The following is a 143,470-nucleotide window of genomic DNA, read 5'->3' on the forward strand; positions in this document are numbered from 1 at the left end:
ACAGAGTCTCTCATTCCTCACACATTCATTTCACCACAGAATCACAGAACGGTTTGGGTTGCAAGGGACATTAAGGGTCATCTAGTTCCAGCCCTTCTGCTGTGAGGAATGACACCTTCCACTAGACCAGGTTGCTCAGGGCCCCATCCAGCCTGGCATTTGTGTTGTTTTCAACTCTGCTGGGTATTAGCTACCCTACTTCAAAGACTGTGCCTATGCACAGAAGAGTTTCAAGTGTTGAAAAGAAAATGAACAGAGAAAATAGGAAGTAAACTGGTAGCAGCTAGCCATATATAGAAAGCATAAGAAAGTAGTTTTCCAGTGAGAAGGAGCTACACATGGGTAGATTTAATGGGATATGTGTTCTTCAAGGACTGCTCTGGAGACAGTATGTGAGTAAAGCAGGACAAATAGAGCAAGTGGACTGAAGAGGGGAGAAAAATTAAAAAGAATGAGAATACAAAAAGCAGATCAAGAAAGGAGCAAAACAGCACCAAAAAATACAAACTATACCAAGAGCACATAAACATCCATTAAATATAGAAATGAAAGTAGTAATGAAAAAAAAAAAAGAAATTCATATGAAGAAAGTTTTTCTTAACCTTCTTGCATGCCTGTTTCCTAGGTTGAGGTTGTAACTACTTTGGGACAACAAATTGTCTCAGTCCACTTTCACAAAGTATCTTATTTACAAAGGCTTAACTGGTGTGAACTACTATTAGAATAGTGTGATCTCCAATCAAGGTAAATTAATCTGAAATTTCACTAGTCTGCTGGATTCCCCAGATGTGAACTACAGCTCCAGCAGCAGCTGCCTGGTCACCGTCTGTGGTTCAGCTTCCAGTGGAAGGTGGAAAACTCACACAGGCTATGCCAGTGACTCACTCAGCTTTACATTTCTGCACCTCACTTTAGCTTGACGTCTTTTAGGCAAGGTAGAAATCCAGACAAATAAACCTCCCTGTAAATCTCCCAGGTTCTTCACTTCTGTCTTTCACACTTATTACAATAATGCCTGGACTGGGAATTGGGCTGTGAGGTGGCAGGATGGTCACTGAGACAGCAGCTCAGAACCTGAGCTACCCTGCCAGGTTCACTTCTCAGAGGGCTGCAATATTTCAATCCCAGTGTTTGACAGTGTCCAGCTGGCAGGCTGACAGCGAGACACTCAGAGCACAAGCCAAAGTGTGCTTATTTTCCAGCAGATGAACATGTAAAAAACAAAGTTCTGCTTGGTGATGACATCTTCAGTCAGCTAAGTAACAGGGCACCTTAACTGATATTAGTTTCATACACTGATACTGGAAGAAAACATGAGCTCTGGCTGAGTACTTTACAATAGAGGATTTTGGAATTATTTTTTTAGACTGTGAAATACTCAATATACAAATACTGCAAGCACTGTTGTATATTGTTGGTGCTGTCTTCCACCAGTTTCGGGCTGCATTTGAACACAGCAAGTTATTCACTGTCCAACAGAGCACAGCCCAGGGGACAGATGTGTGTTGGTACCTAGAAAACCAGCCACTGAGTGTCTCCCAACTTTTTGTCAATGTCACATAGATCAAGTGTGTTGACAGCGGCCAAAAACTTTGCCTGATGTCAGTCTGGATATCTAACCTTTCCCTCTGTACTTGGCACTGCTGAGTCCACACCCTGAATCCTGTGTCCCATTCTGGGCTCTTCACTTCCATACAGACATCGAGGTGCTTGAGCAAGTCCAGAAAAGGCAATGGAGCTGGTGTAGGGTCTGGAGCACAGGTAGCTGAGGGAGATGGAGGGGAGAAAAGGAGGCTCGGGGGTGACCTTATCACCCTCCACAACCACCTGAAAGGAGGCTGTAGCCAGCTGGGAAGTGGTCTCTTCTCCCAAGCAACCAGCAGCAGGACAAGAGAAAATGGCCTCAAGCAGCACCAGGGAGGTTCAGGTTAAACATCAGGAACAATTTCTTCATGGAAAGGGCTTCAAAACATTGCAACGGGCTGTCCAAGGAGGTGGTGGAATTGCCATCCCTGGAGGGTGCTCAAGAAATGACTGAACGTGGCCCTCAGCGCCTTGGTCTTGTTGACATGGTGGTGTTTGGTCATGGGTTGGACTCAATGGTCTCAGTGGTAGTTTCCAACCCAAATAATCCTGTGATTCCGTAATTCATTACCTGCATTTCATCTGTACTCCCTGAACTCAATAGGAACGTGAATTTCCGAGCAATCCCTACGTAATTGGCTTTATTTGTGCTGAATTACCACCTATCAGTCCGTGCAGCTTTTGCACGCACCAGTGAATAAAAACAATTTACGTTGGGCTTTATTTATTTATTTATATACTTACTTACTTATTTTTTGTTATATTTATTTAATACGGTCCAATCCGCGCCCATCCAGAACTCCCGCTCCCCGCGCAGGCCGGGGCGGGGGGGGTGGAGCCATATCGGCTTTAACCAATCAGCGGCGCGACAGCAGGGCCGTGGGGCGGGAATGGCGCGGAGGACTGTCACTCACGTGACGTCACGGTCGGGATGAGCGGGCCGGCGGAGGTAGGGCCGCAGCCGGCGGTGGGGCCGAGTGCGTGCCTTCCCTAGGGAGGGGTGTGCGGGCTCCTGCCTTCCCTAGGGAGGGGTGTGCGGGCTCCTGCCTTCCCCAGGGGGGGGTGTGCGGGCTCCTGCCTTCCCTAGGGGGGGATGTGCGGGCTCCTGCCTTCCCTAGGGAGGGGTGTGCGGGCTCCTGCCTTCCCCAGGGGGGGGTGTGCGGGTTCCTGCCTTCCCTAGGGGGGGATGTGCGGGCTCCTGCCTTCCCCGGGGAGGGGTGTGCGGGCTCCTGCCTTCCCTAGGGAGGGGTGTGCGGGCTCCTGCCTTCCCTAGGGGGGGATGTGCGGGCTCCTGCCTTCCCTGGGGCGGGGTGTGCGGGCTCCAGCCTTCCCTGGGGGGGGGTGTGCGGGCTCCTGCCTTCCCCGGGGAGGGATGTGAGCGCTGCTGGCGCCCGTGGCAGCTGCCCCTCCCCTCTGAGGAGGCCCTGGAGCTGGACAAGGGTGAATGCGCTGGCGGCGCTGCTTTCCCAGGAGAGGTGTATCCATGGCTGGTGGGCGGCTGCAGCTGTGTGTGCAGGGCTCTGACTGTTCCGCTGTCCTCCGCCATGCCCTTTGCCTTGTCTGGCCCTGCCGCCCGGTCCAGCTCGGCAAGGCCGCTGAGGGAGCCTCTCCCTCGGCCTGTGCAGCTCCTCTGCGGAGCGCGGCCAAGGAGCTTCTTCGGGACGCAGCAGTGGATAAAGCTGAGCTTCATCCCAGCTCCGGGGTGTCCTTTTCGCTCTCTGAAGGTGCACTGTGCTGCCCAGTCCCCGTTCCTTCCTCAGAACATGAGCAGCTCTCGTGTCCGGATCAGCTCCTCCAGCTGTCAGTGCTGATGGAAGGAGGCCCTGAGTCCCCCGGAGCTTTGGCTGGACCTGTGCTGTCTCTTAGCCCTGGGGAAGGTTCAGTCCTTGCCTCTGTGCGGGCTGCTGCTTCCCTCGGTGGTTACAACTGTGTGATTTCAAAATGTTTGCTAGGCTGTGTCTTAATGTCATATTCTCATCGTTTAGGCAGCTAGTTAGATCTGGAAAAGCTACAGAGAGTGAGTGAGAGAGATAGGGTCAGAATCATATCAGTTTATGCTTTGAAGCTTCATTTTCTAATGCAGAATGTAAGGTGTGTAGTCAAAAAGTTGCTGTCCATTACCGTGTGGAAAATCTTTGAACCAGAGGTGCAGTTACTCATTTAGTACTTTTAAACAGTAATAAAAGAAATAAAAATAGGCTTGCAATTTAGGTTTGGTTTACTTCTTAATTGTCTGATTTTTTCTTTGTAATAATGTGTAGATGTATAGACTGGGAACACTTCTTTTTTATATATATATAATATTGTGTTTTGTTTCATTTCTAGGTTAAAGTGAAAATACCTTTTGGAAACAAATACCTTGATGCTATATTTTCTGTCCCAGAAAAGAAACCAACATATGGAGTGATTCTTACTCATGGAGCTGGAGGAGACATGAATTTCCCTCACTTAGTGTCTTTGGCAGCCTATCTTGCATCCCACGGAGTTCTGTGCCTGCGGTTTACTTGTAAAGGCCTTAATGTTCCTTACAGGACTAAGGCTTTCAAAGCAGTTGTGGTGAGGAGTGACCAAATTCTTAGACCAAAGCTTAGATCCATGGGTTTTGTCTTCCAGGGTTCTTAAATGACAGCCAGAGATTAGTCAAGCAACAGTGGGAAAATTAGAACCAATGTTGAGGTAAATGGAGCAGTGTGTGTGAACAGAAACAGCAGAAGCAGTTCTTAGATGGGCAACAGCTGGAACAGCTGCCCCAAGTATGTGGATTTCAGTTCAGGAAGAAAGAAAAGCTTGACAAAAAGCAAGGGTGTTTCATGGGAAAACTTACAGCTTGCAAAACGTGGAAGAATTTAGGATGGAAATGAGCTCAGCGAAGAATTTTGGATTGGTGATCTGCTTGCAATGAGCAGGAGGCATTTTCATAGGGGAGCAAAGTCCAGGTCTAAAGGAAATTTGTATGATGTCATTGTGATTATATGTACATTAATTTGAAGTCAGACTTTACTGTCTTTAATGGGCATCTCCAGTCTTTACAGAAGAAGCCTAATGTTTGTGAATTTATGTTAATAAGCTGTTATGTAAAGGTAATTTTAAGGCATCTGCTAAGATAGCATCTGATTAGTTATCTCCTAAAACCTGAAAAAATTTTGCTGATTTTTTTTTTTTCTGTTAGACTTAATGGATTGTGTCACAAACTTTTAATTGGATAACCTCAGTGAAGGGCATTTTTGCCAACCTGTTTTGCCTTTTGATGGGCCAATAGTGTGCAGGGGGTCTGTTACTTTAACTGAGTTGATACATAGTAAACACGTTTTGGCAACTTGATAGGGCATCTGATAGTTTAGACTTGCTGAGAGCTGATGTGAAATTGTTTATGTTGCTGCTGCAAAATGTTATGAAACCATTTGTGTGATAAAACCCAAGAGAGTACCTTGTATGTATCTGTTCTTTGTTTAATCTGCAGTGTTGGAAGACCTTCCCATTTTCTGTGTAGTAGCTACAAAAAGAAGAGATCCACAGCTTCCCAGCTGTCTTAATTCTGACTTGTAATGCTTCTCTTTCTCTTATTTCTTTAGGAATACTTAAAACTTTCTGATGATTATAAACTTTCTGGTGTTTTCCTTGCAGGTATTGTTTTTGTTATCAATAATTTTCTCTCTTATATTGTCTCTAATAATAGGAATCTGTAAGTGTTCCAAGTCTACCCACTTTGGTGAGAAGTGAATGAACCCTCCTTATGATACCATAGATCTTACTGCACAAGAGAAAAGAAAGAGCAATTATTGTATTTTCTGGGTACTTGGGAAGAAAACTTCCTTGTCACTTAAAATTTACAGGGCATGAGTTTTATGATTTTACATGTGTATACTTTTTAACTGCAGATCTTGAAGAAGTTTTGTTACTGATAAATGGAAAACAGTTTTCCCAAAGCAGGTTTTGGTAATTAAGACCTAGGTGCAGATAAGAAAAAGTCAGCTGGGTTATCTGAAAAGGAAAATAGATGCCTGGAGGGGGGAGGTAGGAATAACTTGATGAAGGAAATTCTAAGTTTTCTCTTAAGTGAACCCAAATCTGTGCTGCTATGAGAACTAGCCACTTGTAACACTCAATTACAGTGCATTGTCAGCTCATATGTCTCCTTTTTTGAGGAGATACTTTGATATTCTGTTACTGGCTCCAAGTTCATGCTTTTCTCCCTCCGTTTTACTTTTAGGCTGAAGTTCAAGGTGTGCATAAACACTTAATGGATTTGTTTTGTGAGCCAAGTGAAATCAAACACAGAATTTTGTTTTGAATTTGAGCAAATTGAGGTTGCATGAAAATAATGATACAGGATAGTATCATGGCTAACTCAAATTTCCAGGCTCTGGAGTGTAGGACTTCTCTTCCCTTGTCCCCAGGATGGGCTGTTATTCCTTCCAGTATTGCAAGGGATCCCTATCCATTTATATTTTCTTTTCCCCCTTTTTTTTTTTTTAAACAGGGATGAAAATGTTACAACTGGGCAAATACCTTAGCAGAAAATGTCAAAATTAGGATTAATGTTTTTAATGAAATAGAACATCCCTAGAATTTCATGCCACTGAAATACACTCGGTTGGATTGGTTTTGGGAGTTTGCTAAACCAGAATGTAGATGAGGTGACAGCAGATAATGCTTTTTTCCTTTATTTCTACATGGGAAAGGTCGTTCCATGGGCTCACGAGCTGCTGCCTCTGTGATATGTCAGCTGAGCCAGGGTGATGATGATGATGGTTTCATTCAAGGTCTTGTGTGTTTATCTTACCCATTGCATCGACCAAAGCTGCAGTCCAAGCTCCGGGATGAGGATTTATTACTGATCAGGTGTCCAGTGCTGTTTGTCTCAGGATCAGCAGATGAGATGTGTGAAAAAGTGAGTACCCTTGTAAATCCTGCTATGAAAGAGCAGTCTGGAGGAGCAGCAACAAGCCTCAGTGATGCCTGTATTTCACCTGATTAACAGCCTTCCCTAAATAGGTGTCTTCTGAAGGAAGCCTTGAGTAGAAAACTTCATCAGATACATGGAAGCCTGGCAGTGCTTCCTTTTACTGCGTAAAACTTAATGGATCACACTTGATCTTCCACTTTAGCAAGCTCATCTTTGGGTCACTGAAATAGCCCTGATTTAAATGGTTTCGATAGGATTGAACAAAATGCAAGCGGCCTATGGAAGGAGTGAGTTATTTGCTATTTTGTTTTAACCATTTCAAGTTACAAAACCTGTGCTGAGCCACCAATTTCACATTGGTCACACTTTTATGGCAAATTCTTCTAGAAAAGCAGTTCTATCCCCAAGTCAGGTTTCTGTGGTAGAAATTGATATTTTTGTAGAGATGAAGAGCAGGTGTACAGAGGCAGGGAAACTGCTTTTCTGCCATGTTTTCTTGCAACTAGATATCTGTTGTTCTTGAACAGGTCACCTTGAATTTGGAGCTATCTACAGTTGGCATTTTCCTTGCTTGGACAGTTTCTAAGGAGTCATAGTGCTTCTGTGAGGACTTGTCACCAAAATAAGTCATACTAGTGACCAGAGATCCTTGGAGTGCCCTCTTAGTGGGGGAGTCTTTGACTTTGTGAGCTGTTTAGACTTTGTGAGGTTTTTAGATCTGTTTGCTGAGAAATTTCAGTAGCGTCCAAGCCATTCCCTAAGGAATTACATTGCTACTCAGCCTCTGTAGAAAAATCTGGCTTCAATTCTATAATTTTATTGCCAGCACTACCCTCTGACAGTAAATATGGATTCCTTTGTAAGTACAGGGAGGGTGCCTGCAAAGGGCTGTGACCTGTGTGGGTTTTGAAGTTCTAATTTTCTGCTGTTCTCTGTTTGACTGAGGGCAAAGCTTTGAGCAGATCCCAGTATTCATTTTCTGAATAGAGAATACATCCCATTTCCCCATCAAGGTGTTTTTCATGTACACACAGATCCGTTCGGTTCCATAGGAGCTGCCTATTTTGCATCACACAGGCAAAGCAAGAGACATCTAGGTGTTTCAGAGTTTGTAGCAGCCGATTCTCTAATATTTGCATTCTTATTTTCTCCACAGCAATTGCTAGAAGGTGTGGTGAGCAAAATGAAAACCCCTAAAAAAATCCATTGGATTGATAAAGCAAACCACGGGATGGCAGTCAAAGGACGAACAAGAAATGATGTCATGGAAGAAATAAATGCACAAGTTTTTTCTTGGCTTAGAGAGAATGTTCAACTGCAGCACAGATAATTTGCAGTGTTCAAGCAGCATCTCCATTTAGTTTTTCCTAACTGTAGCAAATAAGGGGTTTGTTATTTTTAGAGGCATATTTTTTTAAACTGATCTTTTCAGAGGTCTAAGTGCAAATGCAGGTAAAACTTTATATGAGTTTTAAAAATATGCAAAACAATAAAGAACTTCTTGAATGACGGAGAATACATCATGGCAGCGTTGTTCTCAATGTTTCTATGCAAATAACCATATACAATACTTGGGTGGGAATGCAGAGGATGAAGTAATGGTTTTGACTAGTATTTGAAGTAATATACTGGAAAAAAATCTACTTGGACAGTGTTTCTTTAGGGGTCTTCAATTTCTGATTGTATTACTGATGCTGTACTCACTTGCAATTAAAACCTACTGAGTGGTAGAGTTCTGCCAGCACATTCCCTGAGGCAGGTAAGCCTGGTGTACTACTTTTCCTTGGTGCTGTGTGCTGGCCTTCCCAGGTGCTTCCAAGCCAGTGAGGCAGGGAGAGGAATCTCTGGTTGTTGACAGTATCTGCCACTTTGGGGAGCCAGATTTTGCCTGTGTGGAGAGGAGGAGGTAATACACGCACAGCTGGGCATGTGGAGCAAAGAAGATGGTTCAGTTTTGAGAAGTCCCTTTCACCAATGTCCTTTGTGTAAAAGACTGATCAGAGACACCCTCTAATAAATAAAAACTACTAGAAAAAGTGTCTTTAGTGATGGAGGAACTCCTGGAGCAGGAACCAGTTCTGCATCCATTGTGACAGGAGGAACTCAGGGCCCTGTCTAAGCTCTGACCCTGGAGAGTGGATGAAACACTTTGTGTGTCCTGGCAGCTACAGCCTTTCTCAGTATGGGCTGTGAGTAACCTGTTGGTATAAACCAAGCTTACAGCACTATTGGAAGTGTGGTTTTCCTTCAGGTTAACAGGATTTATTAGGAACTCCACAGCCTTGTCTTTGAGATTCTCTCAGAAGAGGCAAAGTTATGGTCTGAAAAAAAAGATGCCTTTGGATGGATGGATAGGTAGCTAGACAGAGTAGGGGGAAGATTTACAATTCTCATCTGCCCCTTTTTGCAGAACAGTTTCATGTTTGTGAGAAGATTCACTATAAACAAGCATGAGTAAAAAGTATCTGCATTCCCAGAGTAACTCAGGACAGGAACGCATGATTGATACAAACATGTTTTTTATTTAGAAAAGAAATTATAAAAATGTGTTTGAATAAGGCTCTGCCACCACTGCATGATAAAAAGGAAGTTGGGGGTGGTTTGTTTTCTTCTGTATGTCAATCATGAAATGGCAAACTTAAAAATACCCACTGATGTTATCCATGGACATATTAATCCAGATTCTTCTTTCTTTAAGGATCTTGACAGTCTGAATGTAGGTAAATACTGAAAAAATTTATTTATTTCTGTCAGAGTTCATCTTTGGCCTGCAGTCAAAAAAGAAGAAGCATATTTCGGTTAAGTGGAAGCCTAATTTTTCACTGTCTAGTCCTGCAAATACATCAAGAAATGTTTCTAAGTTCGATAGGTGTTAATGGCCCAGCCTGATAACTGATACTGTGGGGCACTGAGCAGCCCTGCTCCAGCGGGGCTGCACAGAAACTGAAGACACTCAGCACTTTACATTTAACTCTGCATGTACTGTACCTTTTTTCGGTGGCAAGTGCATGGGAAAAGGTCATCATCAGGCTGCTGCACCTTCTCCATCCCATCTCTGATTTTTGGTTCACTCACTTGTAAGCTAGCATATTCCTAGTTTTAAGACAAGGAAGGTATCATTCACAAATGTTTTAGACTGTATATCTGGTTGCCAATACTGCACCAACTCAGCTGAGCCATTCTACAAAAACTCTGGGGCTACACAATCTCATCTGTTCCTGCAGACTCCTGTCCCAGACAGGGTGAGGAAACACCCAGCTGCAGACAGGAGTCCCTTCGGGTGCCTCCCTGGAGTTCGGTAGCTCAGTGCTAATGCACAGATATTTTCAGCTGTGGTTCGCAGGGTGTGCGTCTGATATGGAATTCTTTGATCATTGTGGACAACATATTCTGGCAGATTAGATCAAGATTTATGGGATCCCACAGCCTCTTAAAGAGCCAGTGTAATCTTAAGGGGTTTTATAGGATATAATTGAATACAATGTTTGTAAACCAAATGAAAACTTTAATTACTGTTGCTTGCTTCGTGGCTTCAGGTACCAGACTGGCCAATTTCCAGCAGCTCTGTTGCTCTAAATTCTTGCTGTGTGATTTCTATTTCTGTGCCAGTAGCCATTAAAAATATACTGACCTGGAAAAGTTTGAAATAGTAACAAAAAATGTGGTCTCCCATGAGATTGTTTCTTGCAAATTCCTGTCCAGATTTTGCAATATTTTTTGCCTGTCAAAGAAAATGAAAGTTTGGTTTATTTTTTTTTTATTGCCCAGAACTAGTATTTATTTCAGTGTGCTACTGTTGGTTGTGGAGTTCCAAATGATGCTGACAGTCTAAGATAACTCAAAACATTCTTTTTAAAAGTTAAGGCACTGCTAGGAAAATATTGTTTTATTTTTTTTCCTGGAGCTCAATTTTTTTTCCAAATAAATAACAATATTATGCATTTTTGAGTGTTTTTCTTGTTCATAGAATTGATGAAAATAAGTTTCAAGTCCTCCTAGTATATTTTTTTGCTTTGTTTTAAAGAAATTCAATTTCTGTTCTCTTCTAGAAACATTACTGTGTATTTCTAAATGCATATTTTACCTCTTCATCATGATCTTTTGCCCACTGTAGTTTTTCTAGCAGATCACTCAGGTTACTTTTAAATGGGATGTAATGTTTCCATGGCTGTAGCTCATTATAAAAGTGTTCATAGTAGATGGAGTCTTGCTTTAGCACCACACTGTTTCCTGCTAGTAGATAAGGCAATCTGTATGCTGCCACTGTGCCATCAATATTAATTTGATATTTATACTGGAAAGAAAAGGACCAGAAGTTATTAAAAACCACAAGATCCCAGGGGCTTGGTTAGGTTATATTCTGAGGGCACTGGTGTTACTGACTTGCCAATATTGAGACAGGTAGCACTGGCTAGGCAAGCATCAATGTCTAAGAAGCTTTTATTATCTAGTTTGGAATTCGTCACAGTGCAGGGTACACAGAGCTTCATCAGTTAAGTTCTCCGCAAATTCTTAGGCGCTCATCCTTGAATGTGAGGGTAGATGTGCCACTTCATCCACCGATTTTCCCACTATGTTAGTTATGTTAGTAGTCCTGATCACTGAATCAGGAAAAAGAAATAAAAAGGAACTTGAAGTTACACAGATTACATGAGGCTAAAGAACCTTTAGATATAAATCAGATATTACTATCCTGAGGGTAAGAGCTACATAGCAGTTAATCCCACTGGAGGCATGTCTAGTCATGCTTGTTACTGGTGCTGTCCAGAAAAACTAAAACTCACTTTATTTTCAATAACACTAAGATATTTGATAATGGCAAATAGCGAGAACTGAGTTCTATGAAAAATGATTAGTGGCTTACCTTAAAAAAATCAAAAAATGAAATGTGTTTAACGATAGGGCCATAGAGGCTTTCATCATGTTTAAAGAAAAAAAAGTTTGTGAAAGCAGCGTCTATGATCTCTGGATATTTCCTGCTGAGTTTAACAAGCTCAAGCCTCTCTTTGCGGCTGTCACGTCCTCTCCAGAAGGCTGTGGTATTCTTGTCTTCCCATGATGGGCCAGTGTTTGCTTGTACTGACATCATATCCAGGCTCACTCTGCAGGAGAAAAAAGTTATTTAATAGCGAAGCCTACTGGAAACTTTTTTAAGTGCAGTTACTTAAAAGAGTTCACAGTACCCATAGGCAGAGAGTGAAGATGAAGGCAAATAATGAGCACACCATAACATGTTACTGTATCAGTCATTTGCAGCAATAGAAACAAATAATGAATGTTAAGTTCACAGGCATGTGACATGACATCATTCAACAACATGGCATGTGGAAACAATACCTGTCAGCTGTCATGGAAAAAATCAGCTGAAAGTGGATATGGTTGCCAGAGGAGGTGATGCAAGGTAGTGTATCTTGCTTAATAAAATATACTGCACGTACTTAAAAATGTTAAGAAATTAAACACATAAACTGGGAGGGCAAGGAATAGCAAATTTAGAAAAAGTCTTGACATAAAAAAGGAACCTGAACTAAATGCAGTGAAATGATAAGCAAGTTCAAGATTTCTTAGGAGCAAGCTGTCTTTGTAGTGTTTCAAGACAGAACAGAGCAGTTGCCAAGGCTAGTTATGGTCAGTAATCAAAGTGGGAGATGGTAGCTCCTAGTTCAAGAATTCCCAATAGCTATGTTGGGATTTGAAAGGTACACAAAAACCAGTTTCTAACAAAATGAGGAAAGAAAGACACCTAGCCAGTTGTCAACAAGTTAATGGGGGGAGAAACAAAGCAAACAAATCAAATGCCTAGCCTTGAAACACTCCTAAGTGCTGTTTTCAGTGATTCGACCATGTTTAGATAAATTTAGATTTTAGGAATGAAACAGTGAAGTATAATGTTAATACATGGATTACACAGTCACTGCCTACCTAGGGTGCTAATGTCTTGATGAGTAAATTAAAACAGTTAATATACTGTTAACACACAGATCTCTCCGAAAGATCATTCACTGTGAATTTTGTGAAAAGTTTAAGCCATTTCTTACCGTCCCATAGTCTCCAAAACTGAGTCTGTTAAGTCATATGTTGGCATGACAATGTCTTTTGACTCACTGGACCCACACCACGAGAAGATGGGGTGCAAGTTCTGTGGGGGCTTCCTTTTCTCCAGAGGCCAGTCCCCCAAATTAACAAAAAATTCTACATCTGGCATTTTCACCTAAACAGAAGCAAAGTAGGCACAAATGCAGTTTAACACAAAACAGTATTCAGCTGGCATCTTTAAGTTTGAAAACAACCACACTAAGAGGAAAAATAGCCACGTGTTTAATATGCTTACTGTACCTGTAATAAATCACTCACATTTAGAAACCTGTTAGAAGTACTGAGACAACAGAGTAAAGCCTACAAAATGGTATTTTTTAAAAAAATAGATTTGTACAAAGTCACATAAGGCATAGGAGCATCCTTTTTAGGGGACAGTTTCCAGTTATACTTTACATCATTGGTCACACAATGTTTTTATCAGGCTAGCACTGGGAACCTAACCAGCAACTGTATAGCTCCAAGGTAAGTTGGATCACCTTGTTACTATCTGGAAAATTGATGCTGCCTGGTAAATCAGTTTTCTGTCACACCAGCAATCTGATTCACCCTGTGTCTGCAGGATGCCTAAATTCGACAGAAGAAACATAAATAATCAACCATGATGGGAAGATCACATTTAGTCAGTGCGTCAGTTAATTATTAAGCATAATGTCATCACTTTATTTGGCAGTGTGGAACCATACCTGAAATCACTGTCACAGCCAAAAAGCAAGGAAAATACTGTTGATGGCCAGGAAGCAGGACAGAGGGCATAATTTTGCTGCTTTATGAAACTGCGATGCACCCGTATATTAAGCATTGTGTGTGGTTTGGGCATTTTCAAGTGAAGTAAGAAAACATACAAAAAAGGGCAGCTTTGTATTTTTCCAAAGAAAGGACCAGCTGCTTTGTGCAGAAACACTGAAAATGGTGGGACAGTTCAGTATGGAGAGCAAAAGGCAAAACATGACATATGGCTGTGTTTTACAGAACCCTGAAGGCACATATAAGGTTAGTGCAGAACTAATGTCGTATCTCAGTTCACTCTCTTCACTTCATTTTTAAAAAATGTACATCTACAATACATCCCCCTCAGTTGCCTCTTTCGAAGCAAAAGAAATTAATAATTCGCCAAATATCAAAGACTCTTCTAAATGGTGGAAATACTCTTTTCCTTTCCAAGGGTGTTTGCTACACAGTCTAATGCTCAGCACTAAACTTCATTACTACAGCGCCATCTAATGGTTATAATGAGCATAAAACCTACAAATTGTATTTTCTACACAACCTCGGCGGCAGAATCACTCAGCAGTTTAAATCTTCTTCTCCAACCAACTATCTACTATCACTCAGTGACACTATCCTAATAAAAATTCTTATTTAATAGTATTTAATGGGACTGAGACAGTCTCTGTTTTCTAGATTTGTAAACAGTTTCTGGTTTTGGAGTTAGCAATCCTTTTTCAACTTTCAGTCTAAAGTCTTTAGATGCAATTTAACTCCATTATTTCTTGGCCAACGTTACTGACACCAAGAACAGTCTACCTCCATCTTCCAGAGAACAACCTTTTAGATAACTGTAGTCTACATTCATGTCTTCCCTTAGACATCATGTCCTCCTGTAGGCAGTGTTTGATGAAAAAATGCCCAGTTAAATTAATATTCATTTGTACATTTAATCATTTGTCCCATTTTCCTGCGCAATGTTAGTTCAGCAACGTTAGCACTTGAGCAATCCTTAAAGCATGACACCCAAAGGCAGACAGAGTAGCATAACTCATCCCTTACTAATCCTGGAGATAGTGGAAAGGTTACTTGGTATTTCTTTAACATGTTATGTTAACTTGTATTCTGCTTTTTGCAGCAATGTACCTGCAGAGACAGAATTTTCTATTAGATGCTACAGGATGATTTATTTCTTTATTCTACAGAAAAAAAAAAACCAAAACCAAAAAACAACCCCAAACCAACACACCCTGTCCTGGCTTATCAAACTCATCTATAAAAGCCTGCTTATTCAATTAACTTTTGTGATATTCAATCTGATGGCATTCTGGAACATGACAGCTTCAAACAAGGAGAATCCACTATCTCTCCATAATTAATCAACGAGCAAGAGAAACAGAAACAACAACAAATATGCTGATGTGTATTTAAGCCCAGGCTTGTTTAAATTAGGACATGCAGAATAAATGGCTGTACAGATGTACTCACTTTTCTTGTCAAAGAAAGCAGAATGGCATCCATGAAAATTCTGAAGCCGACATGTTCCCCATATGTCTTGATATAAACCTGAAAATAAAGGTTTTACTTTTTCAGAAATCTCATCACAGAAAAGCGATGGAAAAAATTTACAAGCTTTGCTTGTTTTTGCAGATGTTTGAGATCTGTTTCATGGAAGCAGAAACTGTTGCCTATTTCTGTGGTGCTCCATTCTTCTAATTTCCATATAAAACTCCACTGAAATAAGTACAGTATATACATTCCTTTGTTACAAAGAATGGTAGCTCTGATCCTCAGCGCAGCTAAAAGTGGTATTTCTTTACCTCAGAATAATGCACAATGTAATTTATTGATGCACTTCAAAACAGATGATTGTGACACCTCACAGCAGTATTGCTCAGTGAACAGGAAACTGAATTAGCATTTAGGAGACCTGGGTGTGTGCCCAGTACTCATATTGATTGCCTGGAAAGTAATTTGCTTTCACTGTGTTTCAGTTGTAACATGGACAAAAAAGCACTTACAAAGTAGGACAGACATTGCTGAGCTCATACACAAACTGCAAAGTATTCAAGCACAGAGAAGCAAGCAAAGTCTTCTTAAAGAACACACTACAAGAAGCTTTAACAACTGGGAACAGACAAACTGCCCAGTTAGCATGGCTTGCCATCCAACTCCCATATGGACTTCAGATCAACCATATTCCATACCTCATTATCTTTGATAGTGTAGTGACATAAACTCTGTCTTTGTCCAAACCTCTGTGGAATTTCTTTTGCAATCTTATCTGGGTCAACAGTGGGAAAATTTGCTAGGTCTCTCTGAATCTGTGGAATGGTTTGAGGGCAGTTCATCACTTCCAGCCAAGCACTGCTTTCCTCCTGAGGACAGTCACAGTTTTCATGGTAAATAGGTCCTATTGGGAACAAAATTATTATTTTATTTTTACTAAGTCACAATATTGCGCTGTTGAGATCAGAGAACAGGGTCAGGCACTGAACAGTCATTGCTTGGGGCCAAAACTTCAGCAACTCTAAATGGTGTTTTCATGTTTCTGACATGTTTCAGACATGTTCAGACATGTCTGAATTTTTTTAACTCTAATGGAGTAATGTCAACCTATATCAGCTTCTGTGTGGGACCTCTACATGTATTTATTAGGCAACAGCTTTGCAGCATTTGTTTCCTTTTATTATTTTGAATACCATGTGTAGGATGCATATAATGAGGACGCATATAATGTAATTCCAATGGGGTTTGATAGTCCAGAGAAGTATTGAGGTCCCAAAGAATCCTGTGCTTGTAGTAGAAGACATTCTGGGACACACTTTGTGAGCCACAACAAGAAACCTGTGTGTAGTGGTGCCTCTTACCTTTTAAAATATATGGAGACTTTGCAACATGCTTATCTCCAGTTTTAACTTCTATCCTCAGGCTTTTGTAGCTTGCATACATCCTGTACCTCACGAGGAAGGAACCATCTTTCCTGTCCAGTACTTGCACACCAACACGAGTGAACTGTTCTTCAGGAGCAGTGATCTTCACCTGGAATGCATTTTCACCTGGTGATGAAGTGAACCTACCCAGAGAATAAGTGGGAACTTAATAAACAAAGGCAACACACAACAGATTTCTTAGTCTGGTCCATTCCTTTGCAAGTCCACAGATTTCCAGTGACTTCTCTGAGCCATGTTAGGCCTCTACAAACACATCCAAATGTTCACTTCAGCTGGTTAATAAGTCTATTATTTTACATTCAGAAGTAAAATGTTTTCAGATTACCTTATTTTCCAAGTATTATTTAAGGAAGTAAAGAAGAAAGTTATGCTTCTTAATCATTATGGTAGCTTATATGGGGAAAAAAAAACAGGGAAAAAATTATAGAGGGATCATGTACTTCAATGTGTAAATGAGATATTTTGTATAATTCACCACACACCAAACATAGAAAAACCTCCATAAAGCCAAATAAAATAATCTGAATAATCATGAAGTTATCACATATCACTGAAGTATTAACAAAGCTGGTGCAGTCAAAATGCTGTCAACTTCCATCCACCTTTCTTCCAAGCAGTGACCAGGTTCTTGGGTTGTAACTCCTTGGTTCAGCTACTCCCACCACCTCTCCTAAAACTTGTCCAGATATACTCTAGAGCTGCCAGTTCAATTAAACGCAAGAAATATTTATTACCCGAATTAAGCTGAGTCGGCAGCTTCCATACTCACACAAGCCATGGTGCACCTAATCTGGATGACCTTGATGGAGCATTTTGAGCTCCTATCTAGGTTGCATGACCAGTTTTCCTAAATAAACAGAATGCAGTGAGTATCCCCTGAAAATCACAGAATCACAGGGTTGTTAAGGTTGGAAAGGACCACCAGAGATCATCTAGTCCAACCGCCCTGCCAAAGCAGGGTCAGCTGGAGCAGGTGACACAGGAACATGTCCAGGGGGGTTTGCAATGTCTCCAGAGAGGGAGACTCCACAGCCCGCCTGGGCAGCCTGTCCCTGTGCTCTGCCACCCTCACGGGAACGTTCTTCCTCACGGTGAGGTGAAATTTCCTGTATTTTAGTTTACAGCCATTGCTCCTCATCCTGTTCAATTCCTACAAAGTTTACCTATTGGCTTATGGAGTAATTCCTAAATGATTCCACTGATCTTATGCCTCAGCACGTAGGAGAGACAGTAATGTTCCCAACAGCGGAAACAAGCAGAATGCCTAAGCCTAACAAATTAAATGTATTAGTCACTGCTAAAGTTTTGACAAAGGAGAATAAACCATGAATTTTTCCACTGACTAACACGTACGCTTTGCTGCTGAAGGTTTTCATCCTCTTATCCCATCCCCTCGCACCGTTATTTGATACTCCTTGGAAAGATTAATTAGCTCTTGCCAAAGCGATATGCAGAAACAGTCACGTAGAGAGCTTTGAGGCTGCTCTTCTTACGAGCAAACCGCAAGCCTCCCGGTTTGACCCTGCCCAGAATCATCCCGAAAAGCCGCCGCCGCCCTCACCTCAGCCCTCGGGCGTCCACGGCCTGCACGTAGAAGTAGCGCGCGGGGAGCGCGGCCGCGGCGCGCAGCCCTGGCCCCCACACGGAGCTGCGCTCCGCGCTCGGCCGCCCGCCCCCGCCCCCGCCCGCGGCCGCCGCCGCCGCGGCTCCCAGGGCGAGGCACAGCGGCCACAGCGCACGCATCGGCAGCGCTGCCCCCGACGGACGAACACCGCCGGCAGCCGCCTCCGGCCCTCGGCCCGCCGCCGGGCGGTCCCGCCCCCGGCGCGGCTCCATGGGGCGGGGCCGCGGCGTCGAGGGGCGGCGCCGCCGGGAGGCGCCGGGTGAGCCCTCGGGAATTACTGGGACCCGGCTCGTGGGAAGCACTGGGGACCGCTGGCTCTTGCCCGCGGGCCTGACGTACGCATCCGGACATCTCCGAGTCGCTGTTGTTATAAATGAGAAACAAAATCTCGATATTTAGCAAAATTTAGGTTGATTTCTTTGATGTAGACGGAGCAAGCAGCGCTGGGGAACGTGAGGGGTCACCGGCCCCTCCACGCTCCGTTGAACCTTGGTTTGAAGCTTTTTTTCCTTGTAGTAATCAATAATTGTGGGTTTTTTTGGAAGTTGTTGTTGTTATAATTCTGCCGTGTAAGCAGTGGAGGTTAAAAAACCATCCGCTTGGGATGGGGACCGCTGTGTGAAATCTCCGGACAATTTGTCAAGTAACCATCTGGTTTTGGTAGATAAAGGACAGCAGAAGTGGGAAGCCTGGTTTAGCAGATAGGTTGCAATTGATTACACAAAGGCAGGAAATCTGATTTTGCAAAATCAGGCTGTGGGAAAACCTCGTTTTGCAAACTGGTGTCGAATACAATTTACTAAAAAAACCCACAATATTCATAACAGGGGGATTTAAATGGAATGATTTAATAATATATATTTTTTCTCTATCTAATGTCCATGCTTCATTTCAGACCTAAGTATTCTGGTTTATACAAACCCCAATACTTTTATGATTAATACGAATCTTTTACAAATTCTCACACTGTTTAACCCATGCCGCGAGCTGAAGTTCTCCCCCCCGATCTCTGCCCACCAACCTGCCTTCACTCCGTTCATTACGGTGGGAAATGGAGCCTACAATAATGAAAATGTGTTTTCGAAGTCCTCCCCAGAGCACCTGAAGGTGGCAAAGCCGTGGAACAGGCTGCCATGGAGGCCGTGGAGTTTGGAATCTCTGGAGACATTCCAAACCCATGGTGCTCCCACGCCACCTGCTCCAGGTGACCCTGCCTTGGCAGGCGAATTGGATTAGATGATCTCCCGAGGTCCCTTCCTCCCATCCCAGTTTTGTGACTCTGACGTGTGGCCACTGGTAGTGCAGGTCTTGGATTGTCTGGAGCAGAAGTGAGGGGGCGCCTCATCCACTGCCACCAGGGCAATCGCCCCATGCAGGGCTTTGGTGATTCCATGGCCCTTTGTCTGTCAAATAATCCAGCCTCCAATTGCAGAGAGCTAGTCCCAAACACTACTGCTGTTCTTAACTACATACAGAATCATTTAGGTTGGAAAAGACCTCTAAGATACTTTTAACTTGGCCCCTTATTGCTTCTCTCTTGTTCAGGCAAACAATACAGGAAATTGAAACTCATCAGCAAGGACCCATGAATTTCAAAGAGATTTTGTATTTTACATTTTGAAATACTGCAAATATGCTTAGAGAAAAGCACACAAAAATCACTTGCTTGAAGAAAATTGCAAGCTGAGAAATTACAACTTGCATCGATGAAGAGAATCTTTTCTAACCAACAACCTCATTACAAAATGACTTAAATATTACCAAGCTCCAACTTTTAAAGACATAGTTTTTACCCTGTTATGTTCTCATTGACTTGAGTTTTCAGGACATTCAGCAGTTACAAGACTTGCAATTTCCAGATAAAAATTCAAACATTTTTGTGTATACTATTGTATATCCACGACCCTTTAGCTCCTCTCCTTTCCTCATCTTTACTCTCCTGATGTGTTTTGCAGGCAGAAATCACACTCCTTTGCTGTATGAGAGGAGCCAGTCTTGCTCTAGTGGAAGAGAACTTTAAACATGTTTTCATTTAAAAAGAAATTTGATAGCTTTAGAATTCACAGATCATCCTTCCTCCTCTCAGCAGGCTGGCAGTGACAGGTTAAAAAAAAGCACAGCAGTGATGAAGTAAAGGTGACACACTTCCACCCTCCTGATGTTCTCTCCTCCAGCTTTTTTCCCCCCACAAAAGTGCAGCTCAGGGAAACCGTGCAGAGATTTGGCACTATTTGTCAGCACCCAAACAAGTTATAAGATAAATCATGCAACCTAATTTTAGTCTTGGCTGGCAAAGCCAACATCACTGCTATCCTAATGCCTATAATTTGGCTCAGATAAAAACGCTTTGGAGGCAGAATTATTTAATTATATCAAAGGCTGTTGGCCGACTAAGGCTCAACAGGCTTCCAGCTGGCAGAGGCATAAGGAATGCCCTCCATTACAGGGGGCAGGTTGCCTCCGGATAAAGCCACATCAACTACTGAATGTGATCTAGGTCTTCTCATGTCCAGGGGATGGCAAACATGGCTGTACCCACAATTGTTTGAGCACTTTGGCAACTCAGCTCTGCCTAACCACTGAGAACTGTCAAGGAACACTAACCACTGAGGAGATACTAGTTTCTCTTTTCTTCTATTAATTGCAACACCTCTCACAGAAAGTATTGCGGGGAGTAGAGGCTCGGTGGACTGAGGGTGCAGTGTCATAATTGCCAGGAGTGAATACTCCATCAGCAGGATATACTGTAACTTTCTGGTATTTTATTTAAAATTTTATACTGACTTTATTATAAAATAAATCTGAATATTTAAAAAAATAATTACTTTTACATATTAGTCACCGTACCAGAACAACTCCAGCTGTATCTTCAGTATCACTGTATTTGTTCATGTTGACTGCAATGAAGGATGAGATAACAAATAATGTCAGCAGTTCCAGACAGTGTTACCTGAAATAAACTTTTGTTCCTTCATACAGTTTTACAGAAGCATTATTGTTACACATGTTCTTACTACTGTCAGGGCAACCAAGAGAGCCCTGGTGCAAATAAAAGGTCTTCTGGTCCAAGCTCCCTGGCCCGGCAGGGTCAGCCCAGAACACACTGCACAGGATCGCATCCAGACGGTTCTTCAGTATCGAAGTGAGGGAAACCCCACAACCTCTCTGGTCAGTCTGTTCCAGTGCTTAGTCACCTGCACAGTAAAGAAGCCCATCCTCATGTTCAGGTCGAATTTCCTGCGCATCAGTCTCTGCCCGTTGCCTCTCGTCCTATTGCTCGGCACCACCGAGCAGAGCCTGGCTTCATCCTTTCGGCATCCTCCCTTCAATATCTGCAGACATCGATGAGATCCTCTCTCAGCCGTCTCTTCTGGAGGCTGAGCAGGCCCACCTCCCTCAGCCTGTTTCTCACCATTCCCCGCCGAGCCCCCGCGCATGAGGCGCTTCCCGCCCCCGCTATTCCCGACCCGCTCCTCCCCTCCCTCCCTCCCACGCCCGCCCAAGGGGCACCACCGGGCGAGACCATGAGGGCGCCAATGGGGGGGAGGGCGACCGAAGAGGTGCCGCTCACGGCGCCGAGGCGTAGTCGCGGCCCAGCCGGGAGGCGCTCGCCACTGGTTCCTCCGAGGCACCGTCAGGGCCCGCAGCGGGAACGCGGCTGCGGCCGCCGCGCAGCTCCGCGCCTGCCCCGGCCCCGTGCGGCGGCGGGAGTTGGTGCGGGCCGGCGGCGGAGGAGGCGGGGGGCGGCGGGGGCGCGCAGGTGAGCGCGCGGCTGTGTCTGCTTCCGGCGCGCCCGCGTCCCCGCTCCGCCGCGGCCGGGCAGGCGACGCCGGGGACCCCCGCTCTGCGCAGGTAACACGGGCCGGGGGCGGCCCCACCGCCGCCGCCCCTCGCAGGCGCCCGGGAGGGGAGCGAGCCCAGGGTCCCGGGGGGCCCCTTCCCCCAGCCCGCGGCCGTTCGCTGTGCAGCCGGCTGGCGGCAGCGCGGGGGGAGGGGCGGCTGCTTGGCTGTGTCCCTGCGCTCCGCCGAGCGGAGCCCGGCCGGCCGAGGGCGGCCAGAGGCGCTCCAGGGGCGCTGCAGGTGCGGGCCAGCGGCCCGCAGCCGGTGTTGCAGCAGGAGGCTGTGGAGCGGAATTCCTGCCTCCCTCGCCAGGTTCCATATGCGGCGTGTGTCTGCAGACGTGCGAGCTGCTGAGATGACAGATAACACACACGCTGTCAGCTTGCCCTTTAAAAATGATCGTTTAAAGCAAGCCAGCCAGCCGTCTGAATTTGTTTTTGGTAATTCCTAGCTGCCATAAACAAAACCTGCTTTTCTTTCTCACTTCTTGAAGAATAAGAGGCATGGAAAAATAAAAGGGAACCTTTAACAGCTGTAGGAGGAAAGCACTGGAACAAATTGACGGCGGTGTCTTCAATTTACAATCGATTGAGGTTATAGTTACTGTAATTGTATGCTTGAACTTCACTTGCAGCAAAAGTTTGCAGGATTCAGCAGAATTAAGTGACCTTAAATTGCTGTATGATGAGTTATTAATTTGTATAATTTATTCTGTACTCCACATTAACGGTGTATTGTGACTGTAAGGTGTGGAAGAGAGCAACCACAACCAGGAACATGTAGAAAGCTTTTAATTTTTTATTTTTATTTTTTTTTAATTTGTGTGCTGGTTTATAAGTATAATTGCTTATGTCCTCATCATGATACCACTGTGGTGTATGCTGTTGTTACGTCACAAATGATAAAAAATTCTGATTGTAGAGTTCTAGAGATGCTTTGGGAAAGAAACCATGTTTGTCACAGTATCTTGAAGAGTATTTTAGCTTTTTTGGCTATGAGTTCAAAGATAAGCTTTGTGTATATTTTATGTTGTATGAGACACCTGTACTAATGTACCATTTTTTTTCAGGTACCTCATTGATACCTTGCAGAAGCAATGGAGGCAATGGTGAAAACCCTGTTGTAATTAAAACATAAAGAAAAAGTATTCTTTGCTGTGAAATACTCTTAGTATCATTCAATGCCTACTATTTCAGAAGAAGAAAAGGAGAATGGTTCTGGAAATAATGGAAACACTGAAAACAGACCTGGGAAAGAATCCCCAGAAGCTTCTCTTCATGATCCCGTGAAGCCATACTGCATGTCAGATGCCTCCACTGCATCCTTGGTATCTAGGGAAGATGGGCATTATCCATGGGGATGTCCTGTGACTCATACAAGAGAGAAGTTTTATACCATCTGCTCAGACTATGCTTTTCTAAACAGAGTAACATCTATTTGTAAAAGTCCAAGTGCTTCCGTTAGTGCCTGCCTATCAAGCAGTGCTGCCTTAAACATTGGAAATAACACACCTAACTTACTCAGTGTTCAAACTGGTGCTTCAGAGATTATCTACAGTGAAGATGCTAACTTGGAAAGCCTGCCTAGCAATCTTGGAAAGCTTCCACTGGCATGGGAAATAGACAAGTCGGAGTTCAATGGCGTGAACTCAAATATGAAGAATAAAGCAGGTGAGGTGGTGAAGTTTTGATGTGGAAGGAAAAGGCTTCATGTTTCCAGGTAAAGATTTCCTGTTTGTGAAGGGGGCTGGCCAGCACATGAGTCCTGGGAGGAAGTGCTGTAGAAGAGCCTGTTCTTCGTTTCAAGCAACCTGCTCATCAAGACAGAATAGAGTGAGAGAGAAGGAGTGAAAGTCAAGTGTAACTGCCAGGGGAAGTGGATCCAAAGCAAGGCTGGCTTCTGCTTCACTGTGTAGTATTTGGGATGGTTTCTGGTATCCCGACCCCCTGAGCCCTCCCCCTGTCTTGTTGTAGTGTTTTTTCTTTTGTTTTAGTAGGACCTAGTACATTATGCATCTGGATGTATGGCTTCAAAATGGGACAAAAATATTTCTGCTTTAGCATATGGCCCAGCTCTCCATTTGCTACTGTCACAGTGGCTTATGAAAAGACCTTGAGTGTTTATTATTATGAACGGATTTGCATATGTTTTCATTAGAAACTATAGCTGGTTGCAAGGCTGGCGGTGAAAAACAAGCATTTCATTATATTCCCTGTGTAATTAATGTTAGGAGATGGGAGGTCCATGTTGGTCTGAGTCTATTTCTGGGATGGGTGATTTAATGCATTAGAATAATCAGATTGACTAATCTCTCTAAACAGTTGGGCAGTCATCATTAATTCTGTTCATGATCTAAACACCATGTTGTTTACAGAGCTAATGGCAGCTTTATAAACCTATTGACAATTTAGATTATGTATTTTTCTCCTTTCAGTTAATGTTTAATCCCAGTTTACACTTACTAAAACCACCACTGTCTGTATTTGAGCTGTATACTATTAAAAAGCATATACTTAAATACTTAAAAAGTATTTAAGAAGAAAGCTGTGAATGGCAAACTAGACATTCATTTGATTCTGCAATTTGATTTTCAGGCAACATGAAGAAACAAGGGACAAAGAAAAAATCAGTGGAAAAAAAACCCAAACAATACAGAGAGTGTCCTCAGCATTCAGCTCTTGAAGATGTGAAGGAAAGAAAAGTGTTGGACCTTCGGAGATGGTAGTTATTTATGAATTCATTTATGAAGTTATGAATTTATTAACTACACTAACCATGTAGTTTCTCAGTAAACACTGTTGCTAGTTACCTGATTTCAAAGTTCTCAGTAATGTCTTTGTAATTTTTCTTTAGTAGAAATTTTAAGCATACACACACTGTCTCATGCATTCTAGAAGAAAAATTAGAGCTTCCCTCCCATCTGATAAAATTGTTAAAACATTTTTCTTTCTAAAGTTCCTTTTTCTTTCAGTAAACGGAAAAACTTATGTGGGAATTAATTGCAAGACAAAATACAAGTTCAGTAGCATGGTCAGACAAAAAGTAACCTTAAATGTACCACTGATATATTTTATGTCTGATTTTACTTTTTATTGGGAAATACTTGATCAAAATCTCTAATTTCTGTACAACCGTTATTGTATTCATTTAGATCACTTAAATGTATTAGTTTAGTACATCTGTCTGGTTCTAACTTTGTGTCTGTGGCACCAGAAAGTTAGAGTTAACCGGGGGAATCTGTGGCCCAGAAGGACATTCACTAGTAAATTGGTAGAGATGCAGTTTGCCACAAGTGCCCATGTCAGAAGAAACTGGATAAGACTATATGTTATATTAGTACAGAATCATATTTTCCTACAGGGTCATTTGTACGGAACTCCCATGGAGTTGTTAGAAATTTGACTGATTCATATAGAATTGGGTAGGGGCATTTGGCAAAGAAATTGATTAATCTGTTTGCTTAATTTTTGTTTTTAAGGTTGTTTTGGGTTTACATATGTGAGTCAAGATTGTGTTACTAATATGTTTGAGGTTTTTTGTTTAAGGTATTGTGTTAGCCGACCTCAGTACAAGACTTCCTGTGGAATTTCATCTTTAGTGTCTTGCTGGAATTTCTTATATAGTACACTGGGAGCTGGAAGGTAAAGTCACACACAGACTGCTTTGCTTTGCCTCTGGAGTGTCAAAAATATGTTGTTTCTAATTACAGCACTTTTTTTTTCTTTTTTTAAAGTTTACCCCCCATCACTCAAGAAGAAGCTTTGCATATACTGGGCTTTCAGCCCCCATTTGAGGAGATTAGGTTTGGTCCCTTCACTGGAAATACAACTCTAATGAGGTATGTTTGGTTTTTTGAAGCAGCTAAGAGATAGGAACTTTGAAATACGGTAGTAGTTCATTTATTTAAAAACAAAGTGGCTGACATGTTAATCCCCTTAAGTTTTAGAATAATGAAGTATACCTGAGTACTCTGACAATGAAACTTCCCAAAAAGTTTTTGGCACTGGCTATTTTGAATGGTGTGATGTTACACAGGTCAGGTCAATGTGAAAATCTATTTGATTTTTGGTTCAGTTTGTGTAATGATTGTATAATACTGTAATGAGTCTAGTCTCCTGGTTAGGAAAGTTTCTATTTACACTTATTTTCCTATTTTTGAAAATGAATGTTAAATGCTTGCTAATATCACTGAAATGGCCTGAAAACACAATTGATACACTATTAGCTTAATGTATCTAATGTAGCTTAAATGTAATTTAAGAACTGAAAATGAGATAGTGCTGAATATTTGCTGCAGTATAACTGTTCAGGAACAAAAACATGGAGCTGGAGTCACAGAACACTTTGAAGTTTTTTATCACTTCTGCTCTTGTTTCTTGATATTTATAGGCTGGACCTAAATTCTTTGTGCTTTTGTTTATTAAAGTAATAGGATATTCTAGGATTAAACATAACCAAGAAGCATATTGTACTAGAGTGCTGAATATTTTGGTAGAGTTTTGGTGTGTTACCCTTTGGTGAGATTAAAAACTTCCACAGTATTCATGCTTGCTTCATGAGTTGCCTTTGATTTAGTTATTTTTTTATGGCAATATATAGCGTTTGGCTGATCAGAATGGTGCTGGATTTGAAAAGTGGCAGCAGTCTATTCTCCAGCCAGCATACTGACATTGGAAAATGCCACAAGAATTTCCTTACTTGCTTTAGGAAATTCAGATCCAGGATTTGTATCTCTACAGATGTATGTCAGGGTATAGCAACTCCTATAGACCAAGCTGATACAGTGTTCTCTCTCTTTGTGTCAACAGTCTATACAGAAAAAAAGTTAAACTTGCAGTTGTTCTTTGATTTTCCCTGCGATCATCCTCTTTGCACCAGAGAAGTTACTCATCTTTTTGTATTCTTTTTTTCCCCTGCCTGCTCCAATAATTTTGAAATACTTGGCAGATGGGGAAACAGGAGGGCTGTGATGCCATTACCCAACATAGGTTTATGATTGAGGTGTTGTCTTCAAACGTGTAATTTGAATCTTCTAATGTGGAAAAATTGCTGGCCTGTCCTCGCTTTGTGCTGTGGTAAAGAATTGCAGTATGAGGCTCCTGTAATTCTCAGGCTTTGTGAAGTTTAGGTGAGAGAAACCTAACAGGACAAGCAGAAATTCTCACTTGAAGGGTCCATTCTGGTGTCTTAGATTTCATTTATGTACCCTAAAAATCACAGTTGAAGTTTGGCACCTCAGAATTTGTGTGTCTTTCTAAAGGCTGAGTGAATTGAACATTAGAGGTGACTGGGCTAAATACAGTAGGACCAGCATTTTGCATCCAGGTCTTTGATTATTATGGGTCTATGTCAAGTCTGGAAAAGCAAAATTAAGGAAAAGGCTCTGTGTATTTACTTCTCTGTCTAGGATATCTTAAGTTTTGTATTGGGTGCTGTGGTCATCTACAATTTAAATATTAGCGAGGTAGGTACTTAGTAGCACACCAAGACTTGTTTTCCTAAACTGCCAAAGCACTGGAAAAGTGTGAGGAAGTGAAATTGTATTTAATAACTCTTGAGTTACTACAATCTTTAAGCTTATTGTTTCAGATGGTTTAGGCAAATAAATGATCACTTCCATATCAAGGGATGTTCGTACGTTCTTTATAAACCTCATGGAAAGAACAAGACAGCTGGAGAAACTGGTATGTAGCTAATCCTAAAGTATTCATCTTAGTGTATAAATTGAAAAATCCTGTACTGTGTAGGATTTGACAGGACAAAGTCTGTAAGTAGTACTTCCAATCTGAGATAAGGTATCAAGTTGGCTGTTTTTTTCTGTTTTTACCTTTTCTCTTATTTAGCTAAAAATTTCATTTATACTTTTATTATGATAAAATACATTCCGTGCTTTATATTCTGCTGTCTCAGAATTGGAATTTTAAGGTATCCAGGAAAACATTGCATTTCCAGCTCCACATTGGCGTGTGGGAAGATTTGTTTGCTGTTATCCCCTGGGAGAACAAAAAGTATTGGTCTTTACTAAATGTTTTATGCTTTTAAAAAGCCCAGTTGTGAAGGTAATGAACTTACCTGTTCTGCCTGACTGTAGCTAACATCTCTCTCTAAAGTTAGGTGATTATTCTCAATTAGCTTATGAAGCTGCATTTTTTGCAGCTTGTCTACTTTTTAGGTATGCTATTTTTAAAATTTTACTTTCAAGGCTAGTTCATTAGCCTCTGGTATGGTCTGAGTAAGCACAAAATCATACGGAAAAGTTTTAGAGATTATTAAAATGAAATTTTTTTTCTTGGTATCCCACTTGAAACTTGTCATGTTTCAGTGCCTCTTCTAGTCTTTTCCTGAAATTGAGCACTGTGGTCACATTATAAACTCCTGCATGCCCATATGTGTTCCTGAGACTAGGAAGCTCCAAGAAGTTAATGATACCAGAATGTTTGAGTGTTTTCAGTGGTCTTGGTAGTATCATCACTGTGTTCCACCTCTCGCTTAGGGCAGCTGGGACTGCATTCTTTTGCAGTGTGTATTTTCTAGGTTAAGAGATACTTACGGTTCTTTTGTAAGTTTGATTTTGATCTAAACATAAAGCACACTTTATATCACATTTTCCTAGCACAGACTGTGCAGCAGATAGTATTTAATTTCCTGCCTGGTACAAAAAAAGCAATAAGTTCGATATCAAAAGTGTGTTTTTTGCATGGCTGCCAGATCATGTCCTCCCACTTAAAAAGCAGTATAACTATTTTGTTGGAAGTATTTTTTTCTGCTGAATATGTTACTCAGAATCCAAAGCACCTGGAACTGTAACCTGACCTTCCTTTGTAGCTGCAGGGGCCCTTGCAAAGCTAACACGAGGACTGAAAGACGAATCAATGGCCTACATCTACCATTGCCAAAACCATTATTTTTGCCCAATTGGATTTGAAGCAACCCCAGTGAAAGCTAGTAAAGCCTATAGGTAAGATACTGTGTTTATGCTTATTTTAGTAGAAGAAACATACAGAAACATTTACTTGCGTTTGATACCCTTTTTTCTCCATAAATAATGTTTCAGTTTGTGTCATATAGCTATCTGGCTGAGCTAGAAAAACACTGTAGTGTGGTTTGAACAGACTGACTTGAAAGGATACATAACTAAACAGACTACATTGGGAGAGCTTGAAAGAGAAAACTGTAAGTGGCATTAAGAAATTTTTTTAAAGACCTTCTAGCCATGTAGAGAGAATGTAGCTATTGAAGGATGAATGAAGGCAACTGATCTGAAAACTAAAAACGTATGGGCTGAAAAAAGGCCAGGTGGGTTTTTTCTAAAGCTCAACAATAAAAAGCCAGCTAATTATGGGGAGAGTATGTTTCTAGAGAGTTTGTAAGGGAAAACAAGTGTGTGTATATTGCAATTTTCCTTTATAAACTAGAAGCAGCAGGTCTGCAGTGATAGTAATCCTTCATGAGGTGGATGCAATGAAATTTACATTTAGAAACCAGTGTTTGTGTAGGGCAAGACCAGGGGTTGTGTAGGTATCACAGGATGGTGGTTACATACTTTTTTTGCATTAATGTTGACTAATAATGGTGATGGTAAACTCCACCTACTGGCATGTAAGGTATAAAAAAGTAAAGGTATGTCAATGATTTGGTACCAGGAGTTGGGAGGGAGTGGGGGGAGAAAAGCCTGAAGAGATCTTTGGACTATGATATTAGGTTTGGCTTTTTTTAACAATGCGTGAAATACTGGAGTACTTCTATAAGCTTAATATGCCACTTGTTTTACAATTAAAATACAGTTCCCTGTATAATAACTTCAGATTTGTCAGAGTGACACTACTAGGATAATATAATGCAATAGTTAATACAGTTTTCAATGAAATATGGATCTAACAAAAAGTAATAGCATTAATATTCATATGAAATTTGAGGAGAGTCTTGCATTAAACTCACAAATTTTAACTTTGAAAATATTAAAATTAAAAATATTCTTGAGATATGTATTAGCTTTTGTAAGGCATTTACCTTTTTGCTCAATATAGAGTGCAATACATAGTAGAGTACTCTGCACTCTTGAGGAGAGCAGTTTGTTTTACCTCATTCAGTGAATCATATTAAACTGTTTTTCCTCTCTCAAAGTAGTTGAAAACATCATAGGTATTAAAGGATTCTCTTGGACTTTTTCTGTGTTCAGCCATTGGTCAATATTTATTAGCATTATCATAGAGCATAAGTAGTCAGTCCCTGAGAAAATTGGCAGATACCAGTATTAGGCAAAGTTAAACAGTGAAAAGTGTAGGTTACTAATATAAGGTGAACTTCTGGCTATCTGCTTGCTAAGCAGTTTGACTTTGTTGAAGAGGTAGGGTCACATCAAGGAATAGAGCTCTAGCTCTACTTCTGTAGTTCAAAATGGTCATTGATTGGAGGTGATAAAGCATAATCATCTCAATCTAAGTGGTTCCCAGTGTGAAGCTTATGATAGGGTTAATGAAAGCTTTTCATATAAGAACAAAAGAATACAGTTTTTTTTATTGAGACTGAGTTGACTGACTTGCCTGGTTTGTGAGAAGAGTGTAAAAAAAATATGCTCCAAGTAGAAATCCAACACATCAGTCCATTGGAGTTTACCAAAATGTTAATAATTTACTTACTCAATCAGTTAGGAAGAATCTGTACTGGAAGATCAAAGTTAAAAAAATAACGTTTACTAGATCAAAACTGCAATCTGAGAAATACTATGGTCCAGTGTGTGGAAACATAACATGCCTTTTAACTAATTTAAATTTATATTGTTTAGTAATGAGTGAGAACAACACTTTCATTCTTTACCCATGGCTGAAATGGATTCTTAGTCACTAGTGATGTTATTTTTAAGTCAATATTAGCTTTCTTTCTTAACAACAGTTCTCTTCTAGCAATGTAATATGAAATAATAATATGAAATAATGTTCAAGAAGCTTTAATAACCTTACTTCAGGCTGGAGGTCAGACCAGATGAGCATCCCGTTTTCTTTGCATTTGCTGATCCTACTGAGGAAAAAAAAAAAGGTTTTGTAGCACTACCAGTAGATTTTGGAGCAGTTCTTGTTCACCTGTTTTTGCACTCTACTTACAAAGGCAAGCTTTTATTTAAAAATCAAGCTAAGAAACATTTTAGGTCCCAAAAGAAGTGGGTGGATAGGTTGCTAGGCTGAGCTTAGAGACAGTTCTTAGGTCACCCACAGACTTCCTGTATGATCTTAGGTTGCTGGATTTGGAGTCGGGAGACCTGGGTTCAGTTCCCAGTTCAACCACAGACTTCCAGTGTGATTTTAGGTAAGTCAATTAATCTATCCCGTGTCTTGGTTTCCCATCTTTGCACTGATGGAATACATTGTTATTTTGCAGGGAATTTTTGGTAAGTAAACAAAATATTCCAAGCAATAAGGCCATCTGCTGTCTAATACCCTAGGCAGAAAAATGTCAGGTTTTGTCACAGTTGAAGCGAATGTCATTTTTAATGCGATAGTTGTACACAGGAAGTCACAGAGCAGTCTGTGTATCTTGTCAGCTCTGCCCTAATACTTGTCAAAAATTTTCCTTGGCAAGGCTACTGCAGCCTTTGAGCTTCTTGGAAGTTGATTGCGAAGTAGCATTAATTCAGAGTTTGAGTTTTGGTATCTGGTATTGGATGTTTAGAAGGAAGCATTTGAAGTTGCCAGTTCTGTTCTTACAGGTTACCTTACAGCTCTTAGTAACAACTGTCAGCCGAGGTATAGTTTAAAAATACTGGAAAGGACTCTTTTGTGACAGTTAGACATCACAGATAAGGGAAGAAGCTGTTTGTACCACATTTATGTAGCTTTCCACAACTCTTATTTCTATTTCCATCGGGTACCAGACTGTCTTTCATCAAAATAAAACTGCTTTTAGTGAAAAATCTGTCTTCCTCTCAAATAACATGTTGTAGCATCCCCCAAGGTTTGCTTTCAGACCCTGTGAAACAAAAGGTTCCCTGTATGCAATTGCGAGCATTATAGCACAGGAGCTGGTTTTTAATGTGGCTGAGGAAACAATTTTAAATGTTAGAAAATCCTGAAAAGAATGAGAGACTGTTAATATCTCTTTTGCTTTCTAGTATGCACAATAAATCTTACTAGGATTATGTCTTCTATTGAACAGAGGTCGTGTCTTGCAGCAAGAAGTAGAATACTGGATCTTAATTGGAGAGCCCAGCAGAAAGCATCCAACAATACACTGTAAAAGGTATGTTACTTGGTAAGAGTATAAAATAATGTTTTCTTTCAAAACAGTTTGTAGTTCTCTATTTAGAGTCCTTGAATGACTTTTTAGTTCTTCTGAATATATATGTACACACGTATGTGTGTATATATATGTATCTAGTAGAAAGAGGTGGTGCTTTAGTGAGAAGCTTTGTGTTTTGACCTCAAGGCTGGCTCTGCAGTTTTATATCACTTGTTAGAACATATGAGGGCTGCTGAGAGCCAAAGCCCATATCTTTTGTTTGAGTGTGACACAGCTCATATTAATCAGGAAGAAAAGGCACCTCAGCTGTCTACAGTCATGCCAGTTGTGACTTACAGACTGCACGGCCCTTGGAGGAGTTTAAACTGGAGCTGAGGACATCCACAGGCCGTGTCTGGGCTGTAGGCAGGATATTCTGCTGCTGCTGAGATCTCCTAGCTCAGGTGAAAGTGCAGCCTGTATTCTGTTGTGTTGCTTGTGTGTGTATTCAAACAGTACATTTATGATGAGGTTTGACCCAAACAAAGTTGGTGTCTAAACTAGACATACAGACTAGGAAAACTAGAGGGTGCTATGTAGAAATATAATGGATTAGTTATATTTAATAGTTTTTTTGTCAGTGATGTAACCTTGTCAATAATCGCAAGTACCTGGGTATTTTGGACTACAAGATTAAGTGCAACAAAATTAAAATCACATGATGCATTTGATTACTGAGAAATGGCATATTCTAAGTCCCAAGGGTAGAACTTTCGTCATGTGGTATATTAGCTACAAATGGCACAGGAAGAAGTTTCTGAATATATAATAAAACCCTTTGTAATACTAATTTTGATTGTGGAGACATTCTTCCTACTGCTGCACTCCCTGTGAGAGCTGGCAGAAAGTTCTGTGCTTATGGAAAGAGGGTAAAGGTTGGAGCAGAAATGCATTTTCTGAACTTGGAAGGTGGTGTCAAACAAGCAGTTAGACATTGATAGAAATGAAAAGGTTATGTGCAGGTTTAAAAAGGTCTGGCATATGAAAAGGTCTGTTTCAGTTGGGCTGGAAGGAATTATGAGTCTTTGAAAAGCTGAGTGAATGGGGAGTGATTGAATTGATAATTTAGAATTAAATAAAAGGAAGGAGTGAGTTATGGTGGAGAGCTGTCTCTGGTGAAAGCACATTTAGTGTGTGAAAGAAACCAAGGAACTGAACGAGATAATACAAAAGAGTAGGAGAGGTTTAAAGAAAAAAAAGAGGGTAACATTTCATCTTGCCTAGACCACACTTTGCTTCCTTCTTTCCCAAACTGATAAATTGGTGAGCATAGGGAATGTAGCTATGACTCATGGTGCTCTTACTCATTTTGGAAGGTATTTCTCAAGAGCAGGAATAATCACTGTGAATGCTTTGATTAAAAGCAACTTTTACATTGGCTTGATGTCTCTAATACTGAGGCTTTTGTAACTTTACACATTTATCTTTAAATCTCTGATAAGACTGTTTAAAGCTACATGTCTGTATTTGCGTGTATGTCTACATGAGTGTTTGTGCTGCTGAGGTTTCATAAATATCAGCTGAGTAGTAATGATTTTATTCTGTAGGTGGACAGATATTGTCACCGACCTAAACACTCAAAATCCAGAATATCTAGATATTCGACACCTAGAGAGAGGATTGCAACATCGAAAAACAAAGAAGGTAAGGTAAACTCACTAAGAGTAAGATGGGAGGAAACTCATGGTAGGTTTTTGCAAACTTACTCATACTTCAGCAGTGTAAGATAACTTCATTAAAGGAATTTGTTCTGTTATGAAGTGTTGCTGAAGACAGCAGTATAATGTGGGTTCTTGCATACCAAAGTCATTTAGATTTACTTGCTGGACAAGATATAAAACATCAGTAGCTTGGTATATGCTAGGATGAACCAGGATTCTGTGTATCCAGAATGTATTTGGTTAGAATATTTAACTTTGTTAGTTTAAAATGTAGCTGCAGCAAGTATAGAAATGTTCTGCAGACAAACTACAGACCCTTTGGGGTATGACTCTCCAATGACGTTTAAGTGGGAAAGAAAGCACAATTGAGTAGGGTCAGGCATAAAAGAATGTGTGTGTCTCCCTTGTGTGGAGTTACTGTCAATGCATGTTGCTTTCTTTCCTGTAGATAGGGCTGTATCTCATGGGTGGAGGATGTATTTGTGATTTGCAGATTGAAACTCTGTGAGAAATAATAGACTGAAGAGAGGATTTCAGATGTGAAGACCCTATGGAAGACTCTGTCACCAAGATCAGAATGGACCAGAACAGATAATTTCTGAGAAGGTAGCTAGAAAGTAAAAAAAGACTAGCAGAAGATAAGTGATACTGGCCCATGAAAGATAAAATGGATAGCTTAAAAAGATGAATAAGAAAGCAGTAATTGAATCTGGGAAACGATCAGAACTGATTGATGCAAGATGTGTATTTCTGTATACGATTTTGTGGTGTTTTGTTGTTTGTTGTTTTTTTTCCGGGTTTATATGTTGTGGCACTTCCTGTTTGTTTTATCTTTTGAAAGTATTGTGTTACTTGCCAATATGTTGATGTCAAATATCTATGTATGTTAAAAACATGCCTGTGGTGTGTGTTTAACAAAGCACCTTTTTTACTTTGATTAGGTTGGGGGAAATCTTCATTGCATCATTGCCTTTCAGAGACTTAACTGGCAAAGATTTGGTCCTTGGAATTTTCCATTTGGAAATGTTAGACAGAATAAACAATCCCAAACACAAGGGCAAGGAATTTCCAAATCTGAGAGTGAAGACAATATATCCAAGAAACAACATGGACGACTGGGTCGATCTTTCAGTGCTAGCTTTCATCAAGAATCCATGTGGAAGAAATCTAATCTTCGGGAGAGGAGGAACAGTGGGTATCAGAGTTATAATGATTATGATGGAAATGATTAGAAGTAACTTTATACGATAGAGTTGATATATTAAAGTTGGTTTTAATCAAATTATATTAGGGATTTATTAGTCCTAGAACACATAAGAATAGGAATTATGGTATAAGGTACAGCTTCATAATTATTAAATAAATATGTTGATATGATTGCAATAGGTGAGATCTGATATATAAAGTGACAGATAAGCACAGAGTGTTGTAATTTTGCAATCAAAGGTGAATATGATAGCAAAATCAATTTCTTTTGAAATAATTGTACTATGTCCTGATCTGTGGGGAAAAAAAAAAAGAGCAGGTTGAAATCAGTCAATGTAATAAACAGACTTAATTGGAAATATTTATTGTTCAAAAGCATGAAAAATTATGGTATGGTTATTCTGCACATGATGTAAGGATGAAAGTAAACATTGCCTTTGTTTTTAGCACTTCATTTTAGTAAGGCTGCCCATATCCAGAGCCAATGAAAAAGATCACATAGGTTAGAAAATGTTGTTGGATTTACAAAGAGAATGTACATTCTCCATTTAATTCCCATTTGACTTCTGTCAGTCAATCATATCTTGTCAAGCAGGTCTCAGTTTCTTTTCCCTTACCTGGTTTCCTGGTTTTGACTGTGAGGAATTGCCTGTTTGAGGATGGAACTTCTCTTCTTACTTTTGCTCTGTGGATAAAGTGGCTGAACTCTTACCCTGGATCCTCCTGAGAGCACGGACTCACTTAACACAAGCTTATGAAATTCAGTATTAAAAGCTGCATTTACAATTAGCCAAATGAGCTAGCTGAACACTGTGTTCTGTTGGCAGTTGTTTTCCTTGTTCAGTCTTACAATCTGTCCCTTTTCTGCTGCTTTTTTCATTTTTTGTGAAGGGGATGCAAGTGCTGAAAACTGCTGGCAGCCCCGATGATATACCTCTCAGCCAGCACACAATTCAAGCTTTTTCAGGTGTCCCAAGTGAATTATTTTTTTTCTTCTTTTTTTCTTTCCCCGATAAATTCGGTTGTTTGCCCAAACACATCTCAACAGTTGTATCGTTCTATGTACAAATGTTCATATGTGCTCAAGGATTAATTTTTTGACATAAAAAGATTTGTCATGGAATGCAGGGGTTTTGTAGGTTGCTGCTTTTGTTAACCAAAAATGGGAGACTTTCAGACCTTTTTTCATTCAATAAAATTTGTTTTCTATCTTGTTTGCTTTTCATTTGTCTTGGAAATGATGGTCCTGCATTTAGTGGAGGTCTTCAGCAAAGTAGGTAAGTGACAGATTAGGGTTGCAGTTACCACTTAGCAAAGTAGGTAGGATCTCTTGTTCATAACAAGTGGTGCTCAGTGCAGCCACTGTGACTTCCACTTACTAATTTCTCCAAGTCTGCAGCCTCATGACTGAACAAAACCCATAGGTTTAGAAATGTTATTTTCCAAATGAGCTGTTTTCAGACCCTGTTTTTTCAAGTTGAGTTTGGGGTGAGGGCTCAGCTTTGTTTAGAGTAGTTGAGCTTTGTTCTTTAGGGGAATTAGGACTTACATAGCCAGAGACACATGTCTTACAACTTCTGGTTAATAATAGTTGCACTGAGAAACGTGGTCTCTCCTCTGATGGTAGCTGGCTGTCCTGGTTTTACAGAAGGAAGTTTGGAAGTCTGGAGACTGTCACACTTCATCCACGGTGTATGTAGTATATGGATTTTTACAGCATTAGCAGAAGCTAAGTGCCTGTGTCCCTGGGGTTGTGCAAGGAGCTTTCCCTAGGGCTTCCTGAATGCTGGGACATTGGGGCTGTGGTCGAGGCAGAACAGAGAGCACACAGACTGCAGGGGAAATCATGTTCTGGGCCGGGGGGGAAATAGGACTACTTTTGGTCTGCGCTGTGGGATTTTGTTCTGGGACAGGATACATTTCTTTTTTTTTTTTTTTTTTCCGTTCTCCAACCAGAGCAGGGCAATGGAGCTGAAAAAGGTCCTGGAGTACCAGTTCTGCGTGGAGTAGCTGAGGGATCTGGGGCTGGGGTTTTTTAACCTGGAAAAGGAGAGGCTCAGGAGTGACCCATCACTACAACCACCTAAAAGGGGGAGGGTGGGGGTCGGCCTCCCAGGTAACAAGTGCCAGGATGAGAGGAAATGGCCTGAAACTGCACCAGATGAGGTTTAGGCTGGACGTAAGGGAATTTTTTCACAGAGAAGGTGATCAGATATTGGAATGGACTGCCCAGGGAGCTGGTGCAGTTGCCGTCCCTGAGCGTTTAGACTGGGCCTGGCACTTCCATTTTGGTCTACTTTACAAAGGAATGCTCGATCACAGGTTGGACTCGACGATCTCGGAGATCTTTTCCAACAGAACTGATTCTGTATTCTCTGCTGTTTGGTACTGAGCTCTCCTCCAGGCAGCCGAGGAGCCCACCGGCCTCAGGAGCCGCAGCTGGAGGAGGGGCGGCGGCAGCCGCCGGTCCCGGGGTGTTCGGGGCGGGCCGTGGGCGGCTGCTCCCGGCAGGGCCTTGCGCCGGCCCCGCCCTGCGCCTCCCGGCGGCCCGCGGGGCCGCGCCGGGCGGGGCCTGCGCTCTGTGCCGGGCCGGGCCGGGCCGGGCCGTGCGGTGCTGTGCCGTGAGGTGCGGTGCGGTGCGGTGCAGTGCAGTGCAGTGCAGTGCAGTGCTGTTTGATGCGGTGCGGTGCGGTGCAGTGCTGTTTGATGCGGTGCCGTGCGGTGCGGTGCGGTGCGGTGCGGTGCCGTGCGGTGCGGTGCGGGTGGCCTTCCGCGGGCGGTGGCGCCTGCAGGCCGCGTCCGTCCCGTGTCCCTCCCGCCTCCCTGCGCCAGGATCCGCGCCCCACCGCAGGTCCGGGATCACGGCCTCCGCCTGCCCCTGGCTATCCCGACCCTGAGCGGCTTCCTCGTTATTTCTGTCTGGATTAATAAAGCGGTCGAGGGCCGTATAATCTTTGGGTTATTCCTTCTTTTGTGCACCATAGATTTTTCTCTCGAATCAACTGAGGAAGGACAATGGGAGTTCAAGGACTTTGGAAGCTGCTTGAGTGCGCCGGGAGACCCATAAACCCAGAAACACTGGAAGGGAAAATTCTTGCTGTTGGTATCCTTTAAAAGTGAAGCTGAGGAACCGAAGTTGCAAGGGAGATTGTTTTAACCATTTCCCTCATTTATAAGGGATTATTTTATTATTTTTATTATTGTTATTACTACATTTAAGTTGCCTATGTTTTGGTAAGTGGAAGTTTTGCTTTATAGTATGTGAAATACTAAGCTCTTATATTTTCATCTTTTTAAGAAGATAGGCTTTTAAAAATAGGTTCCTTATACAAGTGTTGGACTATAGAATTTTGCGCTTTAAAAATAAGCGTGCTGCTCTCAGGAAGACTACAAGATGAGCAAGTTTTATACTTACGCATCAGCTTTCCTGACCTGTATACTTGGTTAAATGCTGGAAAGTTGTGGAAGGAAGTTACCTGTCACTTACCTATAAAAATAACTGGCGAGGTATTTGCTGCACTTCTGCTTCCACTCTGCTTTTTGTGCAGGACAATAAGGGCAATGACTTAGTCTTCTTCTAAGTTCTAGCTGTTTGGATATTCTTGGTTTTGATAAGATAAGCTTGGAGCTGTGGGCAAAAGCCACTCAGTCAAATCTGTGCACTTCACAGGAACTCTTAGTGTGGTTTGTGTGTAAAAGAGCACATTTTTTTCCTCTTAATGATTCTTTAAGATATCAGTATTTGGTTGAACCAAGCAATAAAGGGAGCCAGAGATCGTGGTGGTATTCCTGTACGGAATGCTCACCTGCTCACTCTGTTTCATCGACTCTGCAAGTTACTGTTTTTCCGGATTCGCCCCATCTTTGTTTTTGATGGAGAGGCACCTCTTCTGAAGAGACAAACCTTAGTAAGTACCTTTGTGAGTTATTGCAATGTAAATGAGGCTGTGTGTCTGCTGATTTTGCTAGGCAGCCATTTTCAGTTTCCTTCCCGTTCTGTTTATGTTTTTGAGCTGTGGACATGAAGTATTGGAGTCCACTGCTCTGCAGGTGTCCTTTGCAGTCCCAGCCTGGGTTAGCTCTTGGAGCATGCAGTAGCTTTTCTTTAATCTAGGCAGGTTTGACATGCATGTGAGACAGGTTGCGGAGTAGTGGATGATGGCACAAGGCTGGCTTGTGCTCCAGAATGGACCTGAATGCAGCTCTGCTGGCATTTGTACCCAGAAGCTGAAAGCTGTTCCTGAGTCCCACAGAGGAAATGGACATAGATTTAGATGCTCTGAAAGCTCTGTCCCCCTTGGTGTAGGATGAGATAGGAGTAGCTCATAGGCTCAGCACACAGAATTTTAACAGAGGTTCACTGGAAGAGCATCTTCAGCATCCAGCAAAATCTTGTTGGTGTTAATCTTATTTTCATAGGCTAAGCGAAGACAAAGAAAGGAAAATGCCATCAATGACTCCAGGAAAACTGCAGAGAAACTCTTGAAAACACTTTTGAAGAGACATGTTATCAAAACTGCTCTTACAGGCAAAAGGCAAGAAAAAAAAATATTTCCCCTTGTTTATAAGTGAGAGTAAGTCTTTTTGAAGCTATTAACTGCTGTTTTGTTTTTTCTTTTTTTTTCCCTAAGAAATGAAGCTTTGCCCAGTATTACACAAGTTCGAAGAGAAGGAATTGATGATATGTATGCATTGCCTGCTTTAGAGGATGAAGAGAAGAATAGGTAGGTAGAATTTAGAAAAATAGCTTAAATGGCTTTTAATAAAGTTGGGTAAAAATATAAACCACATTTTTTGATGCTGATGAAAGGCCTTTGACCTATGAGGCCAAAGTATAAAAAGTATATTTCTTTAATTTATGTTTTATTGCAGTTTCTTGTTGGATACGGAAACCTCCTAGTTATTTATGGGGCAGTAACAGACGAAGCTTTCAGCCCACAGATTAAATTTCTACACTGGATTAATATATAAAGATGAAAGTTCTACCTCTGTCTCTATGGCCATGTCCATACAACTAAATGGAAGTGATTGTTCCAGTTTGGGTGTGGCAGCTTGATACTACTTTGTGTTGACATGTGCAGCAGAGGCAGGCTTTGTCTGTACTTGTGACATCTGTGGCACCTTCTTAAATAACCCAGAGTGAGAATGTGAAGCTGCCCTGGAAGTTACTCTTTCTACATCTGTGCTTTTATATACTTCAAATGCTGACCAAGTAGGAATTGGGTCGTGATCTAAACAGCAGCAGTTGTCTCCATCTAGTTTTGACTGACATAAGTTTGCCTTCTTACTTTTTGTTCAGATCTTTATGATGTGTGTATGTATTTATTTTGTTTGAGTGTGTGTGTGCATGTGTGCATATATATGTATATATAATATATATGTATATGTGTGTGTGTATGTTTGATGCTGCAAATTTTTGTGCTTGACCAGCCATGGCGAAGGTCGTTTTGCTTAAAATAGAAACTCTCTTCTCCTGGGTAAATATCAATACCTTTTGTTTTCTCTTTTTGATTTTTAGCTCAGAGGAGGAGGAAGAAAAAGAATGGCAAATGAGAATGAGCCAAAAAAAGATGTTGCAAGTAAGTGCAACCTTGTTGCCTTGTTACTATGAACAATCTTCTCCTTCAGGTGCTTTGCTTAAAAGACAAAAAGCTTAGAAAATGCAATTTTTTGGAGATACAGATCTTGTTACAGTGTTACTTATAAGCAAAAAAGTTAATCTTCAGTACTCTAAGAATTCCTATTAATGACAAAAATAAAAATGTGATTTCTCCACTACAGTACAGCAGAACAGAAAATTCTTGTGTTATCCTTTCTCTTTTTATTTACTACTTCCCCTGAACACGTGGAGAAGACATTGGTTTTTGTACCAATGTAAGTGAAATGCATGCATTTGTGCACGTGTGTATGCGTGTGAAAGAGCATATTTAAAAAAATTCCTGTGCTTCACCAAATGTGAACTGAAGTTGAAGCTCTTAAGTCCTTGAGTTTTCACAGATAAATTCTGTATTTGCTTCTGATGTGCTGATCTGATAGGAAGAGAAGAAGAGAAATATATGGCCTAAGAAGAAGACATAATAAATAATAAAATTATCTCTTCTTTCATCAATAGAAAGAAAAAAAAAAGAGAAAAACTCTTGGAAAGACTGCTTATCTTTGAAGTAGTTCTCTTTCAGAAGGAGAACCTGTTTGGAAGGATAAAATCAGACTAGCTGAGGCTATATGACCTGCTTTAGTGATTTATACTAAGTATCTTTTTGTAAAAGAATAAAATCAAGTATATCTGTATAGTGTATGTTAATGGGATACTTACTTAACATTGTTATTACATAGGAGTTACTCTTTCTTGTTTTCTTCACCATATGGGAAGTAGCAACAAAGTTTTTGTGTTTTTTTGTTTTGTTTTGTTTGGAATGATGTTCTGAATATTTTACTGTTTTGTAGTGCTGTAATATAAATAATGTATTGTTGTTCTCTGTTTTTATAGGAACAGTTATGTGAAAATCCTTATTCTGTAGATATTGAATCAGAAGATTTCCACAAACTGCCTCCAGAAATAAAACATGAGATCTTGACTGATATTAAAGAACTTACAAAGCGAAGAAGAACGTTATTTGAAGCAATGCCAGAGGTAATATTTAAAATAGTTTTGAAGGCATTGGAACTGAGTTATTGCCATTAATGCAAATGAAGAGAGAATACTACATCTGGAAAGCTTTGCACCCTGGACTATTTAATGAGAGATGTTACCTTGAGGAGGAAAAAAAAAAATCCAATGAGACAATGACTCTTAACAGCATTATCTCTTGATTTCCACTAAAATTAGCAGAACTAATTTTAAAAATGTTAAAAATCATGCTGTTTCGTGCCTCATCAATGTTATGCCCAAGATTGCATAACATGCCTGCTGGTGTGGATGAACCAGGCAGAATGAACACAGCTTGGATTCCAAAGCTGGAATTCTAACAAATTCTCTGATTTGTTAGAGGAGCTGGCAGCTGGGAAAAGGCTTTTGTAACTTAGGCATATGTATTGAAGCTGTTCAGACACAAATGGGGAATCCTATAGTGCCACTTCTACAGTGAGGTTTTGAAGGTACAATATAGATCAGATCAAATGATAGCTTATGTCCAAGTGTGAGCTAAGAACCATCATTTTAAAATGATCCATGATGTGGATTGTCTTTAAATGTTTTGGGGTTTTTTTTTTGTTTGTTTTTTTTTTTTTTTTAAGATGGGAATGAGCTCTGATGGCCAAAATTGAGATGTCATGTTCTCCAGCACTCAGAACTACTGGTACCTTTCAGAATTGTTGTATTGTTGTTCAGAATTGTTGTGTGTTGCCAGAGCAGTGTTGCCATTGCTTGGGAGTGCAGCAGCCCATGAAAGACAAATGTTAGATGCTTAAAGGAACTCTTGAAAGACTTTCCATACTCTTTCAGAATGTGGGAAATTAATTTGCTGAAAAGGGGTGTTTTATTTCAATTGATTTGTTTGTTTTGTTTTGCTTTTTGTTTTGTTTTTTTTGAGGACTCCAATGACTTTTCCCAGTACCAACTTAGGGGTTTGCTTAAAAAAAGCAACCTCAATCGGTGCATAGAAAATGTACAAAAAGAAATGAATCAACAGCACTCGGGTGAAATCCAAACACAATATGAAAATGAAGGTGGTTTTGTGAAAGAAGTGGAATCAAGGAGGGTGGTCTCTGAAGAGACTTCTCACTATATTCTGATAAAGGGTATGTCGGGTCTTAATTTTATAAAACCTATTGTTTGGAGTGTGCACTCTGACACACTTAAAACTGGGAATTTTAAGAAAAATCTGAATATTGTTTATTGGTGCGTGTAGCCAGTACTTTTGTATGAAATGTGCATTACTGTTATATGTCATTAACTGTGATCTGTAAACCTGTAGAAAAGTAGTTTTTGATAATCTTTATATAATGATGTTTGTTATGTAAAATGGAATGTTATTATAAAGCAGTATTTTTCTACACAAAACTTTCTTTCAGGTATTCAAGCAAGAGAAGCTATGAGTAGAGACTTGGAAACTACTGCAGGACCCTCATCAAAAATGCATGAATTGACTAAATTAAATAAAATCAATGAACCTCCTGCTAATGCAAAGCTGTCTGCATCTGACAAGATGCAGACAGAGGAAGATGTCAAGGCTGTGGCAGCACCCCCCTCTCCTCGTACTTTGCTTGCTATCCAGGCAGCCATGGTGGAAAGCAGCTCAGAAGAAGAACTGGATGCAGGACGATTGAACGTGGACCAGTTTGTGCCAGAGGAAGGCAGTGTGTCTCCAAGAACACTGTGGGCAATTCAGCAAGCTCTGAGTGAAGATGATAAAGGGGAAGAAGTTGTTGCTGCTACGACCGATGGGGTGCTATCAGGAAGAACAGAAGGGAAGGATTTTCTGCCTACTAGCTCAGATGAGGAGAAGATTCCTGAAGTTAAAGAGGAAAAAAACATTCCTACAGCTACAATTCATTCATCAATCCAAGTGACTGTGCAAGATGCTAAATTTAAACAAAGGAGTCGGGAGTTAGAAAAAAGTCATATTACACCCAATGACACTGGTATATTCAGAGATAAAAATTATTCTGCTATTGAAAATACTAGAAAAGACAAAGAAGATATAGACGAAGAAGAAAATGATTCAGAAAATCCTGTTGCACCCAAGGACACCAGTATATCCATAGCTGAAACTTATATTAACAATACTATAAAAGACACAGAAGATGGAGACAAAGAACAAAATGGTTCCAAAAATCCTATTTCACCAAATGATACCAGTATATCCAGAGCTGAAAATTATTTTTATATTAACAGTACTAGAAAAGACAAAGAAGACTTAGACAAAGAAAGAAATGGTTCCAAAATGAACTCGGAGTCTCTGGGAGATAAGGATATGAATTCGTGTTTGCAGAAGCCAAGCTGTTACCCTGTGCAAACTAGTATAGATGCTTTGATTCATGCTGAAACAACAGACCTTTGCAAAAATGAGGAAAACTTGAACATTTCTGAAAATACACAGGAAGTAATTTTGCAATCAGAGGAGAATGTATCTGACGATATTAGATTTTTTCCAGAAACAAGAGATCCTGAGGAGAAAAGAGAAAGGATATCGCAGTCTGAAGACAGTGATTCTGATGGTATGTGCTTTTTGATTGAAAAGGATAAGAAAATAGGACAATATTGTATTTGTAGTCAGTTGAAAGTAACTTTTTCTATTAGTAAGAAATGTTTAAAAATGCAACCACTTCCACATATAAAGGAGGCAGGAAGAAAATCTGAGCTGTGTTTTTCCCCTTGGTGTCACATTTTGTCATTGAAACCTGAGTATAGAATATGGAGAATCAGGAAAGCATGTTGTGTACATTGAATTTTACTGATGTATTAACCAGTCAGCCACTTGGTTTATGTAATTTCACAGTCATTATATTTATCTGCTGCATATAGAAAATAAAGTCACTGCCCAAGTTAGAAACATGTACAAGTCTCTGTTTTCCTTTGATAGGAAGCTTTATTGAAGTGGATGCTGAGGTCAGTAATGAGGCTGAGTTTCCTACTAAATATGATGAAAAAATGGGTGATGAACTGACACTTCCAGAAGTGGAGACAGACCGACCTGAAGTTCTCACACTGGCCTTGCTGAAGGAGTCTGATGAGGTGCAGTTGGGAAACACTCAGAATGTTGCAAGAGAAGCTGATAGTAAAGATGCAGTGGATGAGTGGCAAGACATCAGTTTGGTAACTCATTGTTTCTTGTTTTGAGCTTGTAATGGAGTGCTTTGCCTCCAAATAGTTGTTAAGGAAAAGTATTGAACAGCTTCTTATTATTTCATTGCTTTCTCACATAGGTCTCTAGTTGTATGGGAACTGATCTTTCTTTAAAGGTGGTTAATTATAATCTCCCTAAACTCAAAGGAAAACTTCAAGGTTTTAGCAAATTCATGACTAGACTATCTCTGGTCTTACAATTTGCTGCATTGGAGAAGCTGTAACAACTTCCTAGTGTGAATTAAAGGAACATATACTACTAGGGTAATTGTAGCTGGAGACTTTGTGCTTTACGAAGTGTACTTGAATTGTTGAAATAATAAAAATCTTGGTTTCTGTTTTCAGGAAGAACTAGAAGAATTGGAAAAGAACCTTTCTACTGAGCAGAATACGCTTCAGTCTCAAAAACAGCAGCAGGAACGTGTTGCTGCTTCTGTAACAGGACAGATGTTCTTGGAAAGCCAGGTAGTATTTGTTGAGTCATTTTGGTTTGTTTCCTTCCTCCATCCCAGTCATTTACTCAAAAGCTGTTAGTAATTTTGCTTAGTTATATAGGTCACCTTTTTTCCCCTCTAAGGAGCTTGTTTTCTTCAGTTTGCTTGATTTAAAATATTGAAAGTGTTAAGGTAATCTTGAATTTGAGCTATTATAAGTAAGTGTAATAACTTTATAAAATAATGGTACAGTTATGGATAAATCAGTATATCTTTTGAGCACCAGCTTTTAAAAGTTGGGCCAGTTTGATCTTGGCCTGTTTTTGTGAAAGGTGCAAAATGAACAAAAGGTACTAGGAAGCTATGTGGAGCAGCAAAGAATTGATGCAGTCCATGTATCAGTTAAACTGTGATTTTCCCTAGTGATTAAAAGGTTAAAAAAATTATAAGAAGTCAGTCTAGTTTATGCCCTGAGTAAGCAATTTGAAGGAATATCACCAGTAATGCCTCAATAAGCCTGTTACTTCTGTGTCAATGTTTCAAGGTTTAATGCAATGTGTTTGGTTCAACAAATCCATACTACAGTAGACTAGTGATAGTGTCTGTGATGTAATAAACTTATGCTAATAAATAAATTCTGAGAAATATGTAAATGCCTGTATTTTTTTTTCTTAATGGGACAGTTTAGGTAGTTTTAAAATGATACTTAATCTTGGTTAAACATTTGCACATACTTGTTTCTTCAGGTGTTTTTTTTAAAAGCCAGTAGATTGCCTTTGTAGTATTATGTGCCATGTAATCATATGGCACACCATTATGGTTGTCAGTCTTTTGATTTTTGTGCTCCTATTCTTAATTACAGTAAAAATTTAAAGTCTTGAGACTGATTCTGTCAAGCCTCAAAAACCATCTGAATGAAGAACATAATCCAGACCTGTGTAACTAGGACAAACCTGTAAATCTAGTGCATGTGGAATATTTAACTGAGATTGTGTAATGTATCCCATAAAAGCAAAAATGCATCAAAATAGTAATATCAAAACACTATCCAAGGAATGATTAGTCTTCCCACTGTTTCCTGCTTGATATGAATGTTTCTCATATGCTTTCACACTACTTTCTTGGATGAAGTGATGACCAAATATTTTTTTAATACGATATTTAAGTTTTACTTTTTATATTTAACCTGCCTGCATCTTTCTGTCCTGGAGCCCACATAATTGTAATGCATGGAATTTTCTCCTTGCTGTGCAAAACGATACTTAGGTATGCTTGTGTAATTAAGATGGCAGGTTCTCAAACTGTGTGGCAGAAGTGTGCTCAAGTAGTGCTTGACTTATATGGCACTGTCTGCCTGAGAGGAGTTGAGTGGGGATTCCCCCTTGACTTAACTGAGCTTGGCACTTTTTACTGGAAGTTTATGGTTTGTAGTCAAATAATAAATAACTCCCAAGTGTGAATCTAGCATTTCTGAGTCAAGCAGAAGTGTATTAGAAGTTAACTCTTTAGATGAATTGCTAACTGTTTTCCTTCTGTCCTGCAGGAACTCCTCCGTCTGTTTGGCATTCCGTATATCGAAGCTCCGATGGAGGCAGAGGCACAGTGTGCTGTATTGGACCTCACTGATCAGACCTCTGGGACAATCACCGATGACAGTGATGTTTGGTTGTTTGGTGCACGACATGTTTATAAAAATTTCTTCAGTCAGAACAAATACGTAGAATATTACCAGTATGTTGACTTTCAGAACCAGCTAGGTAAGCCTCAGGTATTGATTTGTTAAACACAGTCCTTAATAAGAAACTGTCGTTTTTCTCTTTGTATTTTCTACAGAATTTTGTGTCTTACTCAATGTCTATTCTTTGGAGAGTCTCTAAAGCCAGTCAGTTAGGTTGCTATTTTACTGCCTGATGGCTCCCACTGAATTTGCAGGTCACCTGCATTTAATGTACTGAGTTAGTGTAATGATTATCAAGGCTGGAGATGTGAACTATTATACCAGTTTCTGGGTAAAAGTTAGCATGACTTTTCTGATGTGGTGGGAAAATGATGTTCTGATGTCGGCAGTTTTTGTCTTCTGGAAATAGAAGTTGGTTTTGGACATACTGAGATGTAATATATTAAAAGAGGATCTGGAATATGTGTAACACATTTATCGTATAGTTGACACTGAAAAATGTTTTTCATCTATCTGATTGCTCTTGAGCTAGTCTAATCAAATTGTTGCCAGTTTTGTTGAACTACTAAACTTCAGTGTCACATAGAGTATTAGGCAAAATATGAGCCAATTTAAACTTGTTATTATGTCTTGAACAGAACTCTTTTAAAATCAGTTTTGACATTTTCAATTTGAGAGGCTATAGGCTTTGAAATAGTAGCGAGTGAAATTTCATAAAGTTTTTATGTGGTGAAAAATGTAGCTTTGGTTTCTTCCAGCAAATTGGTTTTGATGTGCTAAGCAAAACATTTATTTATTTATTTGTTTATTTGGAAATAATAGTCATCATCAGTCTTTATGTCACATTCCTCTGCAGTCTCATGCTTCTCCTTTCCCATGCATTGCAGAAATTCTTCTGTCTGGACAACTGATGGATGTTGTGAATAACATGATGATGGTCTTTAATTGTGTGCTTAGGTTCACATCCCTCCTTTTCTGCATGGAATTTTAAAAATAATATTTTTTTTTCAAATCTAAACTCTTGAAACTGGTCACTAAAAGTCAGTCTGGTTGCCTCAGACCTTATAGCCTATGAAATAGAAGTGATCAGCTGAGTTCTTCTTTCTTCCTGGCTGTTTCACAGGCTCTTCTGGTCTGCTTAGTAACTTTACCAGCACAGAGCAAAAGGCTCCTGGTTGAGGAACACTTCTAGGAAGCAGAGGCATTGGTATTATGGAATAGAATTCAAACAGAATGTTTTTATTTGGTTCTGGCATTACTCAATTCAGGTCAGCGTTAGATGAGAAGAGGACAGTAACTGGATGTAATAAATGTAAAAACAATATCTTTTAACAACCCTGAATTTTGAAATTGCAGAAGCACAGAATTATTTAGGTTGGAAAAGACCTCTGAGAGCATAGAGTCCAATGTTTGCCTGATCACCACCTTGTCAACTAGACCATGGCAACCAAGTTGCACATCCACATTGTTTCTTGAGCACTTCCAGGCATCGTGACTCCACCACCTTACTGCACAGTCCATTCTAATGTTTAACAATAATTCCTATGAAAAAATTATTAAATTATTCCTGATGTCCATTGTAACATTTTCACTTCGGCAAGTTATATATATATATATATATATATATAAGATATATATGAGAGTTAGCAGGAGTATATTGATACTGCTCCAGAATATAACTTATCAAATTCTGATGTTGACTTAAATATAATTTTATTGCATTAATGCCTTTGTGTTCCTTTCAGTTTTTGCCTTTCTGATAATATTTTCTATTTTTCAAGCTAAAAAATGTTGAATCCATACACTTTCTTTTTCAGGGTTGGATAGAAGCAAGCTAATTAATCTGGCATACTTGCTTGGAAGTGACTACACTGAGGGCATCCCAAATGTTGGCTTTGTAACAGCGATGGAGATTTTAAATGAATTTCCTGGGCATGGCTTGGAGCCTCTCTTAAAATTCGCGTATGCTTGATTGTGATTTGCTTTTTTGTATCTCCATATTGTGATTATTAGTAAATATGCTTTTCTGATGCTTAAACATGTAGCAAAACATACCACCATCAATGACCATCAGTAATGGTAGGCTGTAAAACATGACTCCATAATATCACTATTTGCAATGACAGGTAGATACATTGATATAGCAATAAGTGACAAGTTAATATAGCAATCACAGTGAGACAAAGACAGCAGAAGAGCTGTAGAATTGTGCATCTGCCTCAGAGTTTATTGGAGAGCTGGATCCATAGTGGAATAGTTAATTCTCCCTGGGTTGGTGAGAGGTTGCTTTATCTTGCTTATAGAGAAAGGGGACTTGATTGGGGAATGGATGACCTGGAAGGAGACAGGCAGGTAGGGTGTGGGCAAGAGCAAGATTTGAAGAGGGCCAAGGCAACTCTTTTGGCAATGGCAAGGATGGTTAGAAGTATTTTTTTTCCTTTCTTTTCCTTGCATATTAAAAAAACGCCAAAAATGATTGTGTGTGGAACATCCTCTGCAAGTGAGGCTTCTGTTTAGCAGCTTATGGGGTATCTGCATTTAATGTGTATGTTCTGACTTTTCTGTTTCTAAGGTTCTTTGTCCCTTTGGCCATCTTTCATTTGGGCATTTTCTACATCATCTCTTGTAGTAATTGAAGTAGGGAGACTAAGGCTATTGAAATTAGCATGGTGGCTCTTGATATTTCAAATTTTATTTTATGGGGCAAATTAATAATTTTTCTCTGTTTTTCAGTGAGTGGTGGAATGAGGCTCAGAAGAATAAGAAAGTGAAACCTAATCCACATGACACCAAAGTCAAGAAGAAACTGCGGGAGCTACAGCTTTATTCAGGTTTCCCAAATCCAGCAGTGGCAGAAGCATACCTGAAGCCTGTGGTGGATGAGTCAAGGGGTTCATTCACCTGGGGGAAGCCTGATGTAGAGCAGATCAGGGAATATCCTTTTATTTGTTAGGTAAAAGTACTCAGAGTTCATAAGGAGTAATGGAGTGTCAAGTTATTAACATCTCTTTGTTGTGAGGGGCCCCAGGCCCTATCTGCATGTGCACCCCTGAAATGATACCACTGGAATAGAAGGGAATGCTGCCATGTATGTGTGGCAGTCAGGGCTGCTCTGTCCTGAGACAGTTGGCTGCCTCACTTTGCATGCAAAGAGAATCTTGTAGCTGAACTGACTAGTCTGTTGTGATGCTATATTTCTGTAACTGTCCTGTGCCTGTTTCTCCTCCCTCTCCTCCCTTGTTTGCACACTCCCTCTATATATTTGCCATTTTTCACAAATAAGTCTTGAAGTCTAGACAGAAATGGTGTTTCAGTTTGAAGTTTATCCCTGGTTATTCCCTGCGTTTCTTCCAATAATGTCTACTTTTTGCTTCAGTTGCAGTCTTAGCTGCTGTGAACTGTTGAAAAGTAGATGGCAATAAATGCAGAGCTAATAGCGTTTTAAACAAGAAATAAAACTTCCAGGAGGTGCAAGTATAAAAATAATGTTTATAGGCATTTTGTGTTATGGCAATACCATTTAGCCAAAATGAGTTCCGTCTTCACTGAGACATGCTTTGGGAAATGTTGATATTAGAGAAAAAGTTCTGCAACTAATGGAGATGGAGCCACATGATTGTGATATGTTGTTTTAACCAAGAGTTTTTTGTCTGATTTTGTAGCAGAAAAAGCTTTGAAATGGAGCAACTTTCCTCCAGACACTATTTACTTCAGGAATTTTCATTTTATGTGTTTACAAAATACCGGTAGTAGCCATTTTATAAAGTTCCTTAACTCTTTGCACATTCTGCAAGGATCACTTTGGCTGGACTATGACAAAGATAGATGGAATCCTTTTGCCTGTGATGAAACAACTGAACTTGCAGCAGGTGAAAGTCTACGTGTAGTTTAGGGGTAACTGGAAAATTGTGAGAGAAGCATTTTAAAAAGAACAGCGAGGCTTTGAAGTAACATATCTTTCTCAGGAGTTGGGCTATGGTTTTTAATCTTTTTTTATGTATTTATTTTTTTAAAATTCACTAAGCTTGCTTCTCTAGACTTCATTTCTGTATGATTTGAGTGTGCTGTGAGGGACACTGTATAATTTCAGGCATTGTTTTCAAGTTTCCTTGCCTATCAAGCAGTTATCTCAAGTCCAGGTTGCTGATTTTTCTGGACAGTCAAGCTACAGGTACCTCAAGCAACTTCAGTACTTCTGGAAGATAGTGTTCCTTAAACACTTTATAAAGTATGTATAAAAGTGCCTCTGAGATTTTGGTGGAGTGATACTGCCCATTTGGTGCTGTACGCATCCTTTGAGGACGAATGCAGACTGAACTGTTGAACAAGTGGCCATTTATACTATTACTCTAATTTCCAAGCAGATGATCTGTCAACTTTATTAACACTTGAAAGTGCATAGTGATGCCCGCTGTGGTAGCTGTCAAAGTGGGTTGTAAAATTGATCCCCAGCGTCAGATTCTTTTTTCCTTTTGCCATACATTGTCTAAATTAGTGTTCTAGGTTCTCTGTATCACTGAGTGGAGTGAAAGCCTCATAGTTACACACATACACTTTCAGATTGACTGGAATATCCTTTGTAGGTGTCTGTCTCTCTTAGACAATGTTAAGGAAAAAATAGAGGACTGGCCTAGCCTATGCAAAAAGCCTGGCTGTGATTGTTATGGCACAAATCCACACTGTGTGACAACTGTTAGTTCTGCTTTTCAGTCTTTATACTGCAGCAGCATGTGGTGCAATGAACTTGAGTCAAAAGCCTGCGAGTACTTGCACTTGGAGGCACAAATGTGAAGTGCACTTGCAGCATTTACTTAGTAAACATTCTGCTGTAACAGCTGGAGGCTAAGGATGTGATTGCAAGGACATACTTAAGAGCACTACAGAAATTCTCTGTATTAGGGTTGACAATAGCAACATATGTCTAATCACCAACAGCACAATATTTATGAAATCTCACTGGGGTTTGCTAATTATTAATTTCTGTAAAGGTTCTTGGCTAATTTATTATAAAGTATTGGTATTACTAAAATGATGCATCTTACTGTTCACATCTATGTGCATATGTATTAATTTCATTACTCTTTTGTCCTCCTGGAGTTTCAGATGTTTTATAATATAGCTAACAACTGAATTCCCATTACAAAAACATTCAACTGTGGTTTTGTTATATTTTTGGTAGACTCAGCTTCGAATTGATTCATTCTTCAGACTAGAACAGCATGAAAAACAAGCTATTAAAAGTCAGAGACTGCGCAGAGCTGTGACTTGTCTGAAGAGAAAGGAAAAGGAAGCAGATGATGTAATCCAGGAGGCCACTGCTGTCATGGAGATAGAGCTTAAACAGCCTGGGAAAAGGAAAGGGAAAGGTACCACAGGCACTGCAAATCAAGCTGCAGCAACAAAAGCACAGAGTGGAAAGAGAAGAAAACATTCAGGTTCCAGAAAAGAATTTTCATATGGAGGTGGTTTTGTTGGGAATTTGCATCTTTCAGAAACTTCTAGTGACTCCTCAGTGGAGGAATCTGAAGGCAGAGATTTAAGCAAGAGCAAAAGGAAGAAAAACGTGTCTGCAACAGAGGCAGCAGACCATAAGGAGAAAAAAGGGCATAGTAGCTCGAGTGGTGAGGATGAAGACCTGGGAAATATAGTCATGGTGACTGCCAAACCTGTGTTTGAAGGCAGAAAAAAGAAGTCATGGAGCAAGAGAGGAACAAGAAAGAAAATGTCTTGAAAAAAAAATAAAATTAAAAAAGACTGATTTTTCTGACTTGAGCTTTGTAAATATTCTAATGAATTCTTTATAAAATATAATAAATTATCTCTATTTATAATGCATTTTGTCATGCATTTTCTGTCCAGAATTTAAATAGAAGTGATTCTAAATAATGAAAACCCTAATTTTAACACATTTACTCAGGAAGACCTAGATTGCACTAAAAGTAGTTTTCAGGCTTCAGATTTTAAAATTGAGCCAAAACATGTTGTTCATTTATCTTCATTCTAATTGATTTGATAGAGCTGTTGAAATCACCTGCAATCTGTTGCTTCTTCAAATTTAAATTAAATTCTGAAGATTACTTGGGTTATTTCTAGGTATTGCAAGAAGTAAAATAGGTTCGTTTTTTTTGCTTTTCTTCTTCCCTAAGCCTATCTTGAAAGTTTTGTGCCCAAAGTAATATTGTTTATTGAAGAGAGATGATTCAAACCCTCGAATAATCTCAAGGAAAAACATACAGTACAGTAAGTCCCTCTGTAATCTGATGTGCAGTAATTATTTATATTCTGAATGTTTCTAGGTTTGGAGTTACATGTCTGTGTCCAAAGATTGTATTTGTTTGCAAAGGTGTTGTTCCGAGGTATCTACTGGTTGCAGCACTCACATTGGATTAATTTGTTTGGGGCAATATGAATCTCAGACTTCTCATATGCTTCTGTGAATGTAGAATTTATTTCAAGCTCCTGGGTATGAAGGAGGAAAAACACAGCATTCTACTCATCTTGCTTGTGATCTTATGTTTCATTTTGGTCCTTCTTGCCTTTTTTATTTTTTTTGTCTTCTCATTTGATATTTCTTCATTTCTCATTGTTTCATCCAATTTTGGAAGTCCAAGTCCATACATTAAAGTTTTTTATGAGATATTATCCTCCCCTAAATGGATGAGGGGCTGAGATGAACTGGGTGGGATTTGGCCCTTGCAATTGCAGGGAGTCTAGTACTTCATGTACAGTTTATACTGGGTGAAAATACACCCAGTATATATTTTGATATATTTTTCTAAAAGATTATAGAATTTTAAGCAAATTGTCAGTCTGTCCAGCCACTTTACAGCACTATTTTATAAATCCCTCATTGGCATTACTGAATTTAACTTAGAAAGTGTGTATCAGGTCCTGGTGTGTTTTTATAGAAGTAGAAGAGCTCCCTCTAATTTCTTCTGCTAGCTATGGTATAGAGATTCTCACTTCTCCACGAGGCTTGTTTAGTATTTTGGTACAATAATTTATTATTTTTGGTATCACCTAGGAAACCCAGTTGATGATGAAGTCTAATTTTTCTAAAAAATGTGCAAAGTGAGAGATGGTTCCTGTCCTGACTTGATTACAGTCTAAAAAAGAGAAGTCTTAGATACCTGTATTTGTTCCTATGACAGTGTGATCTGTTGAGTGAATGGACATCTTGGATATGGAGGAGTGGTATGCTTATATTTATGCAGGGTGACAGCTGTGTCCTGGGGTTAGGATTTTGGGGTTGTGTGCCTTACTGCAGTTCTGCATTCCAACGGGAGCATGCATTCCTGTACCGCAGCTGCAAAAGCACCCCTGCCCCTTGGTGAATTTTTCTCTTGGAAGAGCCTTTTGGCTCTGAAGAATGACTTTGTGCTCTTGGGTTACTTTTTAGTAACAGTGAGGAGTTACTAATGCCCTGGCACTATTTATTTTGCAACCAGTACTCCCGAGTTGGTCACTCTGTGGCTGGAGCTCCCTGGAGTGGGTGCCTCTTGCTGTTACAAAATTGCTCCCTTACGTAAGGGCTGTGTGGTGCCCTCTTGGCTCTCGGGCTGCAGCTGTCGGGATTTATGATTGCTCCCGGTGTGGGGATGTCGGCAATGTGTGACACAGGCTTCGGAACACGCCTTTGCCTGCGGCTGTCTGGGGGAGAAGCCACTGGCAAGATAAGGAGTTCGCTGTTGGAGCAGCATCTTGGGAAAGCTGGGAGAGATTCAGGTGACATTGACCGAAATGCGGCGGATGCCAGTGGTGTTTCACTTGTCTCTGTCTTTTACGCTAAATTAGTTTGTATCATCCGCTTTAAACTGTGCAACAGCCGTTCTGCGCTGTTTAATTGCTTGCAGCACTCCTAAATGCCCATGTTGGACTATTTTAGGTTGCTGTGTAGTTCAGTGCACCTCAGGATATTTTTAGAATGACATAAAAAATGTACAGGATCACAAAATGCAAAGGCTTTGTCCTGTAGGGTGATTTTACCTTTTATTTTGTCTTCTAATGGGAAGAAAAATTGTCGTTTCTAATATTTCTGATGTAGATGACAAGCTGATGAATGTGTGTAACATTTTCTGCTTAATATCCCTGTAATTTCTTATTCTGCTTGTTATTCTGAAGATGCATACAAAGACTTTGAAGTCTCTCCCACTGAGTCTCTTTTCTGTTGCCTTTCTAATGATGTTGCTACTGCTAAGTTCATGTATAGACACGAATATAATGGCAATATTTTTGTTCTGTGTGCTGCAGCGACATGTAGAAAGCCTCTTAGTTTGTTTTTTTTTTTTACCTTCAAACAGGATAATGGATACCGGTACTGTAGTACTTAAGTTAAACATTAAAGCTTTGTGCTTTTTGTAGTGTGAAGTCAAGAGCGTAAGGTGCATCCTCTCAAACAGGTGAGGGTTCTTTATACTGAAGTTTTGAGAGAAAAACCTGCCTAAGACTTTGCACTGTGAGAATGATTTGGTATTCAGAATATATCTTTATTTTGATTGTCCTTTCTTTTTTTCTTTCTTTGTATTGTTTGATCCCACTATGGAGAGATACTCTTTTAGTCATTATTTAATTACATCCCTATTGGATGTTTAGACATCTGTAGATTATTAACTGTATGCTGCCTGTAACCATCCTGGCAAAAATCGGTCCAATTTCCACGTAAGAGTGGATATTTAAAAATTGTGTCAAAAATAATCAAAGCACTATGGATTTGTTGTTGTTGTGGGGTTTTTTTTGTTTGTTTGTTTTTGTTGTTTGTTTTTTTTTCCTGTGAGCTCAGTGTTCTTTCTGATTGTAAAATATCATAAAATGTCAAGAATTGTAGACTATTGATTGTCTGTCTGCTTTTCTGCAGACAGCTGAAAACTTTATTGTCCTCTGTCCCACTTTTCCTACTGCTTTTTTCTCCAGCATGTTCTTTGTTTGTATAGGCACATATACTTTCTGTTCAGCCTGTTATTTGTAGATCCTGTTCCCTTATTCTCATGTGCAGCTTTTACTATTAGATTGTTTCCTTCCCTTCCAAGACAATTAGTTCAAACAAGACTAGATCATAATGGTGCAATTTTTCTTCTCTTTCAGGAATTTGTTTCTACCTTTCCTTCCAATCCTTTATAAGCCTACCGAACCTGATTTTAATTGATCCTAACTTTAAGATTTCATAAAACAGTTCTAAAGATTAATCAAAGCTTTTGTTTGCTTTGGTTTGTTTTTGTTTTTTAAAATCTGTTCATTTTCCTCTGAGGATATAACAGGTGAACTAGTTTGCTGTCTTGTACTTTTATGCCTTGGATATTGATACTTATGTGTCTGTGTGTATTCATTATCAATAGAAGTAAATTGTAGCATAATACATGTAATTTTTAAAAAATTAAGCTTATGTGTGGAAAAAGAAATAGAGTAATTTTACTGAGGCAGACTTGTGTTTCTCTGTCCTAGGGTTTGTGACATAGTATGGATTTGATATCATCACAGCATAATCATCTACAAAATCAACAGGTCAGAAAATTTGAAAGACAAGAAGGTAAAATGTTTCTTATTTCACCAGGTTTACTTGTTACTCTTAAGAATATTATTAAGTATAAGGAACAAAGTGTCTTGCTGACAATGAACTATCTTCTAATTATTTCTTTTCCGAAGAACTGTGTTTATGATATTTGTATAGAAAATGCAGCAGATAGCAACAGATACAACAAATTGTTGTAGTATGTTAGCAATGCACGTGGTGTTTCAAGTGTGTTACACCTGCATGCTCTTGTCCTGGCAGTTTTCTGCTGGTGCCTGGCAGCTGTCCTCCAGTTACTTGCCTGTGTCTGATTCCAAGGAATGAAGCTCAGGCTTTTCAGAAGGCTTGTTTACAGGCTGTCATTTAGGAGAATTGGTTATTACAAGCTTGATTTCTGTCTAGACAGCCTCAGATCCTACCTTCAAATACCTTCAGGAGCTGTTGGCAGTGTTTCCTCTTAAGTATTTTCATGGCTGAACAATTTTGAGGATTCTAAAGCTCTATAAATAGTCCTATTTTTAGTGGTCACCAGGAGTAGGCAAGGTATTAGGACAAATGCATATATTTTGTGATGGAGTCTAATTAAGTTCTACAGCTGAGTGCAAAAGGAGGAGATTTGAAAAAAATATTTTATTTTCATAATATTTTTGTTTAAAATCTCAGCTGAGTTGTGGTCAGTGTAGAGCCAGGTAGTTTTCTTCCATGTTTATAAACATTAGCCTAAGAAAATGAGGAGGCATGAATGGAAAATTGGTTACCTTTACAGACTTTATAAACTTTTCCATCTTAAATTCTGTGCCGGGTTCTGGAGGTGGGAGGGTGCTGAACCTGATGCATGGAGATTAGCCTGCTCAATAACTCTGAGCCTGTGGCCTCCTTTTCCTCATCCTTTTCCTCTGCTGCTTCCCCCATTCCTATTTAATTATTTCACCTGCCCAGTCTCAATATGTGTGTCTCAGGGTTCTTACTCCAGTTCGGTTTCTTTGCAAGTTTCAGACATACGATCATAGACTCACAAAATGGTTTGGGTTGGAAAGGACCTTAAAGACCATCTACTTCTAAACCTCCTGCCGTGGGCCCCATACAACCTGGCCTTGAATACTCCCAGGGATGGAGCATCCACAATTTCTCTGGGCAGCCTCTTCCACTGTTGCACCACCCTCAGAGTCTGAGCTCTTTATATTTGGTGCCTTCCCCTTTGCTTATTAATTTACTTGTCATATATTCTCCAGTTTAAAACTCCTTATTTTTGTTCATGATTCCCATTACCACTGGTTCTCCAGTTTACACGTCAGTCTTCACCCAGTCTGATCATTCCTTCTGTGACTTTAAAAATTAGTTCTTCACACCTGCACTGTTAATGTCTCACTTTCCTCATATAATTTCTTGCATTAGCTTTAACTCTCCTTGGATAAATGTTTCTGAGACCAGATGCTACCACTCCTGTCTTAATTTCTTGGGATGCTAAATTACTTTACCCTAGTTGCATTATGTAAAGTCATCCCAGAATAATTTTATCTCTGAGACAAAAGGAGAAGAACAAGTTTGCAAGGTGTAATTGTCCTTGACAGTCCATTTGTCTCACTTCACTTGGCCATGGCTCAGTTTTTAATCCATAAATATCTGAGAAAATGCTGACCTAGTAACCTTCTCGTAACTCCTGACATTTTAGAAGGACACACTCCTTCTACTTGCTCTGCCTGACAGATGTCCTAATTGATGGCAATTCCTGCCATCATTTCAAGCATCTTGGTGGAGTCCAGAGCAGTGCCTTAAATGGGACCTACTTGGAATGGAGCCAAGTGAAAAGCATCCTAACTCTGTAACTTACAATTTAAGATGATTCAGCTGGGAAGAGGTAGTGACATAGCATCTCATTCATATTTCCTGAGCTACTTCTAAAGACACTTCTCATCTCTCTTATTTTCTTCTGCACTGACACTTTTTTCACTGACTTTAAAGACTTTGTTGTAAAATGTGAAAAACATCCTGGGACCTGGGAGTATGGACCCCAAGTCTGCCTCTTCTGAGTTCCCAATTTGTAGTTGGACTTTTTCTTGCTTGTTACCCTTCTAGCATGATTCTTGCAGTCCTGATTTCCTGATGGCCACCTTATTAATTTTACACTTCTCTGTTCTCTTTCTCTCCCTTCAGTAAGTAGACACACTATCTTTGCTTAAGATGTTGCTAAACTCAAATGAAAACTTCTTTCATATAGATAGAACATCTCAACCATGTGCCCATCTTTCCTATTTTCACTTCTTTAGCCTTTGCAGTAGCTACATTTTGACAATAAATATCTCAACTGCCACATGAAAAAAGTGGTATGACTTCATGGGTTGGTGTTGTTAGGTTACTTTCAGGTCCTTTAATCAAAGTAATATTTTAGAAATCCAGGATTTGGTAGGTGAATACTGACTGCATTTTTTAAGGTCTCTTCCTATCTATATCTAATCTATCTAATCTGTATCTAATATACATTATAAAGCTGGCTTTTATAATGTATATTAGATTATCTAATTTAAAAACAGTCTGTTTTGTAGTCGGAGGGAAATAGTTTAGTTATTTTTAGAAATTAAATAGCTTCTGAGCCTAGACTTGGGGATGTTTTCAATGACAGACAAATATGTTGAAGTAACAAGGGAAGTACTTGGCAAACTTGAATTCATTATGCATTCATGAGATAAAATTACTAATAGTACTTCTATTTTCAGCCATTTAATAGTTTTTAGATGACCTTTGACTTGTATAGGGCTGGGATGTCAGTGGTGTAAATTTGAAATTGAAAGCACACCTCTCAAGCCTGGGTAAACACATAGGCTGGATACTTTGAGCGAACCCTCCTCCTGTTCTTGTGTCCTCATGCTCTGGGCTAAGTGCATCTTGTCTCTTGGCTGAGAACTGGCTGCCTGTGGGTGGCAGTTTTGTATTTCTGCATTTCCAAGTATAAAGTTTCAAGCATTTTGTTACCCTAACATGGTGTCTCAGATTAATCAATACAATACATACCTTCATTGACATCACTTCAGCAGGCTGAGCTTGTAATGAATGTAGTGGAATGTGTGCACTTATGTGATGATATCCCTTTTTATAGGCAGGGATGCAGTAAGGAAAAACTAACTGTGCAGTTTAGATATCCTGGAATGGTACTTTGCTTTACATTCTTAGAAAAGTGTAGGTTACATCTGACCTCTGTGAAGTTAAGAGCATGTTTATCTTTCCCTCCTAACACCTTGCAGTACGGGCCCTTAGGCTGAAATGGAATAAAATAGAAAAAGTGGAATGAAGTGGAATGAAATAAAGATACCAAAGTGATGCTGCCTGAAATTTAAGGACTATGTTGTGATTCAGGATTGTGTATGTCTCCACAGAGCCATCTGTAGTGTTTGTAAGACTAGGGCTCTGATCCTGACATGTCGGTAGCTCAGTAAAAATTCTGGGACTACAGAGTCCCTTATTATTGTGACCTTTATGTAGTTTTAGGATAAACTTAATGGAAATACCCCTATGGATTTACTAGGGTACCTTTGGATGATTTCTATCAGTGGAGTAATGTAACTATTCTCCAGCCATCTCTTACAGTCACAGAACTGGCTGCAGGTTTGTTCCCTTACTGATCTTTTTGCAGGTATTCTCTTGACTTTGGGATATATAGATAGTGATAAGATATATTTTTAATGTAAGAAATATGTATTATATATATTTTTTCCACATTATATAAATAAAATGCATCTTAAATATTTAGTTTGGATGACTCCAGTCCTGTGTGTCCAGAGTGGGGGGTGATCTGAAGAGTCCGGAGTATTATGAATTCTTGGAATCTCTTGGAAACTCTCTAGTGTTACTCAGTCAGTCATATCAGCACAGGTAGTCCTCCCTTGAGAAAGTAATTGCTGAGAAGTCACAGAGGTACTATATTCACAGCTGTTCATGCATAGTATTAAAATTAGGACAAGTCTAAATGGTGAACTTTAAATCTAAGATCTACAGGTGAGACTGTACTGCTTCTGAAGATGGGAGAATATGTTGCTGTAGGGCTGAACTTTGTCAGGTCAAGTTCATGCTGTAGTCTTGGATTTCATTCCTTTTGCCAGTTGGAGAAAATCCATCAAAGCAGGAGAGAAGCAGAAGGTGACTGGATCTTATTTCCTTATGACATTGGACTGTGACACCATTTGACCTGAGATTGAGCAGAGTCAAGCCAACACTCGAAAGAGACTAGTATGTTTTTTTTCTTCCCTGTAGGCTGTTCCCATGAATCAGTGGGTGAAAATATTTTTTTCTGAATGAATGCTTCTAATCTGCTAGCAAAATACTTGGAGTATGTTTTGATACTCTATGTTTTTTTTTTTTGTGAATGAGTCTGAAAATGGAGATATTGAGTTCTAGTATATTCTTCAGCTTTCATGGTGGAAGGGTCCTTTTACTTTTTAAGCTATGTTTTAGTTCAGGTATCTAGGTAGTGGTAAATTTTAAAAATATTTTTGCTTTAGCCCCCTTATCTTTGCTGCTTTCTCTGCATTCTGAATGCTGTTTTACAGTGCCTGTCTCTGCTCCCTTTTCATTCAGTGGGGAATACAGTATTGTAGGCCATATCACTATGGATGCAGTGAGGGATTTAACATATGCTTTTAACTGATGGAAGACACACAACTGAATTTTTAGTTTACCATTTCTGATACAACTGCATACTTCCAGGCATGATTTTATGTGACAAGTGGTGTAAATAGCTAATCATGTAGCTGGTTTCTAAACAGGTAGTATTTCTACTCATTCTCAGAAAAACTGTGAACATAAAGATTGCCTTCATTTTTATAGAAAAATAGTGCAGTTTGCAATTTTTTTTCCATTCTGACCCAGTCTGTTTCCTGTAATTTTCCTTCTACCTTCCCTTCCCTACCTGAAGGACTTCTCCAGCTTTCTTAAAGCAGAACTCACATAATTTTCTTTCTTTAGGTTTTTGTTCTAACATATAACATATGATGTGTGAATGTGTCAGCAAAATCCTCTGGTTTCCTACACAGGATTGAGGTAAATATTATTGTATTATTGATACTAATGTAAAATCAAGGGAACTCATGGAGCATGCTCCAGAGATGTTAGGCTTCTGTAATAAAAAAATGCTTTATCTAAAATATTCCTAAGAACACTGTAAGTAATTAATCTATTAGGCAAAGAGTCTTAAGAAACTTAAAGATACTCTTGAAAAATTTGGGGCATCTATAGATGGTAACTTTTTGTACACAAGTTCAAGACAAAGAAGTTCATTCTGTTTCACTAAGAAAAATGATGTCAATTTCTATATGTTACCTTGACAGGATCAGACTGCCTCATCTTACTGTAAATAAGATTCTGGCACTAGAAACTCCAGTAGTTTCTCTGTTTGCTCATGCAAGTAGATGAATAGACTGAAGAAAATAGTTCTGTGTGTATACCACTTTCATGCTTCTCCACATCACAGAAGAGGGGTGAGGACAAACCTATCTGGTCAAACACAGCCTGTGTCTGGCTCTGTGAAGCAGGGAGGAGCCAACCCTGGCAGACTTCTAAGTTCTAATGGTTCAGTATCAGTGCTCCAGGAGTATTCCTGGAAATGCCCATTATGCACTTCCTTTCTTACAAGAATTGATAGCCAGGTCAGTCAAGCCTCCTCTTCTCTCATCCTACCCTATTCTACTGACGAGTAAAGTTTTTGTCTTAAAATGTAATTAGAGTCCATTCATTGACTTATAATTTCAGGACTTTTTTTCTGAACAAGAGAATGTTCACTAACACAGAGGTAAACGCCTCCAGGAGAATAACCCCTTTTCAGTTTTTTCACCTGTTATCAAGGAACTAGTTTGATCAAAGTACCAGCAGAATTTTCTTAATGTTTTCAGGTATTAAAAGACTTTGTCTCACTTGGATTTTGCTTACTCTTACAATAATTTTTGTGTCACTTGAAAGATTTCCCACTAGTTCTTTATTTTTCTATTCTCACTGCTTTGAGGGCCGTTACAGAAAAATTAACTTATTTCCTTTTGTACACTCCCACAAGAAGTTGTTCTGAAAGATAAAAAGCAGCAAACACAGGAGTGTTTTTTGTTGTTCAAAGGAAAAATTGTATGAAGTAAGTGAATCTGACTAAAAGTCTGCACTCCTTATTTTGTCAGCACTCTGTCAGGATCATTAGTATCCTGCTTCTGATGAAGTTTCTCCTTTGGGCCCTGTCTAACATATGATAACTCTGATGAAAAAGATAGTATTTTTGATTATTTCACAATGGTAGTGTTTTCTTAAAGGGAAGTTGAAAAAAAAAAAAAGTGTGAATTTCTCCAGATAAGTCATCTGCAAGATTACCAAAAGTTATAAGATGGGAAAAATTCAAGTGGTATTATTGATCAGCAGATTTGGGATTCTTCTTTCAGGGGTACATACAGTGCTCATGAAGAGAGCATTGACTCGCAAACTCTGTTTGTGTACGTGCTATGCAAATCTGAAGTAGAAAGTTTGCTGATCCTGCAGGGAATAGGTGGAAAATGCTTATTGAGTGCTAGAGGGGCAGTAGTAATACTGCTAAAGTTTTATAGATCTTCTCGCAGGAGCTTTATAAGTTAAGACCTAATAAGTCACCAGCTTCTCAACAAAATTGGATCCAAAACAGATGTCAAGGGAGGAGGAATCAAGAAAAATGGTTGTAATTGAAAGGTAATAGAAAGAATAGCTTTTATTTCTACAGCTAGTAATGATCACAGAACAAGATCAGACTGCTCTAAGCAATTGGAGAAGATTAAAAGCAGGGTATATCTGGTATGCTTGGAAACAGGATGATATATTAAATACAATTATGATATGTGTAATAAGACAGCTTTTTATTATTTCTTTCATAAGAGAAAGATTAATTTTGCCCTGAAGCAGTATTTCCCTGGCACTTAGCTCATGTTTGTCAAGAGCACTCTGATTACAGGCACAGTGATGCATGTGTTTTCTCCCAGCTTAACATTAGAGGCTTGAAGAGGCCGGTACATACTGCTTGTTTTCTGACATCTTAAAATACCATAGTTTCAATATTGAGCATTTTGTTTTAGTTACATTTATAAAATTTATGAAAATTTTATTTTTCCAGTAGTATATGCACGGTATTATTTTTAAATTTGCTATATCCCATGATTAGGGTTCTCCCCCTGCCCCAAGTAAATTCTACAAGTACTGTGGTGGGTTAGTCAGTTTTTGTTGGGGTTTTGTGTCTTATTGTCAGCATAAAAAAATAAAATGTTTTGGGTTTTTTTCCCTTGTTTGCTGCTATTCTCTAGTTTCCTGTGATGCTGAAATTTGACTAAGAAGCTTAAAGCACTGGCTATGAGCCTGAGCAGCTTCCTGATGTCTCTTTATTTGATATACTATTTTTCTTTGTTCACCTCTGCTTTTGTTCCTTGGGCCTTGTATCACAAGGAAGGAAGAGTGACTTTGCCCATAAGTTATTAATAAAATATACTGAGGCATATAGCAAAGTAAATGACAATACTTAGGATCGTTATGTCCTGTGACTGCAATGTTTCAAAGGGGAAGAAAATGTGAAGAATCTTCAGTAGAGCAAAGTGTTTTATGTTGACAGAAGCATGAATGGTTTCATTTTCAACAGCCAGCAGATCCCAAAATTAATAATGTGATTTTGATGGGAGTTGAAGGTTTGATACAGAAACTCTGCTTTGGACAAGGGGGTAACCAAGTTATCTAAATCTCTAGCATGCTTTCTAGAAGGTGTACCTTTTAAACATGTTTTTCTTTCAATGGTTTACCAGCAGATCATAGTTTGCAATGGAAGCAAAATTCTTGTAAAAACTTGGAATGAATCTAGACTTTGCTAAGAAAATGCTTTAGACAGCTTCACTTACATTTTTTTTTCTGACATTGTGGTGCAGTTTTGTGTGATGATGGCAAAACTGAAACTAGCTTGGTATTCCACTAAAAAGGAATGAATCCTCTTCTGTTAGAAGAGTTATCCAGTATTTTGTTAGTTATCATAAATATTCTTTGCTTAGCAACAGGGATGGCATTCAGGATATCAAGCCAACTGGAAAGAATCCCTCTGACAGGGCTCTGTTGGGGTGGGTGGATAAGCTTTCCTGACAACACGAGTGCTTTCACTCTTGTCCATCATAATTTGTGTTGCTAGGATCTGTTTCAAAAGTTTTGTGACAGACTTATAAATTATATTCTGGCTCCTTTTTTTTTTTTTTTTTTACTGTCAGAAAGAACTATAATATGGGGAAAATGAACAGTAAAAGGATATGGAGAATAATGAAAAATCCAGGTGCATAAGACTGTGAGTGTCTATACTAGGGCAGCTGTTCTTGAAGGAAAAAAGAAGTTTAAAAATTCCCTTTGGTTTACTGAAACAGAAAACAGTATATGCTAACATTCCCCTTCTTTACTTTTTATGAACTTGGCTGCTTCAGCGAAACACAAAAGAAGTTATTTAGCCACACACTGAAAATTTCAATTAGAATTCAGGAGAATTGCTGTGTACCATGCTAACAATTTATGGTGAAATATATTTTATTCACAGGTGTAGTTTATATTCTTGCTTTCAAACCAGCTTTTCAATATGAATTGAATATGAAATCAGTCCACTCAGCTTCTTCGACCTTTTATACTTTTGCTTCCAGGGGAAAAAGAAGATGAACAGATAGTTGCAGAAATCATGGGGAGGCGTTTTTTCCCCGATGTTATAACTTATAAGACCTGGGAAGGCTTTCACTTTGCTGGCCATGAGATAAGAATTACAGAAGCCACTGATTGTTACGGAGCAGTCGTCTGGCCATCGGTACAATATTTTTGTAGTACTTTTATTTTTAATTTTTGGAGTTGTCTTGCATTTTAAAATTTGTTTTGTATAATAAATATACTTTTTTATATATGTTATATACCCAAGGAAATAATTCTGTGCTTCTCTGTCTCTGTTCTGTAAATCCCAAACCTGAATTTAACCTGTTTTTATGTGGATTCATGTTTCTCAAAGCTTACTTGGTATTTTTTGTGCATGCCCCAGTCACACAAGGTGTATGAACTCGTGTCCCCTCCTTGCTTGCCAGTAGCTTTTAATCCTATTAGCCAATTACAAGCATATTTTGGAATAAATATGGCAGTTTTATGATGACTGCATTTCTGTACGTTTTTTTATAAATGCAGATGGCTGTGTAGCAGGCAGATCCAGGTCGTGGATACAGCTGTGATACGAGCTCACAAAGTGTTAGCACTCATAGGAGCCATTCAACCTACTCGTGTAAGGAACAAATTTACCTTGTTAATACACAGATATGGGCAAATGTTCACCTGGAGCTTTCAGTTTTTTAAGCAGCTGGAAATCTATTTGGAGATAACCATTGTCCTTGGCTTTTGATATAAGAACCGTCAACACATTCATACAGGGAGACTTCTTCAAGTTTTGAATCTGTACAGTGCAGCAAACTTACTGTTTTGAAATAATTAAGACTGAAAGAAATCTCCAGGGAGGTGCCATGATGCATGATGAAATTTATGTCCATATGAGAGAGACCCAGGATGCTCCATTTCTTTCCCAACTGCCTCAGCCTCCTAGGATCATACTGTTTTTCAGAAGTATGGCCATAGTTCAGCCGAGGATGGTTGTCCTATTCATCTCTTTTGAAGTCTAAATGATATTCCTGGTTTTAGGGGACCTGGACCAGTCATCTGTACTGTATGTTTTAGTGCCCTCAGTGCATGTCTTCAAGGAAAGTTTGGCTGACTACCAGTTATTCACACAAAAGCATGTACTTCACTGAAAAACACTTTTTTTTTTTTTAATCTGGAAGGGCTTAGCCAGTTTTGTTGTGGAAGGAAGACAACCCTTTGGTCTCTGTCTCCCTTCTACTTCCATCTGGTTGTACTTGAAATCTTCTGAAAAATGTCAGCCAGATTTGTCAGGAGTACAGAAACTTTAAGGAAAGTAAAGATTCTGTATTTTTCATGGAAAAGAATGCAGATTTCAAAGTTTCCCTGATTTAGCCCTCAGAGACTTTGATTATGCTAGCCAATTTCTACAACAGAATACGATGAAAACCTGAAGGAAGGAATTAAAGGAATTAATGTAACTAGGAGAAAATCCTAATGTAAGGTCAAATATAATGTCAAAATAATGTCAAATATTGGACCCAGTCTTTGGAAACCTTTTAATTTTTCCTGGTTCTTGCAGACCGAGTTCTATACCAAAGTGCAGCTGATTAAGTGATATATGTAAGTTCACATTACCTTCTCTTCTGTGCTCTGAATTAAGAGGCAGAAAACAAAACCTTTGTTTGACTTTCTAGCATGTTAACATTGGGTCAGCAGTCCTCCTGTTCCTTTCCTCTCATTCTTAATTAGTTAAAAGCAAAACTAATTTTGCTGTGCCAGAGCAGGCTGCTAATAATTGCCTTTCCAAATGGTCATCTGTATTGTAATAGGATGTGGCAATCATCCTATTTGTCAATGGAGACTATATAACTATCAAAGTCTGAGAAAAATATGGAAGAAAATATGGAAACTATGAGAGAAATAAAATTAAAATTCTTAATAAAATTTTACTAGAAATAAAATTAGTAAAATAAAATAAACATCTCTTACTGGTCACAGTGAGAGGGCAGAAAAGCTGAGGAAGATTCTTAATCACTTTAACTGATTCTTCATCAGTTTATATATATATGTGTAAGTAGTCTTTTGTAGATGCTCTTTATGGCTGTATTTACCATGAAAATTTGATAAGCTTAACAAGGTGAACAAATAGACACTGCAAACAAACCAAACCAGAGGAAAAGGGGGTAAATCTATTTGTCTCTTTTGAACCCTAAAACAATTAATTATTGTCAGAAATAATTGACTGTTGGAACAACTTAAGGGTTGTAGTGGATTTTCTCTCACAAGCAGTATTTATATCAAGATGTTTTTGTGAAGGACACATTTTATCTCAACTAGAAGTCCAATTATAAGCAGGAATTGGTGACAAGAATTTTACAACTCATGTCATGGTTTGTGACAGATTATCTAATTGCAGTTATTCCTTCTGGCTGTAATAATTCACAGACCTATAGGAAGGCAAGTTGTAGCATTTATTTTGTGACCTATAGGGCCCAAAGATCATAGTGAGCTGTGGTTCTTTAGGGATAGTGCACGAATGAATATTGCTCATTTGAACAGACAACAGTTTTTTGCATGCTTTTAAATGACAATTCATTTGTTCAGTATGTTCATGGATTTCCTCCCCTACAGGCTCTTGTTCTGTGTTATTTTTTGGAAACTAATTCTAAACAATGCAATTTGGTTGACAAAAATGTGATTGAAATTGGAGCTGGAACTGGCTTGGTCTCCATAGTAGCCAGTTTGCTGGGTGAGTATGTGATTATGTGTCTTATGCTCTTGGAAACACCTCTCAGATGAACATCGAGGACAAAGGATGTGGCTTACTTCTTCTTAGAGTCTTGTTTGAAGGCTTCCAAGAGCAAGAAACAGTAAATTCTAAAAGGCTAGCTTGGAAACATGTTTTGTGGGTTTTTTTCTGGGAGTGTATTGATACAACAAAGGAGGTCTCCGTAGATATGTTTTCATTAACTGTGTTAAACTAGGGATCAAAATAAGAAATTAGTGGCTTCACAGGATGTCAGTGGCAAATAGATTGAGCCAGATGTAGGTATGACCCTTACTTTGAACAAACAGCTCTTGGATGCCAGATCACCATTTGTGTTTCAGTATTTTCCTTCAGCAACTTGATCTTTCTGCTACAGACATTGTTGTGTTTTCTCTCATGGCATCCTATTAATCTTCAAGAGTCATCCAGGTCAGTGGGTTCTGCATTTTAACAGAATTTTAACTTTTGGTAGTCTGAGAAGTCTTCTTGTATGACAAGGGAAGCACCTGAGGTTGTGCTTAAATCTCATGCTGACTTCTTGGATTCAGTAATTGGTATTCATCAATCCCTAGTCAGTCACTGTATACTTTTAACCAATGTGATATCAAGATACAGTAAGTATCAGATTTCTCCCCACCAGCTGCATTTAGATGGCAATCTGTAGAGTAGAACTACAAGGAAGCAAGTATTTATTTTAAGCACAATGTTTAAGAATTTTTGGAAGCATCTACATTTTTTATTGCCCTCAGTGAGAGTTACCTGATAAAGCCAGTTCCTAATGGAGTGGCTTTTGTGAATGGACTTTTACTAAAGTCTTGATGTATATTCAAATATTATATTTATTTTCTCTGTCACAGGTGCCTTTGTGACTGCCACAGATTTACCAGAACTACTGGGAAACCTTCAGCACAATGTTCTCCAAAATACAAAGCAAAAATGCAAGCACCAGCCTTGTGTTAAGGAGTTGTCTTGGGGAATTGATCTGGAAAAGAACTTTCCTAGGTCTTCATGTCACTTTGACTACATTATGGCTGCTGATGTAGTTTACCACCATCCATTCCTGGATGAACTCCTCCTAACTTTTGATCACCTTTGCAAGGATGATACTATTATTCTGTGGGCCATGAAATTTAGGTTGGAGAATGAGAACCGATTTGTGGACAGATTTCAGATGCTGTTTGACTTAGAGATGATTTCTAATTTTCCTAGTTTGAACATAGCCTTGTATAAAGCAGTGAGGAAAGGCAGACCTTCCAAACCGAAGATCTGAAAGAGAGATACAGACAGGTGACTGTTTCAGCTGTTCTGCAGCTTTTCTCTAATAATTTCCATTTTAGTAGCTGCTGACACTTACATGAATGACATTTCTAGAGACAGGTAAAACAAATCATCAAATTCCTAGTGCATTCCTATAAATTCCTAAATTCAGTTTGCCAAGAGCGTTATACACAGAAGAGATGTATCTGTGACATTTTCTTGACTTTTATGTGCTAAGATGACAACTCTAATAACTTTTACAAGACTTACCGTTATTGTTATGGGTCATATAATGAATATTTCTGAAAGTTTTCAATTACAGCTTTGACCACTCTCTTATAAGTCTGAACAATTGCTTAAAACTTTGGACTATAAGTCTTTGTATTTAAAAGTTTTGGTGTTAAATCTGATATTTCCCTATTCTCACTATCATGTTAATCCTTCCTTTGAATACTCTTAATAGGACATTAAATTAGCTGAAAAAACCTGTCAACCTGGAAAACACACTGTTGTGATAAAGGGACAGAGTATATTAGTTACTCTTAATGAAATGATTATGCTTTAATTTTTTATTTAAATTTAGGGATTCTTCAATACACAGCCATGCACATGAGGCAAGAGGGAGTTAAATGTTTTGTTGCTTGAACAAAGCTCTTTTATTAGAAGCATACAACATATCACCAGCTGCCCTCCAGACCAAGAACTAAAAGTCTTTGTAGAGGCCAGCTCCTCCCAAAATAGACAGTTATCTGAACCTAAGGGAACAACAATGGAAAAAGGACAGTGGCCATCAAGAGAGGAGCTTTGCACTGCTGGCAGCTGGAGGCAGAAAATGAGACCAGCCTGTCATGGTGTGGCTGAGGCATGGATAGGATTAGATACTTGTTTTTTTTAGTATGGGCAAACAAATTACTTTTCTCCTAGCCACTCAGTATTGCATGCTCCTGTTTTCAGTGGCGTATCCAAGAGGTTTTTTTTTTTTGTGGAGATTAATAAAATTATTCTTCCCACATGCCATATTTTCTGTTTGTAGTTGATTTTGAGGCTTTCAATTCTCTTTCAGGCTAGAGAAGAGAGCTTTATCACCTCTAATGTAGCAGGCATCTGCCCTAGTAATGAGGCTCTGGGTAATGTCAGTATTCATCTTTTTAGCTCCTATTTGTGTTCTCTCAAAGTTTTTTTTATTTTTTATTGTTGTCTTCCTGAACATATTATTGCTTTTATCTTTGATTGTGGCAGATGCATGTTACTTTTTTACTCTGGCACAAGTCTGGGCAGAACTGTGGTAAGTGTGATTTGGATTGTACTTTGTGTCCCAGCTGAACACTGGTACCCAGTGTTAGAGATGAAGTGTTGCAGAGAGGAGAGGCTGATCTGCCAAGCTTTTCCAGTAGGATCTGGATATGCTAGGGCATCCTTGGTGAAACACAAAAGGTGACGCTAGGATAAAACTAAAGCAATCAGTAGCATGCCTTAGCCCGGAAGCAAAATGAAAAGAAAGGAAGTCAAGTCTATTTTTTACCTCTCCTGCTGAGAAATCACGTGTGGGATTTTGGCTTGGAGGTTATTAGAGAAAAATCTAATCCTCATCAGTAAATTTCCTGTGATAAAGTTTGTAGATAGAGGTAGAATCCTTTATTGAATCAATCAGTATAGCTGGAAAATTACTCTATACCAGCTGACAGAGAGTATTGCCCCTCCTTACAGATGTTTTATGTCCTTAGATAATTACGGCTGTAGAAAAACAGACTGCAGAACGGAAATACTTGGATTTTTTTTTTTTAATATTGCGTAATAGAAAGTTTAGTGTAAGTGAATAAAGAAACAAACAGGGTTCATTACCATTGCTTGATTTCTTCTGCCTGCTTCCTGTCTCTTAACTTGCTTGCAATCATCAAATCTACTTTAATTGTAACCATAGTCCTTGTATCCAAAAGGGCATCCGAGTCTACAAATGTTTCACGGATAAATGGATTGGTGCTATAATTAGTACAATGACCTTGTGAACTCTGAAATGATGAAGGCTAAAGAGGAAGACTACAGCAAAGTGGTTAAGTGTGATCACTTTTAAATAGCTATGCTGCTGACTAGCCCTCCTGTTTGAGTCACAGACTGACCCCTGCTGAGCTTCTGCTGAATTCAACAGGAGATGTGTTTGTCAAATGGAGTCAGGATTCAGCACTTTAGGCCCAGCAGCTTGTTAATGTGTACTGGAATGTAACATCAGCTCTCTTTCTCACAAGTCTGCCTAGCCCCGCTGTGTGAAGCTTCCTGGGAAATCTCCAGTGACTGGCTGCTCTATTGTGCAGACACCTTTTATCCTCTGGTGTGATGGGCAGGTTATTAGCCATGACCAGTGGAGGGTGAGCTTGTATTTGGCATTTGCCTATGGAGTTTATTTCTGCTCTTTGAGAAGTCCCACATAAATGTCAAGTATTACTGACCTCTAAAGTCAGTCATATTTTTAATAACCACTTATTCTTTGTTCTAATAGCTCAGATAAAGGATCAAAACTGTCATTCAGTGCATTATATTGCTAATACAGATGACATTTGTAGCTGTAGCTTCTGAAAGGCGGGGGTCAAGAAGGTCAGTTAAATTTGTGGGTGAAAGAGCTCCACTTTTAAAGAATACCACAGAATCTGGCTATGCTGGTAGGCTTTTACACTCTCTTATAGGGTGTTACGATAATCAAACTAATTTAAGAGATAAATTTGGATGTATAGTATAGATTCAATTAATTCCTTGGGTTTTATGCTTTATTTCAACCTAAGAGCAGCAATATATTTAAGTAACTTGATGGCATTTGCTAAATTTGCCACAAACATTATGTTTTTCAATGCTAATATTTTCAGGAAGGGTTATTTTTGTATAAAATGTATGTAGAATTATTAGAGTGATTTGCTTTGCTGCTTATTTTACCTTTTCGTCAAGATTTAAAAAAAAAAAATCTTTGCCTTTTCTCTCTCAGAATTAAAGAAACAAATGTTTTCAACATTTTAGAGTTTCCATATGGGCACATTGTGGTTTTGTCTCTCTTTCACTGAATTTCACTTTTGGAGCTCTGTGTGACTTGGTGTTGTTTACACCCACTTGGGCTTTTACCTCTTACAACAATTGTAAGAAAAAGCTGTAGCTGCTGAAAATCTAGGGAAAAAAATTCAAATGACAGTACAGATCTACTGTGCCAAGTTAATTTTCATTTAGAAACAGTGATGGAGCCGCAGCCTAAGAAATACAACTGCTAAAAATAGGCAAATAACTACCTCTGTCTCAAATGGCAGTTGAATGATGAACAACATATATTGGCCATTATGCAAGCAGTAGTCAGTGCTAGGTGAGCAAAAAAGTCCAAAGAATATCACATGTCCTCCTGCATGGATCTTTATTTCCAGTCACCTTGAGTATATCAGCACAGGCAGCTCAGTCATCTGAAGAAATAGCACATTTACCAAACAACCCAGGACCTTGAAACCTAAATGGATTTAGAAATCACCAATTTAGAAGTCACCAATTCAGCAGCACCCTTAGAACTCTGGTGACCTGAATGGTGCAAGACTTCTCCCTATTCAGCCACTGCTACTACACTGGTAACCTTGAGGTGATCTCAAGGTAAGTTCAGTGACAAAGAAAGAAAGAAAGAAGCTGTCAAGATGTCATTGCTCCATATGTATAACTAAGAAATTGACATGTTCATTCTTATAATAGGCCTGTGACTTCAGGGAAATGTGTAAAGCAACAGGAAATTGAGCTAAATGTCAAGGGATTTAAACCTCACTCTCACGGGAAAGTCCAGTACCAAAGTTGTTTCACAGTAAAAATAACATTTCCTGTGCTCCACCTTGTTTATATTTTTTTACATAAATAAAGTAAATTAATTTTATTATTGCATAAAAACAAATACTTCTGTGCCACTCTTGACAAATTAGAAATACCCTAAAAGTATCAGCACTCAGCAATAGGCCAGAATAAAATAACAATTTTTCCTTTTTACATAGTTAAGCCATCCAAACATACAATACGCAGACTGTATTGGATAGTCTGGAATTTCAGGATCATTCAGGTTGGAATGCACCTCTGAAGGATATCTAGTCCTACCTTCTGCTCACAGCTGGGCCTCGTTCAAAGTCTGAACAGGTTGCTCAGTTTCTCCAGTTGTACATGAAAATCTTGAAGAAAGAAGATTCCACAATACCCCTGAGCAGCCTGTTAATTTCTTCCCCCCCACCTCACATATCCAACTGTAATTTCTCTTGCTGCAATGGGGCATCTGTCTGTTGTCATTTTGCAATGCATCAGTGGCTTCACCTTCCCTATAACCCTCTTGTCACGTAGCAAAAGAGAGATGCAAGATCCACCACTTAGGCTGAAGAAGCCTAGTACTCTCAGCCTTTTGCTTCCTCCTGCCCCTTGACCCTTTTAGTCCTCCTCTGCATTTCTTTAGTTTGTTAAGATTCTTATCACTAGTGGCTCCAAAAGCTGATGCAGTCCTGCAGATAGGGCACCGTTATGCCACACAGAAGGCTAATGATCACTTTGAATGATCTGCTGGCCACACTTTTGCCAGTGCAGTTAACTTGCATCAACTTCAAGGCTACAGCACTGTCTTTGTTGCTGTTCCATCAGGACATCCAGTTCTTCTTCTACAAAATCAGTCTCTAGGTTGTCAGCTCGTGAGTTGGCATGAGTTAAAGCCTGCGCTTTTGCCTCCTGTTACTCTATCAGACCTTATGTGGATTTTATGGACCTATTCCTTCCATCTGCCAAAATTCCCCTGGGCAGCAGCCCTGCTCCTCCCCTGTTTGGTGCCTTGGTAGCATTTAATTTCAATTTATGTAGTCCACTGTTCATGTCATTAATGGAAATTAATGCATCAGTCCCCACCATGACCTCACCTGCATCATTCCTCCAGGCTGCTTGCTTGGGCTTTTTTTTTTTTTTTTGTTCACTAGCTTTGAGTCTAAAGGCCCGTTCAGTTTTTAACCATTCATCAATCTGCATCTCTGCAACTGAACTACAAAACCTCTATAGCAAAAAATGTGATAAAGTGATGGAGGAAAAAGCACTGTGCTCTGCTTATCCACCAGAACAATCATAGGAAACAGTTTGTTCAGGTCCTTAGCAAATTTGTATTGGTTGTTTGCAAACTTATGTGCTTGGAAGTGCCTTCCAGGAGGTTTTCTTGCAGATGGGATGATGCAGACTGGACTGTGGTCTTCTTGAGTCTTCTTCTAGTTATTTTTGAGCGTGGAGTAATATTTGCTTTTGTCCTCAGAAACTGGGAGTTGCCTCAGACTGTCGCCTTTCAGAGTTGATAGCACTCTTACAGTGACATCAGCCAGCTTCCTTGGCATCCTCAAGACACTGCCTTGTCCCATGGATTTCTGTGTGCCCAGGGGGCTTAAGTGGACCTCACCTTGGTTGTCCCTATGCCTACTGCTTTCACCAAATTGTGTCACTAAACAAGAAGATACAGAAATCTTGAGAGCTGGCCTTTCCAGTAAAGACCAAGGAATGGATTAGCTCAGCCTTTGTCACATCCTTTTTTATATGCTAACCCACTCAGCAGTAAAGCCACATTTTAAGTTGTCTTCCTTCTGCTGTTCATGTGTAAAACCCTTCAGATCCATATCTTCTTATCCAGCCTTAGCTTTCTTAACTCCTGCACTGCCTGTTTGAGCAATGTCCCTTATTCCTCCTTGGTAGCTTATCCCTGTTTCCACTTTTTGGACAGTCTTTTTTTCCATTTTAGCTCAGTCAGAATATATTATTTTTCATGCATGCTTATTTTTAGTGGAGTTTTCTTGGCATTTTTAGGATAGGCTAAACGTCACTGAGGAAGTTGCTCCTCAATGTTAACCTCTTGATACTTTGGTCTTCAGGGTAGTCTGCAATGAGATCTCATCTACTTATCTCTTGAAGTCTTCTCTCTGGAAATCTAATTCTTTAGAATATATTTTAATGTCATAGAATCTAAGTCTTTATTCTGCTACTTGCCTTCTTGTCTCAGACTCTACAACCTCAATTTCAGGGTTGCTGCAGTCAATGCAGCCACAGGCTCTACTAATTTAAGAGACCATTATTTATGAGTAGAATATCCAGAATAGCACTTTCCCTATCTGGCCAGTTCAGCATCTGCTTCAAAAAAAATTGATTTTTTACCTCAAAGAACTCCAGAAACCTCTTGAGTTGCTTGAAGTGTGCAAGTTACCTTTCCAAGAGACATCAGGGAAGATTAAAGTCATTGTGAGAACCAGGGACCACGACGCTGATGGTTCTTCAGACTGTTTAAAGATGTCTTGCCCACCACCTTTTCTCTACAGGATGCTCTGTAGCAGATGTCTGCATTGGTCTTCTGTCTGATCTTACCCATAAGCTTTTGGCTCACTCATTGTCTAGTTGATAGCAGGGTGTGATTTATTTGAATCTCTTGTTATAGAGTGCAAATCCACTCCTGTTTTTGTCCTCTTTTCCTGTCCTTAAAGGCCTGTGGATCACAGCACAGCAGGTGTGCCATTTACCTGAAATACAAGACCCTAAAATACACCACGGTGACTATGACTACCTCTGAGAAAGATAGGCAATTGGAAAGCAAGAGAGAAGTAAATCAGGATTGTTTAAGAGATGCTGCAGTCTTAGGGGCTATCCAGGCATAAAGTCCAAATGCACTGAAATCCTGAATGCTATGTCCTAGAAGGTCCATAATTAGATGAATTTTCCAGAAAAATTAATTGATTTATAGAGCTTATTAACTTCCAGTATGAGATGATTACTTTATTGGATTACCCAGATAATATATTATCGGATGATTATTATAACATATTAGCTATATGCATCTGTCCTTTGTGTTATTGACCCTACTCACTTTCTTTCAAGCTTGAAAGCAGTTCATGTAAACAAAAACCGTTGTTGCTTGTGGGATGCCTGTGATTATTACACCCCTGTGTACAGCAATGACTGTTGCGCTCTGAGGAGCTCAGCCTTGGCAGCAGAGTAGAAGGGTCATTAAATTTTGGCTATGTTCCTGCTAACAGTCAAGCAGTACTGTATTAACTAATAAAACTGTATGAACACTTGGAGTAACTGTACAGATTTCTTGATGGTAGAAACCATCTTTGTTCACGCCTAATGTCTGGGGACCTCTGTCTCCCAGAATGGGTGGAACCCAGTGCTCCAGGACAGGTACCTGGAAGGATTTGGCCCAGATGAAACATTGGACCCATACTCTTCAGCTTGTGAAATCTGTTTTTCCTAGAAGAACAAAAACCAAATAACTTCAAAGCGTGTTTGTTGAAACTGATGTGTGCTATTAAACTCACTGTTTTATACTGCAAACAATCTTTGCCAGTAGAGTCCCGGCAAATTATAATCAGGAAAATGCAGTGGAAAAAAAAATTATTAAACAAGCTGTACAGAAAGTTGCAGACATAAGAAATCATATGGAAATTATTGCTGAGCTATGTAAAATAGCTCCACTTTATTCAATACTTGTTTGCAGTCTAGTACCCATTTTTCAGTAACCTCCTAGCAGATAGTCCATATCGTAGCCTTAAGCAACTGAATAATAGACTCAGGAAAAAGTTTTATAAGACAAATTGTCTGGCACAGCCTGTGAAGAGGAATCTGCCTTTTATTTAGTACGTAAGGATACCCACTTATATCTTGGCACTACCAGAGGTTGTGATAGCTGCAGAAAAAAGAGGATGTCAGAGTATAGAAAGGGGAGGAAAGATTAGATCTGGGATTCTTTTTCACTTGTGTGGTCTCATCTGTTTTTTCCTGTCTCATAGAAGTTTGATGTAAAACGTATATCCAGTTTAGAGAGTTATTGGGAAACTCCTTGCTGCGTCTTCCCACCTGAAAGGGCTTTGCCATTTTTCATGCAAGGCTAAGCTTAGCCTTGGGTCTCTGGTGTCTGATCCCATAACTCCTACCTTCCCGGACGCCGAGCAATCCAGATGCAGAACCAAAACATAGATTGTTCCCATCTAGGGCCATGATGAGAAAAAAACCCTTGAACTTCAGTCTTTATCTTCTTGAATAAGTGCCATAACCACTAGACAAATGCATAAAATCCTGCACCATGACTTCCCAGTCTGGATCAAAAGACACTTGCTCTTTGTTTTAGTGGGAGAAGGAGAGATGTAATTTAAGCACACTAGATCATTCCCGTACTGTTTAAATTCTGTGCAATATAAATGGAGAGATGGAAACACTGATGGCAAGTGAATTTGAAGATTTGGAAGACCTCTTGAGGTATTTCCTCTCTGCAAATTGTCTAAGGGGTATCAAAAATAATACTGAAGGGACTGGATATATCCTTGCAGCCTCAGGCAAGCACCTAATATGTCACTGAGATAATGTCAAAGACAAGCATGCAAATGTTACATTTTTCTCTTAGTAATTAGTAGAATTTACTCAACCGATTCATCAGATAATTAGTATTTTCTTCCAGGTGGATCTTTTCTCCAGCTAAGATAGCAGTTCAGAGATAAACCTATGATATTAGAGAGAGAGTTCAGTTCTGTTGTGGTCCATAACCAGATGACCACAGGAGATACAGATTCCTTATTTGTATGAAATAGATCATCATCCCTTGAAGTTGTGTCCATTACAGATAGATGCAGACACCATGAAGTTCCCACAGACTCAAATTTGTACGTTGCCTGAGGAACAGGTAATCTGGGTCGAAGCAAACACTTCAATATATCAAGAACTGTGAATCCTCTCCTCTCCTCTCCTCTCCTCTCCTCTCCTCTCCTCTCCTCTCCTCTCCTCTCCTCTCCTCTCCTCTCCTCTCCTCTCCTCTCCTCTCCTCTCCTCTCCTCTCCTCTCCTCTCCTCTCCTCTCCTCTCCTCTCCTCTCCTCTCCTCTCCTCTCCTCTCCTCTCCTCTCCTCTCCTCTCCTCTCCTCTCCTCTCCTCTCCTCTCCTCTCCTCTCCTCTCCTCTCCTCGTCTCTTCTGAAACCAAACCCTATTTTTCAGTCTTTTTTTACAGGCATTCTGCTTTTGAGGTAGTACCTTCCTTGGTATGCAAAACGTCTCACTTGACCTTGTCTCAACATTTGGAGTTCATGCCACCCTCCTGCTCTTTCTTGCAATCCAGGTTGACAGTGGCAGGTGTCTCTTCCTTCAGCCAGAAAGTTCTTTCCAACAAGCTAACAGCCTGTTCTGTGAAATGCAATCCCCACACAAATGTGCTGATGCTCTGAGAAGTTAGAACAGGAGTCATGCCACCTCTTTTTGCATGTTTAGGGCCAATTTGTGCCAATAGAGATGCACAGCATCACCGTAGGCTGAGCCTTCCTTCCCAGTGATCAGGGATCTGCTCATGTAGGAGACCAACACACTGAGCAATGGGTATGTCTCTTGCCAGTGCATTTTCCCACACAGTTGTAACTGAGCTGAATGATGAACAGAAATATTGTGACAATATTTTAATAGAATTTACATCTGTAAAAGTGGGTTTTAAATAGCTGGAGAACAAGACTGTTCAGGAAGACCCTGGTTGTATCTGCCTACATCTGGAAGACCTAGAAGATTTGCCACCTTGAGACAAAGATGGGACAAGGTACTATGATAATTCAAAGTGGATTCTGTCACTGTTTAGGTGACTTTCCTGCCTCCCTTTTGGGCATTATGGGCTGCTACTTGGAGTTTTATGATATTGCTGGGACATCTCCGTTTGATGACACCTCTGTTTCATTGTCCTTCAGTCTTCTTTTCAATCAAGAAAATCCCCTCATCTCTCAGGGGGATGTTTTGCTGTGAGTCAGCTGCACAATGAATGAACCTGTAGGGAAGCTCTTGACACAAAAAGAAGGAATACCTATGCCTTTTAAATATGTAACTTCTGTAGGTACTTTAACACTTGTCCTGTCAAGGCCTAGAAGGTTTTCCTGAAAATCTGGTGTTGAAATGGAGGGATGTGAAAAAACGCAGGTAGTGGTGTGGAGGGGAAGGGGAGCCTGTGTATGCAGAAGAGAAAAAAATGGTTGTGCTACCACTAATGGTAACTGCATGTGTAAATTCCAGAGCACCACTTGGAAAAGGACCAGAAAGAGTTGCTTTTCCAAGATTTGAGCTTATCTTAAACCCAGGCTTTTTTCATTTATGCCTACCAACAGTCAGGCTTCTGACTGTATCAGTATATATCCTCAGAAACCATGGTAGTACTTTAGTGCCTTGAAACCATAATGAAGAATGTCACTTACAAAAAATGAGTGGTGGACAAAAGGATATCTCCCACCTCACTCAGGCCATGTCTGAGGATGTTGAGTGTGCTGTTTGGGCACTCTATCTGCACTCTGTGGCAGGGACTACTGACAGAGTATGATTTAACAGACTGTGGGCTATATGAGGGGCTACACCATTAGATCTCTTCTCCCATCAATGTTCATCAGTCCAGCATGAGACTGAACAAAGCTGTTGCACACACCTGAAGCTGAAATAGTTAAAGTTGTCGAATTATAGTACCAGAAAGTAATTAATACTTAGTATATGGATTTCCACATTTTTCTCTTACACTTTAGCTGTTCATTCTTCTAACTTGGAATTTGCTTTTCCATACTTTAAAATATTTGATGGGTTTTTTTACTGCTTGGGTTTATGTTTGATGAGAAGGCATAAAATTTATCCCACAAAACTCTACATGCAGAGATGCTGCCAGAAGGATTAATAGATAGATAGACAAACTCTGTTTAATTAAAAGCATACCAGCTAAAGAAATGTCTAGATAATGAATACTTTAAACTTCTCTCCTGTTACTTAATTCAAGGTAACAGTGATAGTTAGTCCTCAGCTTTGATCCAGAAGTACAGGGATCCAGTTTCCATCTCCATTTCCAGACCCACCTGTTGCACATAGATAATAATCAGGGATAGTTTTACCTTTCCTAAAATAAGACTAGAAGTGTGAAAGGTTTCTTTTGGCCACTGGAGGTCACTGTAGCTCTACAGGAAAAAAAACGCAGAAAAAACCCAACAAAAAAAAAAACAAGCCAAAAACACCCCCACCAAAAACCAAAACAAAATTCCAATCCCCTAAAAAACATTAATTATCAACTGACCAGGGAAAGGTTTAAAGATTTAGTGTTCTGGGACTTTCTTTACTGTGTTTATAGTGTGAAAACTGTAGGATATAAAACAAAAACAAAACCCATTGAAAAATGTGACATATTTTTTCACTTTTTTTTTTTTTTTCAAATTCTGCATGTTTAGGATGTATTTTGAGCAAATAGTGTAGGAGTCCACTTCCCACGTGCTCCTCTACATGCTGTGAAGATTTCAAATGCTCAGTGTGAGAGAGAAGGCACTAGACTAATACTCAATCTCTCATCTTTACATAGGGAAGGATTTTTCTACCATGAATTTTTTTCCAGCCTCATGTGACTGTTATCTGAAGTATCCACATCCCTTTGCTGGCCACCTCTTTAGGAGATCTAAACCCTGAGGATACAGGAAAAGTAATAACTGGGGTTTTGTTGTTTCTCAAAATTTCACCTTTGTCCTTCTTTGTCCCTCCAGACAGTAAAAGTGCAACATCTGCCTCCCAGCAGGTAGATGACATGCTCAGCCACAGCAAGCCCTGGTGCACCAGGAGCTAAAACCAGCTTTCATTACTCCTGGTTACTGATGCATATGCAAGCACTGTAACTGGCACTCTAAGGAGCACTGAGCTGCCTTCACTGAAACTTGTTACCTGCTGCTTGTGTAGCAGTGATACCAAAAAAGGCTGGAAAATCGATGTGAAAAGGTGGTTAGACTTTATGGCTTTTATCCTGCCCTGAGCTCTGTGCTGCTGCAGCAGTCCTGCCATCAGCTGTTGAGCCATCCAGTTTAAAGCCAGCTCGGGAAGAATGAAATTTGGCAGTAATACACAAAATGGTTTCCTGCAGCACAGTACTTTAACATATGCCCAGTCAGTCCCTGACTTCAAATGGTGCATAAGAATATGGTTGAAGAATACAAAAACTTTTTAAAAGACTCAGAATTTGTTAAGTTCTTGTACCAGAATGGTTTTCTTTCACTCGTACTCTAATAGGTGCAGTTTGGAGATCTGAAACTGGAAGTTATAGATCTTGGCCCATAAAAGCCTCTAGCTAAAGACAGTCAATCAACAGTTAATATGAAAAATGCAAGTGAGGGAAAATACAGAGACTAAGGATCTGCTCCAGTAGATTGACATCTCCTAAAATCTCTGAAGCCCAAGTTCCTCCTGTGCAAGACACAAGCCTCAGTTTCCTTTTACATTTTATCTCTGAGAGGATTCCCCCTCTCTGCCTCCTTTCAATTGTCAAGAAGAAAGCACATGAGTGAATGAGGGTTGACACCTCCTAACCCACCTTTAGGTGACAGTCATGCTCTGTGATGAGTCAGATGAGCTGTGCTATCAGGAACATGAGAAATATGGCTCGGAGCAATCTGCCTGTTTCCCGGGAAGGTGTTCGAGCTGGCAACTGAATGGCAGAAAAGGTCGCAAATGTGCATTTCAAAGAGAAGTTGTGTTCACTCGCATCTCTTTCTTTGCGATGGTAACAAGCCAATTTAATAGAAAATTCATGCATGCTTAAGGTGTTGTTTGTTTATTATGTGTATTGGCTTCTGATACTTAGTGCAAATAACCTTCAAGCACATGTCTGGACACTGATGATGTGAAGTGTGCCTAATAGGCTTGCAAGAAAAGTGTGTGGTGGATGAAGATAAAAGATGACGAAATCATGGAGTGGAATCCCCCAGATTCCATCTGTCTGCAAATATACTTACACTGCAGTCTGCATGACATCTGCAATCAGCTTGTGCAGAGGACAGCAGCCCTGCAAGGTGTGTGGGGTAGGGATGGAGTGCGAAGCACTGCAGCTGCTGGCTTTATGTCTGTATCTCAATAAAAAGGCAACACATTTGGAAAGGGCTTAAGACTGATTTTTCCATTTCAGAGAAGTGTAGCCTTATTATCTGGTGAGAAGAAAGCCCAGAAAGCCTCTTTATTTCCTTTTAGAAATGCTCAAAATGTTAATGAATGGGGCTTCTACTAGTGACCATTAGACCCTCCTTTAGGAATATTGCTTATATTTAGGAATATAAATAAGGCTGGTGCTATCAGCTAGGGTTGTTTGGAGTCTTCATGGACTTGCACAGCACTTCTCACTCATCTAAGGAGCTTCTAGGAGGTTAATACCAACATATTTGGCTTCACTATGTTCAAAAATGCACTCAATACATCATTAGGATTGACTCCCGAGCTAGAGTTTGAAGGGTGATAGAGAACTGTTATTCCAGGAGAGTTCATTGCATGTGTGCCATGCACAAAAGGTGTATAAGGTAAAAATGCCAATGAGGACGTGTAGAGAAGGTGGGAAAATAGTGGAATGAGTTCACATCTGGTCTTGTGGTTAGGCATTGGTACCATAAGAGGTGCAGCCCCTCTGACACAGAGGTGTTACTTAAATCCTTTCCTGTCACAAACTTGTCTCACAGGATTATAGACAGAAGGGAGAGGCTGGTACAAAGGATGTCATGTGAGGGTCAAGGTATGTGCTCTACTGCTTCCAGCTGGCAGAAATTTGAGACATTTAGAATGCTGACTTTGGATTTTCATCTGTTTTACTAGCCTTCTGGGCTTATTTCTTTGAAAGTTAAGTATGGGAAAAAGCCTTATTTGAGGTCTACAATTTTCCCTGTACTGTGTGAGTCTGTGCTTCAGTCACATCGAGAGAAGTAGAGAGCAGTAGCACCAGTTTTGCTTAGAAAGGCCTGATGAAGACTGCCAGGAAAAAGGGCTGAATGCAGAGTGGGTTGAGTCTGGATGCTGTTCCTGTAGAAGAAGGGATGGGAAAGTCTCCAGGAGCAAGTTATCCCTGGAGGAGGGAGAAATATTTGTGCGTGGGTCTGGAGGCATGCACAGAAGGGACAGTCCCAAGCAGCTGACCACTGCTGCTCCTGCTCACTATTGAGAAACCTCATCCATTCTTTTTCAAAGTGAAAACAGAAATCATATATCTAACACTTTACCAAACAACTCTGTTTCTTTCAAAATATTTTGTGTTTACATCCCATTTCTACCATTCAATTTGAATATCAGACCTGAAGAAGTGTTTCAGAGGAAGAGAAGGTAATTTCTAAGGGTTTTGCAGGAAGAATTTTACCATGGGAGAACTCACAGGGAATTTTTTTTAAAAAAAGTTAACATTTGATCCTAACCTGAAATCTAATTTGGAAAATCAGCTCTTTAGCTTCTGATTAAAAACTGTGGCTGACAACTCTACAAAAACCAGCCATGCTTTAAACAGGAGACCTGGCATCTGAAAGACATTATCCATCAGTCTGTCCTTAATACCACATCAACATCTTTGGGAGAAACAGGACCAAACACAGGGTGATGTACTTGAAGCTCAACTTTGTTAATTGTCTGTAACTGCCTGAATGATTTTGGGCAAGTCTCTGCATGCCTGCCACTGTTTTCTTGTCAGTCAAATATAGTTTTCCTGCTGAGTGCTATAAAATCTGCCTTTTCTCAGGCACTCCAATGTTTCCAGTCTGTTTACCAGTTCCTCCCTGTTTTTGCAGGACTGTTGCTTGACCTGCTACCATATGTTTGTCAGGGATATCAGACAGCCATGGGATAAGCTGCCTACCCCTCCCAGGTCTCCCTAAGGAGGCTAAAATGCAGGTCATTCTCTATTAAGGGTGTGTGCCTCCCACCATCTCATGCTGACCTATGTTGGCCACAGCGGCATATCTGAGAGCAATAATCAAAACCTGCTGGGGTCTGTGAGGTTTCAGCCTGCTCATGGTCTTCCTGTTCTTTTTAGCAATATCATCAATATCAATATCATCAATATCAATATCAATCTCAATCTCAATATCAATATCAATCAATATCAATATCAATATCAATATCAATATCAATATCAATATCAATATCAATATCAATATCATCAATCCTAATGAAATGGTAACTATCATCTACCCAGCTCTAGATGGTTGGGATGAGCAGGTTAAAGCAAGTTTTATGTTCTCTTCTGAGTCTGGTTCAGTGCTAAGCTTGTGCTATTGTGGGTCGTGAAACATAAGAGAGGGGGTGGTAGTGATAAGTGGATGTGTTAATCCGTGCCAGCAGTTTTACCAAGTCCTGTCTTGGCTCCTTCATGGCAGGTTGCCTTTGGAAGAGCAATTCAGTCTCTCGCTTTCTCTTCCCCCTTAGTGAGCTCAGTCCTGGTAACCTGTTTTGTTGTTTCCCTTTTATTCCTCTGAACTTTCTGAGAATATGTTGTCCCTGTTGGGATGATTTTGAAGTGCAGGCAGGTTGTGCAGGTGTCACTGTCATACAAGCTGTGGTCAGAGGGCTGCTCAGCTTCACGGCTCAGGCACATCAGTCATACAGGCTGCATGAAGTCTTCTGCTTATCAGAACAGGTGAGCCTTCTCTTCTGGCTGCTGCAAGGCTCAAAACATTATCAACAAGGTCAGGAATTCTGTAATGGAATTTGCCAGGACATCTCCATGATAAAAATGAACCTGTTTTAATGCTTCATGCTCACACAGAGGTGGTAGCATTGCTCTCACTCTCTTTCACAGCAGCTCTACACAAGACAAGGGAAGAAGAAACTTTCTGCTCTCTAAGCCTGGCTCCCTCTCTGTCAGGACAGACATGCTGGGACAGACTAACAGCCTTCCTGTTCTCCCCCTTTTCCGTGCCTGCTGGGGCTGTCCTGAGGGTTTTTTTTTTTTCCAGCCAGCAAATGCTCTATTCCATTTGTACCTTGCTCTGCTGGAACCTGTTTCTGCTGGGAGCTTGGAGATGTGGACATCCAATAAGGCAACATACACATTCCTGTTTTTAACATTATAAACTGAAAAGACACCCTCAAATGAACAGTTTGTCAGGTCTGAGCTATCCACCAGAAGGATGAATCATCCTCCCAACCCTCTTCGACAAATTTGACCATGTAACAGTGGGTGTGACAAAGACTCAGAAAGAGGGTACAGATGGACACACACACACAATCATTCACATGCTTATGCTGTGTGTGCCATTGTTTCAGTAGAAGCCCACATCCCTTCTTTACTTGCTGTGCATGGGCAGTGGAGGCATTTTCTCTGACTGCTCTAGGTGTGTTCATGAGTCACTAAGTGTGTGCAGTTAACAGGGCTTTTTTCTGGCTCTTGGGATTTTGGCTGCTGCATGCACAGTTTTGGACTTGCTTCTGAAAGGTCCCCACTTAGAATGAAAAGATCACAAAAAAACTTAATCTTTTGGTTTTTATTCCATCTCAAAAACAATCAGAGATCTTTCCATGTTTGTTAAAAATTTGTTGAGAGGTGTATCATGAACTGCTCTTTTCAGTTACCCCTGGGAATTACTGCAGTAATGCATGATCATACATATCCAGCCAATCTTTCACTACACATTGTACATGGTGAATAATAATGTCTGACTGTGGGCCACAGTTTAGAGAACATAAAATTGGGCAATTTGCAGTAAAATTTGGATTTAGACACATTACTGCTAGTCTCCATCATTCTCAGTATAACAGACGGTGGAAAAAGGCATTAAAATAATAAATTGTCCACTGAAAAAGCTGTAAATCCACATTGTGCTATGAATTTAGCACCACAGAACCTCCTTAATGAGCCATGGGCTGCCACCTACTGACATGCTGTTCAGCAGGAGACTGAAAGCAAGACACCACTAATGCTAGAAATAGTACAGGATTCACTGACAAGCTGCAGAGGTATGAAGAAAGAGGTGAGGAGGCAAATCATTAGTCTGCTCATGTTTGGAGTAGGAAATAAAAGCTGTGGCCCAGGGAGGTGGTGTTGTCATACTATAACTGCTTAAACATCACATAACTTTGTGGTAAGATATTTTTCTTGGGATTTATTTGCCACTGCCCTTCACCCTGCAAAATGAGCAGGATGTTTGATCAGTGCAGTCACACCAGAGGGGTGGGTACTACAAAGAAAGGAGGCAGAAAGGCATTCATCTGACCCATCACAACTTGAAGAAGTTCAAGCCTGAGTCAATCAGCCCAACAGCAGAAAACAAAAGCAGCTACTTCTGGGTTTCAGACAAGTCTCAAGATTGTTAGGATTTGATTTAGCACTGCTGAAATCTTCAAATTATCAATACTGTAACTATCTGAGCCATTGAGATGCAAATAGAATTGCTGAAGAAATGCAAACTAAGCTGGAAATCAGATTTATATATTACTAAGGGTATTATTATTTAACATTATCAGTATAATTAACTTAATAAAAGAATGGCTGTATGGTATAAAATAAAATTTTGTTATTAAGGAGCATTTAGATTTTGATACTTATATATTAAGAGAAATGCAAAATTCTGTTGCTGAATGGGCAGAGTAATTCCTCCCTCTGGGAGAATTCAGCTTCTGCAAGAAAGAACCAAAGCTTTAAATAGCACAGAAAAGGAGTTTAAAATGAAAGCAAAGGCAAATTATTTTTCACTTCCACTTTGTGTCTGTCATTATGAAAGGAACCAATGAAAGTATATTTCCCAAAACATTTGCACAGTGTGTGCAGGGAAGGATTAGATAATTATCTCTGGAGTCTGGAGTGGGACTTATGCTGAAAAATTTCAGACACTTACATTGTATTTTTGTATATTTTCTGGTAGATAGAAGACTTCCCAAACACCTTTGACATTCCAAAATGTGGTTCACCTCTTCAGCTCTAAATGTCTACCTGAGGATGAGATGGGTTGTGCTCCTTGCTGCTGGTGGTGAAGGAAACTCACAGAGCAAGTTCAGACAATCCCACCCCATCTCTCATCTGGGTACTAGGAGAGCAGATGCAGCTGGAAATGGCAGAAGGGCATTTCTAAAATCCCCTACCATTACCTCCTGCCCTTGATTTAGAAAAGCTATGCAGAAGTGGACAAAAGGAGCAGCAGTTTCTCTAACCATGTCTCTATGTGATCTCTGAGAAACAGCTGTGAGAGCATCTGGCAGCACAAGGTGCCCATTGCTGTCCAGAGCTTTGCAGACAGCTCCTTGGGCTGGTGGGGGTTGAGCTCACAGTCTGCTCTCCTCATGGGGTGCCCTTTGCTTGCACCAGGCAGCACTGTCCATCTCTCAAACACTGTGCAGACTATTTCTCCTTCCTTCAGGTCTTGCCTTTTCTGTTGTCAGAAGAATCAAAAAACCAAAATGGGTGATAGCTCTTGTGAGAAGGACACACAATCACCAAGATCCCAACTGAAACAAGTAATTACTTCCCAGGTGAGAACATTTCAATGACAGGCTGCCTTAGGATGAGAGAAGAACAGGAACTGAGTGGGGGACACAGTTAGGCTGCATGAGATATGCTTCAGGAACTTGCAAATTTAAATGAAAAACTAATGAAAATTTAGGTTTAACTTTTTTCCCTGCAACTGACCTTACATCTCACAGCTGATCGATAATTTGCTTTGACATCTGAGTTGTAAAAAAGAAGAGAGAAAAAGGGGAAATCATGGCAATATGCCACCTAATTATAGCTACAACACAAAATCACTATTTCAGCTGTATCTGACAAACATCAGGGAAGCTTTAAATCTAGCTAGGCATGAAATTTCTAACAGACTTACCACGTGTGAAAATTGTCTGCAAAGCACTGAAAAGGATAAATTCTGCACTTATTGTGTTCTAATTAAATAGACAATGAGGCACCATATCTGGATTTTTTTTGAGCCTTAGATACTTGCATATCTCATTATAATAATTAACAATATCACTGCAAGTGAAAATCAGTTTTGTGGGAGCTGATGCCCAAGTTGTCATGAAAGAGAATAGTGAGGAGAATTGCTTTCTACTTGGAGAAAATCAAGCTGTGAGATTTCAAAAATAATTATCATGACTGTGAAAAATCTACTTGGCAGCTCATTTCATTTGCGTCTCAGGGTTGCCATTCTTTCCTTTCAATGATTTCTTGCTAGGTCTAAATACAGACCTCCAGTCTGAAGTTAATTCCCCACTTCAACTTCTAAACTCACTTTTGAAGATAACTGGGAAAGAATTATGTTTGGTGACTTCTATGATACTTGGCGTTTAACTGCACTTCATTTTCACTCCTGGATGTAGACTTCAAAGTGCCACAGAGCTATTAATCCATCCTCCAGTGTTTGCCATTCACTCCTACTCTAAGTTCTTATTCTGCTGTGGTTGGCATCAGAAAATGCAGGCTAATCTTAACAGGGACACCAGGAGTGTGTCCAAAGACTTCACACTCTCAGGTCTTGCTTTTGTCACTGTGCAAATGCTTACTTTAACTCTCCTTAGTAGTCTGAATGTATGCATCAGGGTATATTATTTTTAATTAAAAGAGGAAAATTAGGAGCCCTTACAAACAGTTTCAAATGTTAAGCCTTGTTGTAAAGAATCCCTTGAAGATTTACCATGTAGAAATATCGCCCTGTTGATCACACAGGGTTGGCCTGGTTTGGTTTTAGTGCACTGCTATGGGAAGTGTCAAGGATATCACTGTAAGGGGAACTGGAATGGGCAGTGCTTATTATGGGCTCCTGTTAGCATTCTGTACTTGAAATAAAACTGAACTATGCTCTAGTAAATTGTGTCTGTGCACTGACCCCTGGAAAATTAAAAAAGAACCTAAAACCACAGAGGGTTATAATCTAAAAATGAATGGGCTTGAATGAAGATGTTGCTGATACCTTCCTAATCTATCTGAAAAGATATTATTCTGTGAAAGACATGACATTAAGCAATTTTTCCCCTCCCTTGGTGCCTATTTTGCCCAAAAAAGGTACCTTTTAAACAGTAATTCTTGAGGTAAAATCTTTTCTGAAACATGCTGTAAACATGTGCATGGCTAGGATCATGGCAAAACATGGCCAAAGGAAGCCCAGGCAGATGGAAAAGGATTCCTGGATGCAGCAGGAATTCTGCCTTAATTTGAAAAGGCATGTGAAAATTTTACACCTGTATCTCAGGTATTGTATCATGAAAAAATTGAGAGTAACAGTGAAAATTGCTTTGGTTTATATGAGGCTTGTTACATCTGTTGACCAGATTAGATCAAATAGGTTTTGTTTATATTTGCAGGGATTTATACTGTATACTTTGAGGGAGTTTATAAAGAGATGTGACTTTACTCCTGCTATCTCTGCTTTGGGGGAATTTCTATCAGTGAGCACAAATGTGAGACAATGCTCACTTTTTCCATATCTAACCAGAAAAACTGGGAAGATATAACTCCAAACCCTTTGGTCTGGAGGCAAAATATCCTGCATATTAGCCAAGAGCTCAAAAAGGTATTCAGTGACACAAAATGAGGACACAGCTTTTTTTTTTGCTCATTTTTTTGCCCTTGCACTTTTACTGATGGGCTCTGGACAGTTGACATGGGAAGTCTGTGGTTTTCTCTCCTCAGCTGAGTGGTCCAAATTCCTCCTGGGTGCTCTAGAACTGTCGTGCATCAAGTATGTGGATGGTGACAGCTTCTGGTTTGAAGCAGGCCAGGTTAAATGCCATAGAGAATAAAATTTTCTTTAGCAAACACTTTTTATTCCAATGAGCACATCCTAATTGTTTGTTGGTGGACATTTGAAGGAGGAGGCAATTACTCCCTCAGGTGCTCAAACCACCTGAAAACCATTGTCCTTGCTTACAGATCTGACAGCTCTCCTCTCTGGCAGCTTATTTATTGATTAACTGAGACTAGTCCAATATTTAGCAAAGTAACCTGCGAGGCAATTTTTAATAAAAATATGTATTTTAAATAAACTTTACTGTAATATAAAGCTGCATGTCGCAACTTGAATTTTACTACTGGCAAACCAGCAACAAAACCCACATGATAACTTGTACATTCTGTTCTTAATAGCAGGAAAGGAATTTTGTTCTCGAAGTGTTATGTACTAATTCTTCTCCTCATCACAGGCTGGTCAAAAGTAGAAAAAAGGTGCTGCCATTTCTTTTCCTAGACATTGAAGAAAGATCTGTGTACCTCTGCATTTCAGTGCAAAGCATATATTCGGGCATTTATGGCTTAATTGCATGATGTTGACTGATTCCTCAGTGACTGACTTTCCATTTGTGGGAAGCAGTGTTGTCTTTGTCACTCCATTTCTCCTGCTGTATCTGTGGCTTACCTTTAATTTAGGTTTTTGTTACCCCATGCTAATCACCAGTTTTGGTCGTGGAATTCTCTCACTTCAGTAAGTTGAGGAAAACTCTGAAATGATGAACAAACTACTGAAAAGTGTCTGTACAAGAAACACATTTCTAATTTCAGCTGTTTTGAACATGTCTTTTATCAACAAAAATGAAATGACATTTCTATGACTGATTACAATAATTAGTGATAATTTAACAAAAAAATTTGCAACCCTGAAAAAATTGGAAGCAGAAATACGCTTTTTTAAATACGTGATTTTCAAAATAATTGTGCATCTTAGGGAAAAGCAAAAAGGTTTTTCATCCATTGCTGAAAAAATTTTGAAACACTCTCTTTGAACTTTTAACACAAGGCTTTTATTTTCCTTACAAGAGTGTGGAACTTGTGTGTGCACTAAGTATCTACTTATTACTATTGTTTCCCCTGGTTTTCTGCAGCTGAGTGGATGTCCCCACTTCTGCTGCCTCAGCTGCTGCTCTGAGCACGGAATGTTTCTGAGCCCTGGGCCAGCTCTCAGCACAGTTGGCTACACTGGCATTTCACTCACTGGATGGCTCCCCAGGGACCTTCTCAGATTCTTCAGCTCTGCTCCTTGGCTTCTGGTGTCTGGAGTTCTAGGCATTTGCATTTCACATGTGCTGCCTTCAAATCCTTACAGAAGTGGGACAAACAAATGCACAGTTTGGTCCTGAGTTTGTGTCTGAAATGGTTTTTGCTATAAATCCTTGGGCTGGTGAAAGGAGAGTTTATCAGTGAAGAGATTAAGCTTAAACCCAGCATTTCCATGTTGATAACAGCATTAATATTGTCATCAAGCACATGCACTGGCTATCTCACTAGCAAATAGCTCTGGTATATCATTCAGCTTCAAGGTCTGCTCAAAGGATTTTTTTTTGGGCTCTTGTTAGCTTTGGATTGACCTTGTTTTGTCAGCCCTAAGTTTTTTTTTGTCTGAGGAACAAGTTTTAGAGAATTTTTATAACAATTTACAATGGCAAAGCTAAATCTACTCAGGTTGTCTCATCATGGGGCACAAATGTTATGACTAAATGTTAATGTACAGTTTTTAAGTATACAAATTTCAGCAGTTTAATATTTAATAATACTTGATTTATCTTACTTAGATGTGGCTACTGCAAGGGGAAGAGTGTCAGTGTTCTTGTTGGCTGAAACTTCATGGCAAGCAGATTCTTACACATTCTCTTATACTTTCTCTTATCTTCTGCAGTTCACCTGATCCAGTTGCCCATGGTGCTTTCTGGAGGCCAGCCAAGGTCCTGGGGCATGAAGCTGGGCTTGTGTCCAACGTGTTTGGATGATTTGTGGGTGCCCATGCAAAGAATATCTGCAAAACCTTTCTTTTTTCACAATATACAATCTGACATTTTCAAGAGTTTTCATCATTTCCTCTTCTTTGGCTTCCAACAGCAGTGCTCCTGTGACTTTCCAACAGTGTCTCTGTCCTTCATTCTCATCAAAGGTGACACTCTTTCTTAGTTTGACCAGCAACATCTCTGTTAACAACAATTCTGCCTGTAGCTGTTTCTCTTATCCCAAGCTGAATGTTGAAAAGACCAGACCACTACAAAGCATTGTCCTTTGGTCAGTTCTGCAGATGGTGCCTGGTCAACGTCACACATGAACAATCTTCCTTCTGCTTTTCAATGTGATGGACAAACATTCTTCCCTACACCTTGTGGTCAAAGCATGTTCACCTTCATGAGACACACAGTGGTCCTAATAGGTTGAACATGCTGGAGCATTTGTGAATAATGGAGTTGTTTTAAATAGAATATCTGAGTGATGTTTGGTGTACCTGAGCATAGAGAACCAACACACTAATATATTCACTTTAAACAAATGATGAAAGTCTTTGCAGTCCATCTTCTTATTTCTGTGTCAGTCTTTCTTATTTCAGAACTAACATTCTATCCACCTCTCAATCAGCCTCAGAATTACACAAGGTGGGGGTTATTTCAGGACCTGACTTGAGGTATCTGCTATAGGTGCCCAAATAAAAATCAGTGTAGACTGAGTTCAGATGTTGCTTCTCTGTGCAGACAGTATAGATTTCCAGATCAGGAACCTACCTTGGGGATCCTTGAGCTGGATAGTGCTGTAGTGGGATAGGACTGTGCCTTTGTATGTTCTGAAATTCCCTTGTGGTTAAATATGTTCAAGTATACATCATTATCTACTGACTGTAAATCTGGTGAACAGTTTTCAGTCGTGCAAAGAGTGAAATAACTTGCACATTTGTTTAAATAAATTCTGCAATTAGCCTGGAAAATTGTTGCATTTTGCTTGGCAAAATATCACTGACAGTGTTTGGTGGCCAGCATTACAAATATCACTGCAGGCATATAGAATCATAAATTTCACTTGAATTGAAACTATATGTGCAGAATGATTTTTCTTCAAAACATGGGGCTTCAGATGGTTTGAAAAATGGACTGAAATTTCTCTGGGTTGCACAACAACATCGATCGTCATAAGATGGAAAACCTCTCACATCTCCTTTTAAAAGTCTAGTGTGTTGTCACAAAATGAATTGCTTCATATGAATGTCTTACTTCTATGATTAATGGTAAAACTGAAGGGTTTTTTTATTTTTTTTTATTATTTTTGTTAGATACAGGAAAATATTTAGCTTTCTCCAAAAGGGAACACCAAAAGGACAAATGGGATATTCATCAGGCAAGAAAATTTGACAGAGAAGAATTTAGTGGTGGCCAAAGATTAGAGTTTTGCACATTCTTATTTTTTCTTTGGTTGTTTCTCTCTAAGAGCTGTTTCTATAACTGCGATAATTTCAATAGGTGTAGAATAAAAAACATTGTAGGAAAATGAGATTTGCATTTCTATGTGTCTGATGGCTTCATAACTTCATATGAGTTGAGAGTAGGTTCGGGCAGAGATTGACACAAAAACTTTATTACACCAACGTCACAGCAATCCCCTCATTGCACAGGAGTGCCTCACTCAAGAACAAACAGCTCCACGCTCATGGCTTGCCCTGAGCAGCTCCCTTACTCCTTGACTCTCTCTTAGCCAAGCCACACTCCTTCAGCTTTTGATACTCTTCACTCAAGCCTATAGCAGTGTCCCAGGCTCACCACTGACGACTTCAGGCCCTACCTGAAGCATGCAGAAGAGGCTGTGGTGCAATTCACAGTTGCCATTCAGGATTCTCTGGGATACCTGAGACACCTGCCTGGGCCAGGCAGATATGCCATGAGACTTAGCAGAGACTGTGCTCTTCCAAAGGGGCAGGTGCTGGCTGGGTGGATACTCTGTGCCATACAAAATACTGTTGGCTACCAGTGCTCATGCAACTAAATCATACTCTCAAAGCCCTTCTGTAGTCAAGGAGGAACAATAATCATTTCTAGAGGATTGTTCAAGATACTAGGTAAGTTGAATCATGCTATTATTTCTTTTTCTTTTGACTGCAGAAAACTCTTCAGATGATAATGCTCCCAGTGTTAAGCATCCCAGTTTGATTAGATCTGGGTTTGTAAGTCTCGTGTTCCAGATGACACGGTAAATGTGCAGAAAAGCATATGCTGATTAGTTTCTGATTAGACCTAGGCAAAGTGTTTTTCTCTGAATAACATATTTACAAAAAAACCCCCTACTGTTTCAAGGTGGCTGATAATAATTCATGATATTTGCCTCAGTTTTGCCAAAAGACTGGTTTACATAAAAATGACATCATGCCGTAAGGAAAAGTCAGAGGAGTTTGCTTTGATTTTTTTCGAAATGGTTGTTCCCATGTTTGTCTTCAGGGTGAAGTTCTTACACTGACAAGAGAAAAAGGGGACAGATGCCACATTTCCAGAAGAGGAGAAACGTGCTGCTTCTTCTTCCTCAGACAACTATGGTTTGCCTGCTGATAGTAATTCAATGTCTTCTCCTCTTTATTTTTCAAACTTTGATTGGAAGCCTGCTAGTCCTTAAAAATGGTAGGTTGGCTGGTAGACTGAGGATGTGGTACATTATGCCACTTACCTCTGCCTCTTTTGTGGCTGAATTTTTAAAATTCACTTTCTGCCTCAGAGCAGCTGCCAGCTTGCTGGAGGCAGGGCTGGCCTCCCTATCCTGGAGTTAGAGGTCTGCATCGCTTAGGCTCTTGCAGAGGAAGCTTCATTTTCTTCTCCTGCTTAAGATCCTTCTGTTCTTTCCCAGGGATGTGGGGTGAACACATATGTCCACTGACAACATTGCTTTTGCTTCCATTTACCTTGACTTTGTAAATATAAACCAAGAACAAACTGGATTAAGAAGGGGACTGGGGCTTAAGTTTCCCTTACTGAGTCATTCTCACTCTTCTTGGAGTATTTCAGGATATTACACAAAACAGAGAGGCATCGGGGAAGGATTACAACACCATCAAGGAACAACCCACAGCTTGGTTGTTATGACACTCTTCTGGAGCAGGGACATCCCTTAGGTGGGTTCCACACACACATAAGGCTGGAACTGTCAGTCTGCTGCCCACAATGTGTGCTGCCTCCTTCAGCAGCCTTGTGAGACTAGCCTTTTGTTTCCATTCCCTTTCCTCCCTTTTTTTTCCCCTCTAGAGAGCAAATGTCAGGATGACAGCACATTTTTCAGGGGCATTGTTTTCCTACCTTGTTTTGACAAGGATTGGTGCATATCACAACTCCATCCCCGTGAATGTGTCTGTGTGACAATGAGCAGCAGTCATTGCAGAACATTCCAACTCATCACAGAAAAGACAGGGGAAACCTGGGATAACACAGCCTAAGCAGCCAGAACTTCTGAGGCTTTATTAAACTCCTCATTTTCTTCATCAGCTAAAGAAGAAATAAACAAGTCAAGGGGGGAAGAACTGCTCCCCTCAGTGCTGATGCTATTGAGTTGCAAGACAAATGTTTAAGGAGGGAGGGCCAAAAGCTATCGCTCCATCTTAACTGCGTGCATTGACAAAGAATAGAAAAAACCGTTGTAATGACATTAGAATATAGTAATATAGAATTGGTAAGAGATCTTGAAAATTCAGTTCATTTCAGGTCTTGGGAAAATTGCCTTTTAATGGTCTTCTGTGTATCAACCAGGATTGCTGTAAAAGAGATGTTTAATTTATTTACTTCCTGTAATAAATTAGATAATTTGTAGAAATTATCAGTCATAAATTGGCCGTGGAGTGAATCATGATCTCTATGAATTAGTTTATCTGTGACCTGTTTTAAGATACCTGATAGGATTTTGATGCAGAATTAATTAATTATTTAATTAAACAGAGAAAATGTTGTCGCTTTGAATGAGGTTCTAGCTCACTCATCTTACAAATCACAGCTGTAAGAGTTCATCTCATTGGCCATGCATTGCTCCATTATATATTCCTCATCTGAATTACTGCTCTCTCCCCCCCAAAAAATTATAAAATATTCTATTTGATACCCATCGACCTGATTGCTTATTTCTATACTGCTAAACTCATTTCCTCTGAGGTAATTGAGTCAATTGGTTGCTTATTATTTAGCAGATCCAGCTTTGGCATTTTAATTTTAAATATTCAATAATTTCTAGTCTGTCAGCTTCTAACTTCGATATACACATCTGTTTATTACTATATTTTTAAAACTTCCTTATTAATAATTTTGATGCAATTGATATTTAATCACTAAGAAACACCTATTACTTGTGGATTGCTCTTTTTGAATTATTTTATAATTTTTTTTTATTATTAATGTTATTATACATAATCTGAAATGAAAAATAAATGTACAGACTTTTATATATAAAATTATGGACAATAAAACTCAATTTGTTGGAAAGCTGAAAAAGCTATTTGGGGGTTTTTATCAATAAAGAATAGTTGGATATTTAAATGTCTGTATTAAAATGACATTTACAAAATTATTTGTTACTGCTAATAGATGTATTCAGCAACTAGGAGAGGGACAGGTACTTAAAAGTAAGGGGAGTGAAATAAGAGTGAAATATACAATGTTTGATGCATAATTTCAGATATGAATTAATAAGCGTATGTAAGAAGTTGATGTGTGAGAGAGAGAGGAGCGTGAAGAGAAAAACACTGCTACCACACAGTGTCCTCATTTTTCAAAATACTATTTTTTTTTAAGGAAGTTGTTCTGCCTCACTTTCTCCTCTCCATTTAATTGTGGAAACTTTCAGCATCAGTTCAAAAATTTCTTGCTTGCAGCAGGTCTATTATGCCACCTTTGACATTTCAACCCCCTTTTCTCCAAGGTTGTGGCTGGGATAAAACAGCACTGAAAAGATGACTTTCGAGACAACCTTGAGCTGGTGCCAGCTTGCTAACTTGAGCTCTGAAGATCTCCTGTAGCTGGAGTTACAAGGTGTTGGTGTACTCTGCTTGGTGTGCTCTGTTTCATGGGGACACCAATATGAACATATTTTTATTTAAACACTTTGGTCAGGCTGTCTCCTGTGGTTTTGGTGTTATTAGCCAACGTGTGGGCTGATTATATCCTGATTGGACAGTGATTGATGGGCATGTGCAAACTAATGGTCCTTTACCATGGTGTCCTGGAAAAGGAAAACTCTTATTTTGTTCCAGCAAGCACCATATTTGTGACTGCAGTGTTCTGGAGGCTGAGCTTTTTCCTGGCCTGACATGATCCCAGGATGAAGGGTGTTACAGCAGGCATTGGCTGCTGGGATTCTGTTTACATGGCTGGCCTTTGTTGCTGAATCACAAGCATTTATTGACTTTATCTGACAAACTGATGCTCATGCTTTACCTTTCTGAATGCTAAGATGCTGCTTGTGAATTTAATGCAGGGCATGAGTCTGCTGCTGGTGCCAGAAATGCAGTGAAAAACACATCTGCAGCATAAAAAACTGGAAAATCAAGGAGGTAGTGACAACAGGCCAGGCACAAGTCAAGGCATCTTCTGGGAAAGGTCAGTCCTGTGCACACAAGAGGGGAAGAAACCTTGGGCTAATGAACTTGCATAAATTAGCTTTTGGCACTCCCTTCCCTCTTGGGACTCTAGACACAGTAACACTAGCAAAATGCAGACAGATGCTTCAATTCATATTCTCTTCATTTAATTAGAAAATGCCTCCAAGCAAAAAGCCAAGCAAAAACGTGAAAAAAAAGGTGAATAGCAAAAAAAGCCTCTTGGAGAGTGTAAAAGGGAAGAGAATGACTGCTGTGGAAGCCTTTCTTCTGTTTCACTTCTTCATGTGTTGGAAGTTTCATCCCAGCAAGCCATGCTTTCTTGTCAAAGGCTTTGCTTTTGACAAAGCTCTATGGGAAATTGATAGCAGAACTTCTGCCCAAAGAACACAGAGCTCCCAGTCAAAAACTCCTCCACCGTCATTCTCCACACTTAACAACATTGTATGATCATCAGACCCTTCCCAGAGTCTTCTCAGAGCAATTTCTGCCCTTGCAAAATGCCTCTTATTTTCTATCTCTCTGATCCAGGTAAGGCAGCTGTCGCTTCCCCTGGTTTTCTGCAGTTGTGACCTGCAGCAAGTAGTACCTAGGCAGTAGTACTACTAGCAGTACCAGTAAGCAGGACCTGTAGTAAAAAGTACCTAGGATGGAAGCCAGTCATAAACTTCATGTCTACAAAACAACTCTTAGAGCTTGGAAGCTCTGAAATGCTGTCACTAATTCCAGAAACCAACCAGTCCCTTGCTCTGTGCGTTCTTGGTTTTGCTGGTGAGCATAAAAGGCGTCAATTAGCAAGCACTTCCAGAGTGGTTTTTTCCTACATGTTAAGGAACAAGGCAAATTAGAAGTTAAATTTGGCTTTGTGTATTGTGCGTTAATAGATTAATTCTCACCTAGTCCCAGTGGATCTCCCTGGGAGACAGCACTCAGTTTGCTAATGTGTTTGTAATATTAGACAGCCCTTGAAATATGACTCTGTATTTAAAAGTGACCTAAAAGCCATCTAAAGAGCATTTCATATGGGACAAAAATTCTGTTGGAGTGTTTATAAATATTTACATATTAACATGAACCTCAGCACTAATTTTAGCACTATGGTAACACCGAGGAGGACAGGATACTTTTATGGTTATTCTGAACTTCAGTTTGTGTGAACACATGGGAGGCATCACTGATCTCCAGGTCCTCCTCTGTCCTTGGAGGGCAGCATTCGTAAAGCTGGTATTTGTGACACTGTAAACTACTCTGCCCTGACAGACTGTGTCACTGGCAAATTGTCACCAATGACCCAAGATGAAATATCTTCCCAAATTTCAGTTCTCTCTGTGTTTTGCATAGTTTCAAGAATACTGCCTGGGAGAAGATAAGAACAACAAATATGCAGAGTAACTTAAATTCAGCATCAGTAAGGGGTCAGGTGTGTGTATAATGCAGAGACATCTTTGGATGGGTTCCTCAGGTCAACTTCCTTCATAGGCCACAGGGAGGAACGTATATCTCCAGTCTAAACAAAGGAGAAACCAGCACCTCCTATCCTAAATAAGTGTAGAATGGACAAACGATATCTGAAAATACACCCTCTAACCAGGCACTTGGGATGACTAACTTAGATGTAGATTGTAAGCATTTGGAAACATCAGGTAAGGACGAATTCCTCTGTGTCTGAATCCTCATTTTTCAGAGAAAGTATATTATGGTAACATTTATTGCTCTAGGTGCTTTTGATCAGTCCCAAAAATTATTTGCTTCTGGCCCTGTATTTTCTGCTGAGGTAAGCATACATGTACCTTTGCTGTTCGGAGTCTACTTTAAATAGATAAATGTTGTACCATCCCAGTGTTGTTCCTCACTGCACTCAAATTTGTCATTTTCCTTGAGGAGACAACTGAGTGCACAGTGTAGATTTTCATTTCATGACACTTCTGGATGTGTGTATCAGCAAAAACTTGCTTTATAGAGCATACTTTATGCAGAGTTAAGAGTCATGAAATATGTGATGGTTTAGCATTTCAGTGGAAACCATATACCATGTTTGCTGTCATTACACTGCTGAAGGAGAAAAAGAGAAATTAGTTTACCTACCTACTGTTTTTGTGGTACCCAAATGCTATACTGATTACTGCTTTGCTGAGCTGGATATACATTTCTACATCTTTAGGGGGGAGGGGAGAAAAGGATTGAAGATTACTGAGACTTCTCAGTTTCTCAAGTCAAGTGACAGGTGGGCTTGTGGCAAGCTATAAGAATATAATTAGAGGAGGAAATATACAACCCTATCAGGAGGTTTAGACCCTTCTGCTACAAAGATGTGCATTTTTTTCAACAATACACAAATCTCTTTGCAATGAAAAGAGAGGGGTCTCAAAATAATTCAGATGCATTTCTCAAGCAATGATAAAGAGATCATATGGCTCAATTTTTATTGCATACAGGATATAATTTTAAGCCAATAGGAAATAATTTTGTTTCATGCTGTTTATCACCAATCCCATGAAGTCTGCCAGTCTCAGTGCCTCATATTTTCCAGCATCAATTATATGAGGACTCCAAATCTTAAGTATCCAGTATTTCCCAGAAGGAAGAAACTTGACAAAACAAAGAGGTCCATCAGATGCCTGTGCAGCTCACTCTGGTTCCTGCATTATCCTGTGCTTAAACAATGGCCTTGAACTGCTGACAGCATTATGAAGCAATGTTCATCAGCTCTTTGCTCCAGGCAGCGCTTGTTTTGCCAACTTGAATCACCTCAAAGTTAAGTGCCTGAATTCTTTTTCCAGGTAATGAAGAGAAATCACCACTTTCACGGTGTAATTCATCTCTGCTGGTTTAGACATCTTGGCTGGTACTTGCAATCCAGCCCCATGTTTCTATGGGATCTGTGGCAAGTAAAAGTCATCAAGATACTCACCTGCATATGGGTGGCTTCTCTTTAGCCTTTCATAAAGAATATATGTTCACAACAAAAAATAAAAGAGAAAGAGAGAAATTATTTTGCTTCAGTGAGAGAAAAAGGTTATCCTTTCCAAAGGTGGGGGAAAAGATGTATGAGAATTAGTATGTGAGAGAAAGGTAGAAGATGGCTAAAGAGAAGGAAAAGTAACTATTTCCAAACATATTAGACATTCTGGATCTGCTTTCATTTAATTTAATGGTAACAATTCTGCCTACTTCAGGGTATGGGATAAAGCCAGACAGCACTGCAAATAAACACATACCCATTAGGAAATTAATGATCACTGTGGTAGGAATGCTTAAAGGCTGACATATTAGGCCAGCTTTAAGCACTAAAATGTAACTTAACTAAATTAATTGCTTAACATCATACTTCTAGATAATGGCTATGTTACAGGATATTAATCATTACTGTTTTGTACACAAGCCTGGTAGTCCTTAACACTTTTCCTGAATTAGCTGCATGTAATATCACGTAGTTGATGCTGTGTAGTTAGCATCAGATGTGCCTAAAAGAATCTACACAACAAATGTTAGTTTTCATCGCAGGGGCTCATGAATGAATTTCCACAGCTCATGGGTATGAAACCCAACAAATCACATGGGACTGTTCTTTATAAGTAGCTCATCTGAAGCACTTTTTGAGGAGGTTAGGGCACTGTGGTGTTGCGTTTGTAACCATGAGATATGCAGTGAAGCTAAATTAAGATTCTCTTTAACTTATCACCACTGTGAACAGAACAGACCAATACAGTCCATAGGAGTTTTACTTGTACCAAAGGCAATGCGTGCAATGTATCTGACAATGTAAACCTTGGACAGTTCTGACCTCTAAATTCTTCAAATTCCAATGAACAGTAGCTATGGTATTATTTATTTAATGATACATTTATCAGTGATTATCTTGAACTTTATCCTGCTTTGATTTTATAGAGTTAACAGTTGATGAAGTCAGGATAGCACAGTGCAGGCAGTATTGCTAGAACTTGTGTAATGATTAGCTTGACAACATATCCTTAAAGTGAACGAAAGAAATATACTCCAAAATTTTTTCTTTCTTCACGTATCCATGAGAGAACAAAGTAATAAATAAAGAATTATTTTGTGAAATGAAGCTTCAAATTAATTTTATATTTTCTCTCTATATTTTCTGCCTGGGCTCTGAACACCTTCCTCGAAGCTCAGGGATAGTTCACATGTTCTAACTATGGGTACTAAGACTTTAGGTACTCAGTCTAGCTTAAGAAATAGTCTCCCTCTTATTTGATAGATTCCCTTTAGAGAGAGAGGATTGGGGGTGATTGAAAGCAGAAATAAAATTTTTAGTGCTCTGAGGTTGCACGCAGAAATACACCTGCCTTGTGGTATCTTGCCATGGCTTGTTTCCTCAGCAGGAGGGACTCTAGCATGTACAAAAGCAAAGCCTGTGGCAGTCAGTAGTGCAGGTATTGCTCCCACTGGTGGGCTCTGGAGTGAAGCTGAATGAGTTTCAATGTGGCAATACTTCTATCTCTCACTTATGCATAAAAGGAACTTCAAAAAACCAGGCTAATCTGTAATACTGAATACCCCAAACCAAAAATACCCCAAAATAAATAATAATACAAATATAAATATTATATATATAAAATTTTATATATTATATATATTACACATATTTAATATTTTATATATATGTATGTATATATAAATATTTTATATAATTAAATAAATAATAAAGCAAAAATACCCCAAAATACCCAAAACCAAAAATACCCAAAAACAGGTGATGGGAAAGCTCTCCACCATGTTCATTACTAGTCAATGATCTTCCACAACAACAAGGCAAATGTTTGTCCCATGTCTGTTCTTCTAGTATTTGATGTTTCATGCGTCCCTGTACAAGTTTTAAAAGGAGTGACAGTATTTACTGAATGAAACTTCAGCCTTTGCAATCACCTTTCCTTCTGTTTTTGTAGAAAACAAGATGGGTACATCAAAAGATCCATCTCTGTCTTGTGGAGTATTTGGGGATGATGTAAACTGCTACAACTACTGTGAGATAGAGGCATAGCAGATGAAGGCTTTAGTTTTATCAGTTACAGAGTCTTTTCTCTCATACCAGTAGGAGATCAAGACTAAACCTGGCATGTTTTCTCTACATTAATACTGCTGTTCAATTTTCCTTTTCTTGGCACAAATGTATGTACTAATAGTGCACTAAAAGTTAGTCTTTAGCCTTTCAATATTTAATTTGACAGTGAATATGTATTCACAAAATTATTATCAAGTTAAAAGATTTAGTTCTAGGAGTTTCTTCTAAGTAGTAGGATTCATTAGTTTCATAACTGTCAGCTTCACTACTATATAAGGAGATATTATATATTCATTTTCAGAAAAGTACAGGAAAGAGGAAGGTTAATGGGAAAGACAACCTTTTGCACTGAGTCATAGGCAATCATCTTCCGATCTCTCCTCATATGACATCAGCAAATTTCAGTGCATGGAAGAAGACACACAAGTGGAAGAGTGCCAGAACATGCTAGAGAGAAAGGAAAGTTTCTTCTAGATGGGGAATTGTAAGAATCTGAAGTGTTTATAAGTAGTAGGTCAGCAGAGTGCTGATTCACGCACGTAGTTTGTCCTCTAGGGTGTGGGAATGTGGCAATTGATGATTTTGCTTCTTTCAAAATACCACTGTAACACAAAAAACCAGTTGTTTGCTTTCCTAACAATTAAAAACCATAAAAAATGCTACTCACAGTTCAGAGGTTTATCAGAAACTTCTGGTGGGTTCTTGTGTGACAGCAGGCTCTGGAGGCATACCCTGCCCTTTGTGCTGCTTCCTGTGGCCAGTCCCTCATGCTGAAGTTCTTTGGGGCTTTCCTTTCCTCTCTTTCACAGAGGTCCAGCTCAAGTGCCTGGCGTGATCCCTCTGAGTGGGATGGAGATGGGCACAGACTCCCCAGGAGGCACAGGTTGTTTGGTTGTTGGGGGCAGCTGTCCAGCAGCCTAGTCTCACTCTGTCCATCCTTGCACAAAGGTTGCAATGGCCTTCCTTTCAGATAAAAACTTTCACTCTGACAGGAGCAAGTGGCAGGTTCTCCCTTTCAATAGTTGATTTTTTAAAAAGAATTTGTTTTGTTTGGTTGTTTTTTTCCTTTTAGACCCAATGGCAGAAATTTTAAGTCTGTTATCTGCGTTGCATAAATTGATGCTTCTATTCGTTGCTTGAGAATTCAACTTATATTTACAAGTGTAAATGCTTGTTTATATATGAGCAGCATATTTTTAAAAATTACTAGTGATTTTCAGGTTGACAATGTACCACCCTAGTGCTGATAGTTGAGTGGCAAAAGTTTTTAAAGGCAGAAAAACACTGGATTTAGACTTGAATAATTTATGGGAATTATTTTGATGCTTGTTTTACTTCTATAGTTTCTTCATGGGTTCATTTATACACTATCCATAGACAAAAAGAGACATGAAGGAATAGCTAGAATAGAAAAAGAACACAATTAACATTGGACCAACTATTGTAAAGCATCTTTAACCTTCTAGAAATCAAAAATGATTGCTTCATTAAATAAGAAATGCAGACTACACCTGCTGATTCTTGTGGTGGACACAGAATTTTAAAGATACTTCTTAACAGCAAATTTCCAGAGCTGAAAAAGTTATTTGAAGAATGTATGACACAAGTAATAAAATTTTCTAGAAATTATTTTGAAAGTCTTCAGTTGGAAATAAAAAATGAACTCTTTGTGTCAAAACATTAAGGCAATACTCCAGATGAATGATCATCAAAAAAATCGCCCAGATTTTCAAGCAAAACAGCTTTTTTTCTTGACTGCATGGGTAAAATTAGAAGATTCTGTTGAGAGTGCTAAAATTGTGGTCAGAAAACATAAGCATAACTTCTATTTTCATCTGAAAGACAGAGATATTTTACTATTGCAATGCAAAAATTATTCCAATCAATCATTTAAAAAAAAATAAAATAGCAAAAATGTAGAAATTAATTAAATAATTTTGGAATTATCTTTCTTCATAGTTCAAGAGTGGTATACTTGGACTACTCTGTCTTCAAACTGTTATAGATTGAAACATTTTTCAATGCATTAAAAACTATGTATTTGAACACTTTAGATTGCTTTGCACTTGGTATGAAATCTGTGGTGAATTTGTAATAGTTAGGTAACTGATTGGGGAGATTATTTTAAAGCATTATTTGGACTTGTTTCAAGGTTACAGTGTGAAACGCTGAACTGGTTTTTAAACAACTCAGTACAATGAGCTTGACTTTAGAAATGTTCCGTAAGTTTCTAAAGAACTATATATAGCATTGTGAAAGTACTGCAGCACAATTCAGGATGATTTATTAGAATCACCAGTTCTAAGGCTTATGGGCACAAAGATAAAAACTTCAGTACTGACACCTTGAAAGCCTTGTGACACAGAGACAATTAGCCCTGTAGAAGTTATAAAAAGAAGCATGGGTCAGGAAAATTCTTTGACAAGAGTGCTGCCCAGTCATTTCCTTTTGAAGAAGGGAGAAAATGTGAGGTTTAAAAATTAATGCGCTGGCACCTCTTAAGAAAAAAAAAAAACACTGTTTCCTCTACCTTAAATTTACATGCTCTAGCCTTACTGACCATAGTGGAAGGAAAGGGGACATTCTTGTAGTAGGAAGTGTAAACAGTTGAGCACTACCAGCAGTGTCATTGCCTCTCTTTTTCTTGAAGTTAGAGAGAATGTTTTGGAAAAGGTGACAAACTGTCCCCATGGTAGCAGGGAGTACAAGATCCAGGACATTCCAGCGCAATTCTATGTGGGAAATGCACAGTCAGCTGCATAGGGAGTGTCATAGAGAAAAAAAAAAAGTGATGTAAGAAAGCCATAATATTTGAGTGAGAGTAATGGATGATAAATTTTTTAACAGATAAAACAGAAACAGAAATTTCTTGCTGAAAACAAGAACCATTGGAACTCTTTGCCTGGATAGCATATATAAAAACCCCAAAATGTTTTCATTTTTACACCTTCATCATCTTGGTTACTGATTCAATTGATTTCCACCAAAAAACCCCACAGGAGCAAACCCCCAAAATGCAATAGTTGTGATAGAAAAAAGATGATAATGTCTTCTATATGTGATTTATCTTGGAATAAGTTTAAATAAAAAAAGAAACTGTGCTTTGTGAAATTATCATAAGGCAAGTTAGCAGAAGGAAAGTAGGAAGTATTCCTTTATACAGAGGAACTTGTAACATCACCACTCATACCCTGAAGACTATCAAAAATATGACAGAAATTATAGTATATACTTATGAAAGATGATTTTGCTATCTCAGAGTAAAAGTTTATGGTTTTTTTAAGTGTAAGTGGTCAGATTTTCAGGTACCTTTAATATTGCATGGTGCACCAAATTTTATGTTATGTGTTGAATTTCTGCTCAATGAAACAAAAGGAAGAAGTGGGTGCTCAGTATCACTTAAAAACCAGGTCATTTCTTCAGGCAGCCTTATGCATTAATGTGGGCCCTTGATTTCAGATATTCAGTTTTTAAAAATTTGAGTTTACTGCAGATTTATAAAACAAAATCTTCATCTCATGAAGAACTTATTTCTGTGCTCCTCAGTGCTTTTTGTTGCTGTTCCAAGGGAAAGCTGTTCCAGCTGCGTCTCTAAGCAGATAAGATCCTGATAAGCTGCAGTATTTTAGTAAAGTTTTTCTCACTCATTTTATAACATACAATAAAGTATGTTTATATTTTACTTTTTTGTTCTAGGGAATTTCCATACACAGTTCATGGGACAGCTTTATTGGATTGTCACTGGTCAAGGATCATGAATAAATTTGGCAGAAGAAAATGGAACAATTTCTTTTAATTGAACATATGCAATATTTCTAGGTACACTGATGTGGTAAGGATGCCTTTAAGATGAGAATGTGTCCTTTTTTTGCATAACAAATGCATTTTAGGGAGATTAAGAACAAAAGATGTCTGTCTTGAATATTATCAGTTACAGGTGATTTTGAAAAATCTTGGAGCTCTTGGTGTCTCTGATGATAGGCCTTTGGACTCATACCCACTCCAGCACACCATATGACTTGTCATGTCTTGTTTAGGCTAAACTGCAAATCTTCAAGTCTTCAAAGAAAGAAAAAGGCTAAATTAAATTTATATAATGTAAAAGTGGTTTGTTCTTTTAACAACCATAATTCTGAACACATGTTTTGAAGCAGATAGAGGTTCAGCTTCCTAATGTTCCTTAATATGCTCCCAGCTCCACACTTACGCAGACATTTAGGAATGATTATTGATATGTAAGCTCCTCATCTCCATCCCCTAGGCTTTGCACCAATAACACTGCAGCAGTAGCAATTGCATGCATTTGTAGCTGAACTAGGAATTTGACTGACTGCAATGGGGAATGAGAACAGTATTTCTGACAGGTGAGGAATGGAGAGACAAAATTCCCTTGCAAGTGTCTCTATGTGACAACCAGCATCCTCTGGGAGTTCTGACACTTGCCATGTTGTCGAGTTAACCAGGTAGAAAATACCTTGAGTGTCAATAGATATGTTTTAGACACTGGCAGTTCAGGGGTACTGGGGGACTGGAGTCTCAGTGAGTGTGCAGGGAGAGCAAAGCCTGACTACTTGTCACCATAACAAATACAGGACAGGCTAGGTGCTGTTTAAGTCCCCATTTCGGATTTATCCAACACAATTAAACATATTAAAGCTTAGTGGATTTGGGGGTCTTTAAATATCATTGTAGAAACAAAAAGATAATGATGCTCTGTAGCAAATAATATTAAAACATTGTTATAAAATAAACTAGTAACATGAAATAAAATATTTACAGTATGACTATGTCTCCTGTTACAGCTTCCTTGCTTTGACAGCACTGTCACCTGTGTCTTGCAGAGTTTCAGTGGCTCAGGCTCATAGTAGAGGGTACATGAAAGGCATGGAGCCTCTATATTTCAATTACTCCTACTTTAATTGCATAAGACTTTCAGTTATTCAGGTAATCACAAGTGGGGGAACCCTTTCCATTGGAAATCTGACACCAGTACTGCAGCAGGAGGATGCCTACCAAAAACTTGTCTCCTTGCAGACAAATAAGACTGAGTGGGAAATTTCCTAAATGTCATACAGGTGTCACAGCAGAAGCACAGATTCCTGCATAACCCACAAGCTGCTAAAAACTGTGATAAAATTTAATTGTGGACTTTTTCTTGAAATTAAGAAAAAATAATTAAGGTTCAGGAAGGTTACCACTATCTTATGTGCTGAAATCCCTTGGCTTATACAGGAAGTGGGAGTACAAGAGACCCTGCCAAATACTTCAGATTCTGAAAAAAAATTTCTGCCTTGAATCATGCTTCAGGCTGTGTCTCCGTGCTTTTCCACTGAAAAATTCAGTAAATGAGCCTCACTTGAGGTGCTTGCAGTAGATGAATTAATGTAACTTCCTCTCTAACAGCTTATGTGTTCAGGGATAGTAATTAGGGGCAGTGAGATAACAATCATCTCTCTCTCCCTCTAATCACTAAGTCCACTGGGCTTGCTCCAGTATGTCCTTCTCTTTCTTGAAGTGGTGTCTGCTCAGACAAAGCACAGTATTCCAAATGCAGTTTCAAAAGTACTAAAAAAGTCCTTCCTTATATCTGTTGTCTGCACTTTTATAGCCGGGATACTCATGGTCTTTGCTCCAGCTGCTGATGTTTGTTTCACTCATCCATTCCATCCCTGAAGTCCATTTCTGCAAAGCTGCTTTCTAAACTGGTGCCCTGTAGCCTGTACTATCTCATGGAGGTGTTAACATTTGAGATGCAGGAGTTTGCATTTGCTTGTAGTAAAATTTCTTCAGTTGAAATGGATGCATGAAGATCATGGAGCCCAGCTCCCTGCTCCTCGCAGGACTGCCTGGAGCTAACCCATATGACAAAGAGCATTACCCAGATTCTCCTCGATCTCTGACAGAGTTGGTGCCATGACCACTTCCCTGGGAAACTTGTTCCAGTGGCCAGTCACCCTCTCAGTGAAGAATCTTTTCCAGTCTGGACTTCATTCCATTTCCTTGAATCCTATCACGGGCCAGCACCTGCCCTCCTCTGCCCCCCTTGAGGAAGCTGTTGGCTGTGATGAGGTTCCCCCTCAGCGTTCTCTTCTCCAAGCTGAACACACCAAGTGACCTCAGCCACTTCTTGTGACCTCCCTTATAGACTTTCACCAACTTGTCTGCTCATCTCGGAATGCTCTCACAATTTGATGTTCTGCTTGTGTTGAGATGCCCCAAACTGAGCACAGGACTCAAGGTGGGGTTGCACTGTGCAGTGATGCTGTGCCTGATGCATCTCCAGGCACCTCTGACTGTTTTGGCTGCCAGGGAACTGCTGACCCATATTCAACTTGCTGTCAACCCAAACCTCCAGATCTCTCTCCACAGGGCTGCTCCCCAGCCTGTCATTCCTCAGTTTGTGCCTGTAATCAAGATTACACCAATCCCAGGTGTAGAATCTGTTACTTGCACTTGTTAAATTTCACATGCTTGTGGATTGGCCTTAATCCACAGCTCTTAATCCAGAGTCCTCTCTATAAGACCTGTCTACCCTTGACAGCTCACACCCATTCCCAATTTAGTATCATCAACAAAATTACCTAATTTACATTCTAGTCCTGAATCCAGATAATTTATAAAAATATTTAAAATTTTGCTGACAGCCTGTTTCTCCAGCTTGTCTAGGATCTCTCTGAACAGCAATATATTTGGTGCCATCTGCAAGCTTGCAGAGAGTACACTGCTGCCCACAGTGAAGAAGCTAAATAACGTTGGCCCCAGAATCCACCCCGATGGATGTCAATATTTACTGTCTGACAGCTAAAATTTGCACCACTGATGACAACTCCTTGAGGCCAGAAATCCTGCCAGCTTCACATCCACATTATTGTTCACTCTTCCAGACAATATTTTACCAATTTGATGATACAGACACTATCAACACTATGTCAAAGGCCTTGATAAAGTCAAAGCGTGTGGCATAGTCCTGCCCTTTCCCTTATAACAGTGCCAGTTATCTCATCAGAGAAAAAAAAAATCGGGTTGGTCAGGCATGATTTGGCCTTGGTAAATTAATGTTGACTGTTTACAGTCACCATATCTTTTATATGACTGGAGAAGGCTCCTAAGCATGTTTGGTCTATCCCCTTCCAAGGGCCTGAGGTAAGGCTGACTAGCCTGTAGCTCCTGGGCTCACTTATCAAAGAAAACTGAAGTAAAAAAAGCGATTGGGGACCTCATGTTCCTCCTTGTTACCTCTCTGTCCTGGTTTCAAATGGGATAGAGATAATTTTATTCTGACTAGCTGGTTCAGGGTTGTTTTTTTAATATTCAGTATAAGAATAATGTTGACAATACAGTGATGTTTTGGTGTTAGCCCAGTAGTGCTTACACAAAATCAAGGACTTTTCAGTTTCCCATTCCATTCTGACAAGATGAACAAGAAGCCAGCAGGGAGCATGGCTAGAACAGCTGATCCAAGGTGGCCATTCCATACAACAGAATGTCATTCTTGGTATATAAACTGAGGGGAGATAGTCAGGAGCTGCTGATGGATGGGGTTGGCATTGGTCAGTGGGTGGGGAGCAGCTGTGTTGTGCATCTCTTGTTCTCTTGGGTTTTATTCCTCCCTCTTTCTCTTGTAGTCTTACTTTTCAATCTTCTTCATCACCATCTTCTTCATCTCCTTCTAGCCTTATTTTTATATTTTACTTTATTTCAATTACTAAATTGTTCTTATCTCAACTTTTGGGCATTGCATTTCTTCTCTGATTCTCCTCCCTATCCCACTGGGTATTGAGTGGGGTGAGTGACTACACAGTGTGTAGTTTCTGCAGTTAAAACATTGCAATCTCTGTCTCAGACATCCGTTTGCTGCCTCGGTTCTCATAGAGACTTTTCTTGCTGATTTTTTTTTTCTTTTTTTTGCCCCTAAAACATGCTGTCTAGATTTTCCACATAATGACCAGATCCTGAATTTCTTGTATCCCAAGTGCTATTCATAGAGGAGCAACACCACGAAAAAAACACAACCATATAGATGATTTGCTATAGGATACAGTGTATCCCACCTGAGCGTATCTGGGATTCTCTCAGCACAGCTCCATGGGTAGTGAGCAATTACCACAGCAGGATCTCTGCAGTCTGCCTGCCTTAATTCTGTCTTCAGCATAAGAGGCATCAACTGGGAGGAATGACCACCATTACAATGAACTAACTATTACAAGACAGGCGTGGGAGTTCATACCAGCTGTGGGAGAATCCTATAAAGGTGCTTATTTTTATGATAGGAGCTACAGTGAAAACATTCCTTTACTTTATAAAATCCTGTAATATAAACAAGCAGAAAATCCTGGAAATAAAAGTTGTATCTGATGCAGGTATTGTTTGTGTAAAGTTGTCCTTCAAATAGTAACCTTTTGCTCAGGATTTATTGGGTAATAAATTCCAAGTATTATATTTACAGAGACACGTAGACAGCCTGCATTATGTTTTGCAGTTTCTGTAGCTCCATCTGTATTGGTCTCGTGGGGTGGTGCACCCTCCATGCCATGGGGCACCCAGTGACCCATGGCCCTGTGCCTCAAGGCTCACCCTACCCAGGGTGTGCTTCTCACATCCACCGTGGCTTGGGCTTAGCCTTGGGTAACTGATGGGACCCAGCGGTCTTAGGACATCCTCATCATCTTCTTTGTATGACTGTGCATTTCTTTGTGTCTGAAATAATGCAAATGGTTGTGTTGAAGCCTGTTAGGGTAGTGATTGTATAGAATGCAGTGGAATGCCTGTGTTTCATGGGAACTTGGGAAGTCACAGGGGAAAATATCTCTACAAGCTGCCTGACAGTGAATAACTAGGTAGGAAACTGGTGTGAATATACAATTCCTCAATGTTAAATAATTTTTTTTTTGTTCAAAACCAAACTTTGCTTTAATGAGCAATAATTATGAAAGGGATCCTTCTCTTCTTCACCTGGCTTCTACTCTAGTTTCCTTTAACATTTGGTTTTATAGAAACCTTTTATAACTCTTACTAGTGACCATGGTTTTCAAATGTCATCAGATGCTTAATGTTTAACATGCTTTCTGATGTCCTTAACCTCAGAGTTTACCAGATTAGAAATCTATTTCCTACAAGGGCTATGAAAAAAGGAAAGTTTCCTGGCTGATGTTAACAGTTTATTCCATATTTACAGAAGTTTACATTAGGTGGTGGTCTGTCAATACTTAGGAAATAGCAAAGGTGTTTTCCTATTACTGATAGAGTATGAGTCTTTGAAAAATGTTCTTTCTTTTAGAAATTGAAAAAATATTCTGTTAAAGTACTTCCTTACCCTCTACTCATTTTGAAGCCACAGGGGTCTTCAGGGTTGCTGAAGACAGCAAACTTTTCTCTGTACATAACACTGAGAAAAGTGGCTGTACAAAACCATACTGATACTAATGACATGTTGACTTGGTCAGGGAGGTCTAGAAATGGCTGTATGAAAGAAGTTTCTTCTTTCTATCTCTAAGCTGTGCAAGGATTGTTTTTTAAGTATATACAAGTATCTCTGATATTCTAATTGTGTAAAGTGCCCCTAAAGAGCTGTTGCCTCTAGCAACCCTTTGTTTTGTTTTTTTTTAAAACTCCCTTTTGTGAGTCTTTTGTTGTAAGATACTTTAATATATATATCCATTTCTAACATAAAAAGCAAGAAAACCACCAATGCTGTCTGATTTGATGCCATTCTTTTAGGGAGGTGAAATGGTGTAGAGCAAACATTCACTCCAGATCCATGGGAATTTCTCATGGGGACCTTTGCCAAGCAATGGGAACAGATAATTTAGGTTCTGTTTTATTTTCAGTTTCTTTACAGAAAGCTGAAACCATCCAAGTGCATTGTTGACAGAAAAGGACTTCTGGAAGATACTTGCCTTTGATCTCCTGCCATACTGTGCTATGGAAGTTATCAAGCACTCTCAGAGCTGCTAGAGCAAATTTTGCCCTCTGAATGCTCTTATCCATCAGAGCTGTGTCCCATATCTCTCACAGCTGTCACAGTTTTCTCACAAAGTTATCTCCATCTGAAGGAGAGCAGGTGTTATTTCTAGCACTCCTTCGTGGCCTGGCATCAGCAGTCTCTCACTGTCACCGCAGGACCATGGCAATGCTCCAAGCTGCACATTTCCCACAAACACCGGATGGTTAGGATCTAGGGATTAATGGCAGGGCCCATGCCTAATTTTCTGATATGTAGCACTCAGGAGGTTTATCTCACCTCCCTATATTCTTTTTCCTCCAGTCAAATCAAAGTAATATTAAAGTTCAAACTGTCACCTTCCCAAGGACAGGGTGTCTTCTTTTTGCTTGTTTTCGGCATACACTGTGGCCTCACGAAAATCATGATCTTAGCTAAGTGAAAAAAAAAATCAACTTCCTTTTCAGCACCTCTTTCAAGTATGGGAAACAGATGGCTCTCTCCATGCTTCATGACTGTAACCTTTTGATATGAAGTATCTCCAGTGTTTGAATTTGACACATGCAAGGGCACCGCTCTCTGTTTCAACACATCTTCCATATCTTGAAGATATTTAGGGATGCTACAAGGCACTAATTCGGAACAGCTCCTTAGGCTATGGTTGCTTTATGATGTAGTTTCTATTAATGAAAAGATTGTCCTGTGATTAGTATGAATACTGTGCCTCACACCAATTATACTTCTGTATTGCCTGGCTGTCCATTCATGACAAGTGAGTGTCAAAATGGAAGAACCATCTCTATTTCACCTCTCTGACTCAATTGATCAGATCATCATCCGTGTTCATGATCCCTTTCTGCTAGACAGACCAAAATCATGTAGGAGGACCTGATTTTTCTCTGGATAGCTCTAGACAGCTTCAGATAATTTAGTTTGCCTAAAGCTCACGTTTACCTTTTTTTTTTTTTTTTTTTTTTCTGAATCACATAGAGGATAATTTAGCCTGAAAGAAAAAACTTGGAGGATTGGAAAAAATCAGTATTGGATTCAGGAACCAAAGAAACTAAACAGGCTTTTTATTTTTTATGAATTTAAAAATGTTTCTTTACTACCTCTTTGTTCTCCAAACTGTGTGTTACTAATTTTGTGTGTTCTTAATGAATGAGGGGCATTCATTAGAGTTCTTCAGCAGTGTAAACAATACTTCCTATATCTAATTTTTTTCAACAATGAAGTTTGGTTTTTTTTAAATTACAAAGTAATATTTTAAAAAGTGAAAAATTAGTAGTAACATTTCATCAGTTTAAAGTTAATATAATAAAGTTTCCTCTACTAGTTTCAAAGAGACTTTTGCCACTGGTTTTCCACACTGGAGTCAATTAGAGTTCTAATATTATCTTAAATTGTAATATTCAGTACCCTAAATCATAAAAAGACTGAGTATGGATCACTCATAAACACAATGCATAAATTACTGTTCCCCAGCTGTAATGTACTGTTACAAAAAACCTTAGTAAAAGGTAGTAAAAAAGGCAGAATATTTATAAGGTAGCATTATAGTTTTGTACTTCAGAAAAAAAAAAAGTACGAAGCACTAGTTGGAATGTTAATTATTTCTTTTCCTCCACTGATTTCATGAAACTGAAAGAAACACCACAGGAAACAATTATTTCACTTACTGTGCAAAGGACAAATGGCAGCAGTAGTACCATCGCCTCTTTCAGCTATATTTTGAAGTTAACATTAACATCCAGTTTTGCAACTTTTAAGAGGCTGATATCTGTGCTTGGGAGTATTATTTCCTCATTTTAATAATTTTGGATATGTTAATTTCTCCACTGATTTGAAGCTTACTGTCTTTTGCCTAACCTGCCACTTCCTTCATGGCTCCACAAAGTGTTGCTGTGAATCTCTCTTTCTACTGCCTTCCTCTCCCTCTGTGTCACATGTGGAGTTCAGGCCGTGACCTTGGCACGCTCACGTCCCTGAACACTGTTGTTTGTTTGTTGGGTGTAGTCCTAAATAACTTGCCAGATTGTCCCAAAACCACTTGACTAAGCAGTAAATTGAACCCAGCTCCTAAACTGTCCTTCAAACCATTTTCCTAATGTCTATTTGTTTGTGCATAAAATGTGGTGGACGATGTTGCCACATCAGCCACTTTGTAAAGAGTTACGACTTTGGAATTGAGATGACTGCTTAAATATCAAATAGGGATATTGTGCGTTATTTGAAATAAATGTTTTTATTTGAAATACCGTGCATTGGGTAACTGCAATGGGCCGCCTAAACGAATAATTTTATCTGAAAATATTTGGTATCTGAAGGTATCTGAAGCTTCCTGTAACTGGACATTCTACTGATAGCAAGGATTATAACTGATGATATGGACAGTGCAATAAAGCACGATGAAAGGTAATGAAATCCTGTACCTTGTCTAAACAGATTTATTTGCTTACATTCTTTTGATGTCTTCAGCAAGACTAGAAGCCCAAACTGCCCTGTCTACTGTTTGAGGTTATGATATCACCCAAACATGACATGCTTTTTGAACTGGCAGAAGAATACTGCCCCAACATGTTGCTGATATTGTGGAGGAAAGCCATATTGAGATGATGCTTTCCTAGCTTATTTTGCAGAATGCAGTGGTTAAATAAAAGTGACTAGAAGTGAAGCACCTAACAAGGCATCTTATTTCAAATCAGTTTCTTTTACAGCCTGTAGTAGAGTCATTAACCTGTAATCTGCCTTCTGACTTCAATACTTTTTTTGAGAGAAGGTGGGGAAGTGAAATTTGACTTTCAAATCTGATACATAGCAACGGAATAGCATGGAGACAAACACTTTCCAGACCAAAGGTACCCAAACAAACTCTGGTTTATCCCAGAAAGCATACCTTCTCAGCCCATAATTTCATGTCTCCTCTCTTGAATTTCCTTCATTTAGAACAGTGCAAAGTAAAGCAAAAATATTATTTTTTATTTTTATTATCTGAAAGGGATGGCTGTTTGGAGAGAAAAGTGCTCTTTTAGAAATCAGAGGGTTGGGGTGCATTAATTTAAACTCACACAATTAACAATGTACAATTTAAAGTTTGAGGGTAAATGAGGCTGGCATTCTAGAAAAATCAATACAGATCAAATTACTTCCAATTATTTTCTTATTGCTATCCTATAGAAAAGCACCTGGCTTACTAAAATCCAAATAATAGCAGAGGTTCATTGCATATCACGGTAAAAATTAATAGATGGAGTAAGAAAGAGAGAGCTTCTGGCCTCAGTCATGTCAATGCTAGGGAAGGATTTACTAAAAAGGAATTTAATTCCACCAGACTTTTTAGCCCTTTATCACTTGAATTTGGTTCCTGTGATGGAGAACACCTGTACAATGCCCACCTTAGCCCTACAGTGTGACCTCATTCAATCTTTAGCAACTCACATCAATCTTTAATTGAGATATCAGGAAATCCAGTTCCCTTTATTTGGTGATTCATTTGAAATTCTAAGTAGACACTTCCTTCTCCTCCCCACTTTCCTCCAAAATTACTGGATATAGAAGTAACAAGCTAAATTAGACAGGATCTCTTTCTACAAACCTTCATCACAGTTCCCTTTCTCCCTGCACTATCTGGGTCCTTAGGAACCTGCTTTAAGAAAAAACAGTTTCCTCAAGACTAAAACTCTGAGTATGTGTTACATGCCAGAAGCAGGAAAATTTTATCTACCCCATGAGAATTTCCATTGATATCTAATAGATGCATATACTTAATGTGAGTGTGTGTCTGTATATCTGACTATTATGTACACACATATGGCAATACCTAATTAATATGAACAAAAAAAATCTGCTTTACGAAAGATGCTAAGCCATATAAAAGTGTGATATTTGTATCAGGAGCCAAGTTAGGAAAGGACTTTTGCCATTTAAATTGCCAAGTTAAATACAGCACAATTGAAGCAAACCTGTCCCTCCAGGCATTTGTAAGCCTACACTTGGGAGCTCTTGGAAGTTAACTTAGCACCAATTGTGTCTTATTTGACTTGGCTATTTAGAGGGCTAACCCTTTAGCAACTTGGCTCATACTGAGTGTATCACACCTTTACATGACTGACCTTCCCCTCTCAACTTTTCCTCTTTTAGTGCATGCTGAGTGTTTTTGATCAGATCTGATTTATGCTATTTTGGCCAATTAACATGAAAGACAAAAACCAAAATCTCTGACAGACAAGTCTACAAACATAAAACATAATTGGATGGAAATGGACCTGTTCGCATTCTTTTTGCCTTAGCTCAACATGAGAGCATAAAGTGTCAGCTGCCTGGTTTTGCCTGTTGTCTGTGCCACCCTACAAGGAAATTTCCCCAAAGGCTGGGAGTTGAATAATTTGTACTCTTGTGCAGAGCTCATGCATTGCTCAAAAAGAAGCAGGTACCTGCTCTGGGAGACAATCAGAGTTGGGTGCAATTACAGAAGAAAATGGAGAGGGCATCTGGTGTGTAACTGAAAGCTTCTGCAGTAATATGTCAAGGTATGCATGCAGTAGAGTTAGATGGTAGTGTTAAAAGTGCACAAAGGTTCAGATCTTGATTCTTCTGGTAAATAAAAGCCTGAAAGACACTAAATTAGAGTATTGGATTCCTGTGGAAAAGTATCAGTTGTGAAGTATAAATATCAGTGAAGAGAGAATTCAGCAAAGAAAGGAATTTATATTTGACATTAAAAACCTGTTGCCATACAGGGCATGGGAAACTGAACTTCAGATTGCAGATCATGCATAATTAAAGACACTCCCAGGAGACATCTGTCATTTGAGTCAGCAAAACCAGAATAAATGGCAATGGAAATATTGTGTTGCAATATTTGAAGAATTATTACCTAAGATAATTAAACACTTAGAAGGCATAATAATGCCTGCAGAATAAGCACTTAGATTAGATAGGAAGACGACAAAATGACTTCTCTGAGATGTGTACGTCATCGCGTGCATGGTGTGGTGCCATCTTCCTATCTGGCATGACATTCCAGTCTGTGCAATTAAACCTCTCCATTCAAGGTGCTGCATGGACAGTGATGCAGGGGGAGGAAACAAAGAGGGGTCAAATGGTTTCACCCCAAGAACTGGGGTGGATAAAGATGGATTTACTGGTGGTAGGAGAAGGCAATGAGTATATCAGCCTTCTCCTTCGTGGTAGTAACTGTGTAATACTCAGGTTGAACAGCACTCTTCGCACTGTTCTGAAAATTGGCCCCATATCAACAAATTTAATATTATATAGCCAGGGTATGGTTCTGTTTACAGCTAAGCCTAAGGAAGTAGTGTCTTCCACAAGAGGAATGAGGAGGACATTTCCCAGTACCTGGAATGTATCTGCCTTTTAGGAAACAATGTGGACTTGGCACTGCTGGGTTCACAGTTGGACTCGACCTTAGAGGTTTATTCCAACCTAAATGATTCTGTGATTCTGTGGCTTTTAGCCATGTGGGATGATCATCCCATGGGCTGTGTGAACAAGCAGGGTGATATCTTGCAGTGCAGGCAAAGCCAGTGATGGAAAGAACTTCTGTCCACATCCACCAAAGCAGACTGTCCAAGGATATGTTCATGGGGCTAATTGAATATCTGTTTCCTCTTAGGTTGTCTGGGTTGGTGTTTCACTGAGCTGGGTAAATAAAGATTCTTTAGTAGAAGCAGATGCATCTTGACAGTACGCTATCAGCATACCCTACACCTATCTCATTCAGAGCTAAAAATTAAACCAATTAGTGCCTCGATTTGTACTCCACCTTGCTATCTTATATCTCTGATGCCAGTTTTCAAGAACAAGATATGCAGAAAAGCAATAACTTTTTTCACACATTTTGCTGTAGATAATATTTATGGTCTTCTATTATTTTTATTTGAACACACTGTGTGGGCACATCCTGCTGTGCAGTGAAACCATCTGATCTCAGGAACTGATTATGCAAAATGAAACTGGAACTCAGTTTTCCCTCTCCCATCATATGTCATGTTAAATGCTGATATTTCCTGATTTCTGTGTAAATATTTCACATTATTTCAAAAGTTTACCTTCAGAACAGAGAATAAAAAATAGGGGACAAGACAAAATAATGTAAGCTAGTTGGAAGTAAGGAAAAACAAATGAAGCAATATAGTAATTTGTTTCCCAATTGAAAGAGCAAGTGACTTGTCTGAGATGACCTATGAGTTTAACTCCACAGTTACCTGTTTTTTAAACACAATTGAGGTTCTTTACTTTGGTGGTATAGGATAGAATGTGGAATTTACATCAAAATTCCTGCAGCCTGTCGAGTAGTTGTTGTTTTCTTTAAGGAGCCGAGCACCTAATAGTTGTTATAAAGTTGTTTATTGCAAAGGCACCTCAGTCTCGAAAGGCAAAGAGTCACAAGTGTTAAAGTCCATGCTAAAGTTTTTTGTATAGAGTCCTAAATAGAAGTAAAGTCCCAATCAGAAGTAGAAGCTCCTCCCAATGAGGTCCTGGCAGGGCCGATGATGCTGCAGCAGCTCCTGTCGTCTTAGAGCAATGATGATGTTGGTGAGGAGAGAAGAAAAGTGAGAGAGCAGGAGCAAGAACAAAAGCCAAGATCTCCCCAGTGCATAAATTCTTATATACAAGTTACTCAACAATCTAAAGACGCAAACTCGAACCATTTCTTCTTAACCTATTAGAATTCTAGTTTCTTAGCATGCCAGGTTACATATAAATTACACATCTGGTCTATCTTATTCTATCTAAAAAATATAAACAATATTCTTACTATGGTTTTATTATGTCTAAAGCTATGTTCCTGGAGCCTCTATAGAAACACTAGTATCTAGAACTATGTTTTTCAACCTTCACTAGAACTCATGCTTCCATACTGGTATCTGAGACCTTTATTCTCTGAAGCACTTAAAACTTATCCTTACTTACTTGCTTTCTTGCTTGTTCAAAAATTTAAATTTATACCTCTAATTTATGTGTGAGTGGCTTAATATGCTTCAATCCATCCAAAGGTTTTAATTCAATCCCTGAATTCTGATTTCTCTCTGAAGAATTCAGAGAGACTCTTGACTTACAGACTCCAACAGCAGCCAAAACCTACTCTCGTTCTGAAAAGAAGTAAGTTTTAGTATAGTGCTTCAAGAGATGGAGAACTCACTATCACTTAGGCCAAAATTTTAAGGGATTGATTAAACTGCAATGAAGGATTTCAATTACCTGTGTTGAGATCTAAAATTAGTCTAAAATCTGAATTCACAATTCCCAATCATCTGTGCAAAACCTTTCTCTACACAAAAGTCAGATAAACCTTCATGAGTTTAATATCAGAGGGAAGAAAGAGAGAACCAATTTGTGCAGTCTACTACTTAATGAGCACACAGTAAAGGGGTGCTAAAGTATTTTGTATTTGCTTAGGCTGCTTTCTAAACTTCTTCCTAAGAAAAAATAGATTATATTTGCTACAGTACACCATTTTTCTGTGGAGGCTCAGTTTGTGTTATAAATTTAGTGAAATAGTGCACTATATGAAACTGCTCAATGTGGATCTCATTTTTCTGATGTAAGCTAACCAGACAAATTAAAGTGGGCTGAGGAGATAAGGCCTGTACTGAAGCCAGTAAAACTAAATTCTGCTTGAAAGTTGCAGAAAAAAACTGATTGAACTGTTTGTTTAAAAGAACAAAATTAGACAGATGTTTGTATAGTTACCTGGGTACAGGTCAAAGGGGAAAATATATTATTTTCTTTTGATTCTTTGCTGTTCAGCAGTTGTCCATTTCTAATCCAAAGTGCATCTTTTAGATGAGCTCTTGTCTCATATCTCTTGAAATTTATCTGACAAGAAAAGATATTCTTATCTCTGAGGTTGTAAAGATGAGACTCACTGGTAAAAGAGTGTGGCACACCCAATTTGATTCAGCATCTAGTTAAAGACAGAAGGAATATTAAACCTGGGGCTGTTACTTCGACATCTGTTTTGATCTCTAAAGTCTGAAGGTACATTTTCATAGAGAAAAAGAGGAAAATTTAAAAATGTTTATTCTTTGGCAGTTGTTTGTGTCAATATGAAAGGTTTCACATACTGTTTTTGTCTAAGAACTGTTCTTGCTAATTCTGAGCCTTCATTTCAGTTTTATTTCAAAAGTTTTCTTGGTTGGATTGTAGTGATGCACTCAACATTCCTGGATTTCCTTGTGTTATATCCATTCTGTTTCTATCTGCTCAGACTTTACTTCCATCAATAGTTAATGTAGTTGCTCAGCTTCTCAAACTTCTACTGTTATCTGTCATCCTCAGTTCTCTTCTCTCCTTACAGTGTCCTCTATGCTTATGCCTATTCACATGTGCATTTCTGGAATAGATAAACTTTTTTTATCCACCCCCCTGCTAGTAATCTGGCCAATCTGCATGAAGTAGGATGGTGGTGTTCTCTGCACCTTTCTGGCTGTGTCTAGACTTATGGTTTGTTATCAAGTGCCATGCAATACATGGTGTTATCTATCTATTGCTGACAAAGAGCTGGTGTGTACAACAGCGTCTTTCCAGATGCAAGGTTCAGCTCCTGAGGAGACCAAAGCTATCTGTGATGGGTCTGCACATGCTCAGGCACATCTGAGATGGAGGCCCAGGTATCTCCACACAGAGAAGAGGAAGGTTGTGTCTCTCTCTGTATATGTATACGCCATTAAAGCAGAGGACAGGGCCCAATTCAAGCCCATAGTCCTGGGGGCACGCCTTTGCTAATACTGCTAAGTACTGCAAAAACAATGTAAGTGTGTAAGGAGTCGAGGTGCCATGGCTGTCACTTGTTGTTGTTGTCACATACAGATCTGGGATGCAGCTACGTTGGTCATTCTACAATCCACCAGCTGAGCTGTGCTCATGGTTGCTTTCCCTCGGGCTGAAGAGGTCCTCTGGAGGGCAGCCCCAGAAGCAGGGGTCGTGTCTGTTCTGTCTCAGGCTTCTTTGACTCCTGTATTCCTGCGTCGCCAGAACCATTGCTCCCTTCTAGGATGATAAAACATAGTCCTAAAAAAATACTTCCATATCAAATTTTGTGAATAAGTCAAAACCCACACAAGCTGTTGGCTCAGTCCAGTTATTCTGGCGTAGAGTCAGGGAGCAGTACTATACCCTACAGTGCTCTGTACATTCCCCTTGGTGCCTACACACTATTCTCTGTGGTCTTGCATAATTTTCAGGAATGTAAGCAGTTGTACTACCTCCAGGGAAAGTTTCCATTCTGCTAGGAGCACAGGACTTCTGCTTTGAGAATGCAGTCCCTCAGAGAAGGGACACAGTGGAAGCCAGTTGAGAGCAGAACTTCAAGGACAAATTGTCTCACAGGCTCTGGGCTAAGGGTGCTGATATATGCTGAGCACAAGTGTAATAAAAATAATTAAGTGGTTGAGCTTTCTTTAGGGAATTGAGAAATGTGATTTAAATCTCATTAGGTGGAAGAGGAAATCAAACTCTGACTCTCTGCCCCCTTACTCTTCCAAAGCAAAGGTGATTTGGCAGATATACACTAAGAGGAGGAGGACAAGGAAGTAGGAAATGGGTCATCAACAACTGCATATAAAAAAAAACAGCAGAAACACCCTGTTGCTTTGGGACTTGAGTAGGTTTACTAAGAACATGTTTGTTAGACTGAGACATTGAGGAGCAACTGGTGTCAGAATTCCTCATTTCTAGGTCCTTGCTGGGCAGTGGGGTAAATTTGTTCCTGACCTGAATGATGTTACAAACACTTTCAGAATCTGCATGCTTGTGTTATTTAACTGTCTGAGGAACTCCCAGATAAAACTGTAGTATGTCTCTGGAATTCAGATACCTTTTCTCAAGAATTTAACATTAAGTGCAAGAAACAGTTTTGCACTTTTGCAAAGGGGCTTATGAATCTGACTGAGTAGTCTTGCAGCACTAATCTTCCTACTCTGCTGTCAAGAGTGTCCTTTCTTATAATGTTGTCCTGGTTTTGTCTGGGAAAGGGTTAATTTTCTTCCTAGGAGCTGGTACAGTGCTGTGTTTTGGATTTAGTATAACATTGTTAACACACTGATGTTTCAGTTGTTGCTAAGTAGTGCTTACCCTAGGTCAAGGACTTTTCAGTTTCCCGTGCTCTGCCAGTGAGGAGATGCACAAGAAGCTGGGAGGGAGGGAGCATGGCTGGTACAGCAGGTCCAAACCAGCCAAATGAATATTTCATACAATAGAATGTCACACTCAGTATATGAACTGGGAGAGCTGGCTGGAAGGGGGTGATCATTGTTCAGGGATGGGCTGGGCATCAGCCAGTGGAAAGTGAGCAATTATATGGTGCATCACTTATTTTGCTTGAGTTTTAATCACCCTTCTCTCTCTCTCTGCCTCCCCCATTTTCATTACAATAACAACAAAATAAAAGAATAATAATTATTATTAGCATTATTTTTATATGCTTTATTTTAATTATTAAACTATTCTCAGATCAAGAGTTTTACCTTTTTCTGATTCTCCCCCCCATCCCACTAACTGGGGGAAAATGAACAAGGAGCTGCATGGAACTTAGCTACTGGCTGGGGTGAACTGTACAGCACATGAAGGAGTAAATATCACTGTATGCATGTGAGTCACAGATTTTTTTTTTTTAAAACCTGTCTAAAGACAGCCCATCATCTCTGAATCTGGCCCTGTAGTTCTCTGCAGTTAAACACAAATAGCTTATGCAACGCAATTAGCCTTCAGAACACAGTAAAAGTAGGATTTCTCCTTTGAGAACTTAATTCAAGGGATCACTTTCATTCCCTCTCATAGCCATTAATTTATTTAACAATAAAAATATGTAATGTTCAAAGTGCAGTGTAAATGGCATCATGACTAAACTGTAAAAATAACCCCAACACTACATCAAAGATACAGTATTCTTTTGGAATGAACATGTTCATTTCTTTGTATAAATGGAGGCTCTCTTCCACAGATGCAGAAATTGCTCTAACTGAAATATCTACTTAGTTAAAGCTTAATTTATCATTAACAACATGAGTCAGAGCTGTCAGAAGTACATAAGGAAACAATAGGGGAAAATACATGGTCTTTAACCTGAATTCTCTGGCCTCTCTAAAGCCAGACAATTTTGAGTATTTAAAGACAAAAACAAGGGTTTAGTCATGTATTGTTACATCTACATCAGCGAACAAGCCAAGAGGAGGGCATGGGATTGAGGGCTGTCTCATGACTGTTTGCACCTTTCCTGGCAGAGCTTCAGCTCTCATGACCTGGCACTGTTGAGTGGTGCCAGACTAGGGCTGATGAAGGGGAATGTTCCTGGGAGCCAGAAATGTGTTTTTCCTGCTTGTGGGGGAAGACAGCTGAGCTTTTTGCATGTGAATGAGATGGTGTTGCTTGGCTTTGGGGTCAGAGACTGCTCCCCAGTTTATTTACTAGAAAAGGGATCACCTAAACTTTCCTCTCTACTGTCAGGTTAGCTTGGATTTGTGTCTGAGCCCAGCCTATTCTCTTGTTCATACAAGCCTAAGTGGTGGCTTGTAGTCTGGCTGTGGTCTGTAGGGAACCAAGCGGAGAAAAGTAAGCACAGAGAGTGTGACTGCTTCATCCTTCTCCACTGCCTACATGGAGGGTACGAGTACAGCTGGTGTAGCCTGGCTGGCTGGAGAGCAAGGGGTGAAATAGTGCTCTCTGCTCACCGCTGCCTGAACAAAGGTTCCTCTCCCAGCCATCCCTGATTCCTCACTTCCCAGCTCATGCAGCTGAACCCTCTACACATTTTGTAGCACCACTGTGTTCCTGGGTGGCTACAGAGACCTCGAGGACGATATGATCTCTTCAACTGCAAACTAGTCTGAGTGTACTCCAGTGGTGATCCAAATATCCTTTGTGATTTTGATATTGAAATAGTCTGACTGTTTTACATTTTCTTACCGTGGCAGATTTTCATTTGTGTATATAATGGTTTCTGTGGAAGATTTCTGAAAAATACAACAGAAACAAGTGAAGTAATACAGAATAGACAGAAAGCAATCTATGTGACAGCTTGATCCTCTATAGACAGCTAGGTATGTCTTCACGAAATAATTTTATCTGAATTTTCTCCTGCTCCTTGTCCCCCCATCACTACGTTGTTCATTTTGGTATAGTCTGCTCTATCCTTCTACTCAGATGCTATTTCTTTCCCTTTCAACACACAAAATATTTGAAAGCAACTTGTGTTTTTCCTTGGATTCAGTGTTTACTGGAGATGACTGCACAAACAAACACAAGAACCTCAGATCTTCAGTTAACTTGACAATGACACAAGCAGGTGCTGTAGAAAAGGGTGTAAGAGGTACGGGCACATATCTCTGCAGCTTCCAGCAAATGATTATTAAAGATTATCCTATGAGATTTACCTCGAACATCATATTAAATTGCTAGCAATGAATTTATGGTCCATAAATCAGTCTTTCTTTCACCTTTTACTTAAGCCCATTTTTAGATAATGTGCATTAATTTGATCTTTTTTTTTTTTTTTTTTTATTTTAGCAATCATTGGCTATCTTAAACCTAAAATATATGTTCTTCTAGGCAAGCTGTATGTTTTGTCTGTTTCCTCAGTAGGTGCACTTTTATGGAAAATTATTCCATACTAGCTGTGGTTTATTTTATGAGTTCAGGGTATATTTTTAAAGAAAAATCCTTTCATGGAAAGAATTTGTGTTTTACCTACAGCAGATTTACTAGTGACATTAGAAACACATCACCAGCACAACCTGTAACCCTGACATTTTCATTAATCCCCTGCAGTTAATTCCACTTGTGGGGAATTAATTGTACCATCAAATTATTTAATCAGGGCCTTACCATCTCAATATGACCTCCTTGCTTCTAGCTTGAATTCAGATGGGGGAAAGCATATTTAAAAACTGTAATGAAATCTCCTAAATGAGTAATACTTGAACTCATTGCAGTAGAAGGAAACAGAAGGTCTGCAGTCATATTTAAAATAATGTATCAAAGTACCTTCATGATACCTGATCAGCAGACCTAATCAGTATATCTGAAGAAATTATGTTACATGTATAAGATACAAAGCAATGTTAAATTGGTGTGAGTAGAAACGCTGGGTGTGTAATTGCTAAGATTTCTCATAGCCAGGAACAATAGAAGCGAATGAGAAACTGTGCATGAGTCTTGTGTGCTCTAAGGGAAATTAACTGGGTTATTTGCCTGGAACAGAATCCTTCTCATAACAATATCTATAATATGTAGTAACCAGGAAGTGAACCACTTAAAGGAGCTGATCCATTACCTATTGTGGTCAACAAGGGTTTTCTTCAGTGTTGAGATTTCCCTTCCATTTCTGTGGAGGTTTGAGGTATATGCTGTATTTGCAAAAGATTTCTCAATTGGTGGTTAGAAGGGTAAAAGTTCATTTCCCATGGCTGAATCCCCGAATAATTGAAATCCAAAAGATGATGCCCTTTATTTCAATTTGATATTTCTAAACCTTTGTGTTTTTCTAAATCAAAGTTCATCTGAGCTAGTAGGCTGATTTATGATCTTTCAAGAGAAACTGGTAATTGATTGAATCATTTTACATTAAGTCCATTATGAGCAAGTAGGTATATCACTAATATTTTTGTACGCTCTTGTTTACATAGACATAGTTTAGAATGTCCTCACTGAATTTTATTTCTAGGTCTTTCCAAGTCCCATGTAATTCGAGAGGGAGATACAAGGCTGGGAGAAATTTTTTAAGGAGACATAATTTTGGTCAGTCCTAAGAGGCAGCTTAAAGTGACACTTTTGTTGTTTGTTTTTCTAAATTCTGATATATTTTACAATATATCCCAAGGCTCTTCTTTTGGCTTTACAATTATGCCATGTGAAGTGCTGACCTTTCATTTGACTGTGGAAGAATTCAGATATATCACAGGAAGGCCTGCAAATAAGGATGAATTGCACAGAAGTCACAAAGAGGATTAGGCCGATTAAACAAGCGTATGGTGCAATTTTAGTTGCTGTAGGGCCATGGTAGGTGCAGTCAGGACACAAGATTTAGAGAATACTTGTGACTTCCTGGACTGGCAGCAGAAATCCAGGCAGGACCACCCAGAGCATCTCACATTGCACTAGGTCCTGTGTTCAGACAATCGAATTTCATGCTTGATTCTATACAATGTCTTTGTCTCCTTCCAGAATTGTCCGTGTCCTAAATTAGATCTCTGAAGAGTGTGATGGCTTGTTTTCTAGGAGAAAATAATCTTCTTCTACTGACAGTACTGACTGTTTCTTTCCAGGGGAGCATGAAGGTTGATACTGGAAAATTTCTTGTAGGAGGTTAAATTTAATGGAAATTAAAGGGAGAGGGTGATATAATTCCACAGAACATATCTATTAATGAAAACAAATTAGCACTCCTTCAGAACCTAAATTATCCATCTTCTGCAATTCTAGTTTGAAGATTGGCAGATATCCTGGTAAGTTGAAATTATTTTTACATTTGATATTTTAAGTTAATTTTTGTTGAGTTTAACAGATGTTCTGGAGCAGAATGAATATTTCTTCTGAGATAGAAGCAGAAATTTATTTCTACTGCCCTTCAGTTCTGGCTTGAAAGATCCAGTCAGGCCTGGTTTATTACCATTTGGTTCTGGAACTGTTACACCATATTTGCTTTATTCTGGATGTAAGCAAGTAATACAATTAATCTGTGGAGAGCAGATTCTGCTCAGATATCAAGAAGTGAAGGTTTGTACCTTGGGAACTTGAGAATACTGATTATTACTTTAGATTGGCATCAAGTGTACAGTATGTTAATTGGTTGGACCACAAAAAAATAAAATAGCTCATTTCTCTTTTCTGTGGCTGACAAAAATTATACTGACTGGCAGATATTACAAAAGCAGATTTTGAACATCATAACCTGATTAGTTTGAAACAAGAAACTCATTTAATGTAAAGAGCAAATCAATTTGCTTGTTAATTCTGTCCAAATTACACTCTCTTCTGACTAACACAGCATGGTATATGACTGAACCAGTTCTTCTACCTGTCTTTAAGTCAGATGAGAAATTAGTTATATTAGAAGTTATATAATAGAAGGTGAGAATCACCATACAGTCTTTTATATTGTCTAGTTTTTTATTTCTTCAACTACAGAACCTATCTTCCTGCTTAAAGGAGACAAACTGGATACTCAGAGAGCTTATACAGAAAAAGAAAGAAAGAAAAAAAGAAACAATAATTTCAGCTTTCTTTTTTTTCCCTCTCTGACACTAAAAACTTAGATATTTGATTAAAGTCAGGCTGCCTAAATCTACTTTATAGAGACAGACAATTCTGAGACAATGGGCATGATTAACTCTGTGGTGTTGTGTTTCCTTCTCTTTGCCATCTTTATATCCAGATTTATGGCCACAGATTTGCTTGTTAAGTGTGATTTTTGTATTTTTGTAGGCCTTATACTACAGACCTTGGGATGAGTGAGGCATTAATTTAACTGTCATTTCAGCTTTTAGGGTATCTGTCCTTAGACATGTTTTATCTCATTTTGACTGTAACAGTTTGAGAACCAGCACTTCTGGTTCCAGAACCAGCTGCAAAGTCATGGACTACCCAGGCACTCTGGACATGGATGACTATCTAAAAGTAAACTAGCAGTCATAGCCTAGAACCCGTACAGCTTCTTAGAAATGGTAAATTCCTGATTACCAGTATGTGTAAGAGTTAATTAGAATGGGCCTTTATTAGCCTGAACAACATTGCATGTTGTTTTTTAAATTGCACAAGCTGCAATGTCCCATCCACAGGTTGTTTCTGTGCATGGAAGATTGCTTAAAAAGCAGTGGAGACTTAGTGATACTGCCTTCCATTGAAAGAATTTTCATACTGTGGAATGTGAGGAGGTGGCATGGAGCAGGTTAAACAGGCTGATCTCAGCAGTCCAGGGTTTTCCTTTTGACAATACCAAGACAACGATAAATGCAAGGTTGGAGGCCACCAGATGTCTGCAACTGAATAGCCCATATCCTAGCATTTATAGGTCTATATATAGCTGAACATCTTTTTGGACACCTTTGGGGAGAGGACACATCTTCCCCACTGGTTCCTTACACTATTGTGTAACCCACCCCAGCTCCACAAGTGATCTAATAGTGGTGCTGTCCAGACTTCACTTCTACAGCTGGAGATTTAGAAGTGAACATTCAAGATCAGGTAGGATGGGGCTCTGAGCAAGCTGATTTAGTTGAAGATGTCCCTGCTCATTTCAGGAAAGTTGACTACATATTTCCAGGTCCCCTCCAACCCAAACTGCTCTATGGTTCTATGATTATTAAACATATCCATTTGACACCTAACATGAGATGTTTTTGTTACATCTTAAAGCTATAAACTCTGTCTACATGTTCAGTTTCAGTCCCAATTATTTTCACCTTAAATTACTCCAGTGGGCAAAATTAGAAATAGTTTCTGACTTTATTTAGTTCAATGTTTATACAGTTGTGTTAAATACACAGACACACATGCACACACACAGACACACACACACATAGAGTATAAGCAAGACCAACTATTATTCTTCAACATATTTTCAGAATCTGCTTGAAATATACACTGAAACATAGAAGTTCAGCAAGCATGGGAGAAGAGTAGCAGCTTCGTGTATAAGAAAGACATGAGCCTAACTAACTTCCACTGTCCATTTTTTTGATGGATGCAGAAGCAAGAAAATAACCATTTTAGTACAGATGTTACAAATAAAAGCTTATCCTTTTCTTGATGAATGCGTTATTTCACAATCTATGATTTCTCCATAGCAGTCTTTGCTGCATTGTTTTGTTTAATCTTTGTTCTATAAAACACAGAACACCTTATTGTGTACTAACTCCCACTCAGTGTTGAACTCCTCCTTGGAGGTTATGACCATTCTGATCTCCCTGCCACAAGTAGAAGCCACTTCAAGCCTCACAGAACTCAGGAACATTTTGAGACCGTTTGGGGTCCACATGTGGTAGACAACAATAATTTATTCTTTGTTTAGTACTGGGCATGTTTCTGCAGTAGTGGAAAGCTGTGCACTGGGAACTTAAATTCCACAATCTCAGCTGTATTTGTAAAAGACCTGCCACATTAACTCGTCATACCTTGGAAGGTCCACTTGAATATGATAGAAAGTTATATTGTTTCCATGTGATGATAGTCAGTTCACTCTTGAATTTTTTGGTCAGTCAACCTCTCACTCATTTAGCTGAAGTTCTCTGGATATTTTCTTTACATAGCAGCTACAGGACTAATGTTACCGAGTGTTTCCTTGAAAAAAACTACAGCTGCAAGGATTTTACTTTACTGTTTCTCCTAGAATTGTACTTGTTTTCTCCACACAATTAGGAGAGATTTATATATGTAGCCTTGAATTTTCAGGAACTATGTATAATGGATGTATACATTCATTTATTTCTGTTCCTGGCTGATATAAATAAAATCTTAAAATTGTCAGCTATATCAATGTCTACATGTCATAGACATCTGGTAGGTTCAAATTTATTTACCTCATAAAATAACAAAAATATTTAACATTCTCCAAGCACTGCTGTCTCATGTTAAGATTGGTGGAAGCAGTCTTGGATGAATCAGGGATGTTTTTTGTTACATTTACAAATGCCTTTCTTACAGTGCAAAAGCTGATAATTTCTTACCCTTCCAGAACCTCTGCTTGCTCCTTTGTAGGCAGCTGTCAGTGCTGTCACTAAAATTGCTCAAGGCTTAAGCCCTCACCTTTGTGTCTCTGTTCCTGTTTCCAACACCTAAAAGACCCAGGCCAAAGATGTATGACTGTTACATTCTATTACTTTGAGAAAATAAAAAAAAGGAGTCATAAGGTGCCGTGCACTTGCAAAAGTTACAGCTTTAGAATAAATTAATGCTTCAAGGAATTAATACAGTGCTTTAGTCTGCCCAGGCTGACCTAAATGAAACTTTTATTTCATTATTGGCTTGGTCCAATTTTATGCTATATTCACATTCAACCTTACCAGATCTTCCATATCAACTCCTGCTCCTGCTCAGGCACTTTCACAAGATTTCTCTTAGTTTTATGTAGGGCTGAAACTAGCAGATGGATTTGCAGGACCATGGGCTGGAGTTGGTATTGAAGATATCTCCTTAGTTTTAGCAATAGCCCACCTTTATTCTGCCTTTTGTTATATAATCCGTAATAAAACATTGCATATTTTTAGGGAATTAGCCTCAAAACCAGATTCTAAGTGTGGTAAAAACCACGTTAAAAATCAAAATAGATCTTTCTTAAGTTAATCATTTTAAACTCTCACTGTACAATATCAGCAGAACTTCTTTTGTTAAATATTAACATGAAAAAACAGCAGGTGAAAAAAAAAGTTTTAAATAAACCATATATTCTTGATCTTCACAGTTGGTGGGAGCAGATGTAATTGTCTATTTCATCTCATCTGATACAAATCCTCCATTTATTATAGCACTTGATTTTGAATCCTCTTTTTGTGCTGTTTTCTCAACATCTGTCTTTGTTTTGACATAGTGTCTTCTGTATAGACGATAGCCTGAGGATCAATACATGGTTATTATTAAATAAAAGAATTGAAAAAAATTGCCTGAAAAAATGCTGTAGTAACTTATATCCATGCAACATTTTCTTTCCTTATATTGCTAAAACATTTCAACACCTCCAGACAGTTTCTTTAAAGCTGTGCTTTGATTTTGAGATCCGTTTGATTATTTTATCCCTTCTTGTTTTCTTCATATACATGAAAAATTAAACTGGTGATAATGATAATTATAGTGCTATAATAGAAAATGACTATACCTCCTAAAATTAGTAGTGCAAACGTCAGCTGGAAAATGCTGTAGATGAGTGGGAAAGTAAACATCAGTTCCAGTTGTTCAGGAGTGAATGAGAGCTGTACTATAGTTGAACACAGCTGAGTGTTTTGCATGCCTGTTTCCAGAGACACTGTACGACATCTAAAGGGAATAATACAGAGACAGTTGTGAAGTAACATCCAGTTATTATGCATTTTACTAATCTGGATAAGCAAAAAATGCAATGGATAACTAAGGAAATAATTTCCTTCAGCTGATGTAGTCAATAAAACATTCCACCTATGGCTGGTGCCTCCAATTGTTGGCAGTTCAGCAGCTCTAAAAGACTGTGAACCACCTTCAAGGCGCATGGCTCTCATTGTCTCCCTCTCTTGCAAAGATGTTCTGAATTGTAGACTGCTGCATCTACGTGAGAAGTTTTGCTGCAGTTCCAAACTGATTACAAGTCAGGTCTGTTTAATTTGTTTGAAGTGCAAGACATTGGCACAGGAAAGGAAAACATCTATAGTCAAAATCTGTAAATAAATGTGCACAAGAAAAATTTTGTCTGCACACAGTATCACAAAACTCAAGCTTAGTGAGTGAGTGACTCTGTAACATAACTAATGTTTAGGGAGCATTCTCAGTATTGATTAATCATTAAATAAAATCTTACACAGTTGAATAAAGTCTATGGATTACCTGTGCCAAGACAGACCAGCTACACGAGCCAGAAAGAATCCTAAAGTATAGCCAGCCGCTGGAAATATGGTGCCAATGATCCATAATTTTGGTGTGATAATCCAGGAGCCTTTGTAGAGTATTCCCCCAACCACAGCAATGAGTACGATAAGCACTGCTCCCACAATGGAACCAATCTGTGAAGTGAAAGAAGAGGGACTAAGTCAGAATCACAGAATGCTGCACAAATGAGCTCTCAGGGAAATTTAATGGCAACAAACATAGTATCAAACATGCCTGGGATTGTCTCTGAGTCACTGAAATATCTTGTTAAACACAGCACCTAATGCTTACAGCAATACAATTCACAGCAGGCAGAGAGATTAGATAGCTGCCATTTTGCCAAACAGGAGATGTACGACGTACCTCAATGTGTGACTGCAGCTCTAGATCAAGACACAGCTGTAATAGGTATCTATAGTTTTTTGAAGCCTTGACTATAATTGTACTTAGGGCTGGAGATTAAAAGTAATTTCACAGGTGTGGTATGTGTGAGGAACAGTGCACACATTAGAAAAATTTCCCCAGAGTTGTGGAGAAACTGACAGCCTAGTAGGTATAATACTGCATTTTCCTCCCCCCCTTGGTGAATCACACTCTGAGGCTTAGTACAGTATGTGCTAATTAGACACTAGATTGCTAGTGAGCTAGTGCTAGGAAATTATTTGCCAAGTGCCGGGGTAAATCTTTAATGGGGCTAAAAATTCATGCTTGAAAAGTGGTTATGAGCTTGTATAGACCTTCTGCATAGACCTAAGCACTGCAGTTGATCTTATTTCCTGCGGCTGAATGTACTGAAATCTTTACTGCTGCTTGGCTAAAAAAGTTATAACTCACTCTCTTTTCAATACCCTGGTGGAATGTCTATCATTACAGCCTGTGTTGCCAGGGATCTCAGAGACAGACTTCTTAGTCTAAGCTTAGGAGAATGTATTCCTCAGCTAAAACATGTATTGCCATTGAAGTGGCTTCATCAGTCTTTGGCTGAAGCATTTTTAAGAGCACTGAGTGAACAAGCACTTTTGTTTGGCTGAGCTATTAACCACGTGCACCTAGGAAGAAGAAACATGGTCTGGCCGTGACAAGCTCCTCTTTCACCTGGCACACTGTCTTTGTTCTCTTGTCTAAATTTCTCACTATGTAAGTCTTAATCTGACAGCTATGGCTCAGTCTTCACTTGATGCTTCATTGTCCTACATAAAGCAAACTCTCAGTGGACCGATCTGTGGCTTGCTCATGCACTCAGTAAGAGGGAATGAAATGCGGCTTTGCTGAGAGATCAAGTAGAGTTTCTTTTCATGTGAGTACAAGTCCATGCTTTTCCCTCAACTGATTAAATAGAAATAGTAAGCTGTGAGTGCATTTAAAAATGCAGCATGATAAGCTAGCAGTTTAATGAAAATGAATTGACTTAAAAAGACTTTATGCTCTATGCTCTCTGAGCCAATAGCAAGGAAATGATAACAAAATATAGGTAGAAAAAGAAGTGACAAGACTAGTTTACTCTAAGAAAATTTAGATATTTGTTAACTAAGAATGATTAGCAAAGGCCAAGTATTCTCAGCACATCTGAAAATCTCTTTAAACTTAAACCAAATGCTCAGAACGATTAATTTGCTATCACCTTAGATCTGGCTGAACTATTATTATTTTGATGGAAACAGTTTTTGCCAAAATCCCCATATTTTGGCGTATCTGAAATCATCTTGCAAAGACGACTGTATTTTGTGAATTTTTTTAAGGTTTTATTAAGAATTGGAATATTTTATATTTACTGTTTTTTAGTAAAAATTGACTTTACACTCAAAAATTGGCCCACAGAAAAATCAGGAAACTCTTTTAAAAAGAGAAAGGCATTCTAATTCAGAATGATTTTATTTTTTTATTGTTTTGCAGAGAACAACTGCTTTTTGTTGACCTGAATGATTTTCCTTCCAATTTCAGTTTATATTATATACTGAACTCAATTACTAACATAGTTGCAGCCAAAGACAAAAGTAGGTTCTTTAGATAATGATGGTTTCTAATAATGCATGCAACTCATGCATGTTTGTGCAGGGGGAAAGCAATACATTTCCACAGCACCTCATTTGTTTTCTGCTGAAAACTTTCCAGGTCTTATGAAGTCAGATACTAATACTATGAATAGCAATGTCCTGCTTCAGCGGTCCCACAGATTCCATAATTTTTCCATAATTGCTTATGCTTCAGCCTTATATATCCTACCTTAAGTATGATTTTCGCTTTACTAGGCCACTTGTGGTTGACAAATATTCCAAATGAAATGGGAATTACAAGAGCTACCAAAGATATTCCTGTAAAAAACAGAGGAGAGAAGTTAAGACGTCGTGTGGTGCAGGAGCTCACAACAGGACAGACACCATGCCAAGTGACTGTGAGCCTGGAGCAGCCCTTCAGGGGGTGTTTCTGGTGTGCACACCCCGGAGCACACATGCACGCTCTACCCACACCTGCCTGTTTGCTTTTCTATAGACTCTGTTATCTTTGGCAGCCTGTTGAAGTAATTGCCATTCTGCTGAGCTACATGCTCATTCACCTGCATCAGAAAGGCAGACAGAAATCTGAGTGTGCTAATCATCACTATCCTGTCATGTGAGTAGCTATATTAAATGTTCATTTTATCTGCAGGTGTTTTGCTACTGTACCGTATCAGCAACCGGTTTAGAGCTTCTTTTGTTTTGGCCTTCCCCCTCTAGTATTTAATTTGAAAGCACAAGTAACTTATGTGATTTTTGTTTTTCCCCACAGGCAATGGGAAGTGAAGTTGAAGAATGTGAAAGTGATTCTGCTGGCTTTTAAGATTAGCACAACATAGAACTGTACTTGATAAGCGTTAGGGCCACAGCTCTGTAAAGCATTGGAGCATGTATTTCTAAACACTTTAACTATTTTCTCTTTGTAGCTGGATGAGATTTTTGACAGGAAGTCAAATGAAGCCACTCCTGGCAGTGTAGATTGCAGCTTTTCAAAGAGACTCAGCAGTTTTAATCACTTGCTTAATTATCCACGTGTGCTTAAGTATTTTGCCAGATTATGGCCTCAGCATTTAGCACTTTGTAAGATTGTGTCTTAAAATTGTTAACAAACACTTTCATCCAGGAGAAGCAGCTATTCCTATATGAATTATTCTATATTCTTATCCCACTACCACGTAGGTCTCAAAACCATTTGGAACGAAAAACATGCACAATTTTGTCATAATTATCTGTACAATATTTAAAATGGCTTCAAGTCTTTCTTTGGAAGAGCTGTGGATGATGTAATTTTTGGTACCTAATGCCCATGGAAGTTGTTAAAAGGTAGAAAGAGGAATATTTAAAAAAATCTGAGGCAATTTCTTCCAGACTACAACGGTATAGAGATAGTTGCCACTGAAGGGAGGATAGACAGAAGGAAAAGTGCTGTTTCACTGGACTCACCAATGCTGTCATAGGGGAGTACAATTGCATTTGAATCAGTCCACATCTTGGTGTAAATAAGGAGACAAAGTGGCATCATTCCCATTGCAAGCAATGTGGAGCAAGTTGTCATGCTGATACTGCAAAGAAATTGGTTACACTGACAATTCATCTCATGCTAGCCCATAGTCTTTCTTATTTTCTTATTACCATTTCACACTTTGTGAAAGGTTGTGCAAGAAATGTTGCTGGCTACAGACAATTTATCATCTTTATCAGGTTAGAGTAAAGCAAAATGAAAGGAATGGCTTCTGCTGAAAAGAAAAGAACATGAAATATCAAGGTGTTCTGCAGCCACAGAACCATAACTTTGGTTCAAAGGAGCAGACAGGAGTCAGACAGGTGGCCAGCAGGAAGGTCTGTTGGCAAGTCTGTCTCCATGCTGCCTGTCTGGCTGCTTTCAGAGAAGATGGCAAGCAGAGAACAGGGGCAGAGATGGACATCAAATGGAGCTTTCCATTACATCAGCAGTTTTAGAGTGTTAAAATTTCACTCTGAACTCAGCAGCATAGAAATCCATTTCATTCTCTAGGATATGTGATATAATAAAATTCCCTTTTCTGGCTTTTTTTGCTCTAGGCCAAAGAATTGGTGCTAAGAATTGCCCAGTGAGGCTTAGCATAAATATTGCTGCTGCATTTCATAAAGATGTTTGTGTTTTCTGTTGTACAGAAATGAATGGAATGAACAGGAATGAAGAAACAGGAAAAGACAAGACATTTAAATAAGGAGGAAACTCTCAGAATTAGAATAATACAATGGATAAAATTATGCATACAAATCTAATTTTTCTGATATAAAAATATTGAGACAGGGTTCTAGTTAGGAGATTTTGGAAGCTTTCTTCTGAGCCTCACTTCCGATTTCTTTTTTTTGTTGCTCGTCCTCAGAAAAGGGACTACTGATCTTGGCCCACAAACTGAGCAGATCCAGAGAAATCTAGAAAATAATAACGCAGAAACCACAGGAATATCTCCATTAATTTTGCTTCCTGTCACTCTCTGCTCTAGAGTCATTGAATAGTATTTTTCAAGAACCTCTGGTAAAAGTGTTGCTACAGAAGTCTCCCACAGAAAAAAGTCATGGGCTACAATTAAGGTTTGATGAAGTCCCAAATGGATAAAACCCCTCATGTTTCCTACCTCTGTATTGCCTATATCTTTATACTGTCCCTGAATGTACCTTTTTCTCCAAGGCCATCCTGTATCTCCAGTCCCTGTTTCCAAAGAAGGGAATTAATTTTTGTGAAATATCCAGAGATGTCTCTATGGGGAAGCATTAGAGGATATCAGCTGATTTATCAGTTTGTTTTACTAAGAAAAATATGAAACATTGTAATTCACCTGACTGTGATTATTATGCTAATTTTAAAACTAATTCCTTCTCTAACTTGTGGTCTCTTTGCACAGAGAGGTTTTAAAGCAGAACTATGGACTGTGGTCTTAATGTATAATCATAAAATATTACATTTAAAACCAAAACATCATGTCTGTTATGATGGGTAGGTTTCTAAAATACTGTGGTGGTTCCAGAAACCATCCACACAACTTTTAATGTTATTCTTCTATTGAGAAGATGCTTGCCTTGACAATCTACTCTTATATCCTGTGGTCCCTGCATCTTGTCACAAAGGTAATGACCAATAGCCTTTGACTTAAGGTAGAGGTCTTTACCTGAAGAATAGATAACCTTTTATAGGCATTTTCAATTAACTTCACCTTTTTCAGTATCATGGGATAGAAATCCTGTTCATGTTTATAACATTATAAGTTTGGATTTTTAACATTGATTTCAGTGGTGCATTGTTAAACATACGGAGCTGACCAAGCATAGTTTAGCTCAGTTTATGTTTCTAGGGAGAGATTAGAACAAAATTTCAGCCTTGTACTCCGTATCTTCCCACCTGTGGTTTCTTAGGCCTGTATTAATTTCAATTAAGAGTCTTACAGTTCTTGATATCACAGCTATTTCCTGTACAATGAGGAAGTCAAGGATTAGCAGAGCTGACCTCATTCATAATTTGAAGGCTGTTTTTTCATTAAGACTTGTATGTGACAAAAAAGTTCACTATTTTCAAAGCATGGAAAAAATGTTGTATTAAAGCTACAAGTATTAATATTATTAGACTATTTACCCTAGCTCCACATCTTTCTTACTTCTACTATTTTTTCCATTTCTAGTTTAGACTGGCATATGATAAATTGGATGAATGCTCCAATTTATTTTACTCTGTAGGAAAGAGAGAAATGATCCTGTTTATTTTAGACCAAAGTACTCAGGACATAAAAATAAAAGGATGGCTTATTTTTAAAGGCTCTTCGAGTTAATGAACCCCCCATGGAATTTGCACCAATAGTAGGGTTCACTTCTCCTGTGTGTTTGATGTCCTAGGCCACTTCAAGTGCCTTACACATTTGTTTCTGCATTCATAGCACTTGGTCATTGAGACTATCACACTGCCACAAAGGAGGTTTTTCATTGCCCCCAATATGCAGGGCAACTTAAGTAGTGCTTTCTAGCCTGCAAAATATTCCCTCAGTCTGAAGGCCTTGCATAAAGTTCCAGGAGCAGAAAGAATTATCACAAGTGATACTCATTAGAACTAGTTCCAGAAGAGAAAATAAATAGCTGTCTTTTTATTGTATAGAACTCAAAAGAAAGGGAAAATATTTTTCCACAGGAGCTCTTTCTCAAGAAAAAGTACTTCAAGAAAGGTTGCATAGCCACTATTTAGTACAGAGGATTCTGGTCCCAAAATCCTATGTGGTTTTTAAAATATTTTTACTACTCAAGGTCTTGGGAGAAAGAAAAGTAATTTTAACTTGGGCGAACTTTTCACAATGCATGTTATCTTAGTTGTCTTCTTCGATGATATTTGCTCCAGGATATGAAGTTTTACCATAAAGATGTTTTCTAGGGTACACAATTCTGTTGTGATATCTTCCTCATGAATTCCCAAAAAACAAGGATATTTGCTATTCTGCTTATATTTATTACAATTACATCAACTAATTATCTTTACAAGGAGAAACCACAATGCATGTGCCAGGAAGCTAAGAAAAACATCAGACAGATCAGACATTCCTTTTCAATGTAAAATTTACAATGTAAAGAGCCACATGAAGTACTTAGAGAGTGGCTGCTCTTACCTTAGGTCCATGTCTCCGTCCACCCAGTAGGCGATGACATTCGAGGCTGTGCCCCCTGGACAGCATCCCATGATCAGCACCACGACAGCTTGAATAGGAAGGATGTTAAAGGCCAAAGAGAGCAAGAAGGCTGTGAGAGGCATTATTCCAAACTGGCAAAGGAAACCCACAAATATACCCCAGGGTCTTCTTAAGTGACCCAAAAAATTCTTAAGTTCCACATTGCAGCCCATGGAGAACATCACCAAAGCCAGCATGATTGTTAGCACAGTACTTAAAATTACGCTCAAAGTTTGATTAAAATTATCTTCTGGTAATACACAAGATGTGCCATCACAAATAGTAGCATTTGCTGGACAAGCCGTGGAGTTTTCTGCCAAAGGACCAGCATTATATTGCTGGGAAAGAAAGTTTGTCTGCATTTTGCAGTGCAGAACTGCTCACTATATCCGTGGTAAACTTTCAAGCCTGTGCAAATGGTTATTTCTCAGTGACTTCTTTTAAATGATCCAGGAAGCAATAAAGTGCAATAAATGCTGGAAAACTCTTACTGCTCTTGAAGGGTTTGGCTCAGTGCTGATTCATATAGTTATAAAAGTTGGACTTGCTTGGTTCAGTGACAATTAATCATTTATTCATATGATAATGAGAAATCCCACATCAAGAGAATAGCTGTGTTAATATTTAAGGATGTAAAGGAGGCTTGTAGTGCTGCCAAGCCCATGAAATGAGAATTACAGGAGGAAGAGAAAGTTTAGACTTCACTCTCTGAATTTCTTGCGAGCCTTCAGGAGACCTGTTCATGCATGCAATGTTTCTGGCAGTACAGAGGTCTGGGTGGTGAGTAACTGAGACACAGAAAACCATAAGCAGAAGTCCAGAGATTTGATTTGAAGCGGCAACTCTTGCTAATGGATGCAACACCCAGCACAACACAGAGGCTCATTTGAATGATGCGCAATCTTCATTTCTGGCAGCATGGAGATTCAGCATCGTCCTGGCACCTTCTGCCAGATGCAGCTGGTGCAGTCACACTTTGATCCAGCTTGGAATGGAAGTGGTGGACAGTGAGAGGAGGAGAGTGGGGTGGCAAGGGCAGAGGAGGAAGGAGATATATTCTCTGAGTCAAGTGTGGGGAGCAGTGAGGAGGGCAGTGAGGCTGGCACATGACTGTGGAGCCATGGCACCCAGCAAGTTCACCATGTCCCTTTCTCTGCCACAACACGCTCAGCATCCACACCAGGAATGACACTGCAGGCCACCATTCTTTTTTGCCAGGTGCAGCACAAAGTTTACGAGACAGGTTTCTTGTACCTGGCTTTGGTATGGCTTGTTTTGCTCTGTCATCTCCATGGCTCAAAAGCAATCTCAAATTTTTAAAAGCTTTTAAGGATTTAACCCTCAGGCTTCCTTGAAAATATGGACATCTGGATTGTTTTCAGAGGAAGACTTTACCTCTGCTCAAGATTTGTGGCAGAAGTATCTTCAAGTGTAGATGTTAGACTAAAATCGAGTCTGAGACATAACATGCAGAGGTGCCCCCCAATAATCTTTATTTTGCAACACAAATATTTTTTACTAGGGTATCGTGCTAAGCCATAATTGCCTTCAGCAAGCAAGACTCTCTGGAAGTCTCAGTACTTTGTACCTAACATCAGTGTGAAATCATAGGAGTTGTTTTTTTTTCGCTTTAAACCTTGAATTGTGTAGGGGGAGCTGACTGCATTAGAAAGGATTTCTCAGCATGCTCAGATGGCACCTGTTTCTTTACAAAGGGGTCAGCTAAATGGCTGTATCTCCTAAGTCACTGTTGGGTGCCTGATGGGATAATGTCAGAGTAGCTTTATCCTCCCAGGCAGCTGGCAACTCCTACCCTGTGATTAGTGCCACATCTGTGTGACTAGGATACGTCTAACAGAACAACAGGTAAGGTAATAAGGAGTAGATGAAAGGAAGAGGAAGCCACAAGATCTCAGTTTGGCAGAAAAACTTCTTCTCCTTTTTATGCTTGCTTTCAAACAGAATGTTTTTAAGAGCTTTTTCTTTTCAATCCAAATCTTTTAAAGAGCTAGTAAGGTTTTTAAAGCCATATTAATAATGTTATATTATTATTTTCTATAAAACCTGTATCAGTCCTGATTTACACTTGAACTTGTTTCTTGTTGAAACTGAATTTTTTTACAAGCATCTTGAAATCTCCAGCAAACCTTGGGGCTGGGGGCAAATTTCCTAGTCCTGTAAATGTCTGGTATGCTGTGGAAACCCAGAGTGAGTAGTTAGGGAGAGGAGGTGATGCAGGGATTGCTTTTACCTCCTCTGTCTCCTTGCAGATCCTTTGTCTGGGCAGTGTAAGGGTGCTTGATGCTGTACCCCCAGAGACAGCACAGATGAAATGTCCCTGGTTTGGGTCTTCATCCTCTGCTAAGGGACTAAACATCCAGCTGTAATTTTGGAATTTGATTTCTGGAAACAGTGTGTAGGGGGTGACTTTCATGCTCAGGTTTTGTGGTTAGCTAAAGGCAAACAGCACATCAGCTACTCACCTGTGTGGCCTTGTGGTGCAGCAAGTTTTGTAAAATTAACCTGTATTTAACTGCTAGCTTTGCCTTTATTTTTTCCCCCTATATTTTAAAAGGGATAATTCTGAGTCATTATTTCAGCAGTTAGCTGTATAAAAAACTCAGATCACAAAAATGCTGTCTGGAAACAGAAGAGAGTCCTTCTGAATTAAACTTATTATTAGGCTGACATTGCCACAATATAGCACAGATGGGATTATCTGTATCAAGTCCTCGTGTGTTAGGGAACTAAAATCTTATCCAAGACACTGAAATATTCATAGGTGTAGTTAAAAACTAGGCATGTTGCACGAGGTACAGTATTACTGAGAAGGCAGGTGGGTCTCTCAGGAGTGCTGGATTTCAAACATTCCTGTTTTGCTTTTTAAAATGTGCTTCTGGGATTTAATCCATTTGCATGGATTAAATGCAGGCTAGCGGGAGACATGCTCAAGGAAAGCTGCAGTTCAGAGATGGTTTTCAGAGATACTTAGCTGTTTTCCTTCTGTTTCACTGCTTGTTTTCCACTCAAGTTATGGTGCTTAACTGGTAAGATGGACTATGTACTGTTCTGTGAACCCAGCGGGCATCTTTTGCATGTACATGTTGCACATGTTAGTCAGGGTGGTTTTAAGCATTTGACATTGACATTCACAGATGGAAGGAGCAGTGCAGTGAACTTGGTGGCATTTTGGTGATGATTAACATACCCAGACTGATTCTGGTCACTGTCAGTGTACTTAAAAAATGAGAAAAAACAATGCTTAAATAGAGAAATACCAAACTAAATGTATATTTGCATCCCAAACAGCCAGACTTTGATTTGTCTTCTTAAATTTTTGCAGTGATGGGACTACCTAGCTTATTCAAGTGATTTTAGTGTCACTTCAGCAAACAAATCCAGGCAGGTAGAACTTGTAAGGATCTGTTCCTGTGCCGACAATTAGATAATTGATTTATCCATTATCTCAGGCAGTTTTAAAACAACAATAGAAGTAAGTGCATACAGAACCTTGCACTGTGAGAGACAATTTAGCTGTTTGTCTTTTATGGCTGTCTGGTGCTTATTTCTGTGATGTTTCTCTTAATGAGACTTATGAATCTTCCCTGTCTTCTTAACTCAGAGTCTGAGGTGCTTCTTAGTATATTTATGTCTTGGTTAGAAGAATTTTTCCCTTCAGATAATTGATTACCTAAAGTCAATTACCTGCTTTTTACCACCATCTTTAAAAGAGAGACAGCAGCTGTACCTAGCATTGCTGCCCTTGTTTATAACTTTAAACTTAGTATGACTATAGATGGAAGACTTTGTTCATTTGTTAAAAGCTTTTCTATGTTGGAGGCTTATAGAGAGCATTAAGAAAATAAAATCTCCATGCAATAGCAGGAGAGAAACTTATGACATTAAAATACATCTAACTTAGAATAGCTTCCTATCAAAGTCATCTGCAAAGCTAACTTATAGAATCTTCAGATTTACATTTTTGCATTTCACTGACTGGTACAGACATCTGGACTCTGCCTCTTAGGCTCTTGAGCTGAGTTTCAAATGAAACACTGGGGGCACAGGTGTTGAACTTAGGTGGGAAAAAAACCTGATATGTTACATACTTGAATTACAGTTAAATTTAGCTGGCTGGTGTACTGATTCTGAGAGATGCACCTTGCAATCATGGCTGGATTCCTGCACAGAATAAGTGATTGGCTGGCGGGATGGAGTTCTGCTATGATTTGTCAGAACTTTAATTATTGTGCAAGGAGAAATCCATAGTGTTTTGCATTTTCTGATACAATTCAGATTTCTTATTCCTAATCATGTTTTAGTGTACTCATCTTAAGTAGCCAAATATGAGCATTTTCAGTAGAGTATAACAAAAGTGCATAGTTACTACATAAATGCACGGAAGAGAATGCAAAGGCCTTAGACTTCAAAGAACTTTTTCCTGAGAGGTATACGAGGGGAAATCTGCATTTCACGTGTTCAGCAGGAACTATCTGCTATGAGACAAATAGCAACAGTCTGCTGAAAGCATAAAGTAGCCTTTTGACTGCCAAACTGTAAGAGTGACTTCTGACATTGATTAAAAAAGCTGAATAATTTCATAACAAATCTAAGAAATGAGTCATGCTGACAGCTATAAAAGTGTAAGTTTTTGAATGATTCTATTGGATTGGAATCCCTTAATAAAAACATGTTTTCATGTCCTCACCAAAGACTGGCTTTGGTCTTCGAGGGTTAACACACCACTGAAATATTTCAGTGCCTTTACTGTCATTTTAAAGTTGCAATTTTCATTAGTAGTAAGGCTTAATTGGGATCAGTGGCCAAAAAAAAAAGCATAAATTCTAGATCAAAGGTCTGATTGATTTTAAGTCTAAAAGGTTAAAGAAAAATAAAGTTACTATAGGAATTTTATTTTCTCGGAACCAAAATTGGCTCTGTTAATTTTCTTCAGAAGGGGAACCCACTTATACTGTTTCTTCTTGTGTTTGTGACATTTAACTCCTTCCAAGTAGTAGAAAACTAGTGTTTTTGTCTGCAGTTCCAATAGCCTTTCCCACCATTGTCCATCCTGGAATCGATCTGCACCTTTTAAAATTTTCATTTATATAATTGTTAAATTACTTTGATGTTTTTCCTTTGACATAATAATAATATCACCTAATAATTGTTCTCCCTGTTATTTTGAGAGATAAAGGTAGAGCAGAGAAAGCAGAGAATTACAGTAGAATATGATTGATAATAAGTGAACAATGTTCATGAATTAATTCTCCTGTTAGTGGATGGCACATGGCTTATCAAGGA

At 39.2% G+C, this 143,470-nt stretch overlaps 6 protein-coding genes across 7 annotated transcripts; 4 read left to right on the forward strand and 2 right to left on the reverse strand.

The window, feature by feature from the left end:
• The first annotated feature begins 2,490 nt into the window (after positions 1-2,490).
• TEX30 (testis expressed 30) lies at positions 2,491-7,931 on the forward strand. Its single transcript, XM_062514951.1, has 5 exons — positions 2,491-2,533; positions 3,910-4,140; positions 5,157-5,208; positions 6,267-6,475; positions 7,647-7,931. The coding sequence occupies exons 1-5, from the start codon at positions 2,516-2,518 to the stop codon at positions 7,818-7,820; spliced, it is 684 nt and encodes a 227-aa protein (XP_062370935.1). The 5' UTR covers positions 2,491-2,515; the 3' UTR covers positions 7,821-7,931.
• Positions 7,932-9,139: 1,208 nt separating this feature from the next.
• On the reverse strand, positions 9,140-17,991 carry POGLUT2 (protein O-glucosyltransferase 2). Its single transcript, XM_062514952.1, has 10 exons — positions 17,810-17,991; positions 16,165-16,370; positions 15,502-15,707; positions 14,783-14,860; positions 12,529-12,701; positions 11,355-11,592; positions 10,575-10,784; positions 10,122-10,211; positions 9,479-9,583; positions 9,140-9,258 (listed from the first exon to the last, which is right to left on the reverse strand). Exons 1-10 carry the CDS (start codon positions 17,989-17,991, stop codon positions 9,241-9,243), a joined length of 1,506 nt encoding a protein of 501 aa, XP_062370936.1. The 3' UTR covers positions 9,140-9,240.
• Positions 17,992-22,252: 4,261 nt separating this feature from the next.
• BIVM (basic, immunoglobulin-like variable motif containing) lies at positions 22,253-34,877 on the forward strand. Of its 2 annotated transcripts, XM_062487821.1 has the most exons (10): positions 22,253-23,382; positions 24,307-24,433; positions 25,258-25,353; positions 25,446-25,550; positions 27,302-27,396; positions 28,538-28,670; positions 29,134-29,136; positions 31,862-31,945; positions 33,532-33,628; positions 34,587-34,877. In XM_062487821.1, exons 1-10 carry the CDS (start codon positions 22,893-22,895, stop codon positions 34,875-34,877), a joined length of 1,521 nt encoding a protein of 506 aa, XP_062343805.1. In that variant the 5' UTR covers positions 22,253-22,892. The 2 variants fall into 2 exon arrangements, with proteins under 2 accessions (XP_062343805.1, XP_062343804.1); XM_062487820.1 differs by lacking the exon at positions 29,134-29,136.
• A 2,826-nt stretch (positions 34,878-37,703) lies between these two features.
• Positions 37,704-52,572, forward strand: ERCC5 (ERCC excision repair 5, endonuclease). The gene is made up of 16 exons (XM_062487819.1): positions 37,704-37,954; positions 38,584-38,759; positions 39,271-39,386; positions 39,483-39,575; positions 40,370-40,430; positions 41,339-41,482; positions 42,381-42,588; positions 42,862-43,490; positions 43,707-44,007; positions 44,373-44,605; positions 44,981-45,100; positions 46,613-46,826; positions 48,565-48,709; positions 49,481-49,681; positions 50,532-50,616; positions 51,927-52,572. Exons 1-16 carry the CDS (start codon positions 37,867-37,869, stop codon positions 52,476-52,478), a joined length of 3,366 nt encoding a protein of 1,121 aa, XP_062343803.1. The 5' UTR covers positions 37,704-37,866; the 3' UTR covers positions 52,479-52,572.
• A 3,595-nt stretch (positions 52,573-56,167) lies between these two features.
• LOC134057899 (protein-lysine methyltransferase METTL21E-like) lies at positions 56,168-68,905 on the forward strand. Its single transcript, XM_062514942.1, has 4 exons — positions 56,168-56,270; positions 64,901-65,058; positions 67,500-67,617; positions 68,493-68,905. Exons 1-4 carry the CDS (start codon positions 56,201-56,203, stop codon positions 68,903-68,905), a joined length of 759 nt encoding a protein of 252 aa, XP_062370926.1. The 5' UTR covers positions 56,168-56,200.
• A 61,448-nt stretch (positions 68,906-130,353) lies between these two features.
• Positions 130,354-138,528, reverse strand: SLC10A2 (solute carrier family 10 member 2). The gene is made up of 6 exons (XM_062514958.1): positions 138,107-138,528; positions 134,919-135,037; positions 133,705-133,793; positions 131,440-131,615; positions 130,742-130,899; positions 130,354-130,478 (listed from the first exon to the last, which is right to left on the reverse strand). Exons 1-6 carry the CDS (start codon positions 138,526-138,528, stop codon positions 130,354-130,356), a joined length of 1,089 nt encoding a protein of 362 aa, XP_062370942.1.
• Between the last annotated feature and the right edge of the window lie 4,942 nt (positions 138,529-143,470).

This window comes from Cinclus cinclus, chromosome 2 (assembly GCF_963662255.1).
Source record: "Cinclus cinclus chromosome 2, bCinCin1.1, whole genome shotgun sequence".
Lineage (NCBI taxonomy): Eukaryota > Metazoa > Chordata > Aves > Passeriformes > Cinclidae > Cinclus > Cinclus cinclus.

Excerpts from the sequence above, each read along its gene's own strand:
- LOC134057899 (XM_062514942.1), top strand. The coding sequence starts at position 56,201 with ATGGATTTGATATCATCACAGCATAATCATCTACAAAATCAACAGGTC. Across the intron at positions 56,271-64,900 it reads AAAATTTGAAAGACAAGAAG|GGGAAAAAGAAGATGAACAG; the intron begins GTAAAATGTTTC and ends TTTTGCTTCCAG. Across the intron at positions 67,618-68,492 it reads CATAGTAGCCAGTTTGCTGG|GTGCCTTTGTGACTGCCACA; the intron begins GTGAGTATGTGA and ends TCTCTGTCACAG.
- ERCC5 (XM_062487819.1), top strand. The coding sequence starts at position 37,867 with ATGGGAGTTCAAGGACTTTGGAAGCTGCTTGAGTGCGCCGGGAGACCC. Across the intron at positions 39,576-40,369 it reads GAGGATGAAGAGAAGAATAG|CTCAGAGGAGGAGGAAGAAA; the intron begins GTAGGTAGAATT and ends TTTGATTTTTAG. Across the intron at positions 44,008-44,372 it reads TGAAGACAGTGATTCTGATG|GAAGCTTTATTGAAGTGGAT; the intron begins GTATGTGCTTTT and ends TTCCTTTGATAG.
- SLC10A2 (XM_062514958.1), bottom strand. The coding sequence starts at position 138,528 with ATGCAGACAAACTTTCTTTCCCAGCAATATAATGCTGGTCCTTTGGCA. Across the intron at positions 131,616-133,704 it reads AAGCGAAAATCATACTTAAG|ATTGGTTCCATTGTGGGAGC; the intron begins GTAGGATATATA and ends TTCACTTCACAG. Across the intron at positions 130,479-130,741 it reads TGCACTACTAATTTTAGGAG|GCTATCGTCTATACAGAAGA; the intron begins GTATAGTCATTT and ends ATTGATCCTCAG.
- BIVM (XM_062487821.1), top strand. The coding sequence starts at position 22,893 with ATGCCTACTATTTCAGAAGAAGAAAAGGAGAATGGTTCTGGAAATAAT. Across the intron at positions 23,383-24,306 it reads AAATATGAAGAATAAAGCAG|GCAACATGAAGAAACAAGGG; the intron begins GTGAGGTGGTGA and ends TTTGATTTTCAG. Across the intron at positions 27,397-28,537 it reads CAAGACAGCTGGAGAAACTG|CTGCAGGGGCCCTTGCAAAG; the intron begins GTATGTAGCTAA and ends CTTCCTTTGTAG.
- TEX30 (XM_062514951.1), top strand. Across the intron at positions 4,141-5,156 it reads AGGCTTTCAAAGCAGTTGTG|GAATACTTAAAACTTTCTGA; the intron begins GTGAGGAGTGAC and ends TTATTTCTTTAG. Across the intron at positions 6,476-7,646 it reads CAGATGAGATGTGTGAAAAA|CAATTGCTAGAAGGTGTGGT; the intron begins GTGAGTACCCTT and ends TTTTCTCCACAG.
- POGLUT2 (XM_062514952.1), bottom strand. The coding sequence starts at position 17,991 with ATGCGTGCGCTGTGGCCGCTGTGCCTCGCCCTGGGAGCCGCGGCGGCG. Across the intron at positions 15,708-16,164 it reads GTCTCCATATATTTTAAAAG|GACCTATTTACCATGAAAAC; the intron begins GTAAGAGGCACC and ends TGTTCCCAATAG. Across the intron at positions 9,584-10,121 it reads ACTATTTCAAACTTTTCCAG|GAATATGCTAGCTTACAAGT; the intron begins GTCAGTATATTT and ends TCTTAAAACTAG.